The sequence below is a fragment of the Rhinolophus hipposideros genome (genome assembly GCF_964194185.1).
Source record: "Rhinolophus hipposideros genome assembly, chromosome: 1".
NCBI lineage: Eukaryota > Metazoa > Chordata > Mammalia > Chiroptera > Rhinolophidae > Rhinolophus > Rhinolophus hipposideros.
In genome coordinates this window covers 9,686,753-9,807,588 of record NC_138047.1, presented here as the reverse complement: position 1 = coordinate 9,807,588, position 120,836 = coordinate 9,686,753, and the positions used below count along the sequence as shown (strand labels likewise).

The 120,836-nt window shown below is 47.2% G+C and overlaps 1 protein-coding gene and 1 long non-coding RNA gene across 13 annotated transcripts; both read left to right on the top strand.

Moving 5' to 3' along the window:
- The first annotated feature begins 13,828 nt into the window (after positions 1-13,828).
- Positions 13,829-19,992, top strand: LOC308497378. The gene is made up of 3 exons (XR_013993318.1): positions 13,829-14,656; positions 14,990-15,154; positions 18,134-19,992. It is a non-coding gene; the product is annotated as an uncharacterized lncRNA (long non-coding RNA).
- A 6,775-nt stretch (positions 19,993-26,767) lies between these two features.
- Positions 26,768-96,907, top strand: PFKFB3 (6-phosphofructo-2-kinase/fructose-2,6-biphosphatase 3). Of its 12 annotated transcripts, none has more exons than XM_081050655.1 (17): positions 26,768-26,932; positions 77,962-78,087; positions 79,066-79,162; positions 79,869-79,935; positions 80,498-80,572; positions 80,924-80,980; positions 83,217-83,341; positions 83,812-84,019; positions 84,674-84,820; positions 84,905-85,009; positions 85,938-86,067; positions 86,723-86,785; positions 86,912-86,976; positions 88,711-88,884; positions 90,436-90,458; positions 92,090-93,831; positions 94,211-96,907. In XM_081050655.1, the coding sequence occupies exons 1-16, from the start codon at positions 26,917-26,919 to the stop codon at positions 92,139-92,141; spliced, it is 1,530 nt and encodes a 509-aa protein (XP_080906781.1). In that variant the 5' UTR covers positions 26,768-26,916; the 3' UTR covers positions 92,142-93,831; positions 94,211-96,907. The 12 variants fall into 12 exon arrangements, with proteins under 12 accessions (XP_080906781.1, XP_080906772.1, XP_080906782.1 ...); XM_081050652.1 differs by lacking the exon at positions 26,768-26,932 and adding an exon at positions 68,472-68,906 and having other exon boundaries at positions 92,727-92,779; XM_081050651.1 differs by lacking the exon at positions 26,768-26,932 and adding an exon at positions 68,472-68,906.
- Positions 96,908-120,836: the final 23,929 nt, after the last annotated feature.

Sequence of the window (120,836 nt, the reverse complement as noted above, 5' to 3'; positions counted from 1 at the left end):
AGTATTGATGAGGATGGCTGAGTGGAATTTGTAAACTCTAATGTTCTCAAAGTATACGCTCCCAACTGCCTATCATACCTGCATTATTATTTTGCTTTATAGTAACAGAATTGGTTATTTGCATTTAGGTGGCTTTTTCCAACATGCTCATGATCAGCAACCAGAGAAATGAAAGTAACTTCCACTGTGATTTTCAGTAGCATGGGCACAACTTAATGAACAAATTATCCACGACTGCATTCATCATGTAGTGCATTATTTGCAGTGAATTTTCTGATAGTGGAATAATTTCTAAATCTCCTGCAAGATAGTGCATGAGAAATTAAAAATGAATTTTAAATATTAACTCAAATTAACATGAATGTAAAAATTCCAATACAGCACAGCCAGCTTTATTTGTGAAACAAGGAAATAGAGGCTTCTCTTTAAAAAAAAAAATCCAATATAAATTAAAAATTAATGAAGCTACAATATAACTAGAAAGATTCAGACTAATGAACATTTGTCTTTGGCCCACCTGTGATCTTCAGAAAGCCCTCCCTGTGTTTGGGGAATTTCCTGCATTTAAATTCACCCCCCACCCAAGGTAGAGACTAGAACTTGCTGTATCACAGCTAAGGTGGGGCCCCACCCTGAGCTGTTCCCATCAGATGTGCCAACCCAAGGCTTCAGCTTGGAGCAGAACTTGTACAGGCCGTCCTCGTGCTGGCGAGGGGTGGGCACACTGGGGCAGTGGTGGGAGACCTTGTCATCGGGACTGGCATGTGTTCAGGGGCCACTTGTGTGGCAGGGCAGTCTTTGGAGCAGTTCCTAGGTGTGATTTCAGAGTTTTCTTGCTTTATATTAAACCTCCAAGTGAGACTGGGACCTGTCTGGTGATTCTGTTTACTATCTAGTTTGTTTTTTGGTGGGTTTTTTTGTGTTTGTTTTTGTTTTTTTGTAGATGTTCCCTTTCTGTTTAAACAGGCTGGAGTGAGTTCTTTCATTTGCAACTAGGAACAATGGACCGATAATTGATAATCTGGAATTGCAAATGATAAATCCTAGAAGGGGGGAGGAGGTAAGACGGGAGGCCCCCCTGTCCTGGGTTGGTTGGGGAAACTAGTTATTTGGTAGCAAGACATCTCGCCAAACTGTTACTGTACTTCAGCGTACAGAGCAGACTGCTGTGGAGGAAAATAACGGGAGCTGCCGGGTGTTAGCGTGTGTTTGGTCACTTAGGCAGCTGCGTGGGTGCCAGACGACATGGAGTCAAACCCTGGTTCTGCTCACTTGCTGTGTGACTAGGTGCCTTGGCTGAAAATAGAAAAGCTGATCGCACCTACTTAGAATAATTGGGAGGATTAACCAAATCATACATGGAAAGCAGTATCACAGAAGTGTTGAATAAACACAGGCTGCAAAGTCCTGCAAAAGAGCAATAAAGTTAGGCTAAAGGAAGTTGCTTTGAAAGCAGAGGGAAGCACAGCCTTGCTAAAAAGCTTTCAGGGCTTGCAGACTAGTCAGGTGATTGAGAGCAGGACTTAGTCCTGCTAATTTGGGAAAACCTGCCGTAGTTGAAAGTGTACCAAGGGGCCCAGCAGCAGCCTTAGCTGGAGTTCAGATTGGAGATTGTGGTCTTGCAGAAATGGAATTAAAGATGCTGCTTCGAATTGCCTCAGGACGGTAGCCGTGAAGGTGGGGAGAAGGGACCAAACAGAGCCCCAGAGACCAGCAGCTCAAGGCAAAAGGCTCCGTTTAAAGACCATCTAGGTAAGATCTTTGTGCTGACCCAAGCGCAGAACGTGCAGGCACCTGGTTCTTTTCTGCCTTTGTTCATTAGGTCCTGTGTTAAGGGCAAATAAACCTGTCTTTTTAGCTGTAGGTCTACACCACGTCGGGCCACATGTGGACCTGATCACAACAGTTGCATTTCACCCAGAGATTTTGTACTGGAAGAGACTTGGTGTCATTTCTTGGGGGCCAGTGCTCTTAAAATGTACGTATAGGAAGAACAATGAATATTTGGGGGGAGCCAGAGCGGTCGACTGGCAGACACCCACCGCATATCCCAACACCTATTCCCAAACCCTTTCTTTCCTATGCCTCTATTTTAAAGGATGGAAAAATTAAATTTTTACGTGGAGCTAGAAGTGGCCGTGTGGTATTTCTAGCCAATGAGCTGTCAAGTGGCAATGTAGTCTATTTTTTAGGTAATTTTAGAAATGCTTTTTACTTTCTCAGTTAAGCCACGGTAGCCATTTAGTGAAATTCAGGTGATTGGTCAACTTTATTCCCCACCCCAACCCTTCAGTAAGGTTAACATTTAGATTTGTTTGTCACATTTTGCATTTCATCCTGGGATCCCCCAACCTAAATGAGTTTTTTAAAATTTGTATATGTTAAGGTTTACTCTTTCAGCGGTGAAGTTTTATGGGTTTCAACCAATGTGTTACTATCTTGTATTCACCATTACTGTGTCATACAGAATGGTTTCACTGCCCTAAAAAACACCCCCTGTGCTGTATCTCTATTCAAATCTCGCCCTTCCCCCATGACCGGCAACCGCGGCTCTGTTGACTATCTCCATAGTTGTACCTTTTCCAGAAAGTCATATAATTGGCATCACACAGTATGCGGCCTTTGCAGACAGGCTTCCTTCACTTAGCACCCTGTTTTTTAGAATCATCCATACCTTCTTGTGCTCGTTTTTAATCAATGACTAATATCTTGGTCATGTCCAGTTTTTGGCAATCATTAATAAAGCTGCTGTAAACATTCGTGTGCCAGTTTTTTGTGGACATCAGTTTGTATATCAGTTGGGTAAATAGTGTGATTACTGGATTGCATCATAAGACTGTTTAGTTTGGCCTCTCCCCTATTTTCAAACTTTCCCTATACTGACTTTTAAAGCATATGAACGTTCTCAAGTCGCTCCCTTCTCTAGGGGAAAGAAGTCAAACCCTTGAATTTTTAGCTCAATCTCTTTCTCTTCAGAGCCTCTACTCTTTCTTCTTTTCAAAGCCAGGTGTCTTAAGGAATGGGGATTGTAACTGACTACAAGTTAGACATATAGGTTACTTCCATTAGGCTTCCTCAGTTGCTGTTAAAGAGCAGTGACCCACATCTAACGGAATCCATTCACTTCTCTTTCTTGACCTTTTATGGCATTTGACACTTAACCACTCCATTCCTGAGGCCCTGACCACTTTTCCTGTTAGGTTTCTCTTTATCGCTGACCCGTCACCCTCCTCCCAGATGAGTTTACCTTCTCTCCTGGCCTTTGGTTTCTGCTGTGACTAACACCCATCAAGTCATTATCTCAGCCAGCCCTCGTTATAAAACTTCAGGTCTGTACACACCTGTCTGTTAGAGGTTCCCCTCCTGCTACAAAGGCATGTGCCAAACTGCACTCTTCCCCTTTCAAAGCTGCTACGCTCTCTAATTTGGAAACCATCGCCTAAGTCAGACACCTAGGAATCAGCCTAGATTTTCCTCCTTGTATTCCAGCCCAATCTGAATTGAGACCTGGTCAATCTATTTCTTTTCTCTCACATTAACTCAGAACTCCTTGATATCAGACCCTTATCATCTCTTGTCTAGAATAGACTGGTCTCCCACTAGTCTCCCTGCTCTGATCTTGCACTCCTCTAACCTGCCAGCGTAAGACTTCAGCTGTTCAAGTTACTCCCATCGAAAAGAAGCTTCTGTTACTTCTCCTTAGCCACGTCTAGACTGGAAGCTAATAGGCCAGGGAGTTGTCCCCTCCCCTTGTGCTTGTTCTTATCCCAGCATGCCCTCACCTTACGTTCCAGCAGGTAGAAACATTGGCAGGTTTTTCTGGTCAGGTTCTTCCCTGGGCCTGGAGAATCCTCCCTTTCCCCCTATTTTTCCAACAATAACCTTGCACCTAGTGAATTGCTGCTCATGGCACCCCAAGCCTTACAATCAATGGAAAACAACAGCCCTCTGCTGCCCTGGCAGTAACTATGGTAACTGTTTTAGCTGGGTTGCCTATAGTCTCTGCCTCCATATTTCTAAATACATCCTCATAAGGCTACTTCCGCCCTCCCACTGCCACGATTCTTTAGCTTTCTTTTCTTAAGCAGGTATCTAAGAAGAATACTCTGAACTCAGTCCCCACATCCTTCATTTTCATTCACTCTTCAACCCACTGCCACTCCAGGAGTAAATCCAGTAAAAGATGAGATTGATTCAGGGACATAGGGCGCCCAACACAGGAGAGAGGGAAAAGTAACCCCAAGATGATGACGAAAGGACGGTGGTCCAGCAGCTATGCAAGAGGCCTAGAGAACTCAGTCCACAGGGAGCAGGAAGATGAAGGCTCTTAGAAGCCTCCATGAGGGAAAAGGAATCAGTTCATTGAGTACTGACGTGGTTCCAGGAAAAACTTGACTTAATTCCAGGAAAAGTTGTGTAACGAAGACCAAGGTATACAACTGCTTCGCTGAGAATAACAAAGTGTCATAATAGTGTAAACAATTTGTGTTTTAATGTTGCTTTATGAACAAATTGAAAGAATAGAGGGGGGGTAGGAAGGGTTGTTCGAAGGCTAACGGTCCCATTTTCTAGGAAGTCAGTGGATTATTCAAATTCTCCTTCTTTCTCCCATGTTGGATCCTCTGTGCTGGATCCTACATCTTCCTTTCCTTGATTTCCTGTTTTTGGTGGTGTTTATCCTCTAGAAGTTTCCTGAGAAGAGACATGGGAGACAACATTTCTTGGAACCTAGCATCTGAAGATATCCTAATTCTGTCATTGTACTGAATTGGTAATTTGACTATATAATGGAATTCCTGATTAAAACCCATTTTCCCCTCAGAATTTTGAAGGCATTGCTACATTGTCCTCTTCCTGTATTGCTTTTGAGAAAATCAGTATCATCCTTTATGATCTGCTTTTCTTCTCTCTGGAAGGTTTAGGAGCCATTGTTGTCAGGTTTCGTGATTATGTGTCTTGGTGAGTATCTCCATTCGTGATTCAGGGCATGGGGGAGGGACTCTTTCAGTCTGGAAAATTCATGTCCTTTGAATTCATATCCTGGAAATTTTTCATGTAATAGTTCTTCATTAATTTCCTTTCTCGTTGTATCTCTTTCTTAGTCAGTTTGTTTTCTGGATTGGTCTTTTTTATTTGCTAACCTCTGATCTAACGCAGTAACTAGGGTTTCCAGGTTGGAATTCCCACCCGATCTCAGGAATTTTTTTCGTTTTCCCTTTCCTGAATCCCGAGATATAAACTGCTTTCTGTTCTCCATGATGAATCATTTCCACAAAGTGACGGTCGATACTACCAACCACCTGGGTTCAAGGAGCCCATTTTCCCTATTTTCCGACCAACTTTTCTCAAGATTCAGGAAGGGGAAGAGCGAAAAATATTCCTGAGAATGAGCGGGAATTCCCACCCGGAAACCCTAGCAGTGACATGTACAAGTGTTTGAATTCTGGACCAGAACCTTAAGAGTCTAGCTGTATATAAATTATGGAGCTGTGTGTGTTTTATTTTTTAAAGCAGGACATTCTTTTAAAGCAAGATGTTTACATCTTTTGAAGACCAATGAATTTAATAATGACATTTGCTATAAATGCACATATATTGACAATATGGAAAAATTAGTAATTTCCTAATTAGCACTTTCCTTCTGGAAGTGTATTCCTCTTACTCAGCACTCAGTTAAGATATATTCGCTAAATGAAGAGTAACACATAGACCCTATTCTGTGAGATGCTGTTTAGTAAGTTTCCTTTGTTTCTGTTATCAGCAAGACATTCACAAAATAGAATTGTTTTAAAAGTAGCCTAAAACTTTTTTTTAAAGAGTGAGAAAGGGGAAGTTTAGGGAGATATTTCGCATGTAGAATGTCTTGGGTTCATACAACTGTGATAACAGAGTGTTGTTACAAGTTTGTTATGTGGTCTGCAGATATTTTTAATTGTTTCAGGATACTGGCTACTTCCGGATTTGGTAGCAGCTGGGGCTTTTTCTTTAGTGGCCACCTTTTTCCCTCTGCACTCTCACATGATATTAAAAATACCTCCTTATCTCTTCTGTTATCCTTTTCCTGTTAGACTTTTCTCCCACCACTTAAGTGTCCTGACTCAGCAGTGAACACATGAAGTTTCCAAAGTTTCTGATAAGCTAACGCCCTGTCCCACGTGGATGGATTTGTAATAGCCTGTGGGGCAGGTATGTGGCTTGCTGAAACCAGAGCTTATCTAAGGGGAGGAAATGGGTCCCCAATTATGGAGTTGTCAAGGGAATTTTATTACTCTGATTTATCTTGGGAAAACTGAAGGAACAAATGGAATCAAAGTGATAATTTGGCAAAAAATCTTAAGCTAGTAACTTTGCAGTTACAATATTGTTTTTAGGGTCATGATCAATAACAAAATCATGGCTGATGCTGTATCACTTCGGAAATAAACTGATGGCAAGTCAGTAAACCACCCTAGACAAGGATAGGTAGGAGTATTTTATGAGGGGCCAACTGTGTTGATTCTAATTCATTCTAACCTGAATTTTACATAATTATTATCAAAATTTGGGTTGAAAAGTAACTTCAGGGCTGTAATTCGTATTTTCGGTTGTTAATTTTAGTTTTTGTCAAAGTGATACATGCACATAATTATAAAGTCAACTAAGTGCTCCAAAGCTCATAGCAAATCAGAGCAGCCCTCCCCCCACCAGTCCTGTTCCCCAAAGGAAAACATACTGAGCTCTTGTAACTGTCTTTTTATGGCCTTTATTTCCCTATTTCTAACTCAGTTGCTTATAATGCTCTTTCTTGATTCATTATTTTTGAACATTTTTCTAATAATTTTCTGTTATGGGAGGTGAAAATTGAGCCCTCTTAACCCAACTTGCATGTCCCATTTCTCCTCCCTGATTCTTCTAATACATTTACATCAAAATGTTGTGTTAAGGCAATAGTCACTGCTAACTTACTAGTATATAAATAAGTCCCTTATGATCGAAATAGTATATTATGATTATTTCCTTATATAACTTTTGGGTTTTCCTAGAGTGAATAATAATTGTCCAGTTTTTTAAAATTGTTTAGTGTTATGTATTTAAGATTCTTCAGTTTTTCTCTTTCTTCCATTCGTTTTGATCTGCCAGTCAGTATTTTCTCCCCAGGTCAGGTATATCAATGAACCTATTAGCTTTGGGATTTTCCTGGAGACCTAACTTCCCCCTCGGAAGGCTCTGGCCTTCTGCCCCAATCCGGATGGTCACTTTCTAGGCCCACTGCACGTTGCCTCTTCAGACTTCCCTGTGGTTCTGTGTCGGGTACCTTATTTTTAGAGTCTCCTATCTTCTGTGTTCTTACATTCACAAAATACCATGTTTCCCCCAAAAAAAGACCTAATCAGAAAATAAGCCCTAGCATGATTTTTCAGGATGACGTCACCTGAGCATAAGCCCCAATGCATCTTTTGGAGCAAAAATTAATATAAGACCCGGTCTTATTTTTGGGGAAACGCGGTACATTCCCCCAGGAACTTCATGAGAATTTTGTTAGTTTTTGTACATCCAAAAATGTTTTTATTCTACCCCCATCCTCAATTTCTATGCTTACATATATGGCTGGGTTTTAAACTGTATTCCATCAGACTTCTGAGATATTACTCCATTTTATTTTGGTTATTATGGTTGATGTTGGGAAGTGTAGTGCTATTCTGATTTTTCTTTAAATGTGACATGTCTTTTTCTCTCCAGAGACGTTTAGGGATGTTTATTTCCAATATTCAGAAATGTTATGATGTGGTTGGTCCTTTCAGTCTAGAAATTGTGTCTTTAAGGTCTGGGAAATTAATCTTGTATTATGTATTACTGTATTATTAGTGCTTCTTCATTTAATTTTCTGTTTTCCTTTTCTGAAACTCCAATTAATCAAATATTGGATCTTAAACTCTTGTTGAAATGTTATTTTGATATACTCTCTTTCTCTTTGATATGCTTATCTTGGTCTTTCCTTTTTTTCTCTGTGCTTTCTTTATATCTAATATTAACGAGGTTTCTTGTTTTATTATTTCAACACATATTATTTAGCAGCTACTACGAGTATGTACAGGCATTGTCTCAGCACTTGAAATATACATGTGGCCAAGATAAACAAACAACAGCAAGAAAATAATAAGACAAGCCACCCTGAGTGTGGAAGACTTCTGGTTGCCTACTTATATTCACTCACAACTCCTTTCCTTAGAGACCCCCAAGTTTTAGCTGGATGCAAAGCTAAAATGCTACCTTCCCCAGCTGGTGTTCTGGGGGGTGAGCTGGGGTTACGCCCATTTAATTCAGCATGCATTGTTTAACTCCCTGATTTCAGCCTGAGGCCTAGGCTTTACCCCTAGTTGAGTCGGTCCCCCAGCCCAAGCTGTCCTGAGAATCCTTTACATGCCAGACAAAGCCCCTGATCTCATGGCCTGTGCCCTTCTCCATCCTCACCTCTCACCACCCCCGAGGCCTGCTTCAGGGCGGCCACACTGACCTCATAGTTCTGCCTCGTGTGGCTTCCAGGCACTTGCTCCACCTCACCTTACGTAATTTCTGCTTGTTCTTCAGGTTTTAGTGCTTAGGTTATTAATGCCTTCTAACACCTGTGCCTACCTGTGTGTTCATCCACTTGTACACACATACACGTGAGTATAATCCACCGTAGGTGTGGGCGCTGCTCCCGTTACACCCTCTGTCAGCCTGTGTCATAGCACTTGACACACTGAGATTGTGTGGCTGCAAGTCTGTTCCCACTAGGCCGTAAAAATGACAAGCACAGCAAGTGTCTGTCTTGCCAATATGCCCAGGACCTGCTGGCACATGGTAGACTCTCTAATATCTGTTTAATGAATGGATGACGATTTCTTGGAGCTCTGAACATTTTTGGTGTGACTCTTGGACAATTATTCTTCACTTTTTATCAGTAAGTTAAGACTTATGATGTTTAAGGGAATTCATAATACGTATCAATACACTTAAAGGAAACGATTTTATTTTTAAAAAATTTTGCAGACTCTTCTAACCTCTGCCATCACTAAAAAGGGGTTTCCACACCTAAGGGGACATTTGAAGTGTGTCATTGATTCATCTGAGGCATTAATGCGATTGAACAATGAGAGAGAAATGTTGGAAAAGGACAGACTTGACCACATGTTCTTGGCAGTCCATTGCTGCTGCGACAGAGGCATTGAAGGATTAGGCTGTCAGCAAAGGTTGTGTTTGCTCTTCATGTTTGCACTTGGCCTTCACATTAGGAGGAGAAGCAAAGAGCCAGGATCTTGTTAGTTGCTTTGAAAGCACCTCTTACCTAGTTCACTTGACATGGCAATTATCCAACTAAAACTCTGGTTGTCATTGTTAGGTTTTTTTCTTTTCTTTTTTTCTTTTTTTGAGTTAATGCAATTATGTATCTGAAATTTGGAAGTATAGAAGACCCCGTTACCATAGCGACTCTAGCCAGGTCTGAAATATTCTCCCCAGTTAGCGCTTTGAGATTTGTTTCTGGGATGGCCCAAAAGTTACTTGCCCAGAATGGATGGGTCGGGGTAAATAGAGAAGGAAGAAAGGTAAAGAGAGAAGACGGAACAAGAATGAAAGAGAAATGAAGCTATGAGTAATCTGTCAATTCTTACCTCATACTGCATTTTTATCAAATTGTGAAGAAAGGTGGTCACTGCTGAGTCTCAGTAGGAGCTGCAGAGAGGAAGGTTCTGGGCAGAGTCAGAGTGGAGCTGGTAATAAAACTCCTTATCACCTATGAGTCAGTGGGAATATCAGCCATTTGCCAGTGAAATTTCCCGTTCCTGAGTGAACAGTGCCATTAGAGTCCAAGAGGAAAGCAGTGTGTTCTGCATGATTTGAATATAAGGGTTACGTTCGGCCTCATAGCAAAGATTGCAAAATATAACCGTAGCTGTGACTGTTTTCTGGACTCGCCATAGCAAATTCCCACAAACCAGGTGGCTTAACACGACAAAAATGTATTCTCTTACAGCTCTGGAAGCTGCATGTCTGAAATCCAGGCGTCGGCAGGGCCGTGTTCTCTGAAGGCTCTGGAGACGATACTTCTTGCCTCTTCCCAGCTTCTGGTGGTTACTGGCCACCCTTGGCTCTTTGTGGCTTAGAGATGTATCGCTCCCATTGTCGTCACATACTGTTTTGTCTCTGTCTCATGGGGACACCAGACGTATTGGATTAGGGCCCACCCTAACCCAGAGAGAGCTCATCCTGACTAAATACATTTGCAAAGACACTGTTTCCAAATAAAGTTGCATTCTGAGGTTCTGGAAAAGACAGAAATTTGGGGGGTACACTATTCAACCCAGTACAGTAGCTTACATTACAGTGTTTTTTGCCCCTCACAGAAAAGTTCCGGGATAAGCAGTTCAGAGGTGGCCAGGTGAAGGTATTGGGAACTCAGATGCTGTCTGTCTAAGCTCTGCCATCCTTGGTATGTGCCTTCCACTTCTGATCTGTGATGGCTGCTTAAGTTCCATCCATCATATCTGCGTTCCACCTACAAGAAGGAAAAATGGGTAGAAGAGTTTCTGAGGCACATGGCAGCTGTTCTTTAATCCTGCAATGCACTGTTTCTACGTACATCACATTGGACAGAACTTAGTCAAATGCATGGCTAGCCACACCTGAGGCTGGAGATAGCCTTATTTCAGACAGATTTGTGTCCTGCTAAAGCTTGCAAGTTCTCTTCCTCAGGAAAAGAGGGGGAGTGGGTATTAGTTAGGCACGCAGAAATCTTCCACAGTCGGGGCGGCTTGTCTTATTTTTCCTCACAACATGTAAAGACAGTAGCTGCTTAAATGAATCTCCAAAGGTTATGGTGCTTATGAAATGATTTTCTGAATGTCGTGATCATTTTTTTTGTCTTAAAAAGTGATCTAGGTTTGCAGGAATCAGAGGTGGCTGAAGAATTCCTGAACTGACTTTAATGAAATTCAGAGCTACTGCGTAACATTAGAAGCTCAAGGGTGGTTAGGATGCTTACCAGCTGCTGTTTGACCACCATCACTCTATGTGCTTACGTCATAGTTACGCATAAGCCCCAGCCTCCCATGCCCTGCCCCAAGATTCCCTCAGGTCACAGAGGTCAGTGCCCCTCACCTCGCGTCTCCTCTGTGCTGCTCTGCCAAGTACATTCTCTTTCATGCTCCTTCCTAAGAGCATTTATTAAGCATCCAAAGGTATGAAAAGAGTTAGAGTTTCTGCAACAATCTGATAAATCTGGACGTTTTCAGAGAAAACCAAAGGGAAGACCTTTTTTGGTCAAGACGTTATATTCACTAAAAATAAAACCCGGAGCCCTGTAGGAAGTCTTCGGGAGACTGGGACAAGGATGGAGGAGGAGGATTTTTTTCACTTCCTGTCACCTCACAGCTCCCCTGGTCCAGTGAGTCATCATCTTCACTTTGACTCACAGTCTGACTCACTTTGCCTTTTTCTCCGTCCACCTATTTTTAATGTTCCTGCTGAGATGAGCTTCCTCCCCACAAAAATTGTGTTCCTCTCAAGTTCTTCTTCATATTTCTGCCTTCTTTTGAGACTTCATAGCATGAACAGCTGTCACTGCCCTGCCAATGAACGTATTTCAGTGTGCCTTGTCAAGACGTCCTGGGCTTAGGCGTAGGTGGGTCGGGGAGGGAATCGGAACTGGGACAAGCGAATGGCAGTGGTGCCCATGGCATGTAGGCACGCCTGTGGTGGGTCTCTGTCTTCTCATATATTATCTTGGGGTATAATACACTCTGAGTGGCAGGGCATGGTATAGGATGGCCTTTGCTTGAGAGCTCCAAAGAATTCATCCTTTTCCTTGAAGAAATAAAAACAGGTAATTCTCACTTTAATAAAGACTCAGATTTTCTGTAGACTTCTTAGTGGACAGTGGCTTATAAAACTCATGAATCATTCATCTCAGCAACAAGGGTACTTTATAACTTCCACATTTTACCACATCTTATCAATATTATTTTTTTATAATAATGACTGCAAGAATAAAGGCATTGCTTTTTCCTCCAAGCGATTAGACAAATGCCTGTTTTCTGACAAAAATAAACCTTCCTCCTCACATGTCCTTTCAGGTTTCCCACTGATCACCCACACAACCCTCACTGGAGAGCTAGTCCCCTCCATAGTGACAAACCTTTCGGGCAGACCCAGAAGTTGTGCCCAGAGACTGAAACAACATTTCCATCTGGGCGGTACCTTCCATGCTCTGTGCTATTTGATGGCCCTTGGTGAGCTTATTTGTGTTGAAATAGTTCATCTTCCCAGGGCTTGAAGGGGGAAAAAAGGCTGGATTAAGATATTGAATTTCCTTTGGAAACAAGGCAATTTGGAAATATTGGACAAGGGGGGAATAGGGATATATCTTGCTTTTTCCAGTGTTACGATGCCATGTCTGTGCTTATCTACAGAGTAATCATTTAAGTCAGATCAAGTAGTTTATTTGTTGATGGGGACAGGCTGAAAAGTATTCACAGAAATTACATATTTTCAAAAAACAAAAAAGGAAATTACATATGTTCATACCAGTTAGCCACTAAAGAAGTATTTAGTAAATGCTTACCATTTTGTTAGGCACTATGTTAAAGTAAAAATATATCTCTAGGGGTTGGGCCCAAATCATGTTGAAAATATAGGCACAAATAGGTTTTAAACTATGCAAACGATAATGCTAGTAAACAAGTGCAGGCATAATTGGCCTGGTAAACAACACACGGCTTAGAGAAAAGAGGTTCTTTTTTCTTTTTCTAGCTCTTAGAGCCATATTAAAATGGGTAATTCTGGAGCATGAACCCTTTACTGAAGTCACTGAACACTTATCCATACCCAAACTTCAGGTGTTTCACCGGCTCACACAGCTTTCCTTGAAAAGCAAGTAGACTCCTGCCCAGCCAGAGGCGGATGAAACGTTCAGTTCTAAGTCCTCATCAGCCAACCAGAGACGGGCCACTGAAACTCCTCAGTCAGATGGCAAAGCCATAAGGTTGGACTTACCTACAAGAGAGCAAGTCAACTGTGAACTTCAGACTTATCTTGGGAGTCTGAAACAGTTCATTTTAGTAAAATCCTTAAACAAGACTGGTCCTTGTCTAAAACATTTGCTTTGAGTAAGTTTTGAGGCCTGTCATATGAAGCACCTCAAATATACCAGAGAGAATGCTTCTCCCAACTAAGGTCCAGTCATTCTGAACAGGGCTAAATGGCCCTCAGACCCTCTCCTCGCTACAAGAGCGCTGTGGTGACAAGCCATCCCCTGTCCCGACTATAGGAAACACATGTTCTGCTGCCCAGCACCTACCTTAGGCATCTGTCCAATGAGATGAAAGTAGACATTTCTGGGGTCTTTCCTGGTGAAAGAAGGATGAGCTGGTGCTACTCCTTTGTCCCAGTACAACCTTGAACGATGGGGACGTGTTGCCTGGTGATGGCAGCAGGGGTCAGACTGAGCAAGAAGCCTCCTTGCTACGGTGTGGTTGGTGGGACAGAACACCAGACGCATGGCACCAGCCCTGGACTGCTGACACCAGAAAAGAAGCCCTTGCTTGTTTAAGTCACAGAAGATGGGGGTTTCTATTGCTTATGGACAGAAGCATCCCTAACTGGTAACACAATTTGGTAATTGAAAATGAGTGGCTCCCAGGGTGACTTTTGTAATTGAATACAGAGCATATTGCTTATTTGATTGCATTTGCGCGAGTGTCTACTGAGCATTTCCTATGCCCTCGCAAAACCAGTGACACGAAGAGGGACAAGACACAATTGGAGTCCAAGCCACATGGAAAAATGAATCCATATTCCACAGCAAAGGTAGCTGCTGCCTCATTTAACAAACAATTAGTGGCATCTACATGAACCAGTCTCAGAGCTGAAGACGACAAAGAGGAGTGCCATAGCTCTAAGCTTTTTGGAACACAGTCTTCCAAACTTCCATCCGTCATCCATCCAGTAAATGTTCGTGGACCTGCTGTGACCAGGCAGACGCAGAGCTCCAGTGTTGAGGGAAACGCCAGTAAACAGGCTGACGTACAACATCACTTCACTTTCGAATAGTGTTAGGTTGCTGCACAGGTAATTGCGGATACTGCCGTTTTTACCCTTTTAAACCACAGTTACTTTTGCACCAACCTAATATCGTAGGTGCCAGAAGTTTGATTCAGGGAGGAATAAAATGAGGGGTGGGGGACCTGGCCTGCGGCACTGCAGTGGGTCTGCCAGCATGATTGGTGGGGCTCTCTCCCTGGGGGGTGGGCGGGCCAGGCACTCAAGTGCAACTTAGGCTACCAGCCTCTCTCTTCCTTGTTTTGTGTCTGGCCACGCAATTTCCATGGCCAGTGACCTTCTGTCTAAAGTCCTCTTTCCTTTAGGGTGTTTGCTGTGTATGAAATGTCCGTCCATCTGCTCTGTGCTCTTATTCCCTCTCCTTTGCTCCCCGATCTGCCTTTCCCTAATTCAGGCCTGGCACAGCCCTTTCAAGGCCTTTTGGTCACTTCAGAGTCGCAAGGTCAGTGAGAAGGGAAGGGGCTTGCCCAACATCGGCAAGTTAGTCGGCGCCCAGGTCTCCTGATTCCTGGCCCGTGTGATGAAACACACTAGTTCTGCATTGAGGAAGCCCAGGGGACGAACTGCTCTTCTGAACCAGGTTTGACCTGCACAGCCCATCCCTTCCTTCCTTTGGAAACTACTCTCCCCAGCTCGGAACTCGTGCTTCCAGTGGGAACTGCCTGACATCTTAGGACCTCAGTGATGGTGCTATTCCCGCAGCAGCTAGTTGTCTAACCCTGTGGTTTGCATGCTCTGCCTTTCCTCCTGAGTAAGCTCAGTATACTTCAGAAAACTGCCCCTTTGCCGTAGTTCCATTGAGTTAGCTATCTGTCCTTCAGAACCAAGGGTTCTGATTACCTCCAAGGTGCCAGTGAAGCACCCTTGCCCCAAGGAACTGATTTTGACTTGCTTTCTCTTTAACTGTCCACAGGCCTGTCCTCTCCAGTCATCAGCTGTCCTTCCATCTGTGCAGCCCTGTGCCCGAGGAAACTGCACGGTGGCCTGGCCAAAGCCCCGGACACAGCCACTGGGTGCCTCCAGAACATGACACCACTTAGAGATGAATTGCCTGGCTAATTCGTGAAGCCACCTTCAAGTGAGCAGCAGACACTTTGTAATCGCTTAAAAGCTCCTGTCAGACCCTATTGAGAAATTCCCCAGTGGCAGATCTATAATTTAGCGTGTTTTTTTTTTTAGCTTTCAACATTTTATTTCAAAAACAATACAACCCACAATTCAGAAGGTCTGGAAAATCATTATTTCGTGTTTTTTGCCATCCTAATTGCTTTCTGGTCTATAAGTAACTTCCCCCCGACTTGCTGACAATGACATAATTGTTGCTTTATTGAGTAAGTTTCTTTTAACCCTGAGAAAGTTCCTATGTAAGCAGCAGAATGTGAAGCAAATTCAACTCAGACTGTTGAGGCATTGGGGTTAAGTTTAGGCGATCTGTATCTATTTGGTATTTTAAGAACTTGCAATTTTAGGAGAATGTGGCAAATTTGAGTATCTAATAGACCTTGTGATTCCAGTTTTAAAAATGTCATTGAGTAATTGATGTAGACTTGTGATTTAAGCTAAGAGGTGCAATACAATTTTATTAAGATTGTAAGTGGTATGGGAACATTTTAGAGAACTTAAGATTCACCATTTTTAGTTGGTTAAGAACTTGGGAAGGCTTGTGAGCAAACTAAAGTAGTGAAAAACGTTAATTTAATAAATGAAGTTTAAAATTGTTAACGGTACTTTAAAAACTAAATTTCTGAAAACCCTAAAGACTCCACCAAAAAGCTGTTAGAAACAATCATCGAATACAGTAAAGTTGCTGGCTACAAAATCAACGTACAAAAGTCCATTGCATTCCTATATACTAACAATGAAATCTCAGAAAAAGAAATACAAAAAACAATCCCCTTTGCAATTGCAGCAAAAAGAACAAAATACCTAGGAATAAACCTAACCAAGGATGTGAAGGATTTATATGCTGAAAACTATAAGACATTTTTGAAAGAAATTGAAGAAGACACAAAGAAATGGAAAGACATTCCATGCTCATGGATTGGAAGAATCAACATAGTTAAAATGGCCATATTACCCAAAGCAATATACAGATTTAATGCAATCCCCATCAAAATCCCAATGGCATTTTTTAAAGAAATAGAACAAAAAATCATCAGATTTGTATGGAACTGCAAAAGACCCCGAATAGCCAAAGCAATCTTAAGAAAAAAGAACAATGCTGGAGGTATCGCACTGCCTGACTTTAGCTTGTACTACAGGGCTACAATAATGAAAACAGCATGGTATTGGCAGAAAAACAGACACATAGACCAATGGAATAGAATGAGAACCCAGAAATAAAACCACATAAATACAGACAGATAATTTTTGACAAAGAAGCTAAAAACATACAATGGAGGAAAGACAGCCTCTTCAATAAATGGTGCTGGGAGAATTGGATAGCCACGTGCAAAAGAATGAAACTGGACTGTTATCTGTCACCATGTACCAAAATTAATTCAAAATGGATCAAAGACTTAAGCATAAGACCTGACACAATAAACTGCATAGAAGAAAACATAGGTACTAAACTTATGGACCTTGGGTTCAAAGAGCATTTTATCAATTTGACTCCAAAGGCAATGGAAGTAAAAGCTAAAATAAACAAATGGGACTATATGAAACTTAAAAGTTTCTGCACAGCAAAAGAAACCATCGACAAAATAAAGAGGCAACCGACTGAATGGGAGAAAATTTTTGCAAACAGTTCCTCCAATAAGGGTCTAATATCCAAAATATACAAGGAACTCATGAAACTCAACAATGGAAAAACAAACAACCCAATTGAAAAATGGGCAGAGAACCTGAAGAGACATTTCTCCAAAGAGGACATACAAATGGCAAATAGACATATGAAAAAATGCTCAACATCACTAATCATCAGAGAAATGCAAATAGAAACCACAATGAGATATCACCTCACCCCAGTCAGAATGGCTATCATCAACAAGACAAATAATAACAAGTGTTGGAGAGGCTGTGGAGAAAAAGGAACCCTCATACACTGTTGGTGGGAATGCAAACTGGTGCAGCTGTCATGGAAGGCAGTGTGGAGGTTCCTCAAAAAATTACAAATAGAATTACCATATGACCCAGCAATCGCTCTCCTGGGTATCTACCCAAAAAATTTGATAGCATTTCTCTATAGAGACACGTGTACTCCAATGTTCATTGCAGCTTTGTTTACAGTGGCCAAGACATGGAAACAACCAAAATGTCCTTTGATAGATGAATGGATAAAGAAGTTGTGGTATATATACACAATGGAATACTATTCGGCGTTAAGGAAAGATGATATAGGAACATTTGTGACAACCTGGATGGATCTTGAGAGTATAATGCTAAGCGAAATAAGTCAGACAGAAAAAGCAGAGAACCCTATGATTTCACTGATATGTGGTATAGAAACCAAAAACAACAAAAGAATAAGACATACAAATGAGAAACAAAAACTCATAGACACAGACAATAGTTTAGTCGTTACCAGAAGGTAAGGGGGGTGGGGGGTGGGAGATGAGGATAAGGGGGATCAAATATATGGTGATGGAAGGAGAACTGACTCTGGGTGGTGAACACACAATGGGATTTATAGATGATGTAATACAGAATTGTACACCTGAAATCTATGTAATTTCACTAACAATTGTCACCCCAATACATAAATTAAAAAAAACAAAAAAAAGAAAACTAAATTTCTGAATGGGACCTGTTCTCAAGGTTTTCCTTAACAGTGACTGTTTAATTTTACTACATTCTATAAAATAAAAGTTATGTCAATTAATGCTGTTTAAGTTCAACTTAAAAGTTTAAGGAAAACCTAAAATTTTGAATTTTAGTAAAGTGAGTATTAATGGAAAGTAGAAACAATTCTAAGCAGTCTTCTGTATCTATAAAAGCCATCCTCAGTTACAGTAAAAAATACATGTTTGTCTTTTAGGAATTCAATATTTCTTTTTTGTAAGAGTCAGTTCCACCTTCCATTCTGCCAACAACTAATATTCCCTGCATTTTACAGGTAGGGAAACAGAGGCAGAGGAAGGAAGCAGTGGCCAGACTGGACGCACCAGCAGACAACTAGTCAGCACTGGGCTTGGTCACATGGCCTCACCTCGCCCCCACCGGCCTGGCTCGTCCACCTAACGTGTCCTTATTATGGGTGGAGTGAAACCCCACAATGGAGAACGAGCCTTTCTCTTCAGGAGTGATTGTGTGCCTCAGCTGAAATCTCTGAGACTCCTTGTTTTCCTCTTCAGCATCATATTCTAGGACCATAATGGACGTGGAAAGCTACCAGTTGGCCTGAGACGCTTAGTCTGGTTTCTGGGAAAGAGGCAGCCTCGCTCCTTAGCCGTAAATAGGTTATTAAGACTAAAGACACTGGGATTGAAAGGACCTCAGCCCCAGCTCAGCTAACCCTCTGAGGACTGTGACGTCCCCCTCGTATGACAATGACAGGAGGAGAGAACACAGCTCCCTGGAGACGGACAGTGTGACACAGAACGGTGGCATTGATCAAGAAGCCTGGATCTGGGTCTCGGCTCTGCCTTTGGCCGAGCAACCAGGGCAAGGCACTTCCCCTGGCTGAGGCCAGCTTTGTTGTCAGTGAAAGGAGGTGAGTGCTCACCTCTGCTTCAGTCAGAAACGTGCCAGGGTGCTATGAAAAAATAGATGAAAGCTCTCGGTAACACAAAAAAATTGGCCTGGTTATACATTGATGGGAGTAGGCTTCAGAAGAGCAAGCTGGCTGCGTTCTGAGTCACTTAGGGCTCTGATATTTCCCATGGCCCCATCCTCAAGGCAACACCAGCTGTGGACTCAGTGGGCTTCAGAGGCCCGAGTTAAACCCTGTGAACAGCTCTCAAAGGCCTCCCGATGACTTTGGAGTCTCACTTCAGCTACTCTTTCCTTCTGAAGAAAGGAGTAACTGTCCCCGACTGGCAGGGAGCTGGTCCAGCTCAGCTGGTCCACACATTCCCAAGTGCCCTGGATGGAACTGCATGTCACGTGCAAAGTCGGAAGGACAGTGGAACGTTAAATACAATGGTACTCTCCTTCCATCAGGGATATTAATTCATCAAAGATTTGAAAAGAGACTAAATCCTGATTTCTGAAACTTCAACAGGATGGAAGAGAGGATAATTAATTACATTCCAACACAGTCGAGGCTGTACACAGAAGTAGAGTTTAAACAGGATTATTAGGGAAAGGTGGCCCTCTCTGAGGATCATCCCTTAGCTGAGCCAAGTCATACTGACTTGGGGGGGCATTTGACAGCTCACATCCTCATTACAGGTAGCCCATTTCCCGCCCCCCATCCATAAGCCTGTTGCCAGTTCATAACCATGTGTTTAAGAAATTACTCTCTGTGGTAAGCAGGATTCTTATATGGCCCCACAATTCCGAGGCCTGATGTACACACATTCATTCAAACACTAATCTAGGTACTGCCATGAAGGGGATTTGCAGATATAATTAAGGTCCCTCATCAGATGCTTGGGTCACTTAAGGCAGACAGTTTTCTCCAGCTGGTTCCAAAAGAAGTCAGAGTTCAAAGCGTGAGAAGGACTCAGCCGGCCCTGGCTGTCTTGAAGATGGAAGGGTTGTGTGGCCAAGAGTGCAGGCGGCCTCGGGAGGCTGAGAGTAGTCCCAGCTGACAGTCAGCAAGGAAATGGGTACCTTATTCCTCCGATCACAGAAACTGAATTCTGCAAACGAGAATGACCTTGAAAGTGGGCTTTTCTCCAGAGTCTCCTGATGGGAACTCAGCCCCAGCAACACCTCGATTTCAGCCTTGTGAGAAAAGAACCCAGTCGCACTGTGTGACTTCTGACTCCCGGAATTGCGAACTAATAAATGGGCAGTATTTTAAGCCACTAAATTTGTAACGCTCATCATTACGCTGCCTGGAAATTAGTAACAGTAATTAGTAGTAGCTGATTCACAGCCAGATCAATTTAGGAGTTCTCTCACTTAGTGACTTCTCCAGCATCTACAATTACTTTTTAATTTTTTTAAATCTTTTCATTTTGAATTCATTTCAGACTTACAAAAATGTTCTAATGAGCACAAAGGATTCTCATAGGCCCTTCACGCCAACTTCCCAAATGTTAAATAACCACAACACAATTATCAAAATCTAGAAATTAATATTGGTACGATACTATTCAAATGTTACCAGCTGTCCTACGAATGAGTGTCCCTTTTGTGGTTCAGGATGCGGGCCAGTATCACACGTTCCATTTAGTCATTATGTCTCTTTAGCCTCCTTCAGTCTGGAGCATGTCCTCAGTCTTTGTTTGTCTTGCCTGATTTTGACATTTTTGAAAAAGTACTTGCTGGTTATTTTGCAGAATGTCCCCTATTTTCGATGTCTGCTGTTTCCTCATGACAAAATTCAAGTGAGGCGTTTGGGGCAAGAACACTACAGATGTGACATGTCCTTCTCAGTGCATTGTATCAAGAAGCACGTGATGCTGATGGGTCCGTTACTGGTGACATTGCCTTTGATCACTTGGGTAAGGCTTCCAGGATTTTACACTGTAAAGTTACCATTTTCCCCTTTGTAATTGATAATTGTCTTGTGGGAGATGGTTTGAAGCTGCTAATATCCTGTTTCTCATATTTTTGCTTACTAATTTTAGCATCCACTGGGGTTGTGCAAAACAGTTGTTAATTGCTGTGGTGTCTGACTTTTCTAGTTCTGTGATTCCTTCTACACTTATTAGCTAGAATTCTAATGCTTTCTATAAATTCAAGAATTTGTGAGGAACAACTTTCCTTCCTCCCCTGTTTATGCATTTATCTGTTTATTTATGTCAGTATGGCTCATGGGTTCTTACTTTATTCTGTGGGTCACAATTTGTTACTTCCATGATTGTCCCAGAGGAACCCTTTCCAGTTGAGCCCTGTGTCTTTTGGACATGCTCCCATCATTTGTTGGCACTTCAGCAAAATAGTTACTTATTTTCTGGCTTCACAAGGTGTCCTGAGCTCATCTTATACTTTACTGCTCCCACCCGGCAAGGTTTCCTGGTTACTTTAATCGAAGAATGGTATCTAGAAACCAAGATCTGTTAGACGTGTCCATAGAACTACTCTTAGTGTGTGTAACTTCCTTTGATACTGTGGCTCATTAAGCCTTTCACAGCCACACACTTGTACACACACACACACACACACACACACACATTTTGGTAAAAGACACAATCAAGGAGCTGGATTTCTCTTGCCCCACTCGGCCACACTGAACCTCAGCCCCAGCGTCTCCTTGGTCCAGCCCCCATCCTGTGCCCTCCTCCCAAGTGCTCCCACCGCTTCTCCTCTTTTGGGACCCTTCCCAGTCACTACCAGGGAACCCTGAAAGTAGCCTCTCCCTGCTTCCAGCTCTAATATTAATACTATTCAGGGCAGCTGCCTTTGATTGAGCACTTGTGCTCCAGGCAAACATGATTTCATCAGCTCCTACAGAAATCCATGAAGAATGCATTATCCCCATTTTATAGACAAAATACTGAGGCTGGAGGGGGTATGTCCCTCAGCACAGGAAGCGACAAAGCAGTGGTTCTCATCCAGTCCCTTCTCACAACCCCTGTTCCCTGCCTCTCCTAAGGCTGGCTGTTGGTCTGTCCTTGGGCAAAGCCCAGGGAGCTGGGAAGCTTAAACCACCAGGATCAAACCACTGCGAGGGGCATAGAGTGGGGGAATGCCAGACAGGGGAGCCAGGGCAGCGGGACAGCCCTGAACTCTCCACACCAGGGAGTCTGGCAGAGGTCCGGTGGGGCTGTCAAGTAATGGGCCCCCTGGGTCCTGCCCCCAGGTACTCCTCCTTCCTTCCTTCTTTCTTCATACATGCTCTTTCCTACCTGTTCCCTGACCCCCATCAAAAGGTTCTCAGCCCCTTTCTTTGGCAGGAGTCCCTTCAATGGAGACAAAGCCTTACATTCTATCATCAGAGAGGAAAGGCTGGAAAATGCAAATATCTAAATATTAATAGCTGGCTAAAGAAAGGCTGTGGTAAGAACCTGTTTCTGAGGATAAAGAATGTCCAATCTCTTCTTTTTGAGTGTTACCCTCCCTTTGGAGAAAGCATGAAAGCCTTCAGCGTATGAACCAGAAAAGAAATCTGGGGAGGGGGCCGTTTTCTGCCTGCAGTAGGAAAACCTGGGCACTCCTGCCCCAAGAGCCTGGGCAGGGAGGCACTCAGCCAGGCTGGATGCAGGGGAGAAGCGTGGCTTCTGACCTGGATAAAAGCTCCCGAGTCTGATCTAGTTCCTCCCTTGCCATCCTCACAGCTGAGGTCTACTTACTTCTGGTTCTCCAAGCCTGCAACTGGGTGAACTGGCAACATCTGTATCACCTGGGAACCTAGCTAGAAATGCAAATTCTCAGGCCTCACCCTGGCTAGACACGGACGGAGGCCCAGCCAGCCATCTGCTTAAGCAGCCCTCCAGCTTGCGCTCCTGCCCACAAGTTTGAGCACCTCTGTCCTCAGGACCTCAGATGACCAGATCAGGCTATTGCCAGTGACCATGCTAAAACTGGGGCCTGGCTAGGCAGCCCTTGGAGTTTCCTGGAGAATCTAGTCATTAGGCTGGATTTAAAAACAACACTGATATGCTAAGAGCTCTGCAGGACAGGAGCAGTGTTACTTGTCCATTAGACGAAACAGAAATGTCAGCAGACACAACTGAAAGTGTGGTGAATAATGATGAAATGACACTCCTGTGCCTCATCCTGTATTGTTGGTAGGGCTTGGGAGGATATTCTCAATTCAAAGTTGCTTCATGTGGAGGTCAGACAATGAAGTTCATGAACTCATCCTAGAAAAAATGCTACGTACCTCATTGCTGAATATCACTACGGTCACCTTCGAAGTACTCCCCTTGGGGGGCTATGCCTAGTCCATCCTTCAAAGCAATTTTGGAACTCTTTTTCTGGAATGGCCATCAGAGCTGTCGTTGTATTAACCTTGATGTCCTGAAAATGTCTTCCTTTTAATATTTCCTTTGTCTTTGGGTAAAGAAAAAAAGTCACTGGGGGCCAGTAGGGAGTGTATTCCAATATAGTCATTTATTTACTGGTTAAAAACTCCCTCACAGACAGTGCCGTGTGAGCTGGTGCATTGTCGTGATGCAAGAGCCATGAATTGTGGGCGAAAAGTTCAGGTCATCTAACTTTTTCATGCAGCCTTTTCAGCACTTTCAAGTAGTCAACTTGGTTAACTGTCCAGTTGGTACAAATTCATAATGAATAATCCCTCTGATATCAAAAAAGTTTAGCAACATCATTTTGACTCTTGCTTTGGACTGACGGAACTGTTTTTGGTCATGGAGAATTGTCTGACTTCCATTGTGCAGTTTGACGCTTTCTTTCAGGGTCGTATTGGTACACCCATGTTTCATCACCAGTGATAACATGGACCAAAACATCATCTCGCCTCTCTAAAAGTTCTTGGCAAACTTCGACTCTTCTTTGCTTTTGTTCATTGGTGAGCTCCTTCGGGACCATTTTTACACACACCTTTCTCATGCCAAGATTTTCAGTTAAGATTTTCCTAACTGTTTCTCTATGGATGTTAATGTGGTCTGCTATGCTTCTCACAGTCAGCTGATGATTTTGACGCACAATTTGATGAATTTGTGCAATGTTTTCATCGTTACTGGCAGCCCCGACCTCTCTTCATCAGTGATGCGTTCTCTTTCCTCAGAAAAACGTTTAGTCCACTGGCGTTTGGACTAACATATCCTTGATTTCATTTCCACTCTTGCCAAGTTTAATAAGAAATTTAATGTTTGTTCGTTGCTCTAATTCAAGCTCAGACATTATTGCAACGGCACACAAAAACACGCAACAACAATAATGAATGCCACTAAGCAAGACACCACCAAATGTCGACACAAACACAGCTGTGAGACACTCATATACCAAGGTTATGAAATCTTACCGAGCTATTTGTACAGGGCTGCCAATATAAGCACACAGTGGCAAGTTCGCGAACTTAATTGTCAGACCTTATTTTTCCTCCTCATCTGAAAGCCAGGGGGTTATGTCCCACTACTCCAGCCCACTGCCCCAACTGGTACTGGCTGCCATGAATCAGTGCTTAAGCAAATCCACTGGTCCCTGCCACTCTTATCTCTTGGGTGCACCTGCCTGGGCTGTCCCCTCCCTTCTGGAAGGAGCAAGCAGACACTCAGGTTTTAAACATTGACACTGATTCTTGTCAGCTGGTTCTGATGGGTAGTGAAAGCACAGACGTTCCCAGGATTATCCAACAACAGTCTGAGAGGGCTGCTCACAAGACAGCCGTGAGTCCCCTGTTCTTGTTTTACCCAGGATTGACTCAAAGTGGAGTGAGCAGGCCACATGTGTCTGAAATGTTTCTCCTTACAAGACTTGATACCATATGTGTGGGGTTTTTCCGCACCAACAACCAGTTCTCTGACACCAACCGGTATCCCACAATTCAATTCAATTCTGACACTAACCACCTGGAGCTAACCTCGACCCCCACAGCTAAAGAGCTCAGTCCTAGAAGACTACTCCCACTTCACATGTCAGTTGCAAGTACTGGGTGCCCAGGGAACCCACTCTTCTGTCCAACTTGGCTCCAAAGTCAGGGGTTCCCAACATTTCCTTCCTTTCAGGTTCAGTAATTTGCTGGAACAGCTCACAGAACTCAAAAGTGCTTTACGTGCTATTATCAGTTTATTATAGAAGAGACAACTCAGGAACAGTCAAGTGGAAGAGATGCAGAAGGCAAGGTAGAGGTGCCCAGAGCTTCCAGGCCCTCTGAACTCGCCACCCTCCCAGCACCTTCATGAGTTCAACAACCAGAAGCTCTCCTAACTGTCATTTAGGAGTTTTCATGAGGTCTCATTACACAGGCACGATTGATTTAATCATTGACCATTAGTGATTGACTGAACTCAATCTCCAGAACTTTTCTTTCCCTGGAGACTGGGAGAGGGGGGGCAGCCTGAAAGTTCCAACACCCTGTCTTTGTGCTTTGGTCTTTCTGGCCACCATCCCCATCCTGAAGCCATCTAGACAGTCATCTCATTAGCATGCAAAAACTCCCTTATCACTCCAGAGAATCTAAGGGTTTTAGGACCCTTGTGCCAGGAACCTGGGACAAAAACCACATGTATTTTTTTTTAACTGTGTCACAATCAGCCAGGTGAGTCCACAGAGCAGTAAAGGTGCCTACTAGAAGGAAGAAAGGCCCATCCACCCCAAAGGACATGTCCTCTGGCTTCACTACATTCGCAGCTTGGAAAGTGAGATGTGCAGCCTTGAGCACTTTCTGTGGTCTTAGATAAATAAAATCTGTCCACTTCCATGGCAATTAGATCCGTGAATAAAGTGCATGTCCACCTGGCGTTGTGGTTATGGCAGGGGAAAGGGCAGAGGGCGGGACCATCTCTCCTATGACCTGGAACTCCCCCAAGTCCCTTACTTCCTGCTCCTCTCACACAGTCTGACACCCACACTCACAGGGTCCTGGCACAGTATCTGAAGCCTCATTACTTACCATTGTGGTCTCCAGCCAGGCTAATGCAACAGAATCTTTCCCGAAGGCTCTACCGGGGCTGTGTTCCCAAGCTAAATGACGTGCGGTCTGACCCAACAATTACTTCCTCCTCCCAGGCATCTTCTCCCTGTCAAAGTGGGGAAGGAGTTTGAACTATTACCCATAAAAGCTAGCAGGCTGATTCTGATTAAGAAATAATTTGAAAAAAATAACTCATTGGCTCCAACATTTCAGCTCACCTGGATGGCTTTTTTCTGTACACTGCAAGTGAGCCAATTGCTCTTTGTGTGGGTGCTTTAAACATTAGATCAGAAGATTGTTCCCAACATACTTCTTTAAATTGCAATATAAAACAGCACTTTTCACAAAGATTAAGCCTTACCTGACTGGAAAGGTGACCTATCTTTGAGACATTTGAGCCCACCAAATAATAAAACATTTTCTCAGGTGCTTGTCTTGACAGAGGCAAAATAAGCAGGAATGTGAAGGATTCCCCATCATTTCTCTGAGTTACAGTTCCTTGTCATTATTATTATTATTATTATTATTATTATTGACACGTATTGACCTGTGTGTGAGATACTGCTCAAGGTTCCAGGGAAACAGCAGTGAACAAAACAGAAAAATAGAAAGTTTCTCATAGGTGGAGTGCTGGGGAGAAAAAGAAAGCTGGGCAGGAGCAGAGGGAGTAGGAAGGATTTTGGATGAGAGTGGCCAGGATTGCTTTCAGAGCTGTACTTTTAGGGGGCGACTCCCTCCAGACCTGATACAATTTCAATTCAAGCCAAGCAGCCATTTGATGAGTCCCCTGTGCCCAACCTGTGCGCCTGAGGACATAACGATAAAAATGGGATAACGTTCCTTAAATCATTCCAGGATGATGTCCCCGAAAAGCTCGAAGGAGTTGACCGGGGGGTTGGTTTTCTTCCCGCCCGGGAGGAGCACGCTTGGCGGAGGGTCAGTGGTGTGCGGAGGGGCGGGTCTCCGCTCCGGGCGGGGGCGGGGAGGCTGCGGGCGCGGGGGCGGGGCGGGGAGCGCAGGGGTTAAGCGGTTTCCGCGAGGGCCCGCCCCGCCGCCGCGCTTCCCGCCTCGCCTGCTTCCTCCCTCCCTGGGTGACGCGCCCGGGTTTTGCCCAAATTTGTCCCTTTCCTCCTCCCTGGCCCTGCGCCTGGCGCCCTCCGGCGCCCCCGAGTCGCGAGGCTGGCCCTTGGACATCTTCCGGCCTCAGTGTCCCGGCCCGGCTCTGCAGGGAGCGCCCCTCCGCGATGCCCTTCAGGAAAGGTAGGCGGGGTCCCCGCCCGGAACGAGCTGCTGCGGGGCCCCGAGACCTGCGGCCGCCAGGTGCGGAGCCCGCGCAGTGCTGCGACTGGCGCCGCGGGGTCCCCTCGGGGCCAGCCCGGCCCCTCTGCGCCCCGAACTACCCCGCCCCGGTTCCGGGTTCCCCTCGGGCCCTGCATCTCCCCTCGGGCCACGCGCCGGCTGACACCTGGGGCGGGAGCGGATGCGCAGCGCGCGGGGAGCCAGTCGCGGCAGGTTGACCCCCCGGTCGCGCTGCATTCAAATTCCGAGGTGCAGGTGGAATAGCGTTGCCCCGGCGGACGGGCCATCTGGGGTTCTGCGCTGGCGGGAGCTTTGCAGCTCGGAGCCCCGCTGCGCACCCCGGTGGCAGGCCGAGTCTGGGCGGGGGCTGCAGGGCTCGGGGCACGCTGCTGCGGAAGGCACATCGGCGCGCGAGTCCGGTCCCTGCCCTTTCCCACCTTCGATCCTCGGGAAGTCATTTAGCCACCTGGAGACTCAGTTTGTTCATTGGCAAAATGGGCGCCAGAACAGGGCTGGCTGTGTGGGGACTGGTGAGACAATGCACAGGAAAGCAAACAGGTAGGGAGGGGCCCCCTACCCCACCCCCTGCAAGGCCCTCCTCCGCACACCTGGCACCCTGCATGGAGCGCCCCACCTAGCACACCTGCAGGCGCTCCCTCGGTGACATGCCTCCTCGCATTTAGGCATTTCACTGGCGCTTTCTCCTGTGCACGGCGTGCTGGGTGTGCAAGGCCTGCCAGAAAGTCCCAGATGCTCCTCTGGCCCCCTGCCTGGAAAGGGGTTGCTGCTGTATTTGGCTCCATTTGTTGGATATTGTGCTGGAGGCCCTGGGGCTCCCAAGGCCCTGCAGAACTGGCCGAGGACCCTAGGGTGCCCTCAGGAGAGAGTGAGTATAGGACAGGGAGGGAGACTCAAGTTTACTTTCCAATGAGAGCTACCAGACTCCTCTGCTTTTCCTGTTGGTGTTGAGAGAGGCTTGGGCTCTGGTGACCCATTGTCACCCAAGACCCAAGGCTTCCGCACCCCCACCTGGGTACAACTGACTCTGAGAACTAACGGGTAGCCCTGACTCTAGGGGACCTGGGGCCGTGCTATTTGCTTTCTCCCGGCTCCCTCCATCCCACCTTTCTTGCCCTCTCTTCACTTCTCTCCTAATTCTGATTGATTGTCAGGTTAATGCTACCGGGGGTTAATGCTTGCCTATGACGCCCTGTGGGACTTTGTCCCTTGCCCTGTGGGACTTTGTCCCTTACGCAGAGGTTGCTAAGATGCCATTAGAGCTCCTGGCTGTGAAGGGGGTGGTGGCACTCCTTGTCCCATTGGGAATGGCGAGAAGGAAGGAGACAGCAAGGAACAGGGAACAATGAGTTCTGTTCGGTGTTCAGTCAGGCAGCTAATGACGTTTAGTCCCACGGTCACTGTCCTCAATGTCTCCTCTATTCCATATATAACATGGCCACCTTGTCTCTGGAGGTTCTCAGAGCCCCACCTGACCTCATTTAGCTGCAGTATGAATGGTGATTTCTGTGCTAAGTTGGTCACTTCCCCTGTCGACTGTGTCCTTGTGGTCTCTGGTGGCAAACTCCTCAAAGGAAAGCCATCTGTTTACTTGTCACAGTATTCAGGGGAGCCTGATGCAGCCAGGGTTAAACAAGCGGGTAGCTAAAAGATCTTTCCACATGAAGATTTCACTTTATGACAGCATATTTTAGTGCAATTATTACCTTGCACAGGACAAAACATGTGCACACTGCCAACCGTGTGAAGCTATGTTGTTTGTTTTTTTAATCTGAAGAGAACTTGGCTTCGTGACGATGACTCTGGAGGGCTGGGAGTCTAAGGCAAAAGTTCCTCACTTCACTGAGTTGTGATCTCCTATTTAGAACTAAGCACGAGTGGAGATTACAGGGAGACAGGGTTTGTTTAATGTCATGATGAGATGTCATCTGGAGGTGAAAAGTCTGCCTGTGAGAGGAAGGGGTGTGCAACAGTACCCCATTCCTTCAACTGCCAGATCCTGGAGACTTCAGTGTATATAGGCTTTTCGATTTTTTGTTTTTGAATTACGAACCATCTTAATATATGAACTATTCAAAAAAGTAATTAAAAACTAGGAAATGAAAAGACTTTGCTATCTCCTCCCCCAAAAAAGAGAAGCCAGATGGAGGACTCCTAGCTAACCTTCTAGAAGGTTAATTGACTGCTAATTGCCTTCCCATGCTGTGTTTCTGTGTCTTGACAAGTGAGACTTCGGGAGCAGCTCAGTCAGGGGCCTGGGAGAAACACTTGGCACACTCATTTTCGGCAAATTGGGAAGAGTTTAATAAAGGGATTATCACAAAGGTTTGGGCAGGATCTAGGAAACCCCAAGAGATAGTGCAGAGCCCTGGGCATTACTACCCCAGGCTTCAAAAGGTGAGGGGCCAAGTTCATTCTGTAGATTGAGTGGCTGGCTATGCCCCAGGCACACACGAGATGCTGAGCTAATAAGGTAGACTTGGCAATTCCCACCTCATAGTTAGACCTTGCTGTCTCCCCATCATGGTCCACAGGGCTATGATAATGTCACAGCATGAATGGAATGAATGATGGTGGCTGAGACTGGCTGGGGCAGCAGCTGGCAGTGACCTTCCCAGCTGGCAGGCGGGATTGAAATGTGAGACTGCGTTCACGCTCACGTCTCTTCTTGGCCTGTTTCAGGGTGAAGGTGGCTGCAGTGGGGGAACAGAGCTGGGTCCTGGGCCGAGGTGCCGGAAGAAGTAGGTTTTGAGCTTGGTTTGAGTAAGGAGCAGGACATGTCCTTGCCTGAAACAAAGAAAATTTGTGAGAACAGAAAGGGGCAGGAAAAACTAGACCCTGGGAGGAAGGTTACGAACAGAGTGATTAAAGCTGGAAACCAGCTATAAAGGAAGGCTGAGTAGTTCACCTGTAAGAGAGGAGAGCTTTAAAAATTGGGTAGATGGGTGGTTTTTCAGGTAATGTGGCTGTGGTTCTGCTCAGGAACTAGGGTCTTGACTAAATTCTTAATGTCCCTTTGGCGTGGAGAAGCCTATACAAATGTCTTCAGACAACCGTGTCCCAAGAATTCTTGCACATCCCCACCTTCAGAAGGGACAGTGGACGAGTGGGTGGAGGTTCTAAGAGTAAAGAACAATAAGATTCCAAAGTAACACTTCCTGAACTCCTTCCAAGTCCTAGGTGCTGTGCTTAGTGCCTTACGTGTGTTCATTTATCCCCACCACTACCTCCTGAGGGGCCTGCTGTTATTATTTCTGTAAAAATAAAGGAAGTGAGGCTTAGGGAGGTTGTGTCACTTGCCTGAGTTCCCTCATTAAGTTGTGTGCTAACCAGCGGGAACTTTTACATCTGTATTCTGCCTTTCCAGCACAGGGAACGATAGGGTATGATATGACATGATGTATGATGCGATCTGTGCTATGATATGACATACGACGTATGTCAGGCAGAAACCATGTAGGCTGATGTTTCTCATCAGGAACCAGGGACTTCTTTCCATTAGAACCAAGAGACAGACTTAGATGCCTGCCTTGCGCCAGTCTTTGAGAGACGAAGGCAGATGGACACAGATAGGCCTGCACAAGAAAACAGGTGGCCTTCTGTGTCTATTGAGGTGGCCCCAGGGCACTGCTGTCAGGTGCTGAGCACATAACCCCTGTCAGGTGTCGTGGAGATGATAGGCCAGCCAGATGTCAGGCCACAGCTGCACGGTGAGCTGATCAGTGCCCTGCTGGACGCTAGGTACCAGGGCTGCCCACGGAATATCGGGAAAAACAAGTCACGCCATCTCAGGGGAAGCAAGGGCTTTGGAATTCCTGTGGGTCAGCTGCTTGTGACAAAACTCACTGGCAGATAGATCAGCATTTTGGGACCCCAAATCGAGGACCTCTCCTTCCTTTCTCTCCCCAGTGCGAGTGCAAAGAGCCCATCCTGAAAGGACACTCTCCAGGAGGAGCTGGGCTGGTGCTTGGTTCTTTGCTTCCTTTCCTGAGCTCCTATGCCATGTTGGCACCGCCCTCCTCTCTGGGTATCTGCATCCACGGGCCTACCAACTTATTGGATGAGAATGGGGCTCCCAGGCCATTGCAGAGCTCTGTCCCTGATGGGAAGGGAGCTGAGAGACACTGGCTTTGGGAAGCACCAGCGCACCAGGCTGAGCCAGCTCAGCTTCCAGTCAGGGGCCTTCCATCTCCAGGTTGCCCCTTTGTGGTTTACCTAGTGAGTTGTCAGCTGACAATGTCTTTGCAGGCCTTTTATCACTGAGCTGAACCCTTCCTACGTGTTCCCATGCTCTGCTATGGTCAGGCGTGTCCCTCAGCGTCCAGTAGTGGCCAGCCTGGGCCATCCTGTGTTCTTGCACCTGTTGATTCCCTCCTACCTCCTCTCCTGGGACCCGGCTGCACCTTCCCGCGTGTCTACCATCCTTCTCACTCCATTTACACGTGCATTCACATGGGCCCGCATCCGCACGTGTGCTTGCTTCTGCTTATTCCTTAGGCCCTTCTCAAGTTCAAGTCTCCGCTGCCATCCTTTCCATCTACTTTATGCAGATGGGGCTTTGCAGGTACATCCTGTCCCATAACCAGAGTTTTGAACTCGTCCTTAAAATGCTTCCTGGACATTCATTTATCTGCTCTTTGGGGGAGGGTCTATGTCTATACTTCTATAGGGCCCGGTGGTAGCGAGTGCTCCACAAATTCTCATGCTTGGTTCACTTGTCAAAAACTCCAATTTCCTCTGGAATGGGTAGTGGCAGAGCCAAATCAAGACATCAGAAAACTCTAATCGCTGAAAGATTATGGTCTTCTCCCCACGTATAAATTTAAAATAAAGACAGTACCAAGCCATGAATGTAAGCAAGGTGGACACATTTTTAATTTTTTACTACGGTCACCATTTTGGTACTTCTTGGGAAATACCACGTTCTAAACAACAACAATAACAATAGCAACAGGTGCTGTGAGCATAAGTGTAGTCTGCAGGTTGGTTAATTCAGACCTGGGGGTGGGGGGTGTCTCATGCAGGTAGCAGGCAGGCTTTCTACTTGCAGAGAGCTACAGATACCAGTTGCTTGTAAGTGCTCAGGAATTACAGATCTTTGCTGTTCAACCATCCATCCTTGTCCTCTGTCCTCTGCAGTGAATTATGCGTCTCTCCTTTAGCTTCAGGCTGCCTGGACTTCCCTGAGGGCAGGGAGGGGGTCTGGAGCTCTGCCCCACACAGAGCCTTTCTCTTTCTTCCTTATCTACAGCCGATCCCCAGGAGGTATGGAAACAGCACCATGGGCTGTAAAGAAGGCCTGTCTTCCCCTGTCATTCCCAACTGTTGTATTTATGGTGAAAGCTGGATAAAATGAACAAGGTGGGGAAGAAGTTACAAAAGGGCAGTGGGGCAGGGAAAGGAGGAGAAGGGGCCTCAGGAGTGCCCCCAGCCCTCACCCCTGTGTGCTGTTCTGTAGGAGTTGTGGTCTCGGGTCTTGTCTAGCATCCGCCAGCCCCCAATACAGTGGATCCCAGGTGATTTCTCGGGAGACCACTCGTTCTGCAGGAATGCGGCCGTGTTTACAGATCAGTTAGTCTCTAAGCATTTATTAATCCTTTGTTGGGACAGTGCTGAGAGCAGCCCTGGCAGGTACCCACAGGCAGTAGAAGTGGTGACAGGAAAGCTGGATGAAGCATCTGAGGAGTGACAGGACATACCCCTCTGTAGGAATGGAATGTGTGGAAAACATTGGCCTGGGAGCTGGGAGACCAGGTAGTAACGAGTCCACCTGTGTCAGTACCTGGCTGGGTGATCTCACGTAAGTGACTTAAGAGCACTTGGCCTCAGTTCATCCATCTGTAAAAGAAGGGGGTGAACTAAGAGTCCCTCCAACTCTCAGAGAGCGATGCTTTCTGGTCGCTTGGATGCTTGTCGCGACACACGGTGTCTCCCCAGCTTCTAGGCTAAGCTGGCTGCAGGAGGCAGAAGTACCCCTCTGTGCCTCGTCCTGGGCACCCTGGCCTGCTGTCTCTCCCAGCATCTCCAGGTGAAAGGCTACGTTTTCAGGCAAGTGGCAAATGAAGAAGTCATGGCCCTGCCTTCTCTGGTCTCTGCTCCCACAGCTGACTTCAGACTGAAACGTGTGCCAAAAGGAAGTCAGCGTGGGGCTGCACCGTCCGAGGACGGGCGCGTTGCCTTTCTGTCCAGTGAAGCCAGTCTGGAACTCTGTCTCTGAGGTCAGGCTGTCATAATCACGTGTCTGCGGTTCCTTCAGGTCGCTCCAGGGCTAAGAACTCTGCTCGTCTCTCCAGAGCCTACGGTAATCACACTCTTTCCTGAGGATCCTCCCGTGCAGAAGCTCAGGAAAGAGTGATTGTGCTGTGCACTTTCACAGCAGGCCGGGGGAAGAGATTTAATTAATTTATTTCACTAATTGGAAGCCCTAGTGTTTTGCATAATATGTTCAATTGTAAGCCATTTGGAAAATGCAAAAACCATAAAGAACCCAAAAATTGCTCACCATTTCACAACCTGCGGAAGAATAGTTCCGTATTTCCTCCTGGTGACTAGGCCAGTGGAGGGGACAACCGTCAGAGGGGACTCAGGGAGGAGTGGCCCCTCTTCGTGACAACACCTACAGCTCCTGGCTGCATCTTGTATCTAGGGACTCAGGGGCGCCTCACCCCGGATATGGCCGAAGCTCTGGTCAGGGGCCAGCCTGGGGATGTCTGAAGAGCAAATGGGTTTGTGGCTGTCCTGCCTTGTCCACAAGCAGCCCCTCCAGCTGTTGCTCCGGAAGGCATCTTATATGACAGTTCAACAAGCGCACTTCCCCTGACTGGTGTCACCTGCCAGAGGAAAACCAAGCAGGCATCCCCAAGGTGTGGCCCCTTGCCCTGGCTTTCCTCCCTTCATGTGCAGGGTGCCGAGCTGCACTGGTGCTTTTGAGGAAACAACTGGGTTCTTTCTTAGGCCTGAATTGCTTTGGTATTTTGCCTGTCTGCTTGACAGACTGAACCCCAGCGATTAGATTCAGGAAACCCTCCCTGAGGCAGCTGAACTCATCCAGGAAGCTTGGCGACATGGGCCAGTCCAGTCACAGGAAGAGTAAGGTTTCATCATTCAGTTGGGTGGTGAGCTTACAGAGGTGTCCCCGAGGAAGTGTGGGCTTCAAAGTAGGAAGAGAGAACGAGAAAGAGCCTGGCCAAGAGAAAGATGCATTTTGATGGAGAAGGACTCTAGGGAAAGTCGGGCCTGTAGCACTGCAGCCACGTGACTGTTGGGGTGGCCAGAGGCTGGCCCTGCACAAAGGGTACAGAAGAACTCCAAGAACAAAAGAACAAAACCAGACCCCTGTGGCTCTTATTCCTCGCCACACATTTGGGTTAACTGGGGAGCGTTTAAAAAAGGCTGATGTACCAGAAATTCAGGTTTAATAGTGCTGGGTTAAGGACTGGACAGAAAATTTCATGAAAAAGTACTTATCCTTAGAATATACAGTATCCTCTGATATTTTCTAATCTATTCTATTTCATTAAAAAATAATTCTGATCTGGTTCCAATAAATTGATTTCCAGGACACTAATGGGGGAGTAAACCCATAACCCTGAAAATACTATTGTAGTGCTGCAGCTTGTACTGCAGAGTCTGGGAAGCTGTTAACTGCATTTCTCAGATTCCCTGGCAGCTAGGGTTCCGGGTGTGATTTAGGGTCTCCAGCAAGATGTGGCTGATTCGGGCTTCTGCTGGCAGGCACTGCTATAGAGGTGGCCAGCCTCTCTGTGGGGCTTCCTGAGCCAGGCAGACATGGGAGGAAGCAGTGAATCTGAATGAAAGATGGAGGCCCCATAACAACCAGCCATCTGCAAGTACCACATTTCTCTGGGGACATTCACAAAATAAACATTATGGGAACACAAAGAAAGGGAGGGTTATAGACTTAGTAGGTGAGGAAATTTGGTAGAAAAGGCAAGAAACACGACTGGAAGCCAGCCGGCCGCAACTGTCTGCTGTTACCTGCCCGGGCCTGTATTGTTACTTCGGTTGCTTCCACAAGCCCTTCAATCACACAGTGGTTCGTTGCCCAGTGGAGCAGGTGTGGGTGAGGTGCTGAGGATGCACTCTGGAACGAAACAGACAGAAACGCCTGCCTTCGTGGGGCTTCCATTCTAATGGGGGCAGATGGGCAGTAAACAGTGTGCCTGATGGGTACAGTGCTGTCGAGAAAAATCAGACAGGAAAGAGGAGGCAGCATGGGGGTGGGGAGACTGTGACATAGGATGGTCGCTGAGAGACGAAGCACAGAAGGGAGTGGAGTGGGTTGTGTGACCTTAGGCAGTGGAGGTGCAGCGGCTGTGACCTCTGCTGGAGGAGCCTGGCGGCCAGGGAGAGTGGAGCGGAGTGAGTGTGGGGCACGTTTCCGAAAGGCTGGAGAGGGTCATGGAGATCAAAGCTCGTAAGGCCTTGCCTCTTGCTCAGAGTGGAGGGGAAGTCCTCAAGGAGTTTAGTGGGCACGTGGTCTGAGTTAACTGTACTAGAACCCACGCACACAGCATGTGGCTGCCCTCCTGGAGTGCTTCTCCGGTGACAAGGCTGAGGCAGGGGGACCAGATCTATGGGGGAGCTGCGATTCTTGCTCAGGTCAGGATGGTGGAGGGCCGGTGGGTGTACCTGGCTGGATTCTGAGGAGATTTGGGAGCGAGGGACAGCAGGACTCTGGGCTGGATGTGGGGGACGAGGAAGAGCGAGTGGTGGATGAGTCCTAACTGCCTTCTAGCTGACGTGGGTAGCACCTACTGGGTTTTCAGAGCGGTGCCACCAGCACAGGGGAGGTTGCCAACAGTTCAGCTCTGCAACAGCGCTGAATAACTAACCACAGAGTAGCAGCAGACGTCCCTGCAGTTGTTTCTGTCCATGGTTCAGAAGGAGTGGGACTCAGCAAGCAGCCATCTAGAAAGATGCGTAATGCTCTGGGCCAACTGCCTGACGGACGCTTCTTTTAAGAAGAAACTGGCTTTCAGAATCAGGGCTGATGATTATTGCCACACCTAAGGGATTCGTCAAGTTTTGATGAGGTTCACATACAGACACTGAGCACGGGTATTTTCCAAGCCGGTAGGGAAGCATTTAGTAGGTCTGCCACGCTGCTGATGTTTCCCTGTCAGTAGTACCCAGGGGCCAGTTACATTTCTGTCTGTTCCGCAGTTTCCTTAAACTGTGAGGGGCTCCATTGTGGGGGAAGGGGAAAACCTCAGTCCAGGAAGGCTGAACAAATTCAGCCCAGCTACGCGCTGACCAAGTTTGCCTCCAAACAGGGCGACCAACTCGACCTGGTTTGCCTGGGATTTCCCCGTCTTAGCATGAGAAGTCACGAGACCCAGCGCCTTCTCAGTCCCAGGCAAACCAGGCTGGTTTTCACCCTGTCTCCCTCCAGCCAAGCCCCGTGCCTGGGGCTTGATTACAGCTAGATGGCCTCATATTGGGGAAATTTAAAACCTCATTAATGTTTGAACAACAAAAAGAGCCCAACTTCATTTTATGGCCCTGGGCTATAGACTCATAAAACCGTGGAAGCTATGTTTCAAAGCAATTCTGTCCACTGACATATTAGAAAATCAAAACAAGAATTCTTTTATCATCAACTTACTGACTCATAATAACAGTACCATGTTTCCCCGAAAATAAGAGTGGGTCTTATATTAATTTTTGCTCCAAAAGATGCATTGATGTCATCCTGAAAAATCACGCTAGGGCTTATTTTCTGGTTAGGTCTTATTTTCGGAGAAACATGGTAGAGGAGCCTGAATCTGCAGCCTGCCTGGTTTCCGTGTGACAAAACTCGAATGTCATCCCTTTACAATAAAAATGAGTCAGTATCCACTTTACTATCAGTCATGTTTGCTGTCATTACATCATTTCCCAGATATAAATGGAGAACGAAAAAATGGAATCCACTTTAAGCTGAAATCATGTTCTGTGCAGACCCTGGATTTTAGAAAGCTTTTCATTTAAAGCCATTTGAGTGAAGCAAAAGGTCATGTTGTCACTACTGCTTTATAGGAAATTGATTTCTTAACCTTATAAAAATGAAACATTCATTTTTGGAATGCATAGCAGTAATATACAGCATGACAGTAAAATCATAATCCATTCTACAGAAGAACCAACTGTATGGAGCAAGGAGACAGTCCTTTTTCCTCTGCGGCTAAGTTCTTTTCCCTGTTAGAAATAATTAGATCTCTGACTGGTTAAAACCTTTCAAAAATCAGGCAGTGTGTAAAGATAAGGAAGGAATTTAACCTCTTCAGTGACCAGGAAAAATGCAGATGGAAACCACAATGCGAACAATTCTACCCGTTTGGTTGGCAGAAATGAAGACGTCTGACAGCATTAAGTGTTGGCAAGAATGTGGATCAGAAGCTGATACATTATGTTGGGCATGTAAATTGGTACCAGCGCCTTGGAAACAGTAAAGTTGAAATTCACATACTCTGTCACCAGGTGTGTCATTCTGAGGTGTGTCACTGGGAGAAACTCATGAGCCGCACTCTGATAGGACACTTTTAAACAATCAAATGCACACGGACAGAAGAGTGAATTAATTCTTGGTATGGTCAATAATGGGACATTATATGGCGATTTGAATGAACTATACTCTGATAGACAGCTACATTCAATATTATTGATGACTTAAAAAAAATCCCAGACATTAGCACAGTAAAATACTTTTTATAAAATTAAAACACCTGAGACTAAACAATATGCTTTTGAAAGGAATACATATATAATGAAATGATATTTCTTTTATAAAGATTCAGACTTGCCCCTTTCATTTCGTATGTATTTTATTTGTGTGTCTAAATAAACATATGAACTTTGACTTAGGTATGTCTGATGACTCAGAATTACAGTTTTCTGGTCCTCTGGGCGTTAACTGTATGTTAGGAAAGAAAGTGTGTGAAGGCTACAGTGACTGTTGCCTGGGGAAGTTTTCCATTTCTGTCTCTTTTCACTTTCAAAAATATCAAGCCTTCAGAAAAGTTGCAAAAATGTCATAGTGGACAATCTATCTAACCTAGATTCACCAATTGTTGCATTTTTATCAGGTTATCTTCTCAGCTGATTTTGTTGATGTTGAATCATTTGAGAATTACCCTTAAATACATCATCCTTAAATACATCCCAAAATACAGCCTGTTCCTCTCTAGAACAAGAACATTCTCTTAAAATGATCACAATACAATCTCATCTTTGTTGAAAATTTAACATGGATACAAGACTGTTATCTAGTTACCACTCCATAATCGAATTCCTCCTATTGTCTCAATAAAGTCTTTTTTTTTTAGATTTTTTTTTCTTTTTAAATCTAGAATCCAATCAAGTGTCACACATTCGGTGTTATATCTGTTTAGTCTCTTTTTATCTAGAAGAGTTTACCAGCTTTATTTAGTCTTAATCTTACTTTAATGATGTTAATATTTTTGAAGGTCCAGGCCACTTTCTTTTTTTCCCCTCAAAGCCTCTCAATTTGGAATTGCTTATTAGATTCAAGGCAAACATTTTTGGCAGGAAACTTACGTAGATGATGTGTGTCCTTCTCACTGCCATTACCTGTCAACTGTCGCGTCCAGAGCAACACGGGCAGTGAGGGTGAGAGAAGGGTTAAGTTTTAAGAAAGAAACATACAGAGACTTAATGTAGTTAATCTCAAAAGGCCAGGGGTCTCACAGTTCTGAAAGACTGGAGCCCAGATTTGAGCCGACTGGAGGTTTTTATTGATAAGTATACGAGGGAGTAGCAGTGTTTTGGGCACGGTCTGTGAGACTCACTTATCACGTTATAGAAACAACCCAAACCAATTATGTTGATCTTCAAACAGCCGAAGCAGAAAGTCCTTGAGGTGAGGCATGCAACTCTTTTAAAGGACATATATCACATGTTGAAATTGTTTCACAGAGCTGAGCAGAGAGAGCTTAATCTTATCACTCTCAAGACTTTTCTCCCAATTAGGTGAGAGGAAAAAGTCAGAGCCAGCAGCGCTTTTCCCAGGCAGGGGTAAGGACAGACAAGGCCCCTTCCCAAATCTTTCTAAGGCAGCTCATCAGGGATCTCCATGGGGTTCCGCCTGGCTTGAGTTGTACCCCCCCCCATGGGGAATCTTACTCGTCATTGGCCGCAAACCCTCTTTTGGAGACTAAATAGGGAGAAATATACAGTCCCAGCGATGCAGTCTCACAGACTATTCTTTCCTTAAGGAAAGACATGCGGGGGGGGGGGGGGGGGGCAGTCTGCTAGGCTGCTGTGTGACAACAGTCAACAAACTAGGGTGTCAGTTTGTCCCATTCATCATGATGTTAAGTAACTGTCATTTGTTCGGGTCATTTGTAAAGGTAACTTTTCCCCCTTTATAAGTAAAAACTTATCTGTGGAGGATCCTTTGGGATCACTCATAAAGTGTGAATAAAATATTCTGTTCCCAGTAATCTTTTATGCAATGGCTTTAGCATGTTGTGATGATTCTTGACTGAAACACTTATTACGGTGGCTAAAAAATGGCACTTTACTATTTCTGTCGTTCTTTCAACGTTTATTAGTTGGCATTCTTTTGTAAAGAAGAGCTTTCCTGCCCACCCTCCCCTTTAAAATAGTTTTAATTTCATTGTTATTAATGGTAGTATCAGCATGGATTAAGGGATTTTAAAAATGACTATTGCGTATGTTATAGTCCATTCCTGACTATTCATTTTGGTGCTCCAATTGTCCCAAGTTTGGCCGAGAGCCCTTTCACGCAGGCTGCCATGTCCTTGTGACACAGCCCATCGGTTTTTGAGCTCTTCCTATATTGTGGCATAACCAGATGTTCCAGGCTCAGGGTTGGGATCAGCCACTTCCCCAAGGAGCCCTGTTTACTTCCGGTGGAGGATGGTAGAAACCGTGGTCTGGGCTCTGGTGTGCTTCTTGCTACTGGGGTATTGTTTCTAGGGCCCTTTCAATGGAAGGAATTAGGAAAGATTTAAAAATCTTACATTCATGCTGTTATCTATTATTCTGCTCCAATACCAGGACGTTCTTCCTCTCTTGCCCCTTTCCATATTTGTATCTTCCATTTGCTTTTTATATTTTCTCCAGGATTTAAAAAAAATCTTGAATCTCCTTTACTCCTGGCATTATTAATTAGGATAACAAATATCCCCGTGAATAACATCTCATTCCCCATGAGCAATGATACTGAGTAGATTGTAAATTCAGTACCGAGGTGAGGACTAAAACCAAATCTCTTGGGACTTTACACATTTTCAGCACAGACAGGAAGAGTCTGGAAGGAAGCACAACCAGGAATGTTCTATGTTCTTTCCGTATTTTCCAATCATTTCTCAGTGAACGAATATTACGTAATTAAGATTTTTAAAAACAATCTTAAAGTAACAAATAGAAATGTTTAAGGCAAAAAAGACTACTATATAGATTGGATGTGAACACTGTGGTGTTATATATTGTACAACTCCACGTATACACCCTATATATTGTAGGGCAGGAAAAATAATTTTTACTTTATCCTTCTAGGTTCTTGGCAGAGACCACCCCCCTTCTCCAATACAAAGGTTAACAGGATGAAAAAAACAATCTTAATTATGTATGTACATACATTCAGGAGCCCCACGAGGATACGAGACTCAAAAGGCTCCCAGGCAACAGGGGCGTATGTACCTCCCTGGGCTACAGCAAAGGGGTAGGATAGGGCCTGGGGCTTCAAAGGACGGGAGAGAATGCACAGGAAGGTGAAAAGAGGAAACGTATAGTCAACAAACTTTGCTGGGTCGTGCAGACGAGTCTCTCTGGTTTTTCTCATGTAAATTTCCCTGGTAACTTGTTTGCAGAGCTTCTCCTGTGTCTACAGTTTCTCCAAACTAATGAGCTCAAAATAATCCGTACGCCAAAGAGGCATCATTCTGGGACCCTTCCATGTACCTCCCGGGAGCCAGGCGCCGTGGGGACGGAGGTGATCAAGGACGCAGTGATGCGGGAGAAAGGAAGAGGGAAGGGCTCTGCGGGGCTGTCCCCTGGCTGGGAGGTCTGGGAGGAGCCGGCCCCACCAGTCCCGCCCGCCCCAGGATGCCCGGCTTCCGTCCCCACCCGCCCCAACCTTCAGGCGGGTCCCCATAGCAAGGGGTGGCGACGTGGGGCTGGAGCTGCCTCGCAGCCGGGGGCGCCACGGAGCCAGCCAGCCCGTCTGTCCCTGTCTCCAGCAGACAGGCGTCCGGCGCGGAAAACAGCATCGTTCGCCTGACCCTGGAGAAGTCAACCAGGGACACAAGCAGGGCGGCCGGGCGGGGCAGGGGGCGGGGCCTGACGGGGCGGGGCGGGGCCTGATGGGGCGGGGCGGGGCCGGGCGGCCGGGCGGGCTCGCCGATTGGCTGCAGGCTCAGTGCACGGGCCGAGCGAAGGACGCCCCGCCCCGCGGCGCCGCACGCCGCGTTCACGTGCTGCCGCCCCAGCCTGCCCAGCGCTTCCGGGTTCTGCACGTGGGTGCGGCGTGCGCCTGGCTCAGCCTGGCCCGTGGAGGCGCCGTGCCTTCCCTTCCCTGCTGCCTATTTTCGTTTTCCAGGCCAAGCGGTTTTTCCGAGAAGGCCTGGGAGCGGCCATGCTTTGTGAGTTCGCCAGAGAACTAGGTCGGCAGGTGGTTCGCCGAATCCCGGGTTGGGTGAGACTGAGGCGGTGGTGCACGCCGCCGGAGGAAGGAGATACGGAGAGGCGTTAAATAAAAGTTCTGAGCTTGGGAGATCGCATAAGAGCGTGCAGTGTTTTTATCTTTAATTGGGAAGTAAACAGCGTAAGTGCCCTATGCTGCTGCTTTTAATGAACTGGGACCTTGGCGACGTCCTGGAGTTCTCTTACTGAGAGTGACTCAGCCGGGGAAGGGGCCGGAAACCAAGTCCCGTGAGCAGTGGGGATGTTGAGCTCAGACTACATCGGCCCCGGGGGCACCTGAGCTTGTCTGCAAATATTTGAAAGACTCTTGTGAACAAGAGATTAGACTGGTCCCCTGCTGCTTGCCTGAGGGGACAATGCAAATACTAAGGGGGAGGTGAATTTCAGGTGATTTTCAGGAGTGGGGGAAAAGGGTCAGGAATGAACGTGTATGGAGTTCTCTCCAGGAACTAGGTACAGCCGGGTATTTACATATATCAGTAAGAAAATGGTGGGGCTGGGGCCAGCCCGGTGGCTCAGGCGGTTAGAGCTCCCTGCTTCTAACTCAGAAGGCTGCCGGTTGGATTCCCACATGGCCAGTGGGCTCTCAACAAGGTTGCCGGTTTGATTCCTCGAGTCCCACAAGGGATGGTAGGCTGCGCCCCCTGCCACTAGCAACGGCAGCTGGACCTGGAGCTGAGCTGCGCCCTCCACAACTAAGACTGAAAGGACAACTTGACTTGGAAAAGTCCTGGAAGTACACACTGTTCCCCAATAAAGTCCTGTTCCCCTTCCCCAATAAAATCTTTAAAAAAAAAAAAAGAAAAAGAAAAGGGTGGGGCTAAGATTGGAATTCTTGCCATCTACCAGACTCCAAAAGTCTTGCCTTTTTATGATGCGTCTATTTCAGTGGTATGGGTTACTTGGGGAATAATGATTTTGCCAAAGGGTTTCTGCATTGGTTGAGCGCATTGGACTAGAGGATTCATTCAGCCCTGTTCAGCTCTATCATTGATTCTCTACCTCCGATGAGACGGGAGGCTGCCCTGGGCCGGAGGGAGGCCAGGGCTCCTTGGAAGGGAGGAGGCCTGTCTCACTAGCAGTCGATTTTTCAGTGGGCACATCTCTGACCCTTTGTTTCTATAAGTGCTGTCATCCTTGTTAAGCCTGTAGGGCAGATGCATAAAGATCCTTGGATTCATTTTATGAATTAATCCCTTGTACTTTCTGAAAAGAGGAGCACTTTGAGCCTATTTTTGTCTCCGCTACATGTATTGTCAAATATAACCCATTTTAGCATCCCTGGAAGGAAGGTAGGGGTGTGGAATGGGTATAAAGAGGCAGTGACTGTTTCTTCTTGCAACTCTAGTGGACCTAGTTACAATTTCTTATCAAAAACCTAGTCAGAAAATCAAACCGAGGAATTTTCCTGAGGCAGCATCCAGACTTGGTCTCTCCAAGCAGAATACAATTTTTAGAGTTCTAGAAGCTGTCTCTGCAGATTCCTTCTTTTCAGTAAGCCACCTGATTATTCATCTTTAATCTTCCAGGTCTGACTTCTCTCCTCTGCCTCATGGTATGAAGTTCCTGGAGCTTGCCCAGCCCAGCCCTTATCAAGGCTTAGAAAAGAAAGGTTTCTGTTTGCTTCCTTCCAGTCCCTTTCTCCCTGGGTTAATCCCTAGGTCTCAGGTACTTTCCTGCGCTCCTGTCAAATCGTCACATTCCCTCATTGGCATGTGTTTAAGTGATAGTACTGTGTTTCCACGAAAATAAGACCTAGCCAGACCATCAGCTCTAATGCGTCCTTTGGAGCAAAAATTAATATAAGCCCCTGTCTTATATAAGACTCGATCTTATATTAATTTTTGCTCCAAAGGACGCATTAGAGCTGATGGTCTGGCTAGGTCTTATTTTGCATTTTAACTGACCTCAAAGATCTTTAACTTAAGAGAGCATAGCCTAATGATGGCCTTTAGGGCTTGAAAAACTTAGGGTAGGTGCAAAGGTGGAAAGCACGATGTTCTTTTGTCCCTAGCCTTTGCTCCCTCCCACCCCACCGTTGTCATCCTAATGCAGCTGGTAGGGCAGCTGTGGAGGACTAGCCATGAGATCCTCCTCTTGGCTCCGCTTACTGAGCCAAGGCACTGGTCACCCACCCTAGTCATCTTGTATTCCTTTATAAGGAGGTGGTGGATCGAACCTCCAAGGCTCTGTGCTGGAGACTGGGAATGCCAGGGAGAGAAGTGGGACAGTGGACTCGGCTGGGTTAGGCTTCCTGGGTTCAGTAGCTGTGTGACCTTGAAGAAGTTCTTTAATGTCTCTGGGCTCCATTTTCCTCACCTGTCATATGGGAGGGTTGATTGTGAGGATTAAGCTCAAAGCACTCCAAACCTGGCCTGTCATGGGCTTGGTGCTCCACAGGCAGTGGCTGTTTGTTCCTGTCTTGAAGGAGCCCTCAGTCCAGCGATGACAGTTCTGCAGTTGCTGCCAGCAGCCGCTTAAATGGACTGGAAGACTCAAGGGGGTTGGTCAGCACAGCAGCTGCCCAGCCCCAAGTGCTAACTGGTCTTCCAGGCCTGCCCTGCAGAAAACCAGGCGGTCTGCAATGCTGGCATGTCCAGGATTCTTCTTAATGACCCATCACCAAGAGCACCTCCCGAAATGGTCCCTAGCCAAATGCCTCTCCTTCCCGTCCTCCCTAGAGCTCTCTAGCAGGGTCCCCCTCTCACTTTCTTGCCACGAGGCAGCTGCTTGGGGGGTCGACTTTTCCTGGGGAAGAGCTTTTCCATTCTTATACTCCTACCTGTGGGATTGTAATGGGGTCTCTGGTGGCTACAAGCGGAGCTGAATCTTAATTTTAGGGAAAGCAGGAATGAAGGCAGCTCAAAACTGGGCCACAGTCATTGGAGTTGTTGGGAGTGGGTAGGAGACGGGTCATCAGAAACACGCCTGCCTGTGGGAGTTTTGATAGTGACCCTGAGCCTTTGTATCTGGTCCTCAGGTTGCCTTGGGTGTCCCCCCCCCCTTTGACTGGTCGGTTGGGGGAAGGAAGGGTAGGGAACAGGGAAAAAGAGAGTTGTTTGTGGAAGTCTAGAGGGAGGCTTACAAGTGTGCAGAATCTTTTAAAATCCTATAAAACGGCACCGTCTCAATGTTATGCCTGGGGCGAAATCCTAGTTGCTGAGCTCAGTGTACAAGATTGGCTGGGAGGGTCAGAGACCCCAGGGAAGAGTGGCCCCTCCCTGACTCCTAATTTCAGGTTTTTATAAAGTTTTTTATTTCGTGGATATATGCTTCGTTAAACCTTTCCCAGCTTCTTTGAGGTTCTGGGTCTAGATGCTGAGATATTGAAATATTTATTAGGAGTATGTACGACTTGCTTTCTGGAAAAACTTGATTTTTCCTATTCGCTGTTTGCAGAAGCCTTAAATTAGTAACATTTTGGGAATCCTTTTTGCGCTGAATTTCCTGGGCTTCTGTCTGTGGTTATTTTGAAGTGGCAGGGTTCCGGGGAGGTACCTTGGGGGCCCACCGTCTGGTTCTCTAATGGAGAGCGGTGGATTTGCTTTCAAGCAGGACGGTGGTCGCTGTCTACCAGAGCTCCAGAAATAGACACTGATCCCCAAACGGGAGGCGTGGACAGGCCGAGAAGCAATTTTAAAACCTCTCTAGCGTGACTGACATCATGAGTGATTTCTTGGATTGTTTGGTGATCTCGAAGGAGAAAGAATGCTAATTGCTTTAACATAAAAAAAGACACCTACCTCGCAAACTCACTGCCACACCCTCCACCCCTTATTGATGTTTTTTTATTCTACCGTGGTTCCCGAAAATAAGACCTAGCTGGACAATCAGCTCTAATGCGTCTTTTGGAGCAAAAATTAATATAATACTCGTGCTTATTTTACTACAATATAAGACCGGGTCTAATCTAATTTAATCTAATCTAATCTAATCTAGGGTCTCATTAATTTTTGTTCCAAAAGATGCATTGGAGCTGATTGTCTAGCTAGGTCTTATTTTTGGGGAAACCAGGTAACAAATGAAATAAAGAAGATATCCTTTTAAACTGGGAGAAGAAACTTTCAGCCACAAAAATTCCTGGGGCCATTGATGATGTGAATAGGAAGATTTAAAAGCAAAAGTGGAGGGATGGGGGAAGGGTGGCTGGGGAATAGTGTGAGGAGCTGGTTGTGGGGGCAGGATGGGCGGGGGTACAGAGGAGTAAGAGCTTTCTGAGAAGCCAAGGAGGTTACTAAATCCAGGAGCCCAGAACTCTGCACTGAGAATTCTCTCTTTAATCCAGTGGTAGGGAAAGTCGGGGCTTGCCTCTAGTCCTTCTTTGGCCCCCCAAAGGATTGCTTTGGGTGCAGGAAGAAAAGATGGTATCTTCTCTTTCTGTTTATTTTTAGCTCTTTTTTTTTTTCATTTCTCATTTTGGTTTAAGTTTTATAATGTGCATTATATATCAGTGCGGTAGTGTATAATTTACCCCTGAAGAAACATCTGATTGGGAGGTAGTCGTTTGTGATCAAAACAGTTGGATACCACCGCTAAAAGAAATGACGATGGAGCAGGGAGACAAAGTGCTTCTCAAATGTGAATGTCTGTGACTCACTGGAGATGTGAAAATGCAAATTCCTATTCAGTAGGTCTGGGCTGGAGCCCAGAATCCTGCAGTGGGAAGGCTGACTCAGAAGGAGTGTTTTGGTGTTTTCCCCTTTTTTTGCCTCGGTCTTCCATTTGGTGTCTTAGTCAGAGAGGGAAACCCAGAAGCCAGCAGGGCATCGGAAACAGATGCTGTGACATCTGCTGGTGGAACACGCAGGCCTTACTTACCCTTGACCCTGTGAGGAAGTCTCCGCGCAGAACATCAGAGGAGTTGCTGGCATCTATTCCTAAAGGGATGTGTCATTGTCACGTGTCCTGGGAAGTCGGTTTGCTTCTTGCTCTACATGGTTCTGATAGCCCACGCCTGGGTGCAGCCAGTGAAAAGTTGATGCCTCCGAAGTGGGAGGAGGAGGTGGGTGAGCAGGTGCGCTCCTTAGAGCCAGGCGTCCCCTTCTGCCACTCTGGGCCACGTGGACTTCACCGTTTTACTTACCTTTCCTGCCTCAGTCTTGTCACTCTGTAACACAGGTCAGACAGTACCTGCTGCTTCTAACTTTAACTAACATTTGCAAAGCACGTTTCCATACTGTTACTTAAAAATGACAGCTCTGCGAGGCCCGTATTACCACTACAGATGAGGAAACGGAGGCCCTGAGTGGTCAAGTGACTTATCTGAGATCCCAGGGTTTGGGAGCAGTAGAACAGGGCAAATCTGACTGCAGGCTCCGTGTTCCTCTACTCGAATAAAAACTGCCTTGATTCTGGGAACCAGTAAGAGTTAAGAGGCTTGAGTTTTTGAGGACTTAAACTCCCATTCATTCATTCATTCATTCATCAAGTAATGTGTGTCCGGTACTGTGTTCTGAATTCATACATGAACAACTGCCGTCCTTGGCGTTAAGGAGAGACAAACAAGCACAGATACATTTACCAGACTGTTGAGTGCCATGATGGGGTCGGGTCACTGCGCTATAGGACCACAGAAGGGGCAGCAGAGACGTTTAACAGGTAGAAGTGTCTAGGCTGAGAGCAGAAGGGTAAATAACACTAGTGAGAGAAAGGGGGAGGACGCTACCAGCAGAGCAATGTGTGCAGACATTAGAAATTTCTCCTCCATACCACCCAAACTGAAATGATGGGAATTCATGCATTCGAAACCTAATAAAAATAATCCTAATGACTTACGCTCACCAATTGTTCTGCCTTCTTGCTGAATTGACCCATTTAATCATGAAGTGTTCCCTCTTGAATGCTAATAGTCTCTGTTCTGAAGTTTATTTTGCTATTAACACAGCCACTCCCTTTTCTGTTGGTGTTTGTATTAAATAGTTCCTCCATCCTTTTGCTTTTATTTTATTAGTTTCAGTTTTAATGTCCCTGTCTCCATATTTGCTGGATTTCTTATAGGTGGGCTTGCTATTTCTTTGTATGCAGTGTGATTGTGTCTTTTAATTAGTGCTTACAGCCCTAATTTATGCTTAATGTAATTATAAACTCTTCAAGCACAAGAACCAAAAGCTCCATGTGTCTCACTCCCCTCAGGAAACAAAGAAGGTGGGCAACGGCGGTGGTTCTTCAGTGTGTTCTGAGGCAGAGTGTGGGTTTGGGTCTGGCCTGCTCGCCCTGCGGATTTCCTCAGTAGTCGGCCTGAGAATCCGTGACCTGGGTGTGGAGCTGCTGGAGCTCAGGTCTTCAGATTTGGGGTGCTGGTGTGAGAAGGAGCTGCCTGCCAGTGGCAAGTCCCCCCCTTCACACCCACATCCTGTCCCATTGCTTAGGACCTCCAACCTTTCCTCTACTCCCTTCCTGGCCAGAAAAAGCCCAGTGGCCTCACCATGACCTCTGACGCTGAAGGACTTACCAAAGGGGTTTACTTATGGAAGGTGCACTAACTCAGTGTAAGTCTCACTGTGGTCTGGTAGGGTGGTGAGCAGCCCCGACAGCACGACAAATAGCTCTGAAAACAATGTCGTACCCTTTACCTCAAGCCTAAAATGTAATGGCCAGGCCAGGTTTGGCACATCCTGGAGCAGAAGGGGTTGGCCCTGGTGTGGGAAAGGTGAACGTCCACTTTTGTGGCCGCACCATCCAAATGGAAGGTTATCTTCCAGGTAAACATCCCAATGGCCTGTTGGTGGCCACGCTGTCGCTACTCAGTGACCTTGCAGTTCAACCACTGAGTTCTCAGGTCCCTAAAGAGACCCAGCGCTCAGTGAGAATGGGCTCCTTCCTGCTCGGAGCCACGACCGGCACGGTTTCGGATACCTTAAACGGGAGCTGAAGACCCAGGGTTCTGAGGACCAGTGATACCTGGCAGGGTGATGGATCGCTTCTTCAGACGTTTTCCGAAAGCACAGGTGGATTCTTTCAAAGTCACCCTGGTGGGTAGTGGGAAACGAGGTAAAAGTACAGGTTTCCCCCACTATCCGAAAGTAGAGCCTTCCCGTGAAACCCTTTGTAAGCTGAAATGGCGTAAAGCAAAGAGTAAGTCTCTGTCTTCGCTCACTGCACAAACTCCAAAGAGGGTTTTCGTGTTTACGTAAAAAGCCGATACCGAACTAAAGTAGGTCTTCTGTACAGTGGAGTGGAGCAAGGCGGATTTTCGGGAAGCAGGGGGTACCTGTATTCATCTTAAAAGACCAGGGCACTGAGGACCAGAATAGGTTATGAGCTTGTCCAAGGCTAGACCAGCTGGGGAAGAAGGGACAGAACTAGACCTCCCACCTCCACCTGAAATGCTGGCACACATCCGTCCCGTCTCCCTGAAAGAAGGCTTTTCTATGATAATCCTCTGTCTTCACCACGTGCAGCCTCATGAAACCTCATACTAGCCATCAGCCACGGCAGTTATTCAGGTCTTCCCACAATACCCCTCACGGGGTCTCTGCGGCTGCCCTCATGCCTTTGCCCACGTGCTTCCTCTACCTGGGACATCCTCTCTCAACCTGTCCTCCCCATCCCCCTACTTGACCACTTCAGAACTCACACCACTTCCTCCATGAAGCTTTCCCTGACGTCTCTGGGCAGAATTGGAGCAGTATCCTCGGGACTTCCACCAGGCTCTTACCCACTTTCATAACAGAAGCCGTGCCATTGCGGTCATTGCTTGTGTTCATGTCCATGTTCACCAGCAGCCCTTGAAAGGTGGAGGCGGTATCCTGTAACCGTCGTGTTCGCGGCGCCAAGCATATGTGTTGCAAGTACAGGGAGAGCAGTCGTGTTGTTGGCTTCTAGTGTGTGTGAGCCAGACAACATGTTTTTAGCACCTGCGTTCCATTGGGGGGTATGCTGAATGCTGGGTTGGATATGGAGAATATTCTAGCTCTGAAGAAGCTTCGAGTGTGGGTGGGAACACACACGCGCAACATATGTCCACTCACACAAAAAAGGTGCAGACGAGATACCAGTCTTTGATGTAGTATTGGAAATAAAATCTTACGGGTACAGCAAGGGAAAGATGCTAAGAAACACGGAAGACAGGTAGGGACCAGACAAAAAGGAGAAAAGTGGATTGCTGGTGGAGTGCTCTGTAGCAAACCAGAGATGGACAGGAGAGTTTGGGGAGAAGAAGAAGATCCAATGGTCAGAGTGCAGGGGGAATAAGGGAGAATGGGTGCTTGAGAGCTCACTGGAGAGGACCTCCAGTGAAGACGGAGAGGTTGAAAGTGATCTTAGGGGCAGCAGCGAGCCAGTGATAGTTCCTGGACAAGAACAGAACCAAAGTATCATTCTAGAAAATGAGTCTGGCCCTGGTGTGGACGTCAGGTTGGAATAGGAGAGGCTGCAGGGAAGGAGACGGGAAGCGACGGCCTACGGTCTAGGTTAGGTTTTTAGGGCTTAAATCTGAGTGGATTGAAACCATGAGGAATAGGAAGAACACAGATTACTTACATGAGAAACATTTAGGATTTGGTGAGTAATTAGCTATGGGGATTAGAGGCACCTGAAGCAACAAGTTACCGTAAAAGGAGGAATTGGTAATTACCCGATGGGCCTTGCTCCATGCTTTGTCTGCTGACCTCTCTGAGCCTCAGTTTCCGCATCTGTAAAATAAGGGACTTGGCTCCTTGTGACTCTCTTAGACCTGGTCTCATAGCGCAAACCTGCTATTTACACCATGTCACTGACGCAGGCCTGTTTACCAGAAGAGGTCAAGAGCTCCCTGACCACTTCCTATCTGGCCATGTAACCTACTTTCTCAATCCAGTGTAGGGGTTCTTTAAAAAGTCACCAGGCCCCCGCCCCTGGTACAGCCATGTCACACGGCGTTCAGACAGGGCACCCCTGTGGGCAGCTCAGGTTCTGCAGAGTGAGGGCTTCCACGGCCCCGGCTGACCTGGGCCTGCTGCCTGCAGCTGCCTGCAGTCCTCCTGCCAAGGCAGCCGAGACTGGAGGCCCAGGGGTCAGCTGGACTTTGTCTCTGAGGAGCCAGGCTGATCCGAGCAAGAGGGAAAGCTTGGGCGGGACAGGGCGAGCCAGAGGGAAGCACTTCCTCCTCATTTCCCGGCTCCTCCAGTGGTGAGCTCCTCACTAGGTGAGCGGGAGGACGGGCGTGTAGCCGACTCCCCTCTGCTCTCTCCATTAGGTGGGCATCTCCTCAGCTGTGTGGCTCAGTGTTGCTTTCCTGCAGCCTGTGCGGGTGGTCCACGGACAGCTTGTGTTCTGTTTCTTTCCCACTGAAATGAATTGGCGCCAGCATCTCTAGACAAATACCGGTTTCACCTCTTCTTTGGTTCCCGAGCACAAGGGAAATATCTCATTTTAGTCAGAAGAAATATGAGGTTGCTGTGTAAGTCAGGATAAATTACCACCTTTGAAATGAACTGCCTTGGGAAATGGTCTCGGGTCCCAGTTTCCTCCTCCCTACCTTGGATAACCTCTGTCAGAGGCCTCCATCACCTCTCCACCACTCAGTGTCGTAGGGCAAATTATTTAGTCTACCTGAGATTAAATATTTCCTTATCTCTAGAACAGCAAATAGTGCCTACCTGGCTGGGTAGTTCTAAAGATTAGACATAATCTGTTTGAAGTGCCTAATGCAATACTTGGTACGCTCAATAAGAGGCAGCTGTTATGAATTTAGCAGCTAAGAATAAAAAAAAGGGCTAATACTTCTTGGGCTCTAATATCTCCCCTGTTTTACCAGTGAAGAAGCTGGGGGCACAGAGAGGTTAAGTTCTTGGTTCAAGGTCACACAGCTGGAACGTGGAAACTGGATTTGAACCCAGGCAGTTTGGTTCCCATGGAGAAGAGCCACAGGTGAAGGTGAAGTGGGCAAAAGCTTGAACTTGCCTGGCACGATGCCGCTTTTGAGCTGTTTGTTCGATTCCCTTACTCTTTGCTCAAAGCTTTCGGATCACTTATTAGTGAACAGTTTGTCCCCTTCTGTGCTGAAAGACCACGTCTACAAGGAGAAAGCCGAAAACGTGTTACTCTGGTAATCCCTGACAGAGGAATTTTCCTCCTTCCTGCTTCCTCCACTCTGGGGTGTTGCCATCAGGGGGCACTGTCAAAGGCCTGGTGTGGAGGTAAAAGGTGAAGACCAAGAACCCATCCCTCTGATTTCCAACCTTCACAGGCTGGGTTTGTCCACGGCGACATGAGAAGCTATGCCCGGGAGCCTCAGATGGGAGGAAATCCTGTCTGAACAGGTTGATACCAGAATAATGGGATACAGAGATGTGTGGAATAAAGCTGCCTGTGAGCCAAACCCAACCAAAGGCTGCAGTGGTGGTGCTTTAACCCACTGCCCCTTCTAGTCCCCAGAGCTCTGAGCTGACCGCTGGGCCCCCTCAGTGACAGCCACTCGTGTGACTATCTCCTGACTGGGAGCATCCATTAGTAAGATCAATCTAAAGCAGGGGGTGTCCAAACTTTTGTCAACGTTTTTCACCAAGGGCCATATGCGGTAAAATACACAAACAGCCGGGCCACTCACTCGAGGTGAAGTATGTATTGCCTCACCTGGTTTATTTAAGTAAACTAAATCTAATTTTGGAATTAGCTGCAGGCCAATTAACAATGGATTGCGGGCCGCAGTTGGCCCATGGGCCGCAATTCGGACACCCCTGCTCTAAGGGATAGTCGTGACCCCATTGTAATGACTGCACTGGCAGTATCCAGCCATTCAAAGTGATCAGCTTTTAGAAATGTCCATAATGCGCGGTGTTTTGAATGAATGAATGAATGATGTATATAAGTCTGTGTGGACCCCAGGTCCACAGACGGTCCTACAGCATTCGACTGAGGGAAGAAAATAGTATTTTTTTTTAAACAATAACAATAGGACAGGCTCATTGTGGAGAGGGTAGGAAAGTACAATGAAAGAAAGAAATCCATAATTTACATAATATACAAGTAGCCATTGTTAACACTTCTATGTATATCCTTTTTTTTTTCAAAATAGTTGATCTTATGATATATGCACATATGTATTTTGACTGCCTACTTTTTTGGGGGGCGGATATTGGGGAACTGTGTGTTTTTCCAGGACCCATCAGCTCCAAGTCAAGTTGCTGTTTTCAGTCTAGTTGTGGAGGGTGCAGCCCACTAGCCCATATGGGAATCAAACCAGCGATGCAGGTGTTATGAGCCCTGTGCTCTAACCAACTGAGCGTACCGGCCACCCCTTGATTGCCTTACTTTTAATAATCCAAACGAAATGTTTTACTCAGTGTGTTAGTTCTCTGGAAAATAGCAAATTGTTGAATATATTCCTAAAACTAAGACATATCCTCAACATATAATATAGAGGCTGATCCTGGCATTTTTTTAAAAGATAAAAGTTTAGAAGTGACAGCAGGGGCTTGTACAGATATTTACACACCCATGCCCATAGCAGAACTGTGCACTATGGCCAACAGGTGGAAGCAACCCAAGTGCCCATTGACGGATGACTGGGTAAGTGCAATGTGGTCTGTACGTACAGTGGGATGTCATTCAGCCTCGAAAAGGAAGGAAATCCTGACACAGGCTACAAGGTGGATGGACCCTGAGGACATTATGCTGAGTGAAATAAGCCAGACACAAAAAGGACAAATATATGATTCCACTTACATGAGGAACTTCGAATAGTCGAATTCACAGACAGGAAGTAGAATGGGGGCTCCCAGGAACTATGGGAGAGGGACTTACTATTTAATGGGTACAGTTTCAGTCTGGGAAGATGAAAATGTTCTGGTTGGTGGTAATGATTGCACAACACGTGAACATACTCAGTGCCACCGAGCTGCACACTTAGAAATGGGTAGGATGGTAAATATCAGGTTATGCCTATTTCACCACAGTGAAACAACAACAAAAAAGAGAAGGTAAGAGTTTGGAGCCCTGGTTCCTGCTTTCTGCCCTCTGGTCTCAGCCCTGGCTGATTCATCCCCCTGTAAGCCCTCCCCTGTCCTCCAGAGGAAGGCCAGCGAGCTCTTACCACTCCCCTCTCTCTTGCCTCTTGTGTGCGCGTGCCCACGCGCACACACACACACACCCTACAGGTCTAGGTTAGGGGCCAGTGTTGCATCAGGTGTGTGAGGGCGTGAGACCAGGTAAGGTGGGCCAGTGTGAGTTGTCTGTGCATCAGGAACTAGAAGAGGCGAGTGGGAAGGAAAAGCAGCCAGCAGGAATCCCGCACACAAGTGGCGCAGCTTTGAATCCCAATGCTACACCCGGGAGAAGCAGAGCCTCCGGAGTCACAGGCCCAACCCCCTGCCCAGGATCTCCACCGGCCAGCTCTCCATGCCTCACTCTTATACGTTGCTCTAAAGTGCAGTGGGTCTGGCAGAGCTGCAAGCCTCTCCGTCTGGTGGGCTAGAAGTGTAACTGTAAATGCAGCATGCCCTCTGCCCGGTGTCCCCAGGCCTTGGTCTGCTCTAGGTTTCTGCCACACCAGACTGAGATATGGAGCTTTGGCTGTGGGGCCAGTGGAGGAGGGAGGCGAGACAGTTTCATGCTCTGTCTAAGCTGGATGATGCCCAAATGTGAGTGAAGTTTGTTGTCGGGGCCAGAGCCGGGAGGGTAGAGGGCTGAGTCTCTGCCAGGCAATGCAATCCTTCCCCAACGCTCCACCATCCCACTTGCTCCACAGCAGGTCAGCCAGAGTGGTTGGCTGTCCCCAGGGGCCCACCCTGTTGACCACAGGCTCAGAAAGTGGCCATGGCTGAGCCCCGCAGTATCTGGAGCACCAGTGCCCTGAACTCACGCATGTCCGTTCACAAGCACCCGGCCCCATCCCCAGGTGACTTAGCCCTTACGCCCCACACCTGCTGCTCTCTGATGCGTGAAGGGACTGGGTGGGACAAATGACATTTCAGGGGTCTTTTCCATGTGTGACAGCAGGTGGAGGGAGTGTTCTCTGGAAACTACCTAGTAGTTTAGTGTCCTAAGAATTTATCCAGCCCTCCTTCAGAAGGTCAACCCAGTTCTTCATTCTCAGAAACAAAACAAACAAAACAAGGTTTCAAGGCTGCTGAATGGCTGGTCACAAGCCACACAGGAAAAAGGCTGCAGACGCAGCAGGAGTACCAGCTCACTTATTCTAGACTCTTGATTTTTTTTTGCTCGCGAAATGTCGCCCAAACACCTCCAAACTCCATGACGATTTTGTTTACTAATAGTTTCCTATGGATCTGTCTCTTGTTTCTTCAGTAAGTTATCAAATATTTATAGTCAGGTGTCATATATATATCACCCTGTTCTTGTAGCCCCAGCCTGAGGCTGAGCCCATGGGAGGCCCCGTGGCTTGTGTGCTGACAACCGGAATCTTTATTGGGCAGATACTAGAATCACCTGAGAAGCTTGTGATTGTATATATACAATCCTCTATATATACACGAGGTCGGACAACTGAGTTGGCGAACTTTCTACCATGTACGTACACGGTGGATAGTTTGTGAACTCAGTTGTCCGACCCATATATCTTTAAAAAAGGTTTTATTTCTGGAGACCTGTGGAGCACCGTGGTTAATAGCATGATTAATTTCAACTTTATGATCAGACACATCTGGATTAGAATCTCTGTTGTGTGACCTGATACAAGATTGTTACCTCTCAGCCTGGATTTCTTTATACGAAAAATGGTGACACTATTACTTACCTGATTGTGTTGAGAAACTATGTGTAAAACTTTAGCATAGGGCCTGGTTTGAATTAGTAGATTTTGATGACATCCATGATATATTTACCAATTAGGAATGGCTTTGGCTCTAGGTGACAGAATATCTGACCCACAGTAGCTTACACCAAAAGGATGTCCTTTATGGCTGATTGTAAAGACCTGGTCACATGATCACATCCAGACAAGTCACTTGCAGGAGGTGAAGTGGATGAGCCCAATCATAACTCCCCGCTGTGGGTGGGGTGGGAAGCAACTTTCCCTGAAATTGGGGCTCTGCCTCTGCCCATCTGCCAAACCAAGGTTCAGTCAGCCCGGAAGAAGTGTGGGGACAGCTGCTGGGCATGCAATGAGCAGTGTGTCCACATAAATTGGAATAAATATTCAGCTTTCCACATTTTACAATTAACACATGCTATTTAATTTACATTAGCTGTGGAAGGGAAACGTGACAGGTAAATTCAAGAATGGCATTGTACGTGTTAGGGTTGGAAACTGAACGTGTAGACGTCATTGGTCTTGTCTGAGTGCAAAGCCTAGTATCTGTTCTCACTCTTTTTATAATAAAAGACTCTATATCTCTTGAAAGGTGTTTGTTGAAAAATTGTCATTATACTTCAGCTGTCAACATTAGGTTCTGAAATTTTAGAGACGCCTTTGATTTCTTGCATAAGAACTTTGATCAGATGCACACAACTTCCAAATCTGTGGAAGATTCTTTTCAGGTGAATGTGCAGAATTTTTACCATTTTATGTGCCTCATGAACTTAAAATGCTTCCAGTTTTAGTTGTTTGGTTTTTTTTTTTTTAATAATTTCAATCTTACAGGAAAGTTGCAAAAATAGTGCAAAACATTCCAGGATAGGCTTCACCCAGAATTTGCAAATGTTAACATTTTACCCTATTTGCTTTATCATCCTCCCCCATGCATGCTCTCTCTTGCTCCCTCTCTGTCTCTCTCTGTCTGTTGGTCTCTTTCGCTCACTCCTTCTCTGCCTGCTTATCTATCTGTCGTCTATCTATCTATCTATCATCTATCTATCTATCTATCTATCTATCTATCTATCATCTATCTATCTATCTATCTATCTATCTATCTATCTATCTATATCTATCATCTAAATCTATCTATTCCATCCATCCATCCATCCACCCACTCACCATAGGTACCTCATATAAGTGGAATCATACGCTATTTGTCTTTTGTGACTGGCTTATTTCACTTAGTATAATTTCCTCAAGGTTCACCCATACCGTGCCATGTGTCGGGATTTCCTTCCTTTTTAAAGGCTGAGTAGTATTCCGTTGTATGGATAGACCACATTTTGTTTATCCATCATCTGTGGATGGACATTTGCATTGCTTCCACCTCTTGGCTACTGTGAATATGCTGTTATGAACATGGGTGTGCACGTATCTCTTTGGGATCGGGCCATTTATTCCTTAGACCACCTCTCAATTTGGGTTTGTTTGTTGCTTCTTCAGGATTAGATTGAGGTTCTGCTTTTTTTTTTTTTTCATTTTTGTCAGGAGGACCTGAGAAGTAGTGAGGTGTCCTCTGGGCGTGATATCAGGAGACTCATGATATCTCTGTCCCATTCCTGCTGGTGTTAACTCTAACCTCTTGCATAGAATGATGTCTGCCAGGTTTCTCTGCTGTCAGGTTACTATTTCACTATTTCTTCTTTGTAATTAATGACTATTTTGGGGGGAGATATTTTTAGTCTCTGCACGTATCCTGTTTCTTGTCACACTTTCACCCACTTGATCATTCTTGTCTGAAATAATTATTACTGTGGTGATTACCAAGTGGTGACGTACAAATTCCATCCTTGCTTACATTGATTTGTTGGCATTCTGCTGTGAGGAAAAGCTATCTCATCTCCTGCACCTGTTCATTCATTCATTCACGCATGCATTCATTCATTTCCAGTTGAATGGATTTGGAGATTCTCATTTTTCTCAGGGGTATAGTCTATCACTCTTATTATTCAGTTCATTACTCAGAATGTGCCAGATTTGGCCAATGGCACCTTTTAAAATAGGCTTTTGTGTCTTTCTTGATGTATCCTTATCTTTTGCTCATAACTCATTTCAACATCAGTGTTTCATATGCTTCTCATCTTTAAAGAGTGATCAATTATGGGTATAAAGTAAATACTAAATAGTTGAGGTCAAATCCATTGGAAGCTGTATAATAGCCGAACCATCACAGTGGCCAGTGATAACTCATCTGGGTGGTAAGCCAGCCGAGTGTCAGGAGTACACTCGTCTTACACCCCGACTTCTGCACACTTGACACACACTCACATACTCTCACGCTATTTTCTTTTTTTTTTTCTTTTTAAAGCTATGTCTGGTTTTTGTTTTTGTTTTATTGGGGAATATTGGAGGAACAGTGTGTTTCTCCCGGGCCCATCAGCTCCAAGTCGTTGTCCTTCAATCTAGTTGTGGAGGGCGCAGCTCACTGGCCCATGTGGGAATCAAACCAGTAACCCTGTTCAGAGTTCACGCTCCAACCAACACTTGAGCCATCCAGCCGCCCCACACGCTATTTTATTTTAATGGCACATGTGTTGGTTGGGTTTTCTGGCAAGCAGACATTAAGATGGAGTTGGAAGCGCAACAGGTTTATTGGAGTAATGCTTGTGTAAAATAAAGGGAGAGGGTTGCAGGTCTGATAGCTGTGAAAGGGGAAAGGGAAGGAAGTCGGAGTGGGGGGAGAGCTTCCCACTGCAGGGCCGCTCTGAGAAGTCTCAGCTGGTCCTGTGGGGCACTCAGCGCAAAGCGCCCTGTAGAGGAGCCCCATCCTGGGCAGAATGGCCAGGCCCTGGTGCACTGCTGTGCTCAGTGATTGCCTGCGAGCTGCCAGAAAGAGCGTGGCCTCAGTTCAGATGCTCCCTGGGACCCAGCGGTGCTGTAGCTGGAGCCTCATTTACCTGCATGCCTTGCCCCTGATCTTAAAGGGAGATCAGACTGGCACATACTGAGGCTGACATAGGAAGAATATTTAAAGCTGGTCTTTATGGATTAAAACATTAGAATTGTGTCTACTTCACATGTGAACCCTATATCCCACTTGTGTGAATCCCTGAGGTTTCTATGATTGCTAGACAGGGGTGCTGGTCTAGATGTCCAACTTCTTTCTGGTCAGGAGTTTCGCGCTAGAGCCTTCGATTTGCTTGAGTGGTGCCATAACAGTCTCCCATTGCCCCAAAGTAGGAATGGAAAGAAATCATAGCACAATTCCCATTGCAGTGCCAGCAGGTTGCATTCCAAGGGGCTTGTCAAAGGAATGTCTCACCCAACCTACGGCCCCGAGCCCCTTGACTACCCAAATTGATCCAATGTGTGGCTAAACGCTAGATCAGCAATTTTATACCCAGAGTCACTTAACGTTGCAGTTTTCGACTTGAAGACTTGACAACAAAACAGGACCATTGAGCTGATGAGGTCATTCCACACTTGAAGTACAGAGGAGTATCCTGTCCAAAGTGATCGAGCTGGTGCGCTGGGACTGTGGCTCAGGCCCCCACAGAATCATGGGATCCTCCATCTGCAAGGTGGCCAGAGGCCACGAGTTTGATCGCCAACCCTTGTGGGGACCCTCTACACACTTCTGACCAGTGCCACGTAGTTGCTGCTGGGCATCCTAACAGGGCAGGCAGTGAGGATCTTTCTGTTCCATTACTGTCCCAGTACTGTCCGTTGTGGGACAGCTGGAGGCGCCTGCCTTGTGTCTTCCCCTGCAGTCTGGTTTCTCCTCATGGGAGCAGCACCGTACAAATCAACTCCTCCGTATGTGTAAGTGGTTGTCATTCTGCCTCATCATCGTGTTCTCTGTGTTACGTTTAGCTCTTTAGCTATTCCTCACAGAGCGTGGCTTCCATATGGCTCCACCATCCTGATTGCCTTTCTTGGGAGGCCTCACCCGGAATTGAACACAGTGCTGCCGTGTGGTCTTCCCACCGGCGATTACAGACAACCCCACTCTCTAATTTGAATGCTACGTATCCATGTAGCCCCGCGACGCTAGGTTTTCCAACATGTAGTCAGCAGTGTTTTTGCAAAACATGCCTTAAAACAAACCGTTTGCCTTGATTTCGCTCTATTTTTAGAATCTTTTCCACTAGGAGAAGGGAGAAGTATGAGGGGGAGCTGAGGAAGGAAAGGATGCCAGTTGTGATGTGTCAATCCCAGAATTGCACCACCCGCAGAGCGGCAAGCACCACACCGCGTACCGTAACAGGCCTTGCAACACAGCGCCCATTCCCCACTTTCTCAACCCTGGGTCGTCTCTGCCCAGCACTGTGGGGCGCTTCGCAAACACAGCAGAAAGTGGTCTGGTTGTCAGTATCTGTTCTCCCCAAAGTCCTGGGTCAGGAACCTGGGTCAGTTGTTTTGACTCGGGCTGTTGCCTTCACCTTTGTGTGTGGGCTGGGGAATGTAGTCGATCTGTCGAGGAAACCAAGGATGGAGATCGGATCACAGAGCAGCCAAGGTGACAGCAAGTCTATTCAGACATCTCGGTCACCCACCTCGGGGTGGGCCTGGACAGTTCCAGACCGCTAATCTTCATATAGTTGCTGAGTACTTTGCAGTGTTTCCAAGAGCACTTTTATTCATACCTAATTTGGTCCTCATCACTGCCTCTTGAGGTAGACAGGGCAGCTAGGAGGCTCGTTTTACAGAGGAACCAACTGATGGCCACAGTGAGTGGCTCTCTGTGTACCTCTGAGCCCCATGGCTCCTGGAGCAGTTACGGAGGCTCCTTCCAGCCTATAATGTGAGCCGTACAGATTCACCGCAAATATAGTCATTCTTCATCACATGTAATATCGTACACCTCCTATGCGCCTGACACGATGGAGATACAAAGCTGAACAGCCGTCCCTGTTTTAAGTTGCTTGTAGTCTAGTCATTACTATCAAGTTGCCATTGATATTACATTGAGAACAATTAGAATCATTGGAGACGGGGAAGAGATGCTTAGAGACCATCTAGAGGGCTTATTGGCAGATGAGGGAACTAGGTCCAGAGAGGGAAGTCCTGCGACCTGGTAGAGACAGGGTCAGTTACAGGGTCCAGGCTCCTGGCCCCCGGGCCACAGCCCCTTCCCCACGCATGTCTTGTCCATGCCCCCCACTCACACCAGATAAGCTTTGGAGCTCAGACAAGTCTGGTTCTCAGTAGTTGAGAATCTAAAACTACATGCTCCATAGGTTCCTTAGAATTGCTTTTTATCACAGTAATCGGAGTGCCTGGCTCATTTCGGTATTTGCCGTAGTTTAATGGTGTCGCTCAACATTAACTTCTCCTTACAACCGGATTCTTTTACCCCCCCCCCATGAGGTGAATTCACCCTTTTGGTCGGCTTCTCTCTGTGTCTCATGAAAACTGTGTTTACACTGTTTTAAAGTCCAGGCATGGGCTTCCTACCCTGGAGATTACATATTTTAATGGGAACATCCTAGCTGCCCACAAATGTTTGAGGGCTGAAAGAGGGCCTCGCAGCAGCAGAATGAGAACCAACAGGAGAGTTACAGGAAGATCCATTTGGCTCAGTGTAAGAAATGTCTGTGTGGCCAGTAGCGCTAAGAATGGAACGGCCCCTCTTCTCTAGCCCCATCTTAGCCACTCAGTCATGCCTAACCTGTAAGTCTGAAAAATATCATTTTGCTGGGGTTCTGCTGCAAAGAAAGATGGGGAGAGCGGCTACTGGAAAATGTGATGGTTAATTTTATGTGTCAGCCTGACTGGGCTGAGGGATGCCTGGATAGCTGGTAATATACTATTTCTGGGGGGGGTGTGCGAGCATGTTTCTGCAAGAGATTAGGTTTTGATGTGGTGGACTGAGGAAAGCAGATGACCCTTCCCGATGCGGTGGTCATCATCCTATCTGTTGAGGGCCTGAATAGAACAACAGGCGGGGGGTGAATTTGCTTTCTCTGCTTAAGCTGAGACACCCATCTTCCTCTGGCCTGGACACCAGGGCTCCTGGTTGTCAGACCTCCAGCCTCAGACGGAGCCACACCGGCCTCCCTGAGCTTCCAGCTGCAGACGGCAGATGTGGGACTTCTCGGCCTCCATACCCGCCTGAGCCAATTGCTATAATAACCTCCTCTTATTCAAACATCCACACACGTACATTTCTCTGGAGAACCCTCACTATTACAGGAAGTAATGGAAACTGCCAAATATGTGATGGATTTCACAGAGTTGGATAGAGTGGGAAAGGAAGAGCAATCAGGGAAAACCCTGTGTTTTCCAGCTTAGACACCACCACCTGCTTTAGTGTTCAGGGACAGACGTGGATTCTGTAGAAAGCTGGAGGCTTAGTTTGCACAGAGCCCTTGGCTACCAAATACTGAGCGTACTACATGCCAGGTACTGTGCTACCATATGTGCTTCTCACATGAGAACTTTATTTTGTAGGTGGGTATTGTCCCCGTTTCAGAGTTGAGCAAACCCACTCTAGTATAGCGGGTCCAACCCACACTGGAAGGGATACCCCAATGAATATAAAGAAGGTCCCTTCTGGCCCTGGTGGACCCTTCATTCTATTGCTCATTGATACCGGTTTCACCTGTTTCTTTTTACTACTAGAACTCTTAAGCTGTGTTTGTAGTTCCTGTGGGACTGCACTGTCCCAGAGCTCATGGAGACCTCACGCTATTGAAAACATGGGTGAGGCTGCCTTTCAGTAACAATGTATTAACAATACATGAGATTTATCTAAAATGTGAATGCTATTGGAGACATAGAGTACTTCTTCTTTACTAAGAAATTAGGACATCTTAAAACCTTTGAGAAGTACACAAAAAGCCCAAGGTCTCCTCCACATCTTTTTTCTTTTCTAATGCTGATTCAGTTTCATTTCATACAACTGTTATTTCTTTTTAAATTGGCTCAACTGTAGTAGCCACCATGTGCCTTTTCTGCATCATAAGGTGGAAAGCTGTCCAGGTCTGACTGCTGAAACATGAAGGCCTGTGAATGTCTGAGAGGCTGGCTCTTTGTTTTCATACGTTAAGTAGCGCTTTCCATTGTAGGGTCATTTGAAAGTTTTTAGTCATTAATGTTCGTAATAGTTCCTTAAGATGATTCTCATTCTTACTTCCACATTATAACCAAATACTAAGTAATTTAGTGATTGTCATGGAAACCAACTGGACACAAAATTTTCTTTTGGCATTGCTGTTGGCAGGGAGACTGCGCATTCTGGTCAGAAATTAACTTGGGAGAAACTTGAAAGAATATCTGGCTAGTTGAAGATCTTGTTCTCCATTCCTTCGCTTATTAACTATGTGATGACAGGCAGGTAAGTTAGTATTTCTGAGCCTCAGTTTCTTTAACTCTAAGGAAAAAAGGTAGGGGTGTGTGTGTGTGTATGTGTGTATGAGAGAGAGGAGAGGAGGGGAGGGGAGGGGAGGGGAGGGGAGGGAAAGGGAGGGGAGGGGAGGGGAGGGGAGGGGAGGGGAGAAGAGGAGAGGAGGGACATACTATGAAATGCAAAAATGAATCATAATTCTGACAAGGATCACATCTTACTTGACTTTGTAGCCTGTCATGCAGCCGGCTCTCAGTGAATACTTGTTGAATGTAGGAAGAAATGAGAGACGTTGACGTTTAGTTTCATGTGTTCTTTGGGACTCAGAAGAGATAAAGTGAAGAATGATGAGGTGGATAGGAAATTCCCCGTTGATCTGCCCTGACTTCGGTGCAGACTTTTCTTACTACGTATTTCAACATGGACTTATCCGTAGCCTGCGTTTGGCATATTCTCACCTCACCTAACACTTCTATCTCAGTTCCCTACTTTTATTCTAATATGTATACATTTCCCCCTCTGGTGGTAAATTGCAAGCTCTTGGGCATGGAAGCTATTTCTTTGTAATACTTAGCGCGAGGCTGAGCACGGAATCCCATGGTGACCGCTGTTTGATCACCTACTTCTGTTCCCTGGCTGGGCCCAAGATGATGGAGATTCCAATGTAGCTTGTTTCTGGCAGTGACTGACACACAGCTACTGCTTCCGAGCCTCTAACAAACACCAGGTACCAGAAGAAGAGGGACCAAGAGCTTCTAGAGTGGTTACCCATCTTTGTGTCTACTTTCCCCTCAGGGAAAGATGTCTCAGCATGGACTTCTTGGAATCCTCAGCTGAACTCTGCGTGACTTTCTCTTCCTCATTTTGTTTTAGGCATGCACATTGGTGCCAAAGACTACAAATCCACTGATTTTCTCCTAAAGATCTATGCAAAGTGCAGAAATAGAATCATCCCCAAATGAAAACATAGCTTGAGTTTGATTCCATTTTTTCACAGGTGCAGGATTCATGCAAATTCTGTTTGTATATGTGTGTCATTTGCAAGAAGCAAAGGTGTTAGGAACACATGCAAATTGACTACCTTTCTGCCAATTCCCTTCTCCCTCAGTGCCTGAATCTACACAATCTATGTTTTTGGTTTTTCTTTCTTCAGAATTTAAGCAAACCGAGCTATCACCGATGTTAAATTTTTGGGGGTTTATCTTTTTATTCTGAAATACAGGAAATTATAAAACAGTACCTAGAGTCCCACGAACCCTTCACCTAGCTTCCTCTAAAGATGACATCTTATATAACTGTAGTAAAATATCAAAACCAGGAAATTGACATTGACACAATACTGTTAACTAGAGAATATCTGATTTTTCAAAAGCACAAGTATCTTGAAGTCATGCAATAATACTTTTAAACACAAATAATATGTCTTGATATTAGGTGAGGAGGTTGACAAGGCGAGTAAATATTCTGAAAGCAGTAGAGGACTGATACCAGCTGTGAAACCCCAGCAGCCAGTGTGAAGAGCGTGCTCCCTGGCTCAGGGCTGTGCCCTACACAAAGGAAAGTCCTCACTGCAGGAAGCCGAGTGACGTGGACTAGGCAGAGGGAAATGGAAACTTGCTGGAAGGTTCAGTGGGACGTCAGTCGGACGGTGTGTGTCTATTCACCCAGAGCCAGGCTGTGGCCACAAAGAAACCGTCCTCACGCCCCCACGATAAGACATGAAGTCCACTTAATAGAAGAAAAGTATATGCCATTTGTAGAAAAATAATGATGTTTTAATAGACTTTATTTTTTAGAGCAGTTGTAGGTTCACAGCAAAATTGCGAGGAGAGAGTTCTCACGTACCCCTGCGCCCACACATGCATGCCCCCCCCCCCCCTCAGCATCCCCACCAGTGGTCCCCTTTTACTAAGGATGAACTTCCACCAATACATTGCCATCGCCCAGAGCCCACGGCTGACATGAGGGGTCACCCTTGGTGTTGTACATTCTGTGGGTTCTGACACCTGTCTAATGACATGTGCCCACCATTATAGTATCACACAGAGTAGTGTCACTGCCCTAAAAACCTTCTGTGCTTCATCCATTTCTGCCCCCAACCCCTGGCAACCTCTGATCTTTTTACTGTCCCCATAGTTGTGCCTTTTCCAGAATGTCATAGAGCTGGAATCATAGTATAGAACCTTTTCAGATTGGCTTCTGTCACTTACTCATATGCATTTAAGGTTCCTCCATATTTTTTCATGGCTTGATGGCTCATTTCTTTTTTGCGCTGAATAATATTACATTGCCTTGATGGACCACAGTTTATCCACTTACTTACTGAAGGACAGTCTTGGCTGCTTCCAGAACGTTTGCTGATTATGAATAAAGCTGCTGTAAACCTCATCGTGCAGATTCTGAATTGGGTTTTCAATCCACCCTTGGGCATTGCGTGGGTCTGTTTCTGTGCTCCCATTCATATATAAGTGACAAATGCTTTTTTAAAAATGAGTGATAAACGCTTTTTAAAACATCATCCTCTCCCATGGACGGGTGGTGAAATGAGGGCTTATTTGGGTTTTTTATTTGGTGTCTCTCTTCACTCTGTCAGACATGGAATTGTTAAGCAAATGGTGATACTTTGTGTCTAATTAGCAACTCTGATTGTTCACAGTGTGCAGTAGCAGGGTGTTCTCTCCCTCACTGTCTCTCTGGGGGAGGCGGTGGGTACTAGCAAGGTTAACTATTTACATCTGGCTAGCCGGCTCCGACTCCGACTCATGGAAATGGCGTTGCTTTTCGCTCTTATTGTAGCAGCATCGGGGAGCAGGGGTAGGGTTAGGACACTGGCCAGCAGAAGGAACTCTGGCCAGGGCAGAGATGTCCTGGAGATAAACCACTTCCACCATCCTTTCTCTGAGTCTAGACAGAGCTGAAGAATTCTCCCCTATAAGCACCTCTGCCAGACACTACCTACCGCACAAGAAGCGCTCTCAGCTCTTTCCTGCCAAACAGCTCAATTGTTATGGGTGAGATGGGGCTGAATCAGTATAATCTCCGCTTTCATCAGGACTCCACTCAGCACCCTGGGGTTAGGCCGTGCCCATCACAAGTCCCGTGGGGGAACTTGTCTGTGTCAAGTAGGGGAATAAAGATTCCCAACTGGCTGTGTTCCTTGGCCTTTGACCTAGTTCCTTAACTGCTCTAATCTCTGAACTTCCCTTTACTCACTTAAACAGTGACTGGATTGCCTGGAAGGTTATTTTCTAGCCTTTATAGTACCTAGGAACTCCCCTAGTACTTGGAGCTGTCCTGTCTGTAAAAAGATCTTTGTATTAAGAGAAATCTTGACACTCTCTGTGGCCTTTTCTGAAGGAGGGTGTTGCTAATCACCAGTTTGGGGAGCAGAGAGTCAGTAAAAGCCCGACAGATGGGTGAAGATGGGGCCATTAGCAGAACTAGGGGAAGAGTTAGGCGATGTCTAAACCATAAACTCTAAACCAGTACATTCTTGGAATTCAGTTGTACTTGGGTTGTTTATAAAGTTTTGCAGTGAAGCAATTTTATCTCCCACAGGGCGCTACCCTAATTTACTTGAGGGCTCCAAGTGCTGGCACCAACTCTAGGTGCCCCCTTTATTTTAAAGTGTGAATTCATCCGGGCACCCCAGCATTCCCACTTTGTGTGCGCTTAGATATCAGGAGCGGAGGGAGGTTGAGTGAACTTCCGTTTGCCTGGTTCACATCAGGGACAAGAGGGGATGAGGGAGGACTGTCTGCGTGCCCTGATGGCCGGGTAAAGCATTACTGAGGCACAGGCAGGGAATGGGCAGCGTCTGTGGCGAGTGCCAACGCTGAGGCTGAGATCTCCAGGACAGCCTGCTGCCTCCTGCCCTCAGACCCTGGACAGACACCTTATTAGGTCAGGCGATTAAAGATTTGCCAACGCAGTGGTGGTCCCCTCACCCCCTGAGCGGAAACCCACCACAGCTGTTTGCATGCCTATCACCCCTTCCCCCTTGCCCTGCTTGTATGTGCAAAAAAGTCCAGTAGGAGAGTAGCAGGCGTGCAGGTACACTGGTTCCTCCCAGAGAGGCAAGTGTGCAAGCATCCAGCCCCCTGCCTGACCCCAGCGAACCCGGGCAGCAACTTTTCCCCCTGGCGCAGGTGCTCGCTGGCGAATGCTTTGCTCCTTGGATCAGCACACGCGTATTTCAAAAGTGGAGTGGGGCTCTCCCTGGGGCATTATAGGGTGTCATCTCTGGCGTTTGCTCCCATTGCAGAAAAACAAGTCCAATGCAATGCACTCGGGTTTCTGAACAGCTGCTGAGCGCCCAAACCGAACAGTCAGCAAAGTTGTTGCAGGGAGAGCATGGGCTCCGGGGAGGGTTGGAGGAGGGGCGGGGGGGGGGGGGTGAGGCTCCGCGCTCCCGATCCCGGGCCGGCAGGGTTGCTGGAAAGGGGGGAGGCCCGGGCGGGGAGGGCGGGAGCAGCTGTGCCCGCCGCAGCTGTGCGGGCTGCAGGGGAGCGGGCGCCCGCCCAGCCGAGCCATGCGGGACGTGAGCGACGTGTGGCAGCCTCTGCTCGGAATATTACGTTGCACTCTGGGATTCAGGGAGCGCCGCCTTCTTCCTTGCAATCACAGCACAACTTCAGCGTGAGGTCTGAGGGCTGCACCTCTGCAAGGCGGGGCGCGAGCGCTTCTGTGCTGATGTATGGCTGTGGCAGTCCCCGCTAAACGCACCCCGGGTCGTTACAGGCAGACACTGGCCTGACCACACGACTATCACCTGTCGTGAGCTGGTGCAAAACTGCGAGAACCGGGGAGGCAGAAAGGACACGGACACACACACACACACACACACACACACAACAAAAACTGGTGAGGAAGAGATGCAGTAGGACTGTGCTGGATAAATGTTATGAATTTTAGGGGTTTGCATAATCAAGGTGCCGCCTCCCAATAATTATTCCGGGGCTTTCTCGCCCCCTCCTGGTGCGCACACTGCAGGTCTCTCAGCAGCGGGTCTGGGAGCCCGGGTGCCAGGTCTTGGGGCTGGACGTTGGGAGAGCAGAGTTCAGGACAAGTCAAGGTTTCTGAGGGATTCAGGAGAGTGGGTGGGGTGAGGGCGAAGGACAAGGGAAGGCCTCTCCCCGGGGTGGCAGGGGTCGTGGTGAGTGAGTCTCACAAGTATTATTAGGGAGCAGCACTGGCAAGGAGCGACCCGGAGAGCTGTGCCCCACAGACGCTCTCAGCATCCTTCCTCAGGCTTCCCTCTCTCCAACCTTGAACCCGAAGCCAGGGTCTTCAACCTGACTGTGCAGGACCTGGAGCGCGTGTTAAGAATGCAGAGTATTGAGGTCCCACTCCCACAGAGGCCGTCAAGTAGGATGCATTTTAACCAGTATCCCAGATGATTCGGCTGCGGGGATCCACGCATCACACTGGATGGCGGCCCTCTTTTCCGCCCAGCACAGATGAGGCCATAATCTGGGAAGCCGTGCCGGTCGTCTTTAGGGGATGATAGGAGGACGCTCATGGAGTAGGACCTTTCCAAGGCTGGGTTTACGTTGTTAGTTTTCAGGCGCTGCAGGAGCAGGGTGCGCTGCTGTCGTGGGCCTGCAGGGGGAGCCAGCAGGTCGCCTCCTGGCTTGCCCAATGCCCCTCCCCGCCCGGCTCCCCACGTGAAAGGGGCCTGGGACCCGAAGAATGCGTCCCCGCCCCAAGGCTGACGTGTGCATCGCTGCCGGCCCAACTCTTAAAAGCCCCGGCAGAGCACAGCTCGTGCTAGCAGAGCCGGAGAGGAGGCAAGCAGGAAGGTAACGCGACTGTGCGACTGTCACTCCGCTCCGCTCCGAGCATCCCGGGGACTTACCAAGCGGACAAGCCTGGCTCTGCAGAAGCTGCGGGTGCAGCCCCAGCCCCCCTCCCCTTTCGAAGCTTTCGTGGAACTTCACGCCCGGGGCGAGCGTTCGTCATTTACCACAAAGCACGTTTCCAAAAAGCAGCACTAGGAAGGGCGCCCGGGCCACGCTCTCGCGCACTCACCCCCTCTTCCCCTTTGTTTTGGGGGGTCGACACGCCACTCTCCTCAAGTCTGAATTCTTCGCAAGGGACAGAGGGCCACCAAGTCTAGGCTGTGAAGATGCCCTTGGAACTGACTCAGAGCCGGGTGCAGAAGATCTGGATCCCGGTGGACCACCGTCCCTCGCTGCCCAGATGTGAGTGCGGATGCGCGCGGGGGCCAGGCTGCAGGGGAGAGGCGCGCCGCTTGGAGAGCTAGGCCATTGTGTGGCGGGCGCTGGCGGGGCGCTTTTGTGCCTACTCCTCTCCGGCGCGCTCGTGCGGGGCGGGCGCCGCCCTCCATCGCGGTCCCTGCCGGTCTGGGCGCCTTCCGCTCCTCCCCGGCGCTTGGGGCGGGGTTGGCAGGGGCTCAGGGCGGGGACGACACGGGCTCCGGCGCCGGCGCTGCGCCTCCCCTGGCCGGCGTCGGCGCGCCTAGGCTCTGCCGGCTGCACCGCGCTGCTCCGCGCGACTCGCGCACCGGAGCGCAGAGGGATCCGGAAACAGCGAGCGCGCTGCGGCCTCTGGCTCCCGAGCGCCGGGGGCGGGAGCGCAGGGCACTGCAGAGCCTTTGCTTCGTGACGCTTGGGAAGGGACGCCCGCGTGTCCCCCAGCCCCCGTCATCCTCCGTGGCGCCCGTCAGGCTGAATCCGGCCAAGGGACGAGGCCCCTCGCACGCGCAGCGTCACCTCGGATCTCCCCCCCATTCTCTCCATCACTACCTTCCCTCCTCTCTCCCTGTTTCTCTTTACATCTATTTCCATCGCCTCTCTTCACCCCTCCCTACGTTTGTCTGCCCTCCGTACCTCTATGTATTTACATCTCCTCTCAGTCCCTTTTCTATATATTTCTATCACATCTCTTGCTTTTTTCTCCTTTCTGTATATTTCTAATCTTTCTACTCTTTATATATCTTCCCTCTGTTTCCTCTCTCTTTCCCTCCCTCTCCTCACTCCCACCTCCAGGTGGTGTGCTGGGGGCCGCGAGAGAGCAGCCCTGGAACCAAGCCTTTGCCTCCAGTTTTGCGGAGGGTCTGTAGATGGGTGACAGCACAGTTGGCAGTGTTTCACTCCACCATGCTTGGAATTTGCTGGCAGTTCACCACCCTGCTCCGTCTATCGTGGGCCATACGTGCTTTGGAAAGGTTTATCTTAGGCTCCATCGCTAGCTATGGAGAGAGCCCCCTCTTAAAAGGGTGGTTCCAATGCTTTGAAGGTGATATCGCTCCTCCAGGTAACCTGCCCAGGAGCATCAGGTGGATAAGGTAGAGCCGGGTGGTGGGTGTTTTGTCTCAGGACAGGTCAGGTTGCCTGAGAGGTAACCATAGGATCCCAGGTGCAAACCCTAGGGAGTCTTCTAGGCATGGGTGACACGGGAGTGCGAGGCCAACTGCTGGCCTTCTCTGTTGTCACGTTTTGGGATGGTCACGGTGACAGCTCATACAGCTCACCACCTTGGGCTTTGCCCAGGTCTGAATCACACCCCCCTCCCCTGCCGGCCCCAGGAGGTGGGGAGAGATGGCTCTGTGGTGCCCGTTCGGTCCACTGGTGATGGGACCTGGCAAGGCACTCCTGACACTGGGGGCTGCTCTACCAGCTTGTCCCCCTCTGCTGGACCTGAGGGTTTGGGGGGGCCACAGAAATCTTAAAGAGAACTAGGTGTCTTTGCAAGGGGGGGATTGGCATGTCTGTTTCTTGTTCCCTAGCCCTTTCAGATGCTTCTAAATAGCTTGCACACTGGGCTGACCACGGTCTGCTTGTATTTCTATAAAAACCTAGTGATGCTGAAGAATGCAGCTCCTTAAATCCTGAGGGAGATTTGGCGTCTGCAAGATGCAGAAACAATCCCACCTTTTGTGACTTGAGTAAAACGTATTTATATGCAGCACTTTGTAATCTAACTGGTCATATGAATATAAGTTGGTTCTGTATATGTATGTAAATGTATGCATTTTTATATAGGTGTGCGTACACACACACGAATAAATTTTGTAGTTCCCGAGGTTCATGGTGATGGGCTGAGATCTGGGAGGAATGATCCTGGGGTTGGGAGCGGAGGGCACTGAGATTGGCTGCATTCGCTCAGTCGTGTGATTCTTAGACACAAGTGTGCAGCGAGCTTCTTTCCTGCAGGCTTTAGAGACCCATCCATTAGACTCTGTCGGTCTGCACGTCTCACACGCAGATGAGAGATTTGTCTAAAAATCCCTCACAGAGCTGGGGGGCGGGGTGGATGCTGAAGCTGATGGATTACGTCCCTGCCTGCCCCGCCCACTTCCGGAATCCTGAGAGTGGTTCAGAGGTGTGGTCTCAGACGCATTCTTCCTTGTAAAATTATCTGCAGCCTGGATAATTATTCCATGCCCTTATTTCAAGTAGCGGTGTCTTTCTTGGTTTCTATAGGCACATCTGTCTCTCTTTAGAATAGAGAAAACAGTCTTGCTTCATGGCATCGTCCCTGATTCCCTCCGCCCTTCTTTAATGACGTTTGGAACATTGAATGGATTTTATCCTTCCTAAACCTGTTACCAGCTTTATAAAAGGTGTCCTAATTGGGGGTCTGCAGAAGATTCCTCTGAGGGTGTGGGGGACATCACTGTTGATGTGCAAAGGACAGTAAAACAGAAAGCTCCAGATTAATTAGTTTGGTGAAATTTCTGCTCCTGAAGTACATCAACTGGGTGCTCTGGTATGACACCCATTTGTGGTAAATGCTTACAAAATCTGCAGCTTCCTTCAAATGCAAACCATAACTTGGTGGGGAGGGTCTTACTGAATTGGTGAATCAACTTCATTGACAAGGAAATCATTTATCGACTGGCAAGGGCTGCCTGTCTTTTCTGTTTATCATCACTAAAAGTGGAGAGCTGTATGCGAGTTCCTACTTATTTACTCACTCAGAACCTCAGTGTTCTCATCTGTAAAGTGGGTTCCATATTGTCCACTGGTAGAAGAGTTTTCATTTCAGTAGGGGCTTAAATCCAGTGATGGTATTCTAACTTAAAGGGAGATAAGGGGCAGCCAGATGGCTCAGTTAGTTGGAGCGTGAGCTCTCGACAACACGGTTGCCAGTTCAATTCCCACATGGAATGGTGGGTTATATCCCCTGCAACTAAAGATTGAAAACGGCGACTGGACTTGAAGCTGAGCTGCACCTTCCACAACTAGAATGAAGGACAACGACTTGCAGCAGATGGGCCCTGGAGAAACACACTGTCCCCCAATATTCTCCAATAAAAATTTTTTAAAAAGAGAGATATCCTTACCCGTCCATGGTTGGCCACTGTAGTTTACACTGGTGGTTCTTGTCCCTGGCTGCACATTAGAATCATTTGGGGGAAATATTGGGAAAAAAGATTCATACGGGTTCCCTGAAGCAAGTTAGAATTGCCTCAGGTAAGGCCTGGAAATCCTATTTTCTTAGAGTTCCTTAGGTTCAGTCACTGGTGGAGAACCACTAGTTGAGGAAAGAGCACTTGAAGGATTCCAGGTGAGACCAATTCTGTCCCTTTGTACTTGTGTGGCCCTCTCTTCATGTGTGGGTCTTAGTTTCCACGTGTCTGGAGTGGTGGAAGCCATAAACGCTGAGGCTGACAGAGGCTGCAGGAAGCATTTCACCCATATTACGTCATAATCCTCCCAAGAAACTTTATGCAGCATTTCTCCATTCACAGAAAAGGAAACTAAAACATTGGGAGATCAGGTCACTCGTCCAAAGTCCAAGGAAGGCATGGGAACTGGCTTTGAACTCTTTATTTGACTCCAGGCCCTGCCCTCTTAGCCACTATGCTATTGTATTGCCGCCCAGTGTTGTCAAATGATTCACCAAAACTCCCAGCCCTTCACTGTTCCTGGCAGAGACCATGTTGGGTTGGGAGGGCCATTCGTTGGACAGAGATTAGTTAAACATGCATTAAAATATACATGCAAAGTCATGAATGAGTATGGTATTCTCCAAATAGTACAGAAAAGCTTTTGAAAGTTTAGCTTCTCTGGGTTCTTCCCCTCCTCAAATCCTTAGGCCTGTCCCTCTGGGGCAAGCTCACTTAGATGTTGGTTCTTTTTTTTTAAATTAATTTTTTTAAAGTTACAGTTGACATTCAATATTATATTAGCTTCAGGTGTATAACATAGTGGTTAGACATTTATATAATTTGTGCAATGATCCCCCTATTAGTCTAGATGTTGGTTCTTTTTTTAAATTAGTTTCAGGTGTACGAAACAACATAATGATTAGATATGTACACCCCTCACAAAGTGATCACCCCAGCAAGTCTACTACCCCTCTGACACCATACGTAGCTATTACAGTACCATTCACTATATTCCCTGTGCTGTACTTTACATCCTGTGAATTTATACATATATATTTTAAATTATAGGTGACATTCGGTGTTATTTAATATTAGTTTCAGGTGTACAGCACAGTGGTTAGGCATTTATATAATTTATGAAGTGATTGCCCTCAATAAGTCTGGTACCCATCTGACACCACATATATATAACATAATATAAGACTGGGTCTTATATTATTTTTTGCTCCAAAAGACGCGTTAAGAGTTGATGGTCTGGCTAGGTCTGATTTTCGGGGAAATAGGGTAGTTTTTACATTATTGACTATATTCCACATACTGTATTTTATATTCCTGTGACTATTTTGTGAGTACTAATTTGTACTTCCTAATCCCGTCACCTTTCTCACCCACCTCCCAGCCCCCCCCCCCCCCCCCCCGTGTAGCAACCATCAATTTGTTCTTTGTTTGAAAAAATATATGCACCCCTATGTTTACTGCAGCTCTATTCACAATAGCCAAGATACTGAAATGCTCATCAATAGACAATTGGATAAAGAAATTGTGGTACATTTATACAATGGAGTATTGCTCTGCCATAAAAATGGATGAAATTTTACCATTTGCGACAACGTGGATGGCCCTAGAGGGTATTATGTTAAGTGAAATAAGGCTGAGAAAGACAAATACCATATGATCTCACTTATATGTGGAATCTAAAGAACAGAATACAAACAAAGTAGATGGATGTTGGTTCTTAACATTAGCTAAGCAGACTATTCGGGCTGATGTGATCCCAGGAGCGGGTCTATGTCCAGTGGATAATAGTGAAGTGTTTGCCATAGCTTTCTGGGCCTGCATTTTGTTCCCCCAGGGCCAAGGGCGTGCATTGGTTTTCCAGAGAGCCCTTCTTAGGTGGTGGTATAGCTGCAGGGTCACAATGGGTCTTTCTGTGCAGCGTTCGGCTTGCCCTTGCCTGGTGGAAGTAGGTCTCGGTGGTTACGGCCATCAAAATTCCATCAGGTCACGCTGGGGACTGACCCCGTCTGCATCCATTTGTTCCCCTGGGACTTGTCACTAAAGCCATAACTTATCCACTTATAGAAAAGATCATGAATGAGTTGGCATCTTTTTGAAGTTAGCATTTCGGAGCTCTCCTGGGTAGAAGAAAGCTTGCTGGAGGGATGGGAGCAGCAGCAAAGTGTCTTCCGACAGCTTGTTTTATTTTCTGAGCATGACCTGTGGGTGTCGGTATGGTGGGTGAGGACAGCTGACGAGTGCCTGCTTGTGTCAGTGCGGTACCCATTGTCAGAGAGGTTAGCAGCTTAATCTGGTTGTAGGGCCGGAATTGGAATTGTAGCCTCTGCCCCATCTAGCTGACCATTTTCAGGATTGGCTACTCAGGTCACCATAGGTGTAGCTTACCGCACTCGCGTACTGGCCTCCTGGTTATCATTTGCTTTTCTGCATCCACTTACATCAGGGAACTGACCCGTGCAGGCAGTACACATGCGTAATAGTAACACAGTGTGGCTGGCTGTGGACGGACCTGTCTCAGCTCAGGTGCTATTCAGCGATGACGCTGACCCTGGCTACCCCATTCAAACCACCCCCACAGCCACCAGCCCTAGTGCCAGTGCTCTTTCCAGGGACATCTGCTCTGCTCTCATAGCATTATCATGCTCTGAAATGACCCTGTGCGTTTGTATGCTTGTGTGTTGTGTGTGCATACTCGGTGCTCACAGGGCCCTTGAGTGAGTGATGGTAATGACATTAGAGAGTTGGGGGTGAGCTCCCAGAACTTGGTGACTTTCCATGAGCTCTTATTCAAGGGATGGCCTTAACCACCGATGACACGTTTACCCTGAGCGTCCCCCCCAACTGCAATCCAGGTGATTATAGTCTGTTCACCTAGCAGTCTTTAAACAACTGTTTCTTTGCCCCTTTAACATAGTCAACATTTCTGTATCACCACGTACACATTTATGTGGACATCTAAATACATCTGAGTATAAAACTTTTTTTGTCAAAAAGAAGTTAAAATATTAAATATTTGTATAAGAGGACGTGAAACACACAAGTACTACGTACTTTTTGGGAAATCCTGTGTTAAACTCCATACTTATCTTCCCTAGTCCCTGTGCTGGTTGGAAGGAAGGCAGAGCCCCAGGGACAATGGTATGAGAGGTGGGAGAGGACTCTCTTTTCCCTGGGTTAAAAAATAAAAAGCCCCCCCGCCCCCCGGGGCTCAGGTGGTTGGAGCACTGTGCTCCTAAAGCCGAGGTCACCCAAGGTCCCAAGTCACCTGTTCGGTTCCCACATGGACCAGTGAGCTGCGCCCTCTATAGCTAAGATTGTGAACAACGGTTCTCCCTGGAGCTGGGCTGCCGTGAGCTGGTTGCCCGCAGCCGGTAAGAGTTGCCGAGAGCTGCGACTGAGTAACTGCCTGGGGAGGGGCAGGCAATAATACCAGCATGGGCCAGGGAGCTGTGTCCTACACAACTAGACTGAGAAACAACGGCTTGAACCTGAGTGGGGGGTGGGGGGAGGCGGAAGAAGGGGAATAAAATAAAATAAAAATAAAAAGGTCCACAGAGAAGAAGAGACTGGAAGGTCTGGGGGAAGAGGTAAATGATTATAGGACCATGAAGACACTTGAGATGTGCTGTGACTTTAAAAAAGAGAAGGGAGGCATGAAGGAGAGTAAGACTCAGGCTTTGTCAAAAGGCTTTGTGGCAGCTCCTTTGAATCTTACACAAGAAGCCAAAGGAGTGGGAAGAATGACTTCTGCTTTGCCGGATGAGGGACTGATGGTTTATTTAGGTTTGAGATTCAACCTGAGCTTTTAGCTTAAGATGTTTACTCTGCTGTGTCTTCACGGTTTTTCCCTCCCGAAGTGGCTACTGCTAGAGATTTGGAGATGTGTGCATATGAGTAGGGGATAGTGCCACTAAAACCTGAATTGATAAGTCAGTCAGCTTGTCTCCAGTCTGGGGCTTGCTTATCTGTGGGTGTGCCCAGCCCGGAGGGAAGAGAGAGGGACAGAGAATGTCTGTGCATGTTTGGATGCCCTTGGTGGGGACATGAGATACGGACAGGGAATACCAATGGTTTAGAAGAAGGGTTAGTAGAGTGAGAATTGTTCTGGGGGCACAACTGAGAACTCTTTCCTCCTGTGTCGCCTGCAGCTGTCACAATGCATATACAGTAAGGTGTGTCTTACTTTATGTCCCCCTTGGTTTTGGGTGAGGCCGTCACCTTTATCTGCTTGCCCCTTAGGACTCAAGAAAGCACACTGTGTGCAGGGGCAGTAGGGAAATGCCTCTAGGTATTTCTAGGAACTTGTTTGCTCCCAGCCACTGGGAGCTGGAGAATCCTCGCCCAGGGCTTGTGTGGCTCCTGAATGTCTCCTGACCTCCTGATGTCCTTGCTCTCTCTCCTCCTGTTCCTCCTCCTCATTCTGCACGGAGAAGGTCACTGATGGTCTAAAAACAGGAAAGAAACAGCCCCTACATGTGGTGCTTGCTTCCTCCTAGCCCCAGCCTACAGGTCCAGGGGGCAGGTCCTAGAGGAGCGTGGTGAGTGTTTGGGCACCTGACCTCAGTTTAGTCACCAGACGGAGCATGACCGTGAGGGGGCACATTCAGCTTAAGAGGAGGCATCTTCTTCAAGCCTGTGCCTGTCAGGGGCCTGGTGGCTGTCCCTCCTCCCCCATGCGGCACTTGCCTATTAGAGAGAGACAGGGCTCCTGTCTAAACCTGATGTCTGCCTAGATTTGGGGTACAAGCTGAATAGCTTTGCCTGTACCCGTGTGACAGGTGCCCAGGAAGCAAGCTGCGTGGCTGATGAGGAAAGCTGGTCTGACCGTGGCAGCCAATGAGTGCCAGGCAGTGCTGCAGGGCTGGCGTGGGCAGGTGGCCAGTCTCTTGCTCCCGGCAGGCAACCCCTGGCTCTCGAGTACTCAGCACCAGGATGCTGGATCACCCAAGTGTCAGGGGCAAGACGCCCACCAAGGAAATACTGGGCCTTAAATGTCCAGAACAGGTCTCCTTGCTGCTTTCTTAAAACAGTGAAAAATCTCTCTCCCTGGTGTTTTGTCTTACTGAGATTCCAAGGGACATGGGACAGTCGTTCAACAGCGAAGCCAGGAGATTCACAGGCAGGACCTTCTGGGTTTCCTTGCCTGAGGCTTAGGGACCTGGAGCATCTAGGACCTTGTGACCTGCCCTTCCTTCAACAGGGCCCTGGCAGCAGTCAGAACTTGGCAATAGGCAGGGAGGGTCTCAGGGACAAAGGAATTTATCTGTCATCTTTAGGGGGAGGGCAGCACTCTGGGTCCCTGACATACTTTCACTTAATAGATTATTGCTTTTTAAAATTGCCTTCTTTAAAAAGAAAAGCATTTTTTTTTTTAGGAAGCTCAAGTAGACCTGCCGTGTGGAGACTGGGAAATTGATGATTGGCTTCTCTCTGTATTTTGGCTGGGGGGGTCCTGCCCCCCATTTCCCACTCCTACCTGCCACCTTGATTTACATATTGCATTTGGAAACACATCTCCTTATGATGACCTCATCATACTTGGTGTTGGGGGGGTCTCTTCCTTACACCCCCAGGAGTACCTTCTGCTCTGGGGTTAGGGTCAGTAAGGGGCTTCTCAGCTCGCTTTAGGGCCCTCCCTATCAGGCTGGGAATTGGGGGCTGGGAAGGTCGCTGACGTGCATCACCTGAGAAGCCACATGGAGCTGTGTGGTGTAACCGAGGGGCTCTGGCCACCAGGGGGCCCTGGTCCCACTGGATTGTAAAATGCTGGGAGCTGGGAATGAAAGGTATTTCTGTGGGAAGTTTTGGTTTGTTGTGTGGCACATGACTTTGTCTGTCTTGTGAGTTGCTTCACTGATGACACCTTTCTTTGTTCTTCCCAGCCTGTGGGCCGAAGCTGACCAACTCCCCGACCGTGATTGTGATGGTGGGCCTGCCAGCCCGGGGTAAGACCTACATCTCCAAGAAGCTGACTCGCTACCTCAACTGGATCGGCGTCCCCACTAAAGGTGAGGCCGTGTCCCAAGGCCGGATCGTCACGCTATGTGCTGCGATCCTGCTCCCCACCCTGCACCCCCCCAAAAAAAGCAAAACACAAAAATGGCCCTTCCAGATGCCATTTTTGGGCTGGTTGGTCCCCTGTACTGGGGGGAGAGATCCTTTACAGCTGTGTCTCCCACCGCGCTCTATACAAACCCTTACTTTGTGTCGGGATCATTTCTCCCTGGCCACTCGGTTATTTCCACTGCTCTAGAACCCACCCAGCTCAGCCCTCACCTCCTTCCAGAAGCTTTCTCTGGCCACCGCAGTCTATGCCGATTTTTTTTTTTTCCCTTTTAATTCCCATAGCACTTCGTGGTGACATTTGTCTACTGACTAAAGTGCCCCATACCGCTGATTCTATGCTTATGAATCTTTGCCCGGTCTTTCCAACTGTATGAGAAATGTCTTAAGGACAGGGACTCATTTTTACACTTGCTGTCCCCCACTGTGCCCAGTGCAGTGTGTCGTGTAGGAGATGCCCATCAATATCCGGTGCTTCCCAGGGGCATGGGCTGCTGTGTCCGCAGAATGGCCTGCTGGGATCTGGCAGTGGTGTGCAGTCCCACCCTCTCCTGGGCACCATCCGCAGAAATCATTGCCCAGTGTTCACTAGACGTGTGACAGCCACCTGTGCTCGCAGTGTCAGCCTCCAGTCCCTGACCTCGTGAGGCTGGACAGGAGGCTGGCTGTAGGAGACAACCTGCGGGGAAGCAGGTGGCTGTGCGCTGTGTTTGGTCCAGGGCAGCTGGGCTGCCTTCTGGGTCAATGATAGCATGTGACACGAGGAGGTCCACTTTCTGGTTTCCTTGTCTTACCAGAATCGTGTGTGTGTGTGTGGGCGGGGGGGGAGGGGGTGCTTGGTTTCCTTGTTTGGAGTGTTCCCAGCTGCAAGTGTCCTCTTCTTCCTGGGGGCCAGCTAAGTGTCCTCTCTCTTCTGCCCGCAGTGTTCAATGTCGGGGAGTACCGCCGGGAGGCCGTGAAGCAGTACAGCTCCTACAACTTCTTTCGCCCGGACAATGAGGAGGCCATGAGAGTCCGCAAGTAAGGCCCGAGCTGCCATGGAGGCCTTGGGTTTGGGTTTGCTTGGCGTTGGAAAGCCAGGTGCTATAAGAGAAAGAGGAAGCTGGCTGTGGTGTGGCTCTCCGCTGGTGGCCGTCAGGTCTGGCCCCACCGCTGTGTGCGTGTGGAGGAGTGTCCTGGTCTCTCAGAGACTCGCTGCTTTCATCTGCTCCTCCTAGGTGGTCTAACCCGGCTGATGGGATACAGATCAACAACAACGGCTCATTATTAAGAATGAACAAAATTGTTTTCGTGGAAAATCAGCTGCTTACACTGAACAGGATTTTCTTTTAAGCCCAAGGGGATCATGAAACCCAAACCCAATGGTGTTCAGCCCTGGCTGCACTTTAGAAATGCCTAGGAGTTTGGAAAGTTCCTGATGCCAGGCTGATCCCAGATGAGATCAGTGAGACTCTATGTCAGGACTCGGTTTCTCAGAAGCTCCCAGGGGGATTTCAGTGTGCAGCCAGGCAGGAGCAGCCCTTTAGAGGGTGACTGTAGCCCTCCACGCAGGCTTCCGCCGGGAACCTCTGTGCCTGTGGGGTCTGGCCTGGCAGCCCTGGCCAACCTGAGCCCTTTAGCAATAGAATCGCCAGTCCCTCTGCTCATTTGGAGGAGTGGGGGTTGCCTGGGCTTCTCCCGTCGGATGGGCCAGCGCTGATGCGTGTGCTCTTTCTGTGTGTTGCAGGCAGTGTGCTCTAGCCGCCTTGAGAGACGTCAAAAGTTACCTGACGAAGGAAGGGGGCCAGATTTCAGTAAGTCTCAGGAATACGCTGGCTCCATCTCCAATCCCATAGTGGGACGGTACCCTGGACAGAGTGACACGGAGACACTGGCCCAAGCAGTGCTGAGAGCCATTGTGAGGACACCTCACATAGGGACAAGTGCCTCTGGCCTTAGAGTTGATGGAAGCAGGTGGCTAGAGCAGCAAGGGACCCAGGAAGGCTCGGCAGGGGCAGACTCGGGGGCATAACCAGCCGAGGTGCTCTGCTCACCCCTCCTCTGTGTGTGGTCGGCACCACCCTCCAAGGCCGGCTGGACCCAGGGTGGCTGCAGCCGTGGAGCCAGCACCCTTCTCGTTACCCTCCCCTGCGTGTTACTGTTGTTCATTTGCTTTAAGGAGTATCCCCACCCCTCCCTTTTCATCCCTGAGTGCTGGAGGTGGTGGTGGTGGGTTGGGGGATGGCCGTGGGCAGGGTGCAGTCTCGCCTGGAACTTCATTTTTGGAAGTGACCAGCCTGACCTACTTGGTGTTTTGGCAAATACTGTTAAACTCGAGTTTGGGTTATCTTCTCTGCCCTTCTTTCTCCCTATCAGGTTTTCGATGCCACCAATACTACTAGAGAGAGGAGACACATGATCCTTCATTTTGCCAAAGAAAATGATTTCAAGGTGAGCCAGACTTCTTACCTTGCCCTGGAGTGCTCATGAAAAAGGGAAACCCTCAGGAATGGACTATTTGTACTTGGTCCTTCACCTCCCATGGCCCTCGTTGTGCTATGTACAGATAGGGCCTCCCTGGTGGGGCTCTTAGGGGTTACCCTGACTGGGGAGGGTGAAGCATCTCTCCTCTGGGGGAGGATAAACTTGGTATGGAGTGGATGGTTCTTTTTTTCATGTTCTGGAGATTTGTGAGTGGTGTCCTTCCTCCTGAGACGTGGCGATAACATCACCGCGATACCAAAGTTGGCCCTTCACATGACCTCATTTGTTTTCTCATGTTTCTGTCTCTCGTCCTCCCAGGTGTTTTTCATCGAGTCTGTGTGCGATGACCCCACAGTTGTAGCCTCCAACATCATGGTAAGATATTGCAGGACCCCCAGTCTCGTGCTGCAAGGCCCGGAGAAGTAACTGGGCCTTGAGAGCGAACTGGTCCTCTCTCTATGCTGTTGATTTTGTCTGAGAGGTGGGATTCAGGAGGTCAGAAGGGTAGATTGGTAGTGTGTTTCCCCGAACAGAAGACCTCACCGGAAAATAAGCCCTAGCATGATTTTTCAGGAGGACGTCCCCTGAACATACGCCCTCATGCATGTTTTGGAGCAAAAATTTAATATAAGATCCAGTCTTATTTTCGAGGAAACACGGTATTTAACCTAGAAGCGTTGTCTGTGACCTGGCCTGGCTTTACCCGGGGTCCTTTCAGACAGTCAGCAGAAAGCAGTCTTGGTGGGACATGAGAGGTAAAGTGGGGGTACGGGGACAGTTTCTGTGGATGCTAGTAGCTCGGCGGCTGGGTGGTGATGGGGCTGCTTGGGGCAAAGAGCAGCTCACTTTTCTAGATGGAAAAGGAGGCAGCAGGCTGGTCCCTTTTGCTACTGAGGGCCCTGGTCGGTAAGAATGGCTATGTATTGACCAAGGCCATAGGACTCAGCAGGCTAAAGGCAGAATTCCCACGTCTGGGAACCACGCAGGTGGTAAAACCACCTTCCTGCGGAGGCGTCTGCCACATACCCACCCTCCTCCTCCGGTGCCAAGGCGAGGTGTCTGGATTAATTGAGGATAATTGGCAGCTTAGTTTAATGAATTTCTTAAATTTTATCACTTGATAGCAATATATCACAAATAGAAAGGGTTACTGTAAAGCCTTTACCACAAGTCACCTTCTCATGTTGTAGATAATTTCCTATCCAACTTAAATACATCAGAATAAGCCGTAGCTATAAAGAGCACAGGTGTGAGGCCTCTCGCGGGGACACAGCGGAATGGCTCCACAGAAGCATGCGTCTTTAAAGGGATGCCGAGCGCTCCTTAGCTTCTGGTAGTGGGCCTTTTCTGAAAGGCAGTGGGAGTCTTTACAAGCATTTCTAAGAAATGGGTTCGTATTTCAGGAAGGGCTATTCAAGTTGTGGAAAATCAGTCCAGATTAGTGTTAGCAGATCGAAAGGAAGAGGCTCAAAAGCTGAGGAAACAGATGTTGCTGTAACCTACACAAAGGGTTTGGCTGTATTTCTTTGGTTGGGTTCTACTCGTTCCACTTGGTAGTAAAGGGAATAGCAGCTGCAAAATTGCTTTTCCCCAGTGAGCAGTCCCACGTGCTTGCCCGGGAATTTACCGTTTGTTAACACAGTCAGTCACTTGCCTGACTCTCCGTGTTCGCGTTCAGAGGTCTCTTTCGCTGATTAAGCCTCGAAGCGACTTTGTAGCTTAGGCCTTTCCACTATGCTCTTTAGGTGGGCGGCTCAACTAAGGAGGAAAGGACTTGGCTTTTCAGTGCTTAGTCCCGTGGCCCCAAGCACGTTCACACGGTGCTGCCACCATCACCGCCATCCATCTCTGGAACTTTTTCATCTTCCCAAAATGAAGCTCTGCACCATGAAATAATAACTCCCCATTGAACTTGGATTTTGGAAGATAGATGCCTCTTTGTCATGGCAGTTGTAGTTGCTGAGAAGGAAAAGAACACATGCCTTCAAAAATTAAGAGTTTCCCTAAAATCCACCAGACCTGTTGTTCAGTTATAGGCAATGGCAGGCCCGAAGGTCGGTCCTCTGGCATCTCCTTCCAAAGAGAGCAAACCTTGGAAGAGACTGGGTATGGGGTCCAGGTGGAGAAGTGTTAATAGAAGTGTTAATCAAGTGTGTGCTGCCCCATCTGTGGGTGCTGGAGGAAGAATCCTGCCTGCCACACTGGGCCAGGGATATCACCAGCAAGTCCCCAGTGCACCTTTACTAAACGACAACCTGCCCTTGGGGGACCATTGCAGAGGCTGACGCGGAACTTGGTTGACTTGAGGGCTGGGCTGTCTAGGGGTGACTTGGCTACGGGATTGATCCCTAATTGTGACCCATTCAGAGGCGTTCATGAGATCCCGCGTGGGTTTCCTATCTTCATCCTTTCAGGCTGTGGTGCCCTCCCTGGGTAATTATGACATTAGGACTCGACCCCAGTGTATTTCTTTTTTCTCTTACACGCTGGTCGGATCATCATTATCCCCAGCCTGTCTGTGCTTTCCCCGATTGCCAGCCCCAAATCCTGCTTCAGCTAAGCAGAAAGCCTGCCAGCGCCATTCATCAGCTGCCCCTTTGTGGTGTTACAGGAAGTGAAAATCTCCAGCCCGGATTACAGAGACTGCAACTCAGCAGAAGCTATGGACGACTTCATGAAGAGAATCAGCTGCTATGAAGCCAGCTATCAGCCCCTCGACCCCGATAAATGTGACAGGTAATCACCTACTTGAGGGCTTTTCATGTTTCTTGATGTTCCCACAAAGCATCTCCTCCTGGATATTTTCACAAACTCTGTTTTTAAATATCTTTTTCAAAAATTCTTTGATCACCCATTCAGTGGAACTGTTTCAGACAGTAACCAAGTAGAAGTGTGGAAAGTGACTGTTTGAGCTCAGTCATGCTGCTGTCCCGTTGACATTGCCTGTTTTCTTTTGCATTCTCTTGTTTCTCTCTCCCCCTCTTCTGCGAGGCCAGAAGCCCCTCAGCCAGACACTGTGTTATGCGCATTATATAATCGCTCTCTGACTCTCAGAGAAGACATTCAGTCTGTGCCTCGGGGAGCATACACCCCGACCTAGTGGTTCTGTTGGGCCGCTCTCTGCAGCTGGGCAGCAGGGGATTTGGCCCAGCCTGGCAATGCTGTGCTGGCCGAGGCCTCTGACCAACCAGGCGCCTTCTGTGCAGGGACCTGTCGCTGATCAAGGTGATCGACGTGGGCCGGCGGTTCCTGGTGAACAGGGTCCAGGACCACATTCAGAGCCGCATCGTGTACTATCTGATGAACATCCACGTGCAGCCCCGCACCATCTACCTGTGTCGGCACGGCGAGAGCGAGCACAACCTGCAGGGCAAGATAGGCGGGGACTCGGGCCTGTCCGGCAGGGGCAGGAAGGTAGGCGGGGAGCTGTGTGTGTGTGTGTGTGTGTGTGTGTGTGTGTCTGTAAATCCCTGCCTGTGGACATATGTGTGTGTTTCTGTGTATAAGTGTGAGTTTCTGTATGTGTGTCTATATAGAGGGTGCCAAAAATATATACACGTTTTAAGAAAGGAAAAAACTATTAAAATTATAATAGTCAATATATACTGATAGCAAAAGATGAATACAAGTCATATTTGACTCCTGCAATGACAAGAGGTGCTCAAAGTGGTTCCCATCAGCGTCCAGACACTTCTGATTACGGTGAACTACTGCTTGAGCAACGTTGACCAAAGTGTCCTCTTGTATCCTTTTTTTTGGCACCCCCGGTATATATGCCCCTCTCGCTGCGTGTCTCTGTATGTGTCTGTGTGTGTGTGTGTCCCAGTGTGTGTGTGCTCCTGTGTGTGTTTATGTCTCCCTATGTGTCAGTGTGTGTGCACGTGTGCATGGGAAAGGAGGGGCTGCGTGGCTGTGCGGAGGGTTTGTGTGGGGGGGGCTCCTCCTCACCATTCTAATGACAACAGAGCGACCGTCCCTGACGCGGAGCAGGAGGAGCCCTGCCCTGCTTCCCCAGGGGGCACCGGAGCCCAGAGTGCAGTGCGTGTCCCTCTCGTCCCATGCCCTCAGTTTGCCAACGCCCTGAGCAAGTTTGTGGACGAGCAGAATCTGAAGGACCTGAAGGTGTGGACCAGCCAGCTGAAGAGCACCATCCAGACGGCAGAGGCCCTTCAGCTCCCCTACGAGCAGTGGAAGGCGCTCAACGAGATCGATGCCGTGAGTCCCGGGTGGAGCCCTTCCCACCTCCTGCTGGGAATACCACTGGGACCACCCCAGGTGACCTCTGGCTGTTTCCTCCAGGGTGTTTGTGAGGAGATGACCTACGAGGAGATCAAGGACACCTACCCTGAGGAGTACGCCCTGCGCGAGCAGGACAAATACTACTACCGGTACCCCACCGGGGAGGTATGTGTGCTGGAGCTGCCCCCCGGCCACCTTGTTCATGCAGCGAATGGTGCTCCCATGTAGCTGGTGTGTGCTGTGCATGGAGGAGCTCACGCCGGGCCTTCAGAGGCCGGGGAGTCGGACTAGACCAAGAGAGGGCTGCTGGGACCTGGTTAGTCAGAGAAGGAAGTGGGGGATGGGCAGCAGAGGGACCGGTGTGAGTGGGAGCCTTGGTGGTCATGAAAGTCACAAGCCTACACCTTCTTCTTCAATTTCTTTTTATTGAGATAAAATTCACATAATACAAAACTAACTGTTTTAACCATTTTAAAGTATACAATTCAGTGGTTTTTAGTATATTCACAATACTATGCAACCATCACCACTAATTCTAGAACATTCCATCACTCCAAAAAGAAACTCCAGCCCGTTAGCAGTGGTCCTGATTCCCCATACCTCTGGCTACAGACAACCACGGAGCTACCTTCTGTCTCTGGAGTTGCCTGTTCTGGACGTTTCCTAGACATGGACTCAGGCAGTATGCAGTCTTCTGTGTCTGGCTGCTGTCACTTAGTTTAACGCTTTCAGCATTCATCCATGTTGCAGGGTGTGTGAGTTCGTCACTCCCTTGTGTAGTGTAGAGGGTTCGGAAGGGGAAGGAGCAGTGAGACAGAGGGAGGACGCAGGCTTATGTCCTCTCATAGGATTGCTTCTCCACACACTCCCCTTTCCTAGGAAGCCAGTTGAGGTGGGTCTCTAGGACCTATAGGGGCTGCAGCACTGACACCTGGGGTGATGGCTGATCCATTGACTGTGTGTCCTCTGGTTCACAATCGGGATGGCCAAGTTGGTGACGTCCCCAGCCATCACCACCACCACCACCACCAGCCCCCCCTCACCACCCCCTGTGCTTCTGCTGCAGCACAGCACCTGTACCTCTGTCTTGCAGTCTTACCAGGACCTCGTCCAGCGCCTGGAGCCGGTAATCATGGAGCTGGAGCGTCAGGAGAATGTGCTGGTCATCTGCCACCAGGCTGTCCTGCGTTGCCTCTTGGCTTATTTCCTGGATAAGAGTGCAGGTGCCACTGTCCTCTGAAGCTTCCTGGTAGGGGTGGGCGGGGTGGGGAATGGGAGCCAGGTGCGACCCCTGAAAGGAGGGAGAGAAACTGGTCTCTGAGTTTGGGGTAGCTCACCCAGCCTGCACACGTCGGTGGCGCTGCTGAGGGCCGTCCGGGCCCCATACTTCCTGTTGGCCCTGGGAGACTTCAGAGGACCGCCTCATGCACGGCGGGCCTGAGAGTGTGAAACAGCCTCTGGAAAGCTCGTCCACGCCCACCTCAGGGGCTTTGGGCTTGGTGCGGAGGGACTTCAGCCCACCTGTAAGGAACAAACAGCCCAGAAAACTCTAACTTAATGTTTAAGTCTGTGTCTGCCTGAGGTTCAGCTGAATCCTGACACACTTAAGTTGTTGGGGGAATGACTTTTTTTAACTCGAACTCGTTGTGTGAGGGTGGGTTCAGGATTTGTTTTGATCTAATTCCTTGGGCTAGGTGTCTTTTCTAGGGCTGTCTGCCTGGCGTGAGGACCTGTGTGAGGGGTGAGGGGCCAGGGGAGACGCCCCTGTCTGGGCCAGGCCTCTGAGGGTACTGACGTGGCAGACCTCTCACTGGGGGCTTGTGAATGTCTGTCCTCAAGTCTCACATCTAATCATGCGGCCCTTTCTGTTCTTTGCAGAAGAGATGCCTTACCTGAAATGCCCCCTTCACACCGTCCTCAAACTGACACCTGTCGCTTACGGTGAGTGTGATCACACAGCTTCTGCTGAGACTTGCTGCCCTGGGATGCTGGCTGCTGGTGGCTGTGGGGCTGCAGGCGGCCCATCCTCTTTAACCAGAAGCCAATCTTTCTGCCCCCCTCATCCAGGTTGCCGTGTAGAATCCATCTGCCTGAATGTGGAGTCAGTGAACACACACCGGGAGAGGTCAGAGGTGAGTGTGAGTGTCCCCATCCTGAGTTCTGTCGAGGGACAGGACCAATGCAGGGAAGTCCCCACGATGCGTAAATGCTGACCTGTGTCTTTCAGTAGCTTCTCGCATAGTTTGTTGGAACTGCGAGGGCCTGGGTGTCTTTCTCCCTCCCTTTCCTCAGTATCCGGGGGTTCCTGCCTTGTCTTTCTTGTGTCTTCTTGGCATCTTCTCTTTTCTCTCTCCTTCTGTGCTTCCTTCCCCATCTCCCCTTGACCCGAGAAGTAAGTATTAAAGAAGACACAAGGCGCTCTTAAACATACCCACAGCACAGTTTTTGTTGCCTTTTCTTCTGGGGCAGCTAAAACTACTTTCAAATTCCAGAGTGACTGGTTAAAATAGGGTCAGCAAGTCTGCTTACTCACCTCTGCACATGCGCACCGGGTACAGAATTACCAAGAAGACGATAATAGAGAAAAAGGAAGTGGGACTGGAGAAAACATACGATTTGGAAATGAGAGACACAAGGGATGGCGATGGTGTTTCTTCGGGGCACCTGGGGACGTCTGAGATCTGGGGGTCAGCCTGGTTGCATGTCCCAGGGCACAGCAGATTTCTGCCCAGGTGTATGTTGTGAAGGAAAGTTGGAATTTACTTTGTACCGACTGTCGAAACCCAGTGCTTTGCCAGTAGCAGCCCAACACTTGCTTTTACACTGAGTGTGACACTCCTGTGTGCACAGGAGACATTCCTATTCCCAGGGAGGTTGGCCAGGAGATTTTGGCATTAAAATCCGGCTTCCAGCGGCAGTTGCCTGGCTGCGTGACTGGCACGCAGGAGGACAGCGTCCCTCTGTGACAGCCAGCCCCCTTCTGAATGTGTGTGGGGAGCGGATGATGCATTTCCTGTGGCTCAGTGACGACTAGCCGCCCAGGCAGACCCTCAGCAGGGGTGTTGGGCCAAGCTGGGCTCCGATGGTCTCTGAACACTTCACTGTGCAGGACAGGGCCCGGGTCTCAGTAGAGACAGACCTCAACTCCGGCGTGTGGGTCACGAGCCGCAGAGTGACAGCTGGAAGGCTCTTCAGATGCCATCGCGCTAGTCACGTTGCCAGTTGATTGGAAGGCTAGTGTTTGGCCTTAGCCGGCTGTTTCTGCCTCCCTCCGGTCTTCTGTGTCTTTGGTCTCCTGGCTCCTCGGAAGCCTGCCTTTCCTGTCCGAAGCTGGGATACAGTTGCAGGGTGCAGGAGTGGTTCCATGTCCACTCTGCAGATCCGGGCTCGTGGTCAGCAGGAGGGAGTCCAGCAGCAGCACCTTCTCCCCCCACCCTCCTGCTGTCTTTTCCCCTCTGGTTCCCTGAGCCACACGCCCAGGACTCTCTCCTTACCACTCCCCTCCTTGGAGGCTGGCAGCAAGGTTCTTTTCTCCCACCTCATTATCTGCTATAATCGAATGACTGCTCCTGCTGTTCCTCCCTCACCTGCTTTGCAAATGTCAGTGTTTGTCCTAGTGAGTGTCTTGGAATGATCCCGGAAAGGGGCTTGGGAGGAGAGCATCCCTTGATTTTCGATGCCTGGGAGACACAGGACGAAACAGCAACCCCGTGGTCCCAGGGCCATTCACTGTGGTCAGTCTTGTCGTATCCGTACATTCCAGAAGCAGAGAAACATATTTTTGTTTGGTGTTGATTTGGGGGCCCTATTTATCTCCCTTCTCCTTGTAACTGTCGCCTTCTCTCTTTTGTCTTTGTCTCGCTTAGGATGCAAAGAAGGGACCTAACCCACTCATGAGACGCAATAGTGTCACCCCACTAGCCAGCCCTGAGCCCACCAAAAAGCCTCGCATCAACAGCTTTGAGGAGCATGTGGCCTCTACCTCCGCTGCCCTGCCCAACTGCCTGCCCCCGGAGGTGCCCTCGCAGCTGCCCGGACAAGTGCGTTACCCGCCTTTTCCTTCCTCGCGGTCGTGTCTCGTGTCTGGGTGGGGAGGAGGGCACACCGGTGGGTGCAGCTGTGGCCTCGGGCTCAGGCCTGCGTGTGGGTCGTGGAGGGGGAGAGCATGGGGACAGTCGCTGAAGTTTGTGACACCTTCCTGACCAGGGCTGTGAGTGTGCATGCCTGCTTCTTTGGGGAGGCCATGTTCACTGGGCAGAATAGGGCGGAGCAGACAAAATGGCAAAGTGTCTGTGTCTCATTCCCGCTCATGGATGGATAGGTTTTCCTAAAACAAAGTTGAAGGCAACCCCTAGTTCAGAAGTCTCTATGCAGGTCTGAGCTATTTCCTTCCATGTGCCCTGGGGACATCTTTTCTGTCCCAGGTCCACAGCTGAGTGTGTTTCCTTACTTCCTCCCTTGCCAGGGCTCCCCACTGTAGAAGATCTGTAGTCGGAGGGGGCCCTTGGAGAATGTCCTCACCCAGAGCCTGCAGGGCCTGGTGACAACTTAGGCCACCTGGCTCACAGGGCTGGATGGCCTAGAAATAGCCACTTTTTCACATAGCATAGTTACTTCAGCAGGTAGTAAAAAAAAAAAAACAACACCAAAAAGCAAAAAACCAGTATTTCCCTTAGTTTATTTGCTATGAAGATTAAAGGCTGAAAGATCTTGGCTTTTGAGCATTCAGATTGGTTTTCAGAATACGATTTTTTCCCCCTCAATGACAACCAAGAAAATCTCTGGGCACAAATTTGGGTCCCACCCAGGGGTCTCCCCCCACCTCCACCCACCAGGCCTGGCCAAATTTTGAATTGGATTGGTTTTTTAGCTTGGGGTTGAGGCCTCCAAACTCTTCCTACATTTCCCCCGAAGCTCATTTAAGTCTTGTGATGTCTAGAAATATGCTGTGTGGCCTCAGGCAGGACTTTGAACCTCTTCAGGCCTCAGTTTTCTCATCTGTGGAATGGGCAGGTAGCAGGTCCAATGAGGGAGCAGTGCTGAGCATCGAGCACGGTAGTGTCTGCCCTCAGCACTAGCTGTAGGATTTTATTGTCAGGTTACACTCCTCCCTGGCCTTCAGTCTCCTTATCTCTTACAATGAGAAGATGGGACTTAGAGATGTCTAATTACTACTCCTTTCAGGTCTAAAATTTCATTTTTTAAACGAAAACTGAGAATTGAAGTGGTGTATCTGCGACATTCTGCTTTGGTGTAAACTGGGGTCATAGTTGGACGTTTAGAAACTGCTGTCACACACACTTGGGGGAACTGGCCTGGGTCGGGCTGAGTGGTGTGTGGGGCTGTACTGCCCCGGGTTACGGAGGACACATGGCTGGGGTTGCCCCTGACATTGACAGAACGGACCCTCAGGATTGCCGAGCCAAATCCTCAGGGAGTCTGGAAGCCGTTGGCTGGGCCAGGCTGGGAGGGTCACAGCAGGGTCTTGGTTTCAGGTGACTAGGGCCCTGTCCCCTGTCCCTCTACTGACCTCTCTCTCTCTCTCTCTCTCTCTCTCTTTTTCTCTCTCTCCCAACCTTTTATCTCTGCAGCCTTTGCTAGGGAAAGCCTGTTTGTAAGTATTTTTCTCTGAATAGTTTTGCTATTCTCACCCCTTTCTCCACATTTGCCAGTTTGGCCTCCTGCCTGTTAAAGTGTTGAGGATAATGACAGTTGTGAAATCTGAAAGCGGAAGATGGGCAGGGGAGGAAGGAGAAGAGAATTCATGAATTTGGAGCAAAGGACACAAGAATGCATTCTGGTCTAGCTGTTTTCTGTGTCCTGACGCCGCCCCTGCTCCAGCTGGCTCCTCGTCACTCCCTCTGGGGCTCCTGGCTCACTGTTGATACCAATCTTGTTTTTCCCTCATAGAGTCAGGTTAGCATGGTGAGCTAGGTCTGTGCCTGCTATCACTGTCGTTTAAGCTCTGTGTCTCCCCTAGGAGAGCCCTTGAATTTTGAGAGGAAAATGTGCCCAGAGCCTAGTCTGCAACACAGAGAGGTCCTCTCCTGGCAGGGAGCCCCTCCCCTGGGGTTCCAGGACCCCCACACTCCAGAGCAGTGTGTTTGGAAACTGTCTGGATCGGGAACCTACCCAGCCCTCATAGTCACGTTCAGAATTGGAGCAGGTTACAAACCAGGCCTTGCTTCCTGCAGAGCTCTCTGCGGAAAGTTCTGGTTACGTGTCCGCTGGAGCAGCCACTGGATAATACAGTGTTTCCACTGCTCGGGTGGTCCCCAACAACAGAGGGACCCCAGGCCTTTGTATCTCAGAGTTTTAGCTACATGAAATACCCCCTCACCATCCCCTCAGGTCGCACTGGCCCATGTTCCCTCTGGCTGGTCAGAGGGCCGAACCTTGACTAACTCATGCTGAAGCAGCCAGGGCTTGCAGGCTGCAGCCTGATAAGCTTACACGCGTGGCTTGTTCCTGGGAAACGGAAGCTCTTTGGGCATCGTGTGTGGCTCAGCTGCCATCACCTGTAGTGAGGTATATTTTGCCATGCTTGTAGCTCTCAGAAAATGTGTCTTTGGTCCTTAAAATAAGCCCAGCACATGGGCAGGGCCGTCACTACCTCTGTGTATCAGATGAGGGCCAAGAACTGGTCGCTTGCCCACTGTCATCCAGCCGGTCATGGGCAGAGCCAGGCCTTGACCGGGTCTCCTAGTCCTGAAGGCTGCCTACTGTCTCTGGGCCGATCTCTGGGAACAGCTAACATACTGTTCACGTGCCCCGCCCCTCCCGCCCCGCCACCCTCCGAATGGGCACCTGACATTGCAGCCCGTGAGGCACTGCCTCAGGCTGTCTGATGGCCTTTCACCTCTTGCTCCTCTCCCATGCAGCTGCTTCTTGTGGCTGAGGTGTGTTTACTTGAGGGCCGGCCTGTCCATAAAATTATGTCCGTTCCCCCCCAAAGCCAGGCGTTGTACACAGAAAGCTTCAGATCAAGACTTCTCCTGGTGGGAAAACTCACCTTTGAGTTTGGAGCCTTGTGATTTTGCATCTGTGCATGTCCTGCTCCTTTTGACCCACGGCCTGATGTTGCTAGGAAAGAAGTCTTCCTGCTGGGAGGGAGGCGTCCCCACACCTTCTAAGGCTGAACTTGCCCCTCTCCAAGGCTAACAGCGCCTTGGGCTAGACTCTCTCCCGTTCAGCAAAAATGTGTTCTCTGGACCCTCACACCTCCATTCCACACCTCCATTCCAGCCTGGAAGACGAGCCCACGACGGGGGCTGTGGGTCCTGAAATGCGTTATTAAGTCACTGAGCCAGCTTTGGATCTTGGCTGTCCTACCCTCTCTCTTGGGCACTCTGGGCAAGGGAGTGCAATTCTAGGACTTCAGCTTCCTCCTGGACACTGGAGATGGAACATTACGAGGTGTTGTAATACTGTAGCCTGTGCAGAATCTCTGTCACACAGTGACTGCCTGGGGGCTGATAGCTGTCACCGTGGGAAAGATGGTCCCCTGGTGGGTATGTCCAGTGCGCTCTGCTTTGCACTCCACTCGGCATTTTGATGCCCTCCAGTTCCTTCTGCACAGACCAGTGGGATTTCTTCTCAGGAACACCAAGAGACTAGGGAGCGGGGGAGCCCCTGGGGTCCTACAGGTTGTGGCCTCAGTGGTCATGGTTTCCCAGTAAAGTGGGGGAGACAGCCCAGTCAGATGGGGTGACCTGCAGTCCCCCCACTGCGGGCTGTACCAGTGCTCGGGGCCCACACACCATTCCTGATTCATCCTTGCCTTTGAAATTTCAAATACACACTAAAAAGAAAATACTACTAAAGATGTTTTGTTTTTCTTTTCCAACATGTTTCTTCCTTTGCCCCCCACTATGCTTGAAAGACGAACTGTCTGTCACATTTTCTCAAAGTTTTCTCCTTACTAACCTTGGAAAGGTAAATGGCCCAGTGCATGCCCCTCTCTGTCCTTTGAGTCATGGCATCTCTGCCTGGCAGGGCACCTTGGTCTGTGTGGAGACTGGCCATTGTACAGTTTGTGACTCATATCCCCCGTGCCAGAGAACTTGTGACTTTTAAGAGCAGCACTATTGTCTCGAGGTCCCCTCTCTCGCTTCCTCCTTTCCCTCCATGTGTCCTGAGCCGGGGGTGCCGTGAGTGAATGACTGTACATCGCCTGTGCCTGCGGTCCCCAGTGTCATTGTTTCATTGCCATCATTTGTGGGTGCTCGGAACCTTGGGCATGACATGTCTGAGGGCGGGGTGGAGCACACGGCAGCATCTCGCTCTCGGCCCCCCCAAGTTGGCGGGGTCCTCCCAGGCAGACCCCACTCACAGAGGCGAGGCTGTCTGATGTACTCGTGGTTGGAGGGTGGGGTCGCCTGGGCTCCTGAGTCCGGCTGAGAGCAGGCTCAGATCTGGTCTCTGGCTTCAGTGCAACCAGCCTGGAATTCTCTTCTCTAGAGGTTTCGGCCCCAGGGCCCGGGGTTCTGTGTGGGAGGGGAGTGGGCTGAGGTGATCCTTGCCTATCTGTCTGCCTGGGTTCCACTCTCCCGCCACCCTTTTAAGAGTCTTGGTGTAGACACTCGGGATGGGAAAGAACACTTTCTAAAATTGTTTCCCTTTTTTTTAAGGGGTGAATTAAGGAGGTTAGGTAAAAAGACCACTGCTGTTCAGCGGCAGCCATCATTTGTCCTCAGCTGATGGAAAAACATTTCTTAAGGGGGTTTTGATACTGGCCAGCTTCTTACGGGGGAGGCTTCTGGCTGGGATTGCTTTCATTAGAAAGGGAAGAGAGCTTTAGCGTCGGTGCCTTCTCTGCCTGGCTCCCGGCCTGGGTCCCTCCCCCGCAATGTCCAGCCCGCTTGCAGCACCTGTGTTCCAGCTGTTGAGCCTGTGTCCCTAGCATTTGGAGCCCAAGGGCTGCGGTGTGCGGCTTGGCTGGAGCCCAGCTGGGAGGACAGCCCTTAAGCTACCTTAGATGGCCCCAGGTGTGTCCCTGCCCCAGGTGTGTCCCTGCTGTGCCCAGCAGGACAACCCCGGGGCTTGGAGGGTCCCTTAGGTTCTGGCCCCAGAGTGGCCTGCTTTCCCCTCTCCCCTCCCCGCCTCCTGCAGGCGATGTCAGGCCTCTCTACTGTGAGGTCCTTGTCCTGTGTGACTCTGGGCTCACCCCCCACCTGTCCATGGGACCTCTTTGGGCCACTTGTACATGTTTGGTTACCGATGCTCTTCCGGGTCGTGTTTTTTGTCCTGGCGGGTGGGGAGGGAGGGGGAAAGTCTCAGTTGCATGGGTTTCGTCTTTTGCTTTAGAGACTGAGTCAACAGTAATAGTAATTCCCCTCCCCCACTGCTCTTCTCTCCTGGAAACAGAACATGAAAGGCTCCCAGAGCGGCGTCGACTCCTCCCGGACACACTGAGGCAGACCCTCCAGTTCCATTCCATTTCCTTCCTGCAGCTTAGGTAGGGCTCTTCACCCACCCGCAGCCAACCATCCCACCGACGTCTCCCGGAAGAGGGTGGGTCTGCTGGTCAAAGACAGCCTGGGCCCCCAGCTGAATTGGGGCGGCCGAGACCCCAGAATGCCTTCCCATGTGCGTGTGCGGAGTCCATGCTTCAGCCACCCCACCTGTGCGCTGCCTGCCGTCCCGGGCTGTGTGGCCTCACTGACTCTCCATGAGGCTCGGTGAGGACCCAGAGCAGTGGAGGGGGTGAGAGAAGGCCCTGAGGAGGGGACGTTGGGCGCCTCTGTGCTGTTTTGTTCCATTTCTGTGATCTTGGTCTGGAATGTTCTCAGCTGGGGGGATGAGAGAATCCTAAAATCAAAGGTGCCTGGATCCCGGTTGCTGAAGTTTCCGGGATGTTGAAAACTTTCATGAGGCTTGTTTGTGCATCTTGGACATTGACTTTCGAAGGAAGGACTGGGGCACGTGCTGGGAGGGGGCCGCGGGGAAAGCGAGTCCGGAGGCACAGAGAGAAGTCCCTGAAGAAGCTGGACTTGCTTGTCAGCGACGCAGTGACCCTCCACAAGTTCACACACCTTTCCAGGTCTGTGCTCTGCCTCTGAAGATATTGCAGGACAGTGTGGCCGTGTCAGCAAGAGGGGATGGCACCGGGGCCTCACCTGCCAAGGAACTCTTTGGTCCCTCTGCTTTCTGGCCTGGATCCGAGGCACCTGAGAGATGGCTCCCTGGGGGCTTCCTGCTTTTGCACTTTTTTATGGCAGAGCGTGTGACCTGACTTCTCTTTAGGAACTTAGATGTTTGGGAATTGTGGCCTTAGGGGCTGGAACTCTGAAAGAATGTGGGGAGTCGGGCATGCCCATGAGATGGGAAGCTCAGAGGGACCCCAGTAAACCTACTGGGGAGTGAGCGCTCAGATCATTGCAAGAGTGACCCCAGGAGACAGCGTGGAGAAGAACAAGCATCCACCCGCCTTCCTGCAAGACATTCATCACCTCCCACGTTTCCCAGGTGGGGACAGTGGCCCAAATCATGCCTCACCTGTGGCCACTTCCTCCAAGAGGCTGTCGTGGTTTCCCAGAATTCAGCTCAATTCCGCACGTTTTCATCGAGCATCTGCTATATGCCAAACATTGTGCTGGGTTCCTTCGGGAATGTCCTCTCTTGCCTTCGTGGCACCTGTGGCAACTTTTGGGGTAGGGGGGAGGGCTGTTCAAAGCAGGGCTTCTGGGACATGTGGTTCTAAACACTTGCTCGTTTCTCCTCGTTGCCTCCAGTACTATGGGAGGAAGGGGGTGTCCTGAGGCCCAGAAGAAATGATTTGGAGATTCAGTGGCACTTTGTCCAAATGACCCTTTTACAGATCTCTGAAAGCTGGTGCCAAAGGTCACTTTCCTTTTCTGGCCCCTGCTTTTGAGCCTGACATCCGTACCCCTCTTAGCTTCTGAAATAGCTGAGAGTGGGCGCGGGTGGGGGGTGCTTAGACAGCTGGAACTGGAAGTGGAGAGAAGAGCTTTTCCTGGTTTTGTTTTCATTTTGTCTGAGAGAAGCTTTTAGAGAATATACGTTTCTGTGGTTGGGATTACGTGGGCAATGGGACACGCTTCGGATACCATACAATCAAGTGTGAGGTTTTCACACCAAACCATTCAACCTCTGCCCCTGTTACTTGGCAGTCTGCTTGAGAGGATGTCTGTATGTACATTCCTATGCGACTGAAGTCGTGGGTTATTTTACCTCCTTCCCCGCTATCTTGAGTCTAGTGGACAGTGTGTGTTTGCAGGTTGGTTGTGTTTTTAGACAGAGGGCCTGCAGCTCCGCTGTTGAGAAGGGCTTTCTTGTGTTCCACTTTCTGGCCTCCTTGTCTTTCGGGGTGTCAAAACTGGCTCTGATTTTTGATTTTGACTCTTACAGCCGAGCTGAGTGGGGCTGTGTGACGGTGGGTGTCCCTTGCCTCTGGCAGCCTGAAGTCCATACCGACATAAACCACAGATAGTTTGTAAGGGCGGCGTGAGGCGGGGGGCCTTGGAGAGAGCAGAACGCTGCTGAGAGGAGAGCCAACACTCTGATCTCAGGAGGAGCTGGACGGAGCGGGTGTTGGAGCTGCAGTTGTGGAGTTCCTGCTGCTCTATTGATTCTCACCCCCCCACCTGCCCGAAAAATTCCTGGGACCAATTTTTTTTAACATTGCATAATTTTGGGGGGGCTGGGGTGGGTAGGCTTACCCACCTCTCCTTTTACTCTCCTGAGACCATGGATGAAACTCTTCACTTGGGGGAAGAAGAAAAACTGTTTGAACCACACCAATGATGATTTCGTTTGTAATACTTGAAATTTATTTTTTTATTATTTTGATAGCAGATGTGCTATTTATTTATTTAATATGTTTAAGGGAGGCTGAAAACAGAAAGCTGTATAGGTTGGGTTTATTGTTCGTTGGTTGGTTTGGGGCCTTTATGTGTGGCTTACGACTTCTCTGCGTTCTGTATATTTGTCTGAATCAATTTACCTGGGATAAAGCTGTGCCAGCTTTCGAACAGGGGATGCCTTTCAGAAATTTGTATATTTTGCAATTGCCAGAACAATAAAATACCTGATTGAAATACACTGACGAAGTGCCCCCCTGGTCCATTTGTGGGGGGAAGGAGAGTCTTTAATTGAAACTGCTGTCAGGGGCCAAGTCTCCACCCGCAGCCCTTGGCCTGCCTCTGTATCCCCTTCCTTTAGGCAGGACCTGCGGGTTCCCATCGCCTAGCGCCTGCATTTGGGAAACAAGCTGTGTCAACTTTTTAAAAAAATAGATGAATGGATTTTACTTTTCAGAGCAGTTTTAGGTTTACAGAAAAAAGCAGAGAGTACACGAGTTCCTGTATGCCCTCCTATTAGTGTGGTGCATTTGTCACAGTGGATGAGCCAGTATTGATAGGTGATTGTTAACGAGTATCCTTCATTTACACTAGGGGTCCCGCTGTTGTACAGTTCTGTTTGACAAATGCATACTGATATGTATCCATCATTCCAGCATACTGTATGCCCCATTAGTTTTTATTCCCTTCATTCCATGCCCATGTGCCCAGCCCTTTCAGACAGTTGCCGTTTTTACACAAGCCGCACAGCGCTGTTCTCAGTGGGGCTGGGCCGGGCCTTCTTTCCTCAGTTCCCCACCTGTAGGCCAACGTGGCTGGTGGGCCCCTCCAGCCTGGTGGAATGTCATCTGCAGTTTGCCCTGGGCTCATGTCCACTTTTCTTACCAGCACGGTTGAGAATGTTTTAACTTGTAATTCATAAACAATACCACCAGGAGAATTGGTCAACTATTTGGGAAGAACAAGATAACGAGATCATAGCATTACATCGTCCATCTCGACCTGTGTTTTTAAAAAACTGAACTATTGAAAAAGAAAAAATACTGATGAATACCTAATTTTTGGATGGACTTTTGAGATCAAGCTTAAAAGTAATAAAAGAAATGACAAAGGAAATACTGAGATTCCACAATGTAAATATTTTAAGTTCAAGGTCATCAAAAACCATCATAAGCAACAGGAAAAAAAAAGCATTCCAAGAAATCTTTGCAACAAATTTGACAACCCCCACCCCCAAATTATCCTAAAATATACATTGGAAAAATATCCAAAATGATAAGAAAAACATGGAGATGCCTAGCTATCTGGACAAAAAGCTTTTGTTTAATCCTTACTACAAACTTTGTCGACATTTTACAGAATGAAAGTGGAGCAACTGAAGTTTGGTGGAGTTATGTTCTAAAGTTTGTTCAATAAACTTCATTTTGAGCTCACATTTTTAATACAATGTGAGCGGGTTTTGAGTAAGTTGTTCTCAGCATGTGAGCAGCTCTTTACAGTCGATGTCCTAGGTAATCTATAAAGGCACTGGTTTTAACCTGCAGGGTCTGACATACTCTTAAGACCATACTAAGAGAATCCCCATAAAGACAACAGAAGCACCTCAACACATGGTACTTCAGCCACTTGGGAATGACACTTCGCTCACTCTAAGAGGAGTCTGGGTATATTCAATAGTGTGGGTGCTGATGGCAGAAGCCTATTTCCTTTCACACAAAGGAATTGTTAGCCACATAAGATTCAAGTATTGAGTGAAATGAAGATTACGGGCAGGCTGGGTTGTGGATTTAGAAAGAAACCTAGTGGGGGTGGGGGTGGGGCTGGACACTGGAGAAGTGACCTCTATATATAAAATATTTCATAACATTGCGTTGCCAGTAAATGCTCAGCGTTGGGGGGTTGGGACCAAAGCTGTTTATTTTCAGTTCCTTGAGGACCAAGCTTAAGCTGCAGGCATCAGAGTAACTTCCTCGGACATGTTGAGATTGGAAAGTCATAGACAGCTAAGGACAGGACCGTGGTGGAGTGAGATGGGAAAATCGCGGGCAGTCAGGGACGTGTGGCGGAGGCCTCAAGGCCAAAGAGAACAGCAGCTGGCAGAAAAAAAAAATGTAGGAAAGGGAATTAGGAGGGGCTACTGCATCAGACTACAGTCAGCCAAGATACCAGCACAGGTGCGGGAGGAGCAGTGGGGGAGGGAGGGAGCCCAACCGGCTCCTGGTAAACACCTTAAAGATTAGGGATCCAAGGACATGTAGTCTCCGGCTCAGCTTAGCCTGTGGGGTATTCCATTCGGATCCCCCCTATTTTTGGAGAGCTGTATCCATGTGCTTTTCGCTTTTGCAATAAAACTGTATATGCTGCTTCAATTTACCTCTCTGGGTCCATGTTCATTCTTCAAGTGCGTGAGGCCACGAACTCAAGGCACCAGACATCAGAATCTTATATCCATGTCAGATTCACTGAACCAAAGATGTCTCACCTGGATATTCTGGCAAATACACTTGGTGACCAGAGGGGCAGAGGAGGCGCTCACGGCCTGGTGGGACTAGGTTCTTTTCTGTAAGTCCTGACTCTGGAGTGAAATCCAGGGGCTGAGAGAGGGGAAGGCCAGCCTAGTGTGATGTATCAGTGAGACAACTCCAGGCTTTGCAGATGGACAGTCCCCGCTTCACCTCTCTGTCCCTCCATGCCGCAAATGTGTGGACTTAGATAAGTTACTTCATATTTTTTAACTTGTTCCCCACGTTCCCCATTCATAAAACAGGGACATTCATACTGTATTTTTTTCTTATGCACCATTAATTTATGAACTTTTGTACAAGGCCAAATAAACCACATGCACATGCAATGAGAGACAAAATTCAGTTTTGGTTGTGTTAAATGTAGACAAACATCCTCCTTAGGAGTGAAGAAATACCATAATTACTTTTCAGGCTTTTTGTGAGGACCAAAAGTCTTACCAGTGAAGACTCATAGTTCCTGGCACAGAGTAAGCACCGAAATGACAGTTATTAATCTAATAATATGTGCCTGGTGCTTTAAGTGCAAAGTAGGTATTGTTATCCCCACTTTGCAGACATGAAGCAGAGGCTAGGAGAAGTTTAAAATCCTGCTTGGTTTTGCCAGCCCTGACGGGAAGAGCCCCAGGTCTTTCAGAGTCAGCCAGGCAGCCTCAGAGCCTCACAGCTGAGCCCGACCCTGCAGGATGGCTCATCAACCACAGAAATGGGACTGAGTCACATGTTAATTAGCAAACAGGCTTTTGTGTTCCTGGGGCTATAGAGAGATCTGTCTGCATCCATCAATAACAGGTTTTCTTTAAGGGGTCCTGCCTAACTCAGGGTGTTCCAGTCTCTACAGTTCTGTGTTTTCCCCTTCTCATCTCTTCCAAATAGGGTCTGGAGACCAGCATCTTCTGGAACACCCTATTCGTGGGGTACATGGAGACTTTCCCAGGGGTACACCTGTATAGACAGTTTTAGAGGGATGGGTTTCCAGATCCTCAACTTCCATAGTCACCCTTTCCAAAACAGCCTGGGAAATTTGCCTACATTTACAAGAATCTCCTGGCTCTGCAAACAGAAGGCAAACCCCTGCCTGCCCACCAAAGTACTTACTACATACAGGGTGGAAACACCTTGTACCAGGGTGGAAACACCTCCAGGGCACTCAACAAAGAGAAGCTCCTTTAATGATTAACCCCAGGGACTTCTTTCCTTGGCTGTCTAGAAGTTAAAGGTTGGAATGTTTAAAATTTAGAACAATTGAAGCAATATATATTAGTGTAGCAGTTCAACTTTTTTTTTTTTTTTTTTATTGGGGAAGGGGAACAGGACTTTACCAGGACTTTTTTCCAAGTCAAGTTGTCCTTTCAATCTTAGTTCAGCTTCAAATTGTTGTCCTTTCAGCCTTAGTTGTGGAGGGCGCAGCTCAGCTCCAGGTCCAGTTGTCAGTTGCTAGTTGCAGGGGCACAGGGGCAGCTCAGCTCAAGGTGCCGAGTTTCATCTTAGTTGCAGGGGCGGAGCCCACCATCCCTTGCGGGACTCGAGGAATTGAACTGGCAACCCTGTGGCTGAGAGCCCACTGGCCCGTGTGGGAATCGAACCAGCAGTCTTAGGAGTTAGGAGCATGGAGCTCTAACCGCCTGAGCCACCGGGCCGGCCCCAGGAGTTCAACTTTTTGATCTCAAGTCTCTTTTACACTCTTTTCCCCCACCACAAGCCAAATAAGGACCTGAAAAATTAGGTTCCTTTTTTTTTTTAATTGAGGTATAATTAACACAGAACATTTTATTAGTTTCAGGTATACAATGTAAGGACTCGATATTTGTATATAAGACTTAACACTCTTAAAAATTACCAAGGACTTCAAAGAACCCTTGCTTATGTGGGCCATATCTATCCGTATTTAATGTATTTGAAACAAAAACTGCAAATAAAACCCCCCAAACCCATCTTATTTAATAATTTATTTTGAAATAATAAACCCATTACATGTCATAAAAAAGCATTTTATGCAAAATAACTGTACTTTTCAAAATAGAAAATATTTAATGAGAAGAATGGCATTTACATTTTTATAAGTCTCTAGTGGCAGGTTCTCATCTCTGATTCTGTCTTCAATCTGTTCTGTTATATTGCGTGGGTTGAATGAAGTACGTGAAGGAAATTCGGCCTCACACAGATAATGTGGTTGAAAAAGGGTATGTTAATATCTTTTTCAGGTAATTGTGAGTATTTTTCTTTGACTCTAATTTCTTAAAGGTTAGTCGTGGTTTCAGATCTGAAACCATATCAATGAACTTTTTGTACTTTGTGACATTAAAATCCACTTCTTCAATCTTACACTTGGAATCGATTTTTTTACCCAGGCTTGATTTTGTAACATCCAACATAGGTCATTTGGAAAGTATTAGTTCACTGAGTTATGAAGATCTTCCAAATGTTGACATTTCATAACACAATATTTAATGTTGACATTTCATAATACAATATTTAAGAATCACATTGATTAATATCCCTCTGATCTCATCAGAAAATTCTTAAAGTATTGGAAAGTTATGAATCTTATAGTGGCAGCTACAAGTTTTCTACAATTCTAATTTTTCAGTGAAAACTGGAAATTGCCAATAAATACTGTTGGTTGTTTTCCTTAAAATGATAGGCTCACTTAATTCATTTTTGAGAAATTGTCTATAGGTATTGTTTTTATAATTTAAAGCCTTTTTTTTTTAGTGGAAATCTGATAATTTCTATGCATAAATCCTTTCAATGTCCACTTATTCATCTCCCACACACACAAAAAAGGACAGGACATTAGCATGGCAGGCAAAGCCACCAAGCCAGGGACCCTTCTGCTTACCTTCCAACCCTTCCCCCATGACCGCCAGGCCTTTGGACTCCAACCCCTGCCCTCTGAACCCCTGTGGTTTCTGAGGGAGCCATATTGTCTCTTCTTGAACCTCTCCACATTCTCCTTTCTCTGCCTGCATCACAAATCTTTCCGTCCAAATTCAACCAAGTCTCAATTTTTGGTGTCAACCTTTTGGACTGTCTTCCCTCATCCTTGTGATGGTTAATTTTATGTGTTAACTTGGTTGGGCCTCAGAGTGCCGAGAAATTAGGTCAAATATTATTCTGGGCGTTTCTCTGTGGGATTAACGTTTAAATCAGCAGACTGAGCAGAGCAGGTCTAATTATTTGAACAGTTTTTATCATAAAACTAAACTCTGAAGATGTCTACAGAGTTGGCTTTTCCTCTCTATTTATTTATTTATTTATTTATTTATTTATTTATTTATTTTAAGGAGCGCGCACCTCACAGTGGCCCATGTGGGGGTCCAGCCGGCAACCTTGGTGTTATCAGCACCACACTCTAACCAACGGGGGTTGGGGGGAGGGTAGAGTGGAGGGGGGGTGGCTAACTGGCCACCCCACCCCCTCTCTCTCTTTAAATCAGTAGTCTCACAAGGATTAGAAAAAACAGAACTCTATTCAGTGTTTCTGACAAAATAGAAAGGGTGAAAACATAATTATGGGCAATTTCTCAGGTGTTTTGGTGAAGCCAGCAGGATGAAAGTATTCTTACTACAATGCCCTGAGAACAGGTTTTTTTTGTTTTGTTTTTTAACAGCAGATTTCAGTTACTGTCCGGCCTAGAGGGTCCATTTTAGTTGTTCCAGGGAGGCTTTTACGGTAAGACTTGGAAGGGGGTTATCCCCATCAAGGATAATCTGTTGAGTGCCTGTTGTGTGCAGTTCATTGTTTTATGTACTAGAGAGAGAAAATGTTTTAAGACTTGGAGACTTGTTTTAAGACTTGGAACACCCTTTCAGAGTGAGCAATCAAATATATTCTTCAAGTTTCAAGATGGCCAAGGTAGCAGTTTAGAGGCGAAAGCAAGAGCTTCAGAGAGTATCATTAAAGGAGGGGGAGGGGAAGAGGAGGGGGAGGGGAGAGGGAGGGGAAGGGGAGGGAGTGGGAGAGGGAGAGGGAGAGAGATCCTTTTAAAAACCACATTGTAATGACTAGAAATGGAGCAGCTGCTGGTCCCAGGATTTAGCATCTTTTGTCCAGCTACAAGATTTGAGGAGACTCAATCCAAGACTTCTTTACTTTGCTATTAAATCCCAGTGTGCACCAGTGGATGCTGTCACTGAGGAATGACAAGGGTAGAGTGAGAAGAACGGGAAGCGTGAACCCACTGTGACAGCTTCAGGGAAATTCCCCCTTCTCTCTGAAAAGGAGAGGACTGGCCGTTTTGAACATCTGGCCATTGGGTGCTGTCACTCTGGTCTCATTTGCACATCTAAGCCATCAAGTAAGGTGTGGGGACAGAGTCCCAGAGAGCAGTTTGCAGGCTCTCGGCCTTACGTGGAAAGGTGCTGGCTCGGGTAGTAGATGGCCATCAGCTGTAACCAGTTAGCCATTGGCTGTCCCCCTGCCCAACAAGGGCAGTGAGGAGGCGAGAAGGGGCGGTTTGGGTTAAGTTTTTAAGCAAGAAACAACCAGAGACTTAATGCAGTTAAATCTCTCCGAAGGCCAGGGGTCTCTCAGTCTCAGAGGGCTGGAGCCCAGAATAAAGCAGGCTGGAGGTTTTTATTGAGAGGTCTACAACTACAAGAAAGCAACATTGTTTCTTACACGGTCTGTGAGGCTCAGACTTCCTAACAGAAAAATGTTTATTCCAATTACCCTTTGTCTATTAACAGCGGAAGCACAAGGTCCCAGGATGTTTTTACCTAAAGTATGTACCTTTTCAGGATCAAGGCTTTCACATTGTAACAACTCTGTTGAGAGAAGTGGAACCAGGTGCAAGGGGAAAAGCCAGAGCCGGCATTAGACTTTCCCAAGCAGGGGGAAGGGGAGGCAAGGCCCCTTCCCATACCTGTCCGAGGCAGCTCTTTTGGGGTCCCCACTCGGTTCCGCCTGGCTTAGGTTGTATCTCCCGTGAGGTATCTTACCCGTCTTTGGCTGCAAACCATCTTTTGGGGACCAGACAGAGAGACATAAAGTGTAAACAAAGGATGGAACAGAGTCCCAGAAAGGCACAATTTCACAAACTCTTCTTTCCTTAAGGAAAGACATGAAGGGACATTTGGCTAGGCTGTTGTGCGACAACAATTGGCCACTGATATAACTACAGTGGTAAGCGCGGATTGCAGTTAGCAAAGAGTGGGTCGGTTGGCAGAGAAACGGATGGCAGGTTGCAGATCGTGTGGCTCCTGCTTCCTGTGTCTCCAACCCAGCCGCCAGCGAGAATATAGTGGTATGACTCCCCTATCCATGGCTCCGTTGGTATTCCTTTTTAGCCTCTCCATGTCCTGAGTTCTTCTGTGGGGAGCAGAGACCCTGCGTGACAAAGGGCAACTGTTTTCCTGGGCTGCTCCCCTCCCTCCCCCCCCAGGAACTGGACCGCTTTCTCCCTGGGGCCATGTTCTTTCTAAGTCACTTTGCATCTCCACAGCTGGAGTGGGAAGAAGGTGGGAGACTTGTTCTTCCTCATTTTATAACTTCAGGGCTTTGGAGTTAGTTACACGTGTTAGCTCTTTGTTTCCTCAGCCCACCCAGGGGACGACAAGTCCTTGGCTCAGCTGTGTGGGTCCCAGGTGGCAAACGAAGTGCTTGACACCAAGCCCCTTTAGTGAAGATCAAGTTCTCAGTCCTTTGAGGTAACTGAACCACTGGTGGCCACAGAAAGATGAGTTTGGTCAAAGGAAGGGAATTTCTGGAGACACTGTGATCTGTTTGGAGCAATCTGGTTGCTCATTCTGTTTTAGAAAGACACTAGATTGCAATTCAGGCCAGACCTGGGAGCGTGGGCAGGGTACCAGGAAAAGGTGTACTCGCTTAGCAGACGTTCTAGGTCCGTCGGACCCTAAAGCACACCTTAGCCCAGTCAAGCATCTGGGCTTTCCTCCACAAGAATAAATCAGTTCTGTGGCAAATGGATTATATCTGGACAAGGAATTGTTTGTCTTTTAAATCCACAGCTCACAAAAGGTTAAGGTGGGATGAAAAGCTGAAAAGGGCAGTTAAGGACAAAGGCATATTACACTACTGTTTGGGGGCCCTATCCATTCCAAGATAGTGCTATGTGGAAGTGAGAGGAGCTGGGTTAAATCAGGTTTGTCTGTTCATATATTCATTCACTCATTTATTCAGAATTTATGGAGCTCCTGTTATGGTCCAAGATTGTGCTAAATGCTATGGTAGGAGGAATTTTATGGGTGATGAATGAGACAAACATTAGTTGCTATCACAGAGAAGTGTGAATGCATCGTAATATGAGCTTTTTTTTTAGCCTTAGGAGCCTAGATTGCTTGAGTTGGGGTCTTCCAAGTCCTCTAATTCAACTCTACCACTTTATAGATGATGATGAAACTGAGGTTCTCAGAGGGGAAGTGACTTGAGATGGCAACAACTAGCATCTGTCACCCAGAGGCTGGGGGTGACTACCTTTCCCTGAGTCTGAAATGCAGTCAGTCCCAAAGGAAGAGAGAGCGCTGAGGCCATTACGTAGATTAACCAAGACAGTCTTTGCTTGGATGCATTCCCTGAAAGTAGAAACAAGATACGTGAGGAAATAATTGTCTTCATGCTCTGCTTTGCATCGTGGTAATAGCAGCTGGGACCAAACCGACTTGACTCCTGATCTAGCTTTTCTTCAGTGAGAGTTACTTCCCTGGAAAGAGAGAGACAGAAAACTGTGCCACAGGACATGTGGGAAGCTGTGTGTGGCATTAAAAAAAAAAAGTTCTAAGCTGCCAAATGCAGCCATTACTACTAACTGCTAAGAAGACAATTTCCTTCCTCGCCTGAAAGCTGACTCTTCTTTCTCTCAAAGACTCTCCACAGGGTGCCTCAGCCTCTTGCTTCTTCCCGATGCCCAGTGCTTTCCGGTTGGTTTTTGGTGCTGGCTGTCTGCCCCACTCGACCCACGCTCCTTAGCGTCTCCTGTTTACAGGGTGACTTTGCCATGTGACTTGCACCAGGAAACGTGGGCAGTATTTCCAAAAGACAGGGCTGAAGCAGTTTACTAAACCACGGAACACAGTCCTTTAATCTCAGAGCAGACAATCACTTTCCACAGTGACACTGGGAAGTTCTCAGGCGCTCTAGAACATCAGAGAAAAATACATCAGTTGTGCAAAGCTGGGTGCTAAAGAAAACTCCTGGGATGGCACCAACTAGCACCTGTCACCCAGAGGCTGATGGGGTTACTTTTCCCAATGAGTTGGAAATGCAGTAAGTCCCAGAGGCAGAAAGAGCACGGGCCATTATGTAGATAAACCAAGGCGATCTTTGCTTGAATTCATTTACTGGAAGTGGAAACTAGATATCGAAATAATTGTTTTGATGCTCTGCTTTACATCACGGTGGGTTCAGTATTTCTGTCAGGAGTGGTGGGGGGCATGGGGACACTCCAGTCTTTGAGGGAGAAAACATCGTCAGCTAAATGGAAAAGAGGCAATATTTCTTTTATTCTGGGGGCCAAATCTTGTTCTAAAATGAAAAGCCTTTGCCTCTCAGACAGCCTGATTTAATTGCCGAACAAAGCTCTCTTCTTGTGGGGGAAGAAAGAAGAGGGCTCCAACAATTAGCCCTCTCAAAATGTAGGTCTGTAAAAACAATCGGGAGGAAATAGGCAGCGACAGCCATCCGCCCACTGCTTTCGGCTAGTCCGGGGGAAGGCCAAACAAAGGAAAACACATCCAGCTGGTTCAAGAGTTCAGCTCTCCCTTCATTAAGGGAAAAATCCATCTTTCTTTCCCGTGGCCAGCCCAGATCTCTGTTCCCATTCCACTGCTGTGATGTTTTGTCTTCCAGACCCCTCCTAACGGAACCCTTTCTGGTTTTGATGGGTCAGTCTCATATCTGTTTAGGGGTCAAGGCAATCAGGAATAGAGGTGAGACTAGCAGGGAATGTATGAAGAAATGGTCTCAAAGAATAAACAGAAGTAATGCTTGAATGTACAGTATGGGCTAGGTCTTTACTCTTGGAACACTTCATTGAATCTTCCCCACAACGTTATGAGCCAGTTATGTTTTTTTCTATTTTCTATTCTTAAAAACAAGACAACAGTCCCCAGATGGAGTCACATTTTGGGCCAATGTAAGGTGTGACTTTACGTGGCTTGGAAATGCCATTCTCTCTATTTGAAATGTTAAATTTGTAGTTTTAAACTTGTATTTTTTTCCTGATGTTGAGTTCCTAAAGACAAACACTGATGGGAGTGTGTTTAATCAATCACCTCCCAAACATTTACTGAACACTGACTGTGTGTAAAACACGACGTGGGATGCTTTAAATTCCTGATCTTATGTTTTAAATTCACCAATACAGAATGGGCTCATGAAAATCTAAGCCAGTTGTGCACAGGTTCTCTCCCTGCCCTGGACCAGGTGTGCCTTTTACACTCCAGGGCCTGTAAGTAATAAACTTTTTTTCTTCAAAGTTTCCTAATGGTTATTGCTGAAGTGCAACTTGCAATTGTAATGGGAACCACAAGGGTGGGTCCAGTTGTGACTTTGGTTTAGAAAGGGGAAGTTCACCTGGGACCAGGTGAGTGCCCCAGGCATTTCTAGCCGATACCATTACCATCGATAGACTGAGACCTCGATGGAACAGTAATGCCTTACCTCAGAGGCCACTCTACCACGTCACTAGGTGATAGGAATTTTCTAGCTCTGTTATAATCTTACGGGACCACCTTGGTATACGTGGTCTGTCAGACTCTAAGGTGGTTAGGCAGCACATGACTGTGCTATTTATGTCCCTGTTTATATGTCCATGTGCCCTTTATATATATTACCTGCCAATGCACAGGAAAAAGATGAGAAGGATACATATACCACTACTAGAGGTAAGTTAGTTTTGGAGGTGAAATCGGTAGGGATGATAAGCAGGACCCTTTTTATTTTACTCTGTAAACCTCTATATTTGGATCTCTTACACTAAAAACCTTTACGTCTATTACATGTATAATTAAAAATAACAAAATCTTAACCACTCCTTTAAAGATGTTTGACTTTTAGTTTCCTTCCTGTACATCTTCTATTAAAGCTTGGCTTCTTACTGAAAGATGAAAAAAAATTAATCTTTTATAGAAATCTAACGTGGTATCATAAAATTTAACTCATTGGGCAATCGCTCTGAGGTGAACTGGTTACCAGGTGAGGTTGCAGACAAGTTGTGTTTGAGGTCACTGTCTGGGTGACAGGATGTAGTTTAATACAGCTGCATTTGCTCTAGGCGGGAGTGACAGTGTCATCACCCAACAGCCAGGTGGCTGAGGTGTGTTCTGTGGCGTGAATTATTCCTCAGAAAGAACTCCCCTACCCTCCCTTCCAACATTCTTCCACCTTGGTCGCTAGTGTGGAGACAAGAAAAGGTGTTGCCACCATCTGGCCTGGCATCAAAGGTGGGGGAGCTGGGGTGGTGGTGGTGGTGGTGGTGGTGGTGGTGGTGGTGGTGGTGGTGGTGGTGGTGGTGGTTGGTGCTACACCAAGACAAGAGAAAAAGTGCATTTCACTTGGGACAGATGGTCATTTCTTCCCCTTCTGATTATCCACTCAAGCCAACCAATCTACAATGTGCTCCTTCCTTCAGAAGTAAAAGAATGCAAGGGACCCTGGCAACCCCCTGGCTGGCAGGGCAGTATGTGGGTACCTGGAGAGCTGACCAGCATCCAAACGTGCAGATCTGGCACTCGTCTACGGGCATCCTGGAGCCCGGACAGGTACTTGCACTGTGTTTTCACTTCTCTGGTTCTCTTGAAAGCAGTTCCTAATGGTACTTGGCTGAAAGAAATCACATTAACCAGACAAAGATGAGCCTCAAAGAGAACATTTTTTTTGTTCTGTGGCCACTTGGCACTTTTTCAGATCAGTGTCAGTTGTGTAAAGTATTAGTTTTTGTGTCTGTACTTCTGTGTTTTTGTGCCAGTACAGACCAAGTGAAAAGGATTGCATTCCAATAACCTGGCAGTTTTTGCTGTTAGCCCTGTTAGACCCCATTTATAGCATTACGGTTTCTGTTTCTTCCTAATCACCATTTGTAAATGAAATAAAATTTAATCAACCTTTTAAAAACAATCGATCAATTTTAATGCAGAAATGCAAGATATGTTTCTCCTGGGTAAGAGGATTTCAACAGGTGCGCCTCCCTTATCTTGCAGTGTAAACTTGAAAGAAATAGAATCTTTTTTTTTTTTAATTTATTTTGTTTAGTATGCAGAACTCTGCCAGGTCAGGCAGATGATGGTGCTTGATGGGCAGGTTTTGCTGTGAGCCAATTGGATGTGTGGATTTCATGAGGCGAAGGCTGCTGGTCCGAATGACATCAGACATCGGCCTGGCTGGCCGTGCTGCAAGTTCTAGGCCTTGAGGGGCGGCTTGTGGAGGCAGGTTGCTAACGCTGATGGAAAAGTAGTGCTTCTGCTACCCTTGGCTTCATATGTGTGAAAAAAAAGCGACAACAGTATTCTGTCATAATAGTAATAACAATAACAATAAAAAGAAAGTGTTGGCAGGTGATCTGTGAGGGCTTCCTCTTTACCTTCTGTTCTTTCATGAAATGGGCAGTTAGGACATATGGAAATCTGTTTGGAGTCCTTTTGTTTAGAAAACCTCTACACATAAGCTAAACTCACGTGCTTTCTGTGTTTCTAATAACATTAGCAATGTATTTTAGTGGAAAGAGCCTCAGGCCAAGAATTAGGAAAGCAGGATACAATCTCTGACTGGCTACTAACAAACTGGTTTGGGATAAGCCACTTAAACTCTGACCGTCACCCCATTATAGTCTGATCTCTGGGCTCCCTTCTGTCTCTAAGATTTTAGGACCTGTGCCCTCGGAGCGTACTGTGTCTTTTGCTCTCAACATCAGAACTGAGATAATTTCCTGGAGAAGTTTTCGTTCTGATCCTGGATGTTTGGACCCAGTATTCCTCAATCCAGAAGACATGAATTAAAGATTTTTTTCAGCACAGTAAGAGGTGGGACAGTAGGAGACAGAAATACAGGTGAGTCAACCTATGTTAAGTTTGTCATCCCTGATGAGGAAAAAAAGAGATAAGGTCTGGTAACACACAGAGGAGAAGGCTTTGTGTGTACTCAGGTGGTCCAAGGGTTGTGACAATGCAATTGTGTTTGTAAAGCCTTCTTATATTCCATTCTCAAGCTGTCATGCAACTGGGAGACTGCAGCCACCACACCTTTTTTCACAGGACAGCTGCATGTTGTAAGTGGACTAACTTCATTCACTGCCTTGGAAAGCTTTAAGAATATGCCTACCAGGCATATTTAATGTGATGGAGATTTGTCATCCTGACACTTCATTTGGAAATTGTGAGTAGAAATTTCTAGTCAGAGATGAGAGGGGTCTATCAAATACTGACATATCCAGTTCACCCAAGAGGAGGGAAAAATGAAGGAATCAAATTATTGCTCTGTTACATTCTGTGCAAAGAAAACTAACAGTGAGATCGTTTAGATAGTTTAGCTTAAATTTAGAGGTTTCCTAAACAAAAAGAATCCAAACAGATGTCCATATGTCCTAAATGCTTGTTTCTGAAAGAAATAGTCAACCCACTCAGAGGCCTTTACTTTCGGAAATTCCCAGAAAATTTCCCAGTAGCATCAGTAAATGAAGTTCTTCCGTCACCAAGGTTCCATCTTTTTCATTTGGGGCCATCCAAGGCATTGGGAAGAGGTTAGATGCTGAGACGTAAGACCCCGTCATTTCTCAGACAAAGGACTCTTTCTGAGTTACTGATCTGAAAATATGTCTCTGGGACCCAACCTTTGGGGAGGGTGTGTGATAATAACCATTGATTGCCTAGGAATCTGAGAGCAGGAAGTTGTGTGGGTGGAACTTTTTGATCCTAACTTAACTCCAGGAAAAATAAACAGCGTGCTGAGTCATTCGTCTTCACTTTCACTAGTAAAGTGGGATCCTTGCAGCCGAGTTCACATTCTTATTTTTAAACTATGACAGCAACCGACTTGACCATCAGAGCAACTCATGAGAATAGCCAAGTGGAGGGGAGCGACTAAGAGCTCTGTGTGTCCAGCATGGTCTGGGACAGGAACAGTCAGAAATAACATAAAAATCCATTAATAGGAGGCTGGTTAGGTAGATTACGGCACATCCTATCCCATGGAATATTATGTGTCGTATGTCATCTTCCCCAGACACACCCTGCACTGCGGAATAGTCTGCATGTGATTTGTTACGGAAGTCTTCCTGGGACAACCTGGTAAAGGAGAGGGAAGCAGGAGTGGAGCAGAGAAAGAAATCGAGTCAGGGCGTATAAATAGTCACATAAATTTCCAGTCACATAAATTTCCAGCACCCGCCTGATCCCGTTGGGGAACTCGGAGTGTAAGTTTTACCCACTGGAGGCAACAGGCTGAGCTTTCTGATCCTGCAGGCTCTTACAGTTCTCAGTGCTTTCAGACCAATGGCTCCAGGAGCCCGATGTCAGGCCTCAGAAGAGAGGTGCAGGTGCAGACAGCCAGAGAAAGCACACGTAAGCCAGGGACGACACATGCTGGCCATGGGAATGCAGGGGCTCTGGTTAGGGTGTCACTGTACTATGCAACTGAGGAAAAGAAGGATGTAGAATGCAAAGTCCTTCCTTGGGAAACGTTTTATGGGAAGTGCTATTCCTCGTCTCCTGGCATTTGTCTGTAGCAAACACACTTAAAACTCACATTCAACCACTATCCGCAGACTTTCATATTTATTAGAAACCACTTTGGGGCTTCTGACTGCTTCTGGGTAGGGTTTTGTTTTCTCCTGGCCTGGGGTTAATAGTTACTTTCTTCTCGCAGTAGTACTGCACCAGATAACAACAACGACCGTATACTGAATGCTTATTGTATTAGACAGTTGCAAAGCCTTCTGTAAACCCCGTTTCATTTAATCCTTACAATGATGCTAAGAAATGTGTAGTATCCATATTTTAAATTTTTTTATTGTGGAAATACAACATACATAAAGAAAAGTGCACAAAAAATAAAATATGGTTCTTTGATTTATCAAAAAGCAAAGCCATGTATAATGAGGTAAAACAAAGAATATTGCCAGCCCCCAGAGACCTCTTCATGCCCCTTTTTAATTGCCAGCCCCTCTTTACCTCCTAGAAGTAACCACCATCCTGATATATGTGATAATGACTTCTGCTTTTCTTTATAATTTTACCATCTAAGCATGCCTCAACACTATAGTTTACCCTGCCTGTCTTTAAAAATTTTTTTACATAAATCGTATTGCATGTTTTCTTTGGGGACTTCTTTTAAAACCCAACATTAAATTCTTACGATTCATACTTATTGTTTTATTAGTTGCAGTCGATTCTCTTTTCTGTATAGTAGTTTATAATATGAATATACCACAATTTATTTTAGATTCTACTGATTCTACTGTTTTTGGACATTTGTGGTTTTCCAGTTTTGGGCTATTATGAGAAATGCTTCTATGAACATCCTTGAGTATGTCTTTCAGTGAAAAAGAGCATGCATTTCAGGTGGACATGTAAACTGAAGTGAAATTGCTGGGTGGTAGGTGCACGTACAGTTTTGGTAGCTAATGCTGAACAGGTTTCTGAACTGGTTATACTAATGGTAGTCCCACCCATAGTGTCCAGGAGTTTCTGTGGCATGCGTCTCTACAGGCACTTGGCATTGCCTTTTTCATTTCAGCTTTTATGATGGTATGGAGTGATATTGCATCTTGATTTTAATTTGCATTTCATTCATGACAAATGAAGTTAAGAGACTTTTCACATATTTACTGGACATTTGGATATCATCTTTTGTAAATTACATTTTAAAGTGTTTGCTTATTTTTTCTGCTTTATTGAGGTCTAACTAACAAATAAAAGTTGTATATATTTGAGGTGTCCATTTGTCTATTGGTGTTTGTACCCTCGATTTGTACCAGTCTTTGTGTCTGGTTACAAGGCCTTTTTTTGGTTAAACGAATAGCAGATACCTTTTCCTGTTCTGTCACTTGCCTTTTCATCCCTTAAAATTTATCTGTTGATATTTTCAGTGTAATCTAACTTACCACACTCTTCTTTGTGGTTAGCACTTTTCATGTCCTGCATAGGAAATGTCTCCCTACCCTGAGGTTATAAGAATATTCTTGTATGTGTATTAGTCATTACTGAGTTAGGAGAGCAGAAACCACACTATGTATTTCAACAGAGAGAATTTAATAAGGGGAAATGGGTACCCAGGTATCAGAGGCTGAAAGACAAGAAAGGAACCTTAGGTTGGACAGATACAATAGCTTCAGAAAACAGAAACATGTACTGCCTCGAAGGCTAGGGGAACATAGGGAAGAGCTTGGTGTCATAAGAACCTGGAAGCTCCGAGAAGGCATGGATGCTGTCCATCAGCTGCTGCTGTCTCATGGTGGGGGTGATGAGATTGCTTCCAGGACTGCTGAAAGAAGCTGGAGGCTGGAACCAAATACTGCCAGGGTGAGAGTCTATAGGTGGAGAGGTGCTTACAGAATAACATGCAAAGCAGGCAGGAGGAAGTCTTTTCGTGTTCCTCCTATCTCTTGGTCTTCCTCTCTCAACCCCTACTACAGACTCTACTGGGAAGCCACCTAGCAAAGGAGAAATGTGGAGTCCCAGCCCCCAGATCACAAAGCAGAGAACAGAAGGTGGATTTGCAGCTCAGAGACAAGAGCTTAACAACTGGCACAGTTGTCTTCCAGCAGTTTTATTATTTGCCTTCTATATTTATCTACAAACTACCTGGAATTGAGTTTTGTGAATAGTGAGAGTAAGGGGTCTGGCATCCTTTCTTTTCTCCCCCCACCCCCATCCTGATCTTATTAACTCAGGACCACTTATTGGAAGGTTGTTCCCTATTGCTTTCCAGTGCTATTTTGTCATAAATCCAGAGAGTCAGTATTTAGACTCTATTATATTCTATTGATTTATTTGTCTAAACTTGTACCAATATCACCTTAATTAATGTAGCTTTGAAGTAAAGTTTGATACCTGGTAGAGCAAATCATCTCATTTTGTTCTTATACAATTGTCTTGGCTCATTGGATTTCCATTTGATTCTAGAATAAGCTTTTTAGTTTCCATAATTATCTTGCTGGGATTTTTATTTGGGTTGCATTGACTCTATAGACAACTTTGGGAAGAATTGACATCTTTACAATATTGAGTTTTTCAATTCACAAGTGTGGTTTGTTTCTTTACTTATTTAGGTTTTCTTTATTTTCTCTTAATATATGACACTCTCCTGTTAGATGTCTTACACATATTTTATTAGATTTATTTTTAGGTATTTGATTTTTTAACTTTTTATTTTGAAATAATTTCATAGAAAAGATGCAAGGATAGTACAGAGAAATCCCTTATTTCCAAATTCAACATCTAAAAAATATTTTGCCACATTTGCATTGTCATTTTCTCTCTCATTCTGTTTATTGATATATATTATTTTCATTTTTTAAATCATTTGAAAATAAATTACATGAATCAGGTCCCTTAATATTTCTGCATTTTCTAAGAAAAAGCAGAATCTCTTATATAACCATAGTATAGTTATCAAATTTAGAAAACTTCGCCTCGATATACTTTTATCTAATGTAGTCACTTCCCAATTTCATCAGTTGTCCTATTGACATCTTTCCAGTATAGAATCTAGTTCAGGGTATTGTGCATTTAGTTGTCATTTTGTGTTAGTTTAATTTGTCACAGTTCCTCAGCTTTCTTTGTCTTTCATAATATTGACAATTTTGTAGACTACAGGTCAGTTATTTTATGGGGTGTTTCTCAATCTGAATTTGCCTCATTTCCTCATGATTAGACTGAGGTTTTTCATCCCTGGCTGGAATATTGCGTAAGTAATGTGTGTCTCTCACAGCGTATTGCATCTGAAGGCACATGATACCCACCTGCCTCGCATTGGTAATGATTTTGATCATCTGCCCAAGGTCATGTTCAGTTTTTCCACTGTATACATTCCATTGTCCCCCTCAAAACTAATAAGCAGTTTGTGGGAAAACCATGAGGCCTTGAAACTATCCTGTTCCTCATCAAACTCACCTCTTAATTTTAGCTTTCATTAATGATTCTCGCCCAAACCAATCTTTACTATAATGATTACAAAAGGATGATATTCCAATTCCACCAGTCCCTCCACATTTATCACTTAGCATTCTACTGTCAGGAAGAGCCCTCTTTCCCCCCTACTTTATTTACTTGCCTGTTTCTCTGTTTTATGGACTCATGGATTCTTATTATATCTATGGGTTATCATCCATCACTGTCATTTTTTTTTTTTTTTTTGATGCTCAAACTGTCCACGATTTGGCTGGTGTGAACATCTTCAAGCTGGCTCCTCTTGACATGCTGCCCTCTTTTGTTCTGAGCATTTCCTTATTTTCTGGTCCAGTAAGATAGTCTGTGCTCACTTGTGTCTTCTCTGTCTCAGTCCTGGAATCAGCCATGTCTCCCACTAGCCTTGCTTTTGGATCTGAATGGAGATGTATTATTTGCTACTGGGGTGTCATTGCTTGTAGGCTCTTCCATCTTTTTATTGCTCTCATTCTTAATTTTGGTTATTGTAATTTCAGTTCTAAATTTCCCATTGGTTCTAATCATGAGGAAATGAGGCAAATTCAGATTGAGAAACAGCCCATAAAATAACTGACCTGTAGTCTACAAAATTGTCAATATACTTAAAAATATTAAGCACTTAACAGTTTGTGTTTATTAGTTGGTGCCTCTGAGTCTATTTATACTATTTATTGTTTCTGCAGATTTTTTTTTTTAAGATTTTTTATTGGGGAAGGGGAACAGGACTTTATTGGGGAACAGTGTGTACTTCCAGGCCTTTTTTCCAAGTCAAGTTGTTGTCCTTTCAATCTTAGTTGTAGAAGATGCCGTTCAGCTTCAAGTTGTTGTCCTTTCAGTCTTAGTTGTGGAGGGCGCAGCTCAGCTCCAGGTCCAGTTGCCGTTTTTAGTTGCAGGGGGCACAGCCCACCATCCCTTGTGGGAGTTGAACCGGCAACCTTGTGGTTGAGAGGACAAACTCCAACCAACTGAATGATCCCCAGCAGCAGCTCAGCTCAAGGTGTCGTGTTCAATTTTAGTTGCAGGTGGTGCTGCCCATCATCCTTTGCGGGACTTGAGGAATTGAACTAGCAACCTTGTGGTTGAAAGCCCACTGGCCCATGTGGGAATCGAACCGGCAGCCTTCAGAGTTAGGAGCATGGAGCTCTAACCTCCTGAGCCACCGGGCCGGCCCTATTTCTGCAGATTTTTAATCACGTTGTTTTGTCTCCTCATGTGTCTTGTTAATTTTGGTCGTGTGCAGGATATTATTCTTAAAAAATCATTTGTAGAAACAGTTCACGTGATGTTATCTTCCTCCAGAGATTTATATTTGCTTCTGCTGGTTGCCTGAGGGCACCAAAAATCTGTGATTACTTTAATCCAGTTTCAGTGACTGAGCTCATCTGAAACTGAGCAGCAGTTCCATAGGGTTACCCTTCCTTTTATTGTGTAGTCCTGAGAGGTTCCAATCCAAAATGAGGGGCATTCGCCATGTCTCACTCCTGTGTCTATCTCTGGACTCCAGTTTACAACTCCCTTTGCCAGGCGAGGCTATTAGAATCTCGGGCAACACCTCTCGAATGCACAAACATCTCCAAGGGAAAAGCAGTTGTAAACATGCATGGGCTCATCTTCCCTAGATGGTAATTCTTCACTATATTTTTAGCTTTCTAACATTTCCTAATACTTTTTTTTTTTTTTTTTTACATTTTTCAGCTGGACTAATTGTTCTGAGGAGGAGCTTTGCTGGAATTACCCGTTCTCCATTATTGGGAGCAGTGGTCTTATTTCCATTTTATAGATGAAGACACTGAGACTGAGAGAGCATAACTAACTTTCCCTAAACAGATTTAAGGCTGAATAATAGACTCAGTGGTCTAGGATGACTTAGATTTGTTGTAGGGAGTAACACATTTTCTTTTCCTTTTCAAGACTTTTCAAGGTCTGTTTTACCTGTGGTGATGGGGTCATGATGAAAGTGCAGTGAACACAGCCTTTGTCACATTGCAAGGCTGTGACATTGCAGGCAAGACATTGCAGTTAAGAAGCTGGGAGTGAGTGAGTGTGGAGACACAGGAGGAGAAATAGGTTTAGTGTGTGGAGAGAGGACGTGTAAGGCTTAAGCATTCCTAGGGCAGACATTGTGTGGTTTGTACTTCTGGCCACTGGCTGAGTCATTTATACCCAGACAACTTCAGAAGTCAGCATGTCAGATGCGTAAGTGAGGGGGGTCACGTAACGCGACTACTGGCAAATTTTTAATCTAATTTTTTGAAAATGGATGTTTAGAGACTTGGGAACATGGGACAGGAGTCCTGTGTTTTAGCTTCTAGTATGTTATGACCTGGGCAAGTTGTTTCCTTCTCTACGTGTCAATGTTGTCATCTCTAGAGAGGGTAATAGTTTATACTTTTCTATTTCATGAAAAGTGAGTATGGCAGATAATACTTATTATTCTACCATGAAACTAGAGCAATGTGTAACCGTTTGATTGTGTCATCCCAATGATCAGTGCCCTTCAGGGGTTTCCTGTTGTTCTTGGGCTTAATGCCAAACCGTAAGCATAGTCCTCCATGTACAGGGTGGCCTGGCCCTGGTCCGCCTGCCTACCTGCCTGGCCTCATCTTAGACCACGCTCCTCCCATCACACTGTCTTTCTGTAGCTCCCTTGTCCTTGCCATGCTCCCTTCCTTGTAAGTCCTTCCTACTTGCCGCCGCCTCTGGTTAGAAGTGTCCCACTTCCCTCGTAGCCCAGTTACTTCCTGATATGTCTAGTATCGTCCTTAGGGGAGTCTTCCCAACCTCACGACTAGCTCAGACCCCTGTGAAATGCACTCATCGGACCACATGCCTCTGTGGGCTCCCACGGTTGTATGTAGTTGTACATTTATTGGTGTAAATGTCTGCTTCGTGCCTTGCTCTCTCACTAGACTTAAGTACCTGGAGGTAGGAGCCATGCTGGATTTTGCTCACCACTCTCTTTTCAGCATCTAGTCCACTGTCTGGGGATAGTAAGCACCCAATATTTGTCAAATAAATGAAGGAAGGAAATACTGTTAATTTTATTGTAACTATAGATTTGGCCAGTTTGTTAACTTGTTTTCTGAAAAGTGGGTTAAGAACAGATGATTCAAACTGTGAAAAAATGAAAGATGGTCTTCAAGTGTCCTTGGCCACACATAATTAGTATTCAACCACTTCCACCATCTGGAACTTGGTTTCAAGTGCCAAGAGAAAACGTATGTAGAATTTAAACTGATTCTCCTGGAAACATCCGTGGCAATGTAATTGCTGAAATATCCAGTGTCCGCTGTGTGGATGAGAAATCACTGTTCTTTATTGGTTCTTTTTTAAAGCTGCAGGCACTGGAGTGAGGGTCTACCAGGGAAAGAGGGGAAGGGATGCTGGTATTTTCAGAAAGTGGGGGACCTCTCCTGCCATTTGCTAATCAGCCGAGGGAACTAACAGACTAGTTCTGGTTGCTGCTGCTTCTGGTGCACTTGGAGTGTCAGCGTTGTCTCCAAAACCTAGATAAGCTAGGGTTGAGAACTGAGGAACGGTTTTGCCTTTTGGTTTATTTTCTGATGCCTGTGTGACGCTCTGAGAAGCCTGTTAGCCACTGAAAGACCCTGAAGGCAGCCTGTTGGGAGCGTGGGAGCCAAGAGGCAAGGAGTCAAACTTCCGACGTGGCCATGGAATAACAGTGCTCAGAGAAGGCCGGGAATCTAAAAGTTCTTTCCAGGTAATGACACCGCTTCCAGGCACATTGCACAAGCAGCAGATTAAGCACAGTGTTCGAGTCAGCCGTCTCTGAGCTCCAACCCGGGTGCAGTGATGATCTGTTTCTCCCCACAAAGCACGTCTGACAGCAAATGGCGGGGGTTTGCCCCACACCAACACATTGTCGGACACCAGCTGGGTGTCCAGCGATTCAGTTTAATTCTGACATGACCTGCTTGGAGTTAACACAGACCCCCACGGGTTAAGGGCTCGGCTCAGTCCCAGACAATGTCACCACTTCAGACACCAGTGGCAAGTCCGAGTTGTCACCTTGTCACCTGTCCTTCTGACCCCACTGGCTGTCAAGTTGGGGAGTCTCCCTCCTCAGGTTTGATAAATTGCTAAACTGGCTTACAGAACTCAGGGAAAACCGTTTACTAGCTATTACTGGTTTATTATAAGGGATATAACTTGAACACTCAGATGGAAGAGAGGCATAGGGCAAGGTTTGTGGGAAGGGGGTGGAGCTTCCATGTTCTCTGGGAGTGCCACCCTCCCAACACCTCCAACCTGGAAGCTCATCCAATCTCCTTGTTTAAGTTTTCACGGAGCTCAGCCTGCAGCCACGCTCTCCTTCCTGGAGGTTAGTGAGGGGGGCTCAGAGCTCCCGCCCTCTAATCACTGGTCTTTACAGTGACAAGCCCCATCCCGAGGCCATCTTGGGGCCCCACCTGTGTCACATCATCAGCATAGACTCAGGTGTGATCAAAGGGGCTTGTTGTGAATAACAAAAGACACACTTTTATTACTCAGGAAATTCCAAGGGTTCTCCAGGGAGCTGTATCTCAGGAATGGGGACAAAGAACAAATATATTTTTTATTATGTCATAAATACTTTGTACCCTGTTTCCCCGAAAATAAGACCTAGCTAGACAATCAGCTCTAATGTGTCTTTTGGAACAAAAATTAATATAAGACCCGGTATTATAGTATAGTATAGTATAGTATTGTTATGTTATATTATATTATATTATACCCGGTCTTATATTAATTTTTGCTGCAAAAGACACATTAGAGCTGATTGTCTGGCGAGGTCTTATTTTCAGGGAAACCTGGTAGCTGTGTGACCTCGGACAAGATGTTCAACCTCTTAGCCAACAAGTCTCTAAATAAAGTCATTGTGTGGGGTGAAAGAGGCAGTGTATCCTGAGCCCTTGATAGAAAGTGAATGTTCGGTAAAGGCCATGGGGACACTAGTATCACAAACAGCCACAGGGCCTCCCCCTGGGGGCAGGGTGGGGTTTGTAGGGCCGGTTGCAGTGTGCTTTCTGCTCCCACACTTTGGGCATGCTTTTGTATTTTTAAAGCTAAATTTGGATGAACTTGGGCAATCTCAGAGGAAGTGCAAAAGGGCAACAGAGAGGTGGATGGGGAAGTGGGAGAAGCATTTATTTATTTGCTGAGGAAATACTGATTCGTGTCTGCCATGCGTGGGGATCTGTGCTTAGCACTGTGAATATGGTGGTGGGCAAGATACGCAACAGCTCCCGCCCTCACGCTGCTGATGATCTAGTCAGGAAGAGAGAGGTGAAGCAGTAATTATGTGCTTCGTGACCACTGTGGATGCCCTTAGGAGTGCGAAGTGCCCTGAGTTCGCCCGACAGAGGGGCTGTAACCGGGGTGGTTTGCTTTGGTGACTGGCTCATGGGGAATGGCTCCCCAGAAATGACACACGTCTCTGGTGTCACGTCAGGACTTGCCGGTAATGGTCTCCCTGTTCCCTCCCTTGACTTCACGCTGTCTACAGGAGGTAACATAGGGTGATGAGTTTCTTAACTGAAGTCTGAGG

Coding starts and splice junctions, on each gene's coding strand:
- PFKFB3 (XM_081050648.1), top strand. CDS start 68,831: ATGCCCTTGGAACTGACTCAGAGCCGGGTGCAGAAGATCTGGATCCCG. Junction 80,573..80,923: donor CCAAAGAAAATGATTTCAAG/GTGAGCCAGACT, acceptor TCGTCCTCCCAG/GTGTTTTTCATCGAGTCTGT. Junction 86,786..86,911: donor ACTGACACCTGTCGCTTACG/GTGAGTGTGATC, acceptor CCCCTCATCCAG/GTTGCCGTGTAGAATCCATC.